The 144,179-nt window shown below is 45.3% G+C and overlaps 5 protein-coding genes and 1 pseudogene across 5 annotated transcripts in view; 3 read left to right on the top strand and 3 right to left on the bottom strand.

Moving 5' to 3' along the window:
• LOC147982932 (putative amidase At4g34880) overlaps nt 1-1,790 on the top strand; it is a 2,298-nt gene extending 508 nt beyond the window's left edge. Inside the window, exons 1-4 of the mRNA XM_087542740.1 lie at nt 1-270; nt 492-728; nt 817-1,006; nt 1,189-1,790. The exon at nt 1-270 is cut by the window's left edge and continues 508 nt beyond it. Of these exons, the coding sequence (XP_087398866.1) occupies nt 1-270; nt 492-728; nt 817-1,006; nt 1,189-1,545 (1,054 nt within the window). The 3' untranslated portion in view covers nt 1,546-1,790. The remainder of the gene's footprint in view (nt 271-491; nt 729-816; nt 1,007-1,188) is intronic.
• Nucleotides 1,791-32,011: 30,221 nt separating this feature from the next.
• On the top strand, nt 32,012-35,215 carry LOC147982931 (putative amidase At4g34880). The gene is made up of 5 exons (XM_087542739.1): nt 32,012-32,653; nt 32,735-32,949; nt 33,436-33,675; nt 34,370-34,568; nt 34,705-35,215. The coding sequence occupies exons 1-5, from the start codon at nt 32,135-32,137 to the stop codon at nt 35,059-35,061; spliced, it is 1,530 nt and encodes a 509-aa protein (XP_087398865.1). The 5' UTR covers nt 32,012-32,134; the 3' UTR covers nt 35,062-35,215.
• A 1,915-nt stretch (nt 35,216-37,130) lies between these two features.
• LOC125535101 (uncharacterized) lies at nt 37,131-42,489 on the bottom strand. Its single transcript, XM_048698151.2, has 2 exons — nt 42,164-42,489; nt 37,131-37,574 (listed from the first exon to the last, which is right to left on the bottom strand). Exons 1-2 carry the CDS (start codon nt 42,438-42,440, stop codon nt 37,192-37,194), a joined length of 660 nt encoding a protein of 219 aa, XP_048554108.1. The 5' UTR covers nt 42,441-42,489; the 3' UTR covers nt 37,131-37,191.
• Nucleotides 37,996-40,297, top strand: LOC147982930 (putative amidase At4g34880). Its single transcript, XM_087542738.1, has 4 exons — nt 37,996-38,777; nt 38,999-39,235; nt 39,324-39,513; nt 39,696-40,297. The coding sequence occupies exons 1-4, from the start codon at nt 38,056-38,058 to the stop codon at nt 40,050-40,052; spliced, it is 1,506 nt and encodes a 501-aa protein (XP_087398864.1). The 5' UTR covers nt 37,996-38,055; the 3' UTR covers nt 40,053-40,297.
• A 30,045-nt stretch (nt 42,490-72,534) lies between the features above and the next one.
• Nucleotides 72,535-135,061, bottom strand: LOC125540669 (protein CYTOSOLIC ABA RECEPTOR KINASE 2-like). Its single transcript, XM_087542737.1, has 5 exons — nt 134,588-135,061; nt 134,162-134,450; nt 124,804-124,810; nt 73,563-74,445; nt 72,535-73,461 (listed from the first exon to the last, which is right to left on the bottom strand). The coding sequence occupies exons 1-5, from the start codon at nt 135,059-135,061 to the stop codon at nt 73,432-73,434; spliced, it is 1,683 nt and encodes a 560-aa protein (XP_087398863.1). The 3' UTR covers nt 72,535-73,431.
• LOC125534746 (GDSL esterase/lipase At5g45910-like) lies at nt 88,856-90,376 on the bottom strand (annotated as a pseudogene).
• Nucleotides 135,062-144,179: the final 9,118 nt, after the last annotated feature.

Below are 144,179 nucleotides of genomic sequence, written 5' to 3'. Positions count from 1 at the left end.
GGCCAACTTCCGCAATGTCAAGAACGGGTGGAGCGCGCGCGGCGGCCAGACGCGCAACCCGTACGTGTTGTCGTCCGACCCATGCGGGTCGAGCTCCGGGTCGGGCGTGGCCGCGGCAGCGAACATGGCGGCCGTGACGCTCGGCACCGAGACCGACGGCTCCATACTATGCCCGTCGTCGTTCAACTCTGTGGTCGGCATCAAGCCCACCGTCGGGCTCACCAGCCGCGCCGGCGTCGTCCCCATCACCCCTAGACAAGACAGCGTTGGGTATACTTCTCATATTTCTTAGTTTTGTCCCCATCACCGAGCTTTGAAATTTAGGCAGCATGTAAAAATCTTTGACTTTACTCACTTAGTATAAAATTTCAATTAAGTTTACTTAACTTCAATTTTGTTTAGATCTAATTTGAATCTGACCGGGCATTTCTAGATTTTGAAAAAATAGTTGGAAATTTGAAAAGTTCAGCATGCTGTTTGCAATGTTGCAGACCGATGTGTCGGACAGTGTCGGATGCAGTCCATGTGCTGGATGCCATCGTCGGCTACGACAAGCTCGATGCCGCGGCCACTCGAGCAGCATCCAAGTACATACCTCACGGCGGATATCTGCAGTTCCTGAAGAAGGATGGGCTGAGAGGGAAGAGGATCGGTGTCCCCAATGTATTATTTCAAGGACTTGGAGAGAAGCAGATGAGGGTCTACGAACAGCACCTTGGCAGAATGAGGTTATTATCATACTTCAAATCTCCCTGACTAGCAGTGTGTAAATTATACGTACATGAAACATTGGATCGGTTATTAATTTTGTTGTAGGAAACACGGAGCCGTGGTGATCGAGAACCTTGACATCGGCATCGACAGTCAAGATATTGTTTCCTATGAGTGGACTGCCATGCTGACGGAGTTCAAGTTGAGCATAAACGAGTACTTGGCGGACTTGTCCTACTCTCCAGTCCATTCTCTTGCAGACATCATAGCCTTCAACAAAGCGCATCCTATAGAGGCAAGCATACTGGAAAAAAAAACTCATTCTAGCTTTCATCTCTTCGGCCTTGTTATAGATTCAAACAGTGTACAATCATGTTGCAGAGAACATCAGGCAATAAAACTCTAACAAGGAGATGGTAGCTAATGACATTTATTATGTATATACTTTCTTAGATATTTTATTTACATTTTGTACAGGAGAGGCTAAAAGATTTCGGGCAACAAAACCTTATCTTAGCCCAAAATACAAACGGCATTGGTCATGTTGAGAGAGCTCGGATCCGGCTGCTGAACGAGCTCTCCGCGAATGGGCTGGAGAAGCTGATGAAGGAGCACCAACTTGACGCGATCGTTGCACCCGAGCACTATGCTTCCAACCATCTCGCCATTGGCGGCCACCCCGGCATCATTGTGCCGGCTGGGTACAACGAGAAGGGTGTCCCTTTTGGCATATGCTTTGGCGGGCTGCAGGGATACGAGCCGAGGCTGATCGAGATGGCATATGCTTTCGAGCAGGCTACTAAAGTGAGAAGGCCACCCATGTTCAAGCTTTAGCTAGGACGCGTGACTTTCTTGAGTAGCGATAATGTGGTGCAGCATGGCCCTAAAAGCTTCCACTTGCCTGTTCTCTTTTAGTGTAAAAGAATAAATCTGATAAGTTACTTCTTGGGCCAACAAGGACTATATGCAAATGCTACTCCGAATAAATCGACAATGTGGTTCTAAAGGTGGAGAATTTCTTTCTTATTAGATGTTCTTCTGTATATGTTGATGACATATATGTTAATTATTTATATGAAGCTAAACTTCCAAATACTATAAACCACTGTTTAAGAATTCATCCGATTAATCAGTTAATTGATAAGTTAATCGCTACTCGTAGGATGGACGAATTGAATAGCCTATTAAATCGTGAGAACCCCCCCCCCCCCCCAAGTCCTCAGTAGCTAGGGTTCGGCCCTCCTCCTGAACCGTCGAGCTCCTCCCATCCCCTCCCGACTTAGTTCGCTGGCCAGGTCTTCATTGGTGCCAGCCACCATGCTATACCGTTGTAATAGCTCCGCTGCTCCAAGTTAAAGCGGCTCCGGTCTTCTGCCTGGTCTCCATCCCATCTCGTCAACTGCTCCCCCTCCTCTCCCATGGGATGCTCCCCATCGCCTGACATGTTGGCCGGTTAAGGGCAGGGCGCTCACCGCTTCGGAGCCATTGCTGGCCACCATCTTGGACCGGGTGGCGTCAAAGTAGCGTACCTGCCTTGACAACGGGATGTTGCCGCCCGCGTTCTTCGTGCATGCATGAATATAGCTAACTCACCACACGTACGTACTAAGTATGATATAGTATATTTGTACCATCCATGCTTTTGGTATTGTGTGTATTCGGTAAGATGCACTAAGTAGACATACGGTGGAGTCTAGGATCAGAGGCGGAGGACGAAAAAAAAATTAAGGTGTGGCAAACTGTCAACTAGACAAAATTGATGCCCCCTCAAAAAAAAATTTAATGCAAAAACATAATAGCCAATTCAAACTGCACTGCACATAATCTTTTAATGATGTCTAGAGAAGACGCATGCAGTGGTGGGGATAGGTCGTGGGGTCGCGATGGAGTTCGGGATGGATGGACAGGCGGCAGCGGCGGCGTTTTCGGGCACAAATCGCCGGCGGCGGAGGCGGGCAGTCATCAGCGTAGCAGACTCAAATCGGCGGGTCGGCCACGGCTACGACGCTGCTGCCGGCGGTGGGGTCGGGGATGGGCCGACAGGCGACGGCGACGCATTTCAGGGCAAAAATCACCGGTGGGCGGGCTGGCGGAAATGCAATGAAGACGGTTGGGCGGTTGACGCATTGCCGTTCCTTTTACATCTCCTAGAGGTGTAGAAGCAAATTTGCACCGTGAGGTGTTGTAGTTTGCATCTTCGGAAGACGGAAATGTATTATTATTATTATTATTATTATTATTATTATTATTATTATTATTATTATTTGCATTTACACTATCTGTTGGGGAGGTATTTTTGGCCTTAGAGATGCAAAAGATAGTTATTTTGCATACGTCTACGTAGTGAAATGGGTATGTGCAGTGGAAGCGAGCTGGTTCGCGTACGTCTACGTAGTGAGATGGGCATGTGCTGGGCAACACATCGATCAAGCTGCCAGTTTGTGTGCTTTCGATCTAACTTATGTGCTTCATCTAGCTTTGTTTGGATGAATCAATCTAGCGTGGTCTAAAACTAACGAGTAGTATATGTTTGCATTTCTAAAAAGAAAAGTATATGCTTATATATATATATATATATATATATATATATATATATATATATATATATATATATATATATATATATAAAGTTGGTGCCAAATCAAGGTGTGGCGGCTGCCACACCTTGCCCACTGGGCTCCTCCGCCAGTGTCTAGGATGCCGGCTCCTGAGGACGCATAGTTCACACCGGCGGTGAGAGCGGTGAGCACAAGACGGCAGGGACTCGACTCCAGCGACAGATACGGCGGAGGGCTACTCTTGAAAGTTGAAACCCACGCTCATCGCTGTGGCGTGTCGTATATATATATACAGCCAAATCACATGGACTAGCTCAGAATATGTCGTTGTGAAGTGGTATAGTATATTAGTATGGACGATGTACATACCAACGAAATCGGCGGTGTTGTAGCCGTTGCTGAACCTCCCGGTCGGTTTGCCGGAGCCCGGCATGTCGATGCCGTGGTAGGGCATGTTAGCACGGGGAACGTTCCCCGGTAAATAGTTGTTGTTGCCGACGTCCAGCGTGGAGTTGCCGAACACGTAGACCGCCGGCACCTGCCACACGATGGCCTTGATCGGCGTGATGCTGCCGGCGATGACGGCGCCGAGCACAAGGCTAACAACAAGAGCCTTGGTGGCCAGCTCATACGCCATGATCATTCTACGATCTCCGACCTGAGCGGTAAACGGTGGTTGTAAATGCAGGACGCGAATGTAGGTGATGCGGGCGTGCCGGATTATAGGGGGTTGCACTAGATAAGAATGGAGAGCTGGGACCCTGGCACTGCTAACCCACCATCCAGTTTATGGCAGACCAGCAGTATGCACTACTAGTATTCCCTCCATAAACTAATATAAGAGTGTTTAGATTATTAAAAGTAGTAATCTAAACGCTCTTATATTAGTTTATAGAGGGACTAGTAGCTAAGACTACGATGGCATAGATACACGCGATGCATGCTGAGTTGCTTACACAGAGAAGTGTGAGTGGATATCCAGCTGCCCATCACCCGAGCACCCATACCGCTTTGACAGCACCCACCAATGCGCGACCCCACAGGGAAATCATGAGCTGTCCCTATGTTTCTGAAAAGATAAAAACTAATTTCATAATGCATCTAATAATATTGATTTGATATTGTGAATGTTGATATTTTTTCTATAAACATGATCAAACTTAATGATGTTTGACTTCACACAAACCTTATATGCCTAGTAAAAGAAAGCGAGAGAGTACGTTGGTTTTTGTGGGCATATATACATGGTAGGGCTAGCTACTGTAAGACCGTGAAAAGTTAAAGAGAAATGAAGAGAAAATAAAGGCACAATACATGTTCTTGGCTAACGTTTCCGTGTGTGTGCACGATACATGTTTGCCAAAAATTTCTCAATTTTGTTTCAGAGATGATGATGCAACAAAACTCGAAAAAAGGAAGCATCAACACGGCAGTTAATGGAACTTACTCTTTATGTAAGCTCTTAGATTTTTTTTTTACATGTTGGTGCAGGAGAAGCTGAAATATTTCGGGCAGCCCGACCTTATCGCCCTCGATATAATTAAATTGTTAGAAAAAACGTTTGAAATGTCATGCTCTCCCAGTGAACGGTCACCATAATATAAACGTTAAATTAGTTGGTAAGTTTACAAGCGTCTTTGGCTTTCATACTGATTAGTACCACTAATCTGAGTCAACCTGTATCATATAGGATTAGTAGTCTAAATTGAATAGTACTCCCAATGTTCCTTTATATAAGGTGTATTTATTTTTGGATAAAATTACACAATGTAAGGTGTATTTCTTCTAATTCCTCTTAATTATGTTTCTGGCCCTGTAGAAAAAAAAGCATCTCTCTGTCGATTGCATGTATCTCTCCTTGTAGAGAAAAAAAAGAAAAATATCTCTTCCTCGCTAATTAATGAATTAGACAAGGGTAATTTTGTCCTAAATTATCTATAGTTATGTGTCTCGGTCACCGTACCAAAAATAATACACCTTACATAAAGGAATGGAGGGAGTAATAGCTTACTACTTTGGTCTTGCCGTCTCCGATTACTATTGGTTGTAGCTACTCCCTCTGTTACTTTTTACTCCACATAATATAAGATTTGTCTTAAGTCCAATCTCGTAAATTTTGACCAATTATTTATTAAAAAAATACCAACATCTACAATACTAAAGTTATATAATACAAAAATTAATTTCATAATGGTTTTAATAATATTGATTTGGTTTTGTGAATGTTGATATTTTTTCTGTAAACATGTTCAAAGTTTATAAAGTTTGATTTCAGACAAATCTTAGGCTGCGTTTGGCACCACAGTATTTTTGAAGTTTTAGAAAAATACCATGGTATTTTTAGAAACCACGGTTTAAAATACTTTGATGCGTTTGGCGCCAAGAAATACTCCAGTTTGCAAAACCGTAGTATCTTCAAAACCATGGTTTTTTCACGGTATTAGAAAAAGAGGTCCAAACCCCTTTTTTAAAAACCGAGAAACGATTGCTCTCGTCGGTCTCTCAACTCCATCTTTCCGGCCGTCAACCAGTGTGATTATACTTCATTTCTCTGGAGCTATGAATAAACAATTCAAGCTCAGCACAGGGGAAGGAAGGTACGCGCCCTTGTACGCCTACTCTGTCGTTGATCTTGTCAATTTCTCTACACAGCGCTGCATGCATACATCAGCCATGAGCACAAAATGGTCAGATCGTGTAGCTGAGTTCGGTTCAACTCGATATCTTCAGCGTTATCCATGCAACCTAACAACATGTGACAATTGAAGAAAACTGAGAAACAACGATTTGGCAAATGCCTCAGTGGTTTTGCCAAAGCCACGAGAAACTGCGGTTTTTAGATACTGAAGTATTCAACGTCCACGCGCTAGAATACCGAGGTTTTGTAATACTACTGTTTTAGAAGAAAAAAACGGAGTGTGTACGTTGTTTTTTGCGTGTATGTATACACGGTAGAGCTAGCTATTGTAAGACTGGAAAAATCAAAGAGAAATAAAGAGAAAAATAAAAAGCACGCTACATGTCCTTGGCTAAAGTAAGTGTGTGTGCGTGTGTGCGCGCGCGCGCCTGCGCGTGTGCGTGTGCTCGTCTAGTTTGATGTAATCACTCCCGAACATAAATTTCAATAGGTTTGTCAAATTTTGCTCAATTTTTTTGCACTGATCATTAGGCAATAAAACTAAAGAAGTAGCATCAACACACCGGTTAATGGAACTTACTCTTTATTTAAGCTCTTTTTTTAGAAAAGGAGGATGACCCCCGGCCTCTGCATCTAGGAGATGCATATAGATTATTTTTTTACATGTTGGTGCAGAAGAAGGTGAAATATTTCGGGCAGCCCGACCTTATCGCTGCCCAAAGAACAAACGTCATTGGCCTTGTGGAGACTAGAGAGAGCCGCGATCTGTCGCCTGATGGAGCTGAACGCGAATGGAATAAAGAAGCTTATGATGGACCACCAATTGGACGCGATTGTTGTGCCTGACATTGATATTTCTATCCTTCTCGCCATCGGTGTGGCCACCCTGGCGTTGTTGTGCTGGCGGAGTACGACAAGAAGGGGTTGCCCTTTAGCATATGCTTTGGCGGGCTGCAGGTGTATGAGCCGAGGCTGATCGAGACGGCATATGCTTTCGAGCAGGCAACCGGAGTTAGGAGGCCACCCATGTTGAAGCCCTAGATAAATTTAACTATTTCGGAATAAACTGCGGCTCAAAAAAGGCTTCACTTACACTTTTCTCTCATCATGTAAAAGAATAAACTTCATAGTATTACTTCTTGGGCCAGGAAGTAACTCAGAATGAAATAGCAACGTGGTACTAAATGAAGAATAAACTTCACAGTAGTACTTCTTGGCGCAGAACGTAACTCAGAAGGAACTAGCAACGTGGTACTAAATGAAGGTGGAGACACTGCATTCAGTAAGATTTTCTTCAGTACACCCAATATAGAAAAAATTACAAATTTTGATACACTATCCATGGTGGAGACTATTAACATACCCTTTCATTAAACCGGGCAGTTTAGTCTATTTTACATGAACAAAATTAGAAAGATATACCGGTCAATTTCATTTCTTATAAAACTGACAAGGCAACCAGACCCAAAAACAGTTCAAAGGGAACTCTATCTCCAAGGTTTTCAGCCGCAGCAAACTCTGATGAACGGCCTCCGATTCTACCTGCTTATTATGGTTTCAGCAAAGAAACAATGCAAAAGCATGCCGAACTGCCAACATCAATCCATGGTGAGTGCATCCTACAGAAGACTTCTAAACTACAGCGACACATATAGCTGGTCTGGAGATCATCATCATGCTAAACTTTCCATACCAACAAGTGCGTATAGATTACCAAAACCGGGCATTACCTAACAGGCAGTGATCTTGAAGCGAAAGGAAATTTGTAGATAATCTTTTAAGCCTTATGCATTTCCACTTTGCACACATCAACATTCAGTTCACGACCAGCTTCAGTCAAACACTACAAGAATCCAAGAAACATGATTAAATCTTAGCTTCAAAAATTCCAAATGAACATACTCATGAAATAAAGTAAATCCCACAACGATCGTTTCAGCAAGATTAGTTGCAGGATAGCCTAGACATTTCATAGAGTAATATTTCCCCACAGCCTTGTTGAACTTCCATCAAACAACTTGTAGGCACAGAAACTAAGCTGAGTTATTTTTGAGAGAGAGAGGGAGAGAGAGAGAGAGAGAGAGAGAGAGAGAGAGGCTGGTCTTGACTCACCGGCCCGCGAAACTCGTCCGGTCGCCATGCGCGACGAAGATGAGCCTATGGCAGAATGTGCAGGAGATCGGACAGCCTCCATCGTGGACTTCCTACACGTGCACGACACGAAGGGGTGGTGAAGATGGAAGCTAATGTAGCTTGAGGATGATTCGGCGGCCGGCGATGAGCTTGAGGGAGCCGTCCTCGTGCAGTGTTCCTCGTATTCAAGTGGTAGATCATGGTACTGTAACTATTAGGGTAAAACGAGACTGAAAGTGAATGGACGATTAGTCCAAATTTCTATTGGTTCTCAAGTATATATACATCTATAATAGATGGGCAGAAGATCTATTTTTTTGGAGGCATTCCTCTAGGACATGTGCCTATTGGCAATAGAGAGAGAGAGAGAAGTGGCATGACTCTTCAGAGAAGATACATGACTGCTCGGGGTTCGACACTCCCTTTTGCTAATGACAGTTTGTTACTTAGCATGTGCTAATTAATCCACTAATTAATTCCTAACACTCCCCCTTGTACAACAACGCTCCTTGAATGTTTCATCGTTGAAAGCTTCTTGCATATAGATCTTCCATCTTGAGAAATCTTCCGTATAATCTTGAGAGTCTCCCCAAAAAACCCCGTGGGGAAAATATGAGGAGAATAGAATAGATATCTTCCTAAAACTCCTAGTCTTGCATTGTTGACTACATTTTTTAATTTGTGTTTGCTCAAAAATGGTGTAGAGACAATTTCTTTTGGGTTTCTATTTTGCCTTTATAGTATTGTCTGTAAAAAATCATCGGTGCTGCTAAATCTCAGTCGACTGAGACTTCGCCAAGTCTCAGTCGATGTTATATTCCTTTGATCTTGCATGGAGATTTGGGTAAAGTTTTTTTTCATCTTTTTCTTTTCCTTTTATACACTATGTGTCACTTGAGTGAGACTTCGCAAAGTCTTAATCGACTGAGACCTAGCCACATCCAAAAATCATTAATCATTGGCCAAAACAAAGGCACCAATTGATGTCCTGATTGTCACATAAGCATTCCACGGGACCATCACGTCACTTCCTCGGCCCTCTACAGAATTTACAGGTTGCATCTTATACCACGATGGAGTTTCCTATACATTCATGCTACATATTATAGTTATGGGCAAATTGTGACCGGATCTAGGATCCTGCATGGCATTGTGTCAAATCAGACAATCATTATTTTGTTCACCGATCAGTAGCGGTGAATGGACGCCCAGGAATGCCGTCATCGATCATCACTGGGTTCCCTTTCCCTCATCCGGATGTTTGACATCGATCCCCGCCATACCAGAACCTACCATGCAGTGACACGATAGTAGAAGTAGTGCAGAGAAAAAACTCAAAAACACGCTATCCGAATCGCGCTCGGCGCAAAGCTTTTATTCCACGACGTAATTAGAATAAAAGAGGTACTCCGACATCGACAGCCTCAACCAGAACCACGTGGATTCTAGAAAAGCAGAGCCCATTGGTCCCCTGAGGCACGGCAACTTGACTTACTAGTATGGGTCGTTCCCAAGGATCCATCACCGATACCCTGTTCGGAACAAGTGTCGCCCCCAGCGGAGAATTCAGACAGTCCCATACCTGAATTGTGACCGGTACAATATGTTTGCGGTCGTGACACCAATATAGACAACATGTGAATATGGAAATAAGGAGGTCAGTGATATGATGAAGCTTATGTAGTAATCCTCACATCTCCGTGTAAGCCCAAATAATCACGACGATTACTTGCTTACCGGAACATATCTCCTTTCAACAGTACCGTGGCCAACGAACAGATAGCTGTTGCCGAAGAACTCACATATCATGGTAAAGTGGCTAGCAAAATAAATACTAGCAGCAGTACATCTCCAGATCAGTGTAACAGAGTGCAAGTCGTAGGACCAAGCACAACAACGGAATATGAACAGAGGAATTGCTACTTGCCTGACAGCAGTACCCGTCTATCACGCGGTTGCGATGGAGAACACCAGCGCGAGCTCCAGTTTCTTCTTCCGTCAGACGACTCTGACTAGTGTGTCGATGGCCCTATGCTACAGCACCTGGTCGCCTTATATACTGAAAAAAATTAGTAGCTTCTTGTGAATGCATTAATCGCCGTCCAGCTGCCGCCGTAACTCCTGCTCGCTCCAAAGGATAAGCTAGTGCCCCTTTGCTTCACCTAATGGCTGGTTTGATGCACCTACTAGCTCATGCATGCATATGTTTCTAACCAGAGCAAATGACACGTACATTCTATCTCCCAAGGAAAAGACACGTAGACATGCAACAAGCCTTCTCATCACTGCATGCAAAAATATCTACTGCCCTAGACGGTAGTACAATGCAGTACAAGAGCTGGCTGGCTTATACAGCGAAGGAAATGCAGCTAACCAAGCTAGTCGGCAGGCTACTCGTACATGTGTTACAGGAGAGCGGCGTTGCAGAGGCCGAGCGTCAGATAGCTCGGTATCCCCTTCGTGGGAAAGGACTTTACGATTCATTCCTGTCAGCGTTTCGGAGGTATACAGCCCAATATACATCTATACAAATAGTGCCGTCATACAGGATAAATCTGCCCCGTCTGCCAAAGTTGCAGCAGCAATAAGTGTTGCACTGGCCCAACGAACAGCCAACTTCAAAAAGTATCAATTTTCTATTCAGCTATCTTCTGTGTATATACCGTCGGAGCATTTGTCTCTTTTTATATAAACTAATCTTCAAATTAGTGTGCAATTAGCTACTATTTGTTTAGCAAACAATCAACTAACGCATGCGTTTTTTTAAAGAGCTCTCTTAAGATGGTCCCTCTTGCCCCTTAATAGGCAAGAGAAATATTTCATTTGTCCATTCATCAAGGATATATTTGACCACACAGAAAATTATAATATGGCAAAAACTTGTCACAAACGAATGTTTAAATTATTTCCAACATCTCTTTCCAATATAACAAAAGTTCACATCTGAACCCGGTACGTATGTGTTGTATCTACCATGGCTTAAAAGGAAAGGAAGAAATTATAATAGTTTATTTTCTTAATTATACCGCAACAATGTCCATACTAACCCCCCATGCCATCATTAATGAATATTACCTCGTGTTACCTGCTAAGAGGTACTCCCCGGTTTTTATTTACTCCGCATATTATCTTTGACTAAAGTCAAACTTTATAAAGTTTGACCAAGTTTGTAGAAAACCGAAATTTATATGATGTGAAAATACATACAATTACGAATCCAATGGTATTTATTTGGTGGTGTATATGTTATTATATTTTTCTACAAACTTGTTGGAAGTTTATAAATTTTGACTTTAGACAAATCTAATATACAGAGTAAATAAAAACGGAGTGGGCAATAGTTATATCAGCCATTAGATAATTAAAATTTAACGGTCTATATTGCTTTGGACCACCTTGAAATTTCTCTAAAAAGAAGTTGTGCCGCCATTCGGGTGCTAATAACACACGTTCATCGGTGATTTATCTTTTTTATAAAACTAATTCTCAAACTAGTGTGCAATTAGATGCTGTTTTTTGAAAAAATAATTAGCTAGTTGTGCCTCTTTTCTTAAAAAATGTTGTGCCTTCGGGTGCTAATAACACACTTTCATCACGGATTCCTCTGTTTCTACAAACTAATCCTCTAACTAGTCTGCAATTAGCTACTGTTTTCTAAACAAATAATTAGATAACTGTTTCGCTTTTTTAATATGCCTCCTTAACAAAGCTCGCCTAAATCCAACGTCTCAAGTGTATCCAAAGATTAAACACAAACACATACATGTGTCGTTCTGCGGAAAACAATGAAGCCCCGACAGTGGCACGTGCCTGTCGCCAGCCCACTTGTTCATGCATGTATGGCATGGGGCCTACACAATACAGCAATATACGGCCTTTGCAGGTCTGCATTGTAATACATCCGGCAGCACATATCCCCGTGCTTGTTCGGCGGAGTGGATTAAGAGCGCCCTGCAGACCGGCCTCTGCAGTGCTTTCTTGGGCAGCTGGGTGACTAGATGGATGCTACATGCATACAGTGCGTCGAGTACAGACGATGGATGTGGTGCATGTCATGCATTGATGCATGCATGCAAGTGTACGTAGGTTGCTCAAGCAAATGTAATACTCCACCATCTTCTAAGCTAGCTTATGAAGAGAAAAGTCTACTACTGATTAGCATGCACGGATTGTAAGATATTAATCAATCCAAAACTATTAACAAATACTAGCATGTCAGAGCTCCTAGAAGAATGATATTAAGCAAAGTATAATTCTAATGCATTTTAATTATCCTTAAGTAACACACGGGTGTTACATTACTAATATAGAATGTCTAGTGGGTGGAACCAATGCACACAAAAAAGTGTGTGCTAACCACTCAAACTAATCCAACCCATTATAATTTGTGTATTTCACGACATTACTTGGAAACTAACTATTGTAAGAGAGGCGTATGAATGTACAAGACACGGTTGAACACATTCCCTATACATTCCATCAATGTGGGTAACAACCATGCAAACAAGGGGTCCTAGGCGTGTCCATGCACAAGCACTAAGCCATGTTTCCTTAAAAACAGAAATATGGCTATCAATGGAAAGACAAAATAAAAGCCGGAACACGTATTATTTTTATCTTCAATTGAAACAAGGGCTCCCACTAAAAAATAAATAAATAAAGGCTTTAATTAGCTTAATACCTACAAATCAAAGATCCAATAAATCAAATAACACTGGTAGAAAAAGGGCCTGTTGTCCCGGTTCGTAAGGGCCTTTTGTCCCGGTTCCTGAACCGGGACTAAAGGGTCGGTACTAATGCCCTGTCCCTTTAGTCCCGGTTCAATGCAGAACCGGGACAGATGGTCCTCCACGTGGCCTGTGCGCGGAGCCCAGGCAGGAGGGCCTTTGGTCCCGGTTGGTGGCACCAACCGGGACCAATAGGCATCCACACGTCAGCATTTCTGTGGCTGGGGTTTTTATTTTTTTTAAAGGGGGGGGGGTTGTGGGTTTTGGGGGTTAATTTAGGTGTTTCATATATTGTGTTAGCTAGCTATAATTAATAGAGAGAAGTGTCCTCTCTTATGTCCGTGCTTGGTCGACGCTACGTACTATACATACGTATAGAGAGGACTAGACATGCTAGCTAGCTAGTAAGCAAACGAAGGAAACAGAAGATCGTCATGAACATATATGCATACAGAGAGAAGTGATATCGACCACCTCTCCTTCTCCGAGATATTGGTCGAACAACAAGTTCTCGTATATCTATCCGACACTACCGGCTACATATATACAATAATTATCTCTTACAGATATAATCATACGGACTCATGGTCCACATAGTATTCTCCGTCTTCAGCGATCACGTGGTCAAGAAAGAATGGCGCCAATTCCTCTTGAATTGCTCGCATGCAAGCTGGTGCTAGGAGTTCATCCCGCTTCCGAAACATCTAATTTGAAGAAGGGGTCAATACATATATATATGAATGAATGAAACTCAACACAAATGATGGTAATAAAATAAAATTGTGAATGTTGTTATTTACGTACTTCATATTGTTCGTCAGTGTAGCCCCGCTCACAGGTCGTGTGGCGGATGGACTCGCAAACGTAGTATCCACAGAAATCATTCCCTTGTTCCTGCCACAACCACTTTATAAGAAATAGAGGTCAATCAAACTGATAAGCAAGAATGCCAAATGGTATTGATGAAACTAGCGCTTGAATCAATAGGACATGCGCGGAACATGCTACTATAGTACTTACTTTCGGGTGTCTAAATTGCAGCTTCTTCAGGAGTCCTGGAGCTTTTTTGGAGAATTTTTTCCAAACCCTGCCAGACAAAGAAAACAATTACTTGATATATCAGGAAATGAACAAAGTTGCTGATATGGTGGATAATGATCGATTTAACTTACTTCTCGAGTATTTGAGTCATGTCCGCATAGTCCTGGGGATCTTTTCGTCTTGAGTCTAAGACGGTTACTCGTCCCTGCTCAAGCTTAATCTCTAGGAGAATATAGTGGAAACTGCACACGCATTCATAACTCATCAATTACATTACTATAACCTTGACTAATATATAAGGGAAACCAAATACGCACAAGACAGTAACACTCACTTGAAGTTGTAAGGAAAGAGTATTATATCTTTGTTTTCATTTATTACCAATGATCATAGCAAGTTGGCCTCGGTATCTGCAGCATGAAATTTAACCTCAGTTGCATCTATGAGATATGTGTTAATGAACCCAATATCACCGACTTGTCTTTTCTTCAATTCGGCGATCTTCAATCTGCATAATATAGTGAGGATGATTATAAATACATGCAATGAAAGAGCTGAGCTATATAGAGAGACTTAATGACAGAAGTAATACTACTTACAGACAGCAGCAGGTGACCGTTGCTTTATCGAGGGCCAATTGGTTGAAAAACTAAAAAGAACTCCTCAAATGGAACAGGCAACAGTTCAATTCCAACGAGGTCATGCTCCTTTTTAACTCTCACATACAAAGTACTCCTCCCCCCAGACTCTGTAGATTTTCAAGTACCAATCATGCAATCTTCGCATCATCATTGATAGAGATCTTTCATCTTTGACGAGAGGCTTCCCGTACTCGTATCTTTGTATCTGCACCTCCATGAAATCATAATGTACATCGTCGGGCAGGTAATCGCCAAGATTGCTATAACCAGGCACCATCCTCGGATCATTAGTGACGATGTCGCTAGGCACCTTGAGCGGGGGGCACGATTGCTTCGCTTGTTCGCCGAGCTGGGCAATTTGTTTCCCAGCTCGTCGTTCTTTCAGCCTTTGATCACTGACAGTACTTCCCGACCGCTCCGCTTCGGCAAATTCCTTTCCAATAATGCGCTCATAGTTTCCTTTCGGCGGAGACTTGGGTGGTTTTGTCAGGGCAGCCAGAGTGCGCTTCGCTTTCACCGGATCTACCTTCTCCTCTGGAGGTGGATGTTTCTTTGCTTTCACCCCTTCAAAGAAGTTCCTCACTTCTTCTCGCGCGATCTCGGTGTTCTCCTCCGGGGTCCTCTCGTATGGTAACTTCTCTGGAGTCTTCAGAGAAGGAACGAATCTGTATGTCCTCCCGCCTCTGGCTGTACTGCTAGACGCCGGCAGAGCAGACGGAGCGGTTGTCTTCTTTACTTGCTTACGAGGCGTAGGAGAAGGACTACGACGCGCCAGAGCAGCCGGAGCGGTGGCAGGTCTCTTCCGCCCTTGCTGACGAGGCGGAGAAGGAGGAGGCTGGCTGCTCGGGCGCGCCGGCGCAGGCGGAGAAGGAGGCGGAGTGCCGCCATGCGCCGGAGAAGGAGCCGGCCGAGTGCCCTGATCGTCACTCGACGGAGGAGGAGGCGGTGGAGGAGGCGGAGTGCCCTGACTCGCCGGAGGAGGAGGCGGTGGAGGAGGCGGAGTGCCCTGACTTGCCGGAGGAGGAGGAGGTGGCGGAGGCGTCCAGTTCGGAAGGTTGATGAGCTCCTTCCGCCATAGGCATGGAGTCTTCAGAGCAGAACCCAGCCTAGTCTCCCCTTCACCAGTAGGGTGGTCAAGCTGGAGGTCCTCAAATCCCTCCGTTATTTCATCCACCATCACCCTAGCATATCCTTCTGGAATCGGCCGGCAGTGAAAAGTTGCGCCGGGTTCAGTAGGATAAACAGAGCCAACAACCTCCTTGACCTTCAAATTCATCCATTGCGTCATAAGGTGGCAATTTTGAGACTCCGTGATAGCATCCACGGGATAGCTGGCAGGAGCCGTCAAGGCATGCTCCGACTGAAGCAGCTCGGTGGAAGCCACGTTGCTTCTCCGCTGAGATGGCGGGGTAGCTTCGGGGGAAGCTTCGGCAGTTCGTTTGCTGCGATTTGCTTCTCGTTCCTCTATCGCTTGTACCCTTGCTTGCAGCGCCTGCATTTGGGTCTGCTGCACTTTTTTCCTCCTCTCCTGGCATTTGTAACCGCCTGCGTCCGGAAACCCAACCTTCCACGGAATGGAGCCTAGCGTGCCCCAAAATATTTCCATTTTTACTTTAAAAAATTCATTTAGAAATGTATAAAAAAACAAGCATTTTTTGAAGAAAAAACATCTGTTGAAAATGTGTTTCTTTAGAGAAATGTTCTAATTTTCATAAACGTTTAAGATTCTTAAAGAAGTGTTCCAACTTTTATGTAAACCTGAACTTCTATTAAAAATAAGCAAATTTTCATGGTTTCCTGAAAAGCCAAAAAAATGATTGACAAACTACTCCATGCAAAACTGCTCTTCCATCTAATGAAGAACCCTAAGTTGCCTTTTTCACGTCCAAACTTGATTCTACAAAAAGCAATAATCAGTTTTACCTTATCATCAAAGTTTATTAAAATTGGATATATAAAATGGTGCACAATGGAATATGAAGCTGGTTGTGTCTCTTTTTTCGCCCGGTGCAACGCACGGGCATTTGTACAAGTAATAATAAAGCACGGATTGAGTCTTCGGGTTCACCGTCGTGGCGTTTTTGCATAAAAGACCCTGCTTTTGTGGATAATCAACCCGCACTACACAAGCTTTCATCTGTTATTAAGTCGGAAAAAAAAGATTGCAGAGGCCCTCTCTCCCCCGTACGAGGACGCGATACACCCCGACGGTAGGGTTCCCTTCGCCGCCGCTTCCGGTAGCCCTTGCCACCATCTTCCGTCCCCAATCGCCGTTGTAGTCCTCCCCCGCCGGTAAATAGCCTTGACGGAGCCTTAGCCACCGTCTCCCTGGAGCACGGCGCCCGCCGATATTCACGATGGAGCGCCGGTGAACATCTTGATCGTGGGTGAGGACCCCGCCGAGGCGACTAACCTCGCCACCGCGCGACTCCCCCAGCATCGCTGCCATCGCCTCCCGCTGCCGTGTGCAAGGACCAAGGATACCACCGGCTCTCCTTGATACCTCTGTCTCCACTCCCCCAAGGTGCGAGGACTTCGCCGTCGTCAAAGTCACTGCCGGGCGGGACGCGCAGGCGCCCGAGGGGCGCGGCGCACAAGGGAAGGAGGAGGGGATCGAGCTGCCGGCACACCACCCGCCGTTCGCCCCTGGTCCAGACTTTGTCGGAACTCCATCTGTCGGTTCTGCACTTAGGTATTCACTGAAGCAAACCTTGCAATTTCCTGATATATCTTCATGGTTGTTGAAGCCAAGCTCACATGTCATCTGCTTTTTAATTACGCCCTATCCCAACCTGAAAATTCCTATTTATATGACTAATGAATCATGTGTCAAGACTAAGTATGTACGAACAGTTTTGCAAAATTTAGTTTCTGTAACTGATGGTCTGAAGTAGTGTCTTATACGTGGTTAGATAATGCAGTGGGGAATTTTTCTCATGTACATCTTATATATCAGAAAATGTTGCGCTTGGAATGATCTGTGTCAGTTATTAGTGTTTGTGGTATACGAGCTTTGAAATTCAGAATTGCATTTACTGTTTTTCTTTTTGGCGCAGAAAGAAGTAGTTAGTGTTAAACATATGGTAGACCGAGCAACTTACCAATGACAATTTGTCTGGAGATCTCTGATGTTTTCTGTACACTTCTGTGGTTGAAAACCTGAAACGATTTGTGTATCTGATAGGTCTGTTGCTTTACTCCTACACTGCTTAATTAACCTGCGATTAATTTCGATATTTGATTTTTGGCAAGCAGATCATCGGACTATAGATTATTGATCATGCATGAAATGTTGTAAAGGAAAAGAATCTACATTTGCATGCTTGATTTGAAGACTTGCTAGCTGGGTGAAGAAGCTTTCTGACAAACATCCAATTAACTCTAATAGGCCAAGTTGAGCATATGTTAGATGGTCTAGATGACATGGATGGTGCCGAGGATGTGCGTTTTGATGAGCTCATAGGCATGCAAGGCGTAGTATTTCACTTGGTTGGGAACACAATTACAGTAAGCATCTCTTCTTTGTCTTATTTTAGTTAGACAAATGTGTTTCCTTCAGGTTTACATGTATCTGTACAGATATTCTGACTAATATTTTCATGCTATGCAAAATACTAGACCTTGTTTCCTCATAAGCTATGGTTGAACAGCATTTGTATTGATTATCTTTAGTCTTTACTATGTTCCCTCCAGATAGTTAGCCAGTTAGATACCTTATCTTGGCTTCCTCATTAACATGATGTTCAGGACTTTTATCTGTCACATATGACATATCTATCTTTATTTCTTTTTCCCTTTATTGGTGTCTCATTTCACCCCCAGAAATGTCATGTTAATAAGTGGCATGAGGGAAATATGTTTTTTCCTAAAATTTATAAGCATTTAGGAGTCTTCTTGTGTCCAGAAAAATTGTTCTATGTATGTGTGTTTTGTGTGTTGTCGCATGCTTGTGCTGCTTGCACATCTGGCCGGAGATCAAGTCAAGATGCTTAGATACACATTAAAATTCTTTCAGAAAATTCACCGTACAACCACCCTTTTATTTAGAGAAAAAATACACTGCAAAGTTGCATATTTGCTCCTGTCTATTTTGAACTCGCGGCTCTCGGAGGGCCTGAGTTGACGACGCCGCGCAGCGGCAGGGCGGTGGTTCACCGACGACGACGGCGGCGCTCCAGCCGCCCATCTTCTCCTCCCCATTCTTTATTTTATAGCCCCCACCTCCACCCAAATGGTTTTCCACCATTGCCCCTCACAACATGTCTCTGCCGTCTATGCCCCTATCCCGCCTACTTCTCCAAGGTTGCCCACCCTCCGGGTGCCTGCCCCTTACTCACCACCCCATGCGGCGGCCCCCACTTATCAGCCACTGTCCCGAGATAACCATTGCACACCACAACTCGCCTCTCTCAGTTTCTATACCCCGCAGCTCGCCACCTCCCGGGCGTGAAATTAGAGTGTTACGGAAAAATCAAGAGATATGGAGGAACAGAGATTGCTCATTGTAATTCAGTTGCTAAACTGAACCATGTAACTCGATCAGGTTTCGCCTTACACATAGCCAAACGTTTGAGTGATAGTTATACTACACTAGCAACTATATTCAAATTTGACAGAAATAGCAATAAAACCTATTAAATTTTGAAAGGATGCAGAAAATACTGTTGTTTGGATATATTGCACAACGCAAAAAAGGTAAAATCAGTGTAAGCTTTTCAAAGGTCCCATTTTTTCCTAAAAAAAGTTTGACTGTTGTTTCACATGACACATCTACCCTCAAATGCATCAACATTCCTACGTGGAACAAATGCATTGGCATATCATGCTCTCAATTGGTCCATCATTTTTGTCATTAGCAGCCCGTCATTTTTCTCCCGTTGCAACGCACGGGCATTTGTGATAGTAATAATAAAGCATAGATTGACTCCGTGGGTTCACCGTCGCAATAGCTTCTTCCCGTGAATTTATGCTTTCAGTTTTTATCTTTCCCTATTTTATTATTATATATATATATCTCCCTAATAATAAAGCACGGATTGACTCCGTGGTTTCACCGTCACAATACGCTTTCTTCTCATGTCATAATACGCTTTCATGATTTGTATTGGTAAAATCGTAATATAAACGAGGTGGTACTCCAAGCACGCAATTAATCCAGATTTTAGTCCGTCGTCTGAGACGGGCCGTCCAACTTTTTAGTGGCTAAAATCTGAGAAAAGGCTTTGATCACAGGCTCCTTCGCTGCCTTATCCCCTCGATCCGTACTAATTCGCCGATCATCAATCAATAGATTTAACGCCTCGACAGCCCACGAAAGACTCCCGACCCAAACCGTGTCCCTCTCCCGAGTGCCAACATGCCGCCGAATCGTCCTCCCATCACCCCCTCGTGTGCGCTCCAGGGGCTGCAGGACGAGGCAGCCGTCGTCTCCTCCTTCATGCTCGCCTCGGGCTCAGGGCGGATCTCCGCCAAGTTCCCGTCCACCGCGCAGCCCCGCTCCTCACTCCGGCGAGTACTCCCCAACCCCCCTCCCGCTCGCCTTGCCAGGTTCCCCCCTTGCCGAGCTGCCGAAAGCTTTAGCGGATGCTGCAGCTGCGGCCACTGGCTGGTCATGTCTCCAACACCGCTGCTGTCGCGTATTCTGGCGAATAGGACTTGGCAAAAGGCCTGGCCTCAGGTCGGTGGTACATGGTGCAAGGTCGAGGGCCCGTGGCCGTGGAGCAGCAAGGGGGCTTGGGGTGGACTTGGAGGTTTAGTTAGAGGGCACAGCACGCGGGCATCCGATGTCGTGGTGATGGCCGGAGCAGCAACAAGGTGCCGGGAAGCAGCAGGCAGAGCCGGCAGGAGACTCATGAGTCATGACAGAGGCTGGTCACAGTGGAGGCCTTTGGCCGGAAGACTCGAGGTGAGCTCGGGCCTGGCAGTGGAAAAAAGGCCAGCGTCCATGGTGGACATGGGAGAAGGGAGGAAAGAGAAGGCTCATCAGATTGGTGCGAGCCAGGGGGCTCAAGGAGGCCGGGGTCCACGGCGAGGTGCAGGCTACGGCGAGGGGCGCGACAGCTGCAGCCATGGTAGATAGCCATGGTACAGGCTTGGGAGTGAGGGCAGCGACTGCGCGTTTGGGCATGGCGCTGGCGAGGAGAAGGATGTAGAGGAGCCTTCAGTGTCCTTCTAAATCATCTCGGCAGCAAAGCTCACATGGCGATGGAGGTGCACGTGGTGTTGGCGTGTTGCTCATCCCCATGGCCTCCCTCCAGGAATACGCTCTCGTGGCCACATGAGCCCTGAGCAGCGTACATACACGGTGTGCGTGCATGGGCCATGGAGTATGCACCAAGTACAAGTTTGGTGGGGTAGTATCTCCTTGACTAATCTTTGTCCAAAGTTTCTAAGCAATGATCGGTATGGCAGATAAAATTTGAAGCATAGTACTAAAGTTTCAATTTTTAGTGATCGGTATGGCAGGTGGACAGGCTTTATGTTCAGGAAATTGACATGCACATGCAGATTCAACGGAGAAAGTCCATGACTAATTACAGGCATATGGAAATTTAACGGAGAAAAACCATGACTAATTACGGACACTTACAGGCTGAGACTAATTACATGCATGGACATTTACAGGCTGAGACTAATTACACGCTGACATGGCATGGTTTGATTGGCAAGAAGGGGAGGAAGCAGGGCCACCCCGGTGAAAATCAGGGGGCCGGGCCGAAGAGAATTAGCGAAGGGCTTCCGTAACTTGCATGTAATAGGCCCGTAGGTCTAGGATTATTGTTACTAGCTACTGCAGTCTGTTGGACATTTTGATTATCAATAATATGACCATATGCGTCGTTCTGATATAGAGGCCGGGGTAAACCTCCTTTTCGTAAAAAAACGTAGAGCTCCGCTGGGAAGTTTATATTTTATGAGAAAATTATGAGTGCAAGTGGGCTGGAAAAACACAAAACAATGTGCTAAATATAGTCCTGTGTAGCAGATGAATATTTACATCCCATGGTTTGCCTCCTGGCTCCATCATGTCCGTGCTGCTTGTTATGGAGGCTCCCTGGCATCTGCCACGTCTGGTAATTTTTAAGCAGTTGATATTTTTCTACTTCATTCTTCCTACACTATTTTTTTCCATATAATCCGTCTATTTTTGGTCATGATATATATAGTAGCATATTGAATCTATTTCGACGTGCTCACATTGACATCTTGCTTGGTCATCACATAGACATGCATATTTAGAATAATTTAATTTATCTAATTAAATTGATGACCCGAAATATGATTGCAATTTCACTATATATTTGGAGTGGTTTCTGATGTCAAGTGTTAATTTTTTAGTAGAATATTGCAAACAGATAATGCTTTAGTGGACATATGTTGGTATTGCTAATCAACAAAGAAAATGCATATTGATAGTGGCATGGCTGCGCAGCAATTTTGCATTAAAAATAAAGATGTGGCAAGGCAGAAGCATGCGAATTGGAAGCTACTCCCTCGCTCCCTTTCTAAATATAAGTCTTTTGTAGTGATTTTAATATGAACTACGTACGGATGTATATAAACATACTTTAGGATTTAGATTCACTCACTTTGCTTATATGTAGTTCATATTGAAATCTCTAAAAAGACTTGTATTTAGGAATGGAGGGAGTACACCTCAATAATGCATTATGGAAGGTAAACTCTCAAATACCACACAAACCCTTAAATTTATATTTTATAACCGTTGCAACGCACGGGACTTTTTGCTAGCTATATATATATATATATATATATATATATATATATATATATATATATATATATATAGAAAGTCTATTAATAACCCTGGGTGAGGAATAAGTAATTCCTCACCCGAGCCGATCGACTGAGCCATACTTCTGTTGGTTTGATCTCGTGCGCTGTGCCTCCGATGACTACCCCACGCGCGAGGTAAAATTTTTATGTCCGGCGTAAATTTTCCTTTTTCTTACGTTGGCAAAACCGTTTCTGTTTCTAGCCCACGTCCAGTCTCTCGTCGTTTCCTAATCTAAATCCCGCTTGGTGGGCTGGTGGCCTGCGGTTTTAGACGGAGACTGGCTTGCGCGGCGGGTGGGCGCGATGATATGGTGGTCGGCCGAGCGGCTAGGCGGCGCGGGGATCGGCGGCTGACCACGATGGAGCTTGACCATGTGGTGCTCGGCAGCAATGTCGGCGACGTGTGTGGGGCGTGGCCTCAGTGTTGAGCAACGCAGCTTGTGGTGGTCTGCTGGCCACGGCGAAGGTTCAGGCGGTGTTCTCGGCGCTGCTTCGACGGCGACCGATTCGTGCTGGTTGCTCCACTAAGCGCTGGTGAGTTTAATCCAAACCTCTTGAACAACTCGTCTGCATTTGTTCATGCGCGTAAAGAAGCTAATTGAAGGCAGATTCACACACGTGACAACTGACAACCTGTCCGCATGAACAAAATCAGAAAATTTCATCATAAGTTCCATTGTAAAGAATCTGTTGAAGAGATTTGGATAGAAGAGATAAAAGACGTTGTTGAAGAACCATTAATATAAGAAATCTGTTTTGTTGAATTTATTTAGAGGGCAAATCGCCGAGGCGCCGAGCAGGTGCCCAATTTTATTTTTCTGCATTTGCATAGATGTCCAGTTTGATATGTTTTCAGTACACATATTGTTTCATCAATTAATAATGCAAACTAGTGTCCGCTTCATTTTTCTACTGTACATTTTCAAGGAACTGGGGGATTTCAGACTAAACGGTTTATATATGTATATCAAGTTTCTCTTTCAGGGAACCACTCCTTGCAATCACCGAGTATATCAACCATTAGTGACAGCACCAACATTCCAGAAATCTACAGTTTTTGTATATCAAGGTTCTCTTTCAGTGATCCCCTCCTTGTTCTAGTGCTGAGATACATAAACTTAAAAGATGGAAAAAATATCTATACATATTTATCTCTATTTACACAACAAGCTTTTAGAGTTGGATACCATCTTCCACACATAATAATACAATGTACTGCACCACCGTATAAACCAGTTCCTCAGTTGGTTTCCACTATTGTAACGCCAAAGGAGTTGTGCACGACTCATGCTAGATCAAATTAGATGGTGTAAAAATCACTGCTGAATCTCAGAACTCTCTTTACTGTCAGCATGTAGGAGCAGCTACCCAGCACATGAGCTGTTGATAATATCACTGTGCAGATCGCCAATCATCTTTAAGAAGTTTTTTTTTTTTGCATGTTTCCAGTGAACATAATCATTGTGGCACCCATTGCATCATGACTGAATCCACAGGTTTAAAACAATGCCCTGCAAATGGTACAAAAAAGTGTGTTAACATCGTCATATACCATCGTAAGACCATTACAATTGATAGGTCGAAGTAGATCATGCTTCCTCCTTCTTTATTTGCCACCATGAGATGAGAGTAGTCCTTTTTAATACGTAAAGGTAAAGGAGGAAGTCCCACAATTTTGTTTTCTTAGTCCAATTATCTCTGTTTGATTTCTTGTTTGAAACTGGTGGTCGTCCATATTACTGAAGCTTCACCATCCAGTGAAGAATGGATGCCAACTCTCATCTCATTTAGCAAACGAGGAACTGTACCGACTTTATTTTAATTTCCCCTTTTAGGTACTATTCATATACTTCCTTTGAAATTTTAAATTAGGATCTATTTTCCAATTTCAAAATCCATACTGTATGCGGCTAAACATTAGTCAAATGGAGAACAGGTTTGTAGCTTAAGGTTTTGTTCAACACTATAAAAACCCAGCATTACCTTCTGTTTTTGTTCAACTATATCCTCAAAAGGCATAGCTCCTAAAATAAGTGCGTAGAGCATGAATAGCGATCAAAAAAATGATCCGCCTGCTGAACCATCACCCGAAGATGCGGGTGGCGCGGTAAGGCACAAAATCAACCATGTATTACTGAAACAAGATTCCTATTTGTCCAATATCTACTTTATATTTGAGCTTGCAGATTTAATTTTACTTTTTCGCAACAAATATAATTATTTTCCTTGGGTTCTTATATACTGTGAAGTGTTGGTTTTGCTCATCTTCAACCTATCCTACAGAGCTATCTATTCAAATATGATTGATTTCTTTTTCCTTGGGATTTTTTTACCACTGCCATAGACAAGTGTTTATTTAGTTCCTTGTAATATATGTGGTTGATGGATTATGGAGAGTACCTTTCAAACTAATGTTCCACTTTTCAGCTTACAGTTTTCCTTGCCTACATTTTGCCATGGATCTCCGACAAAGAAACTTGACAGAAGAGCCATGAGGAGTTACAATGATGTGCGTACATGTAACAGTTCTCCAAGCTCTGGAACTATTTCAGAAATCGTTGCAGAAACTATAGGGACATCGAGATGGGATTTTGCAACCTCTAATTTGAAACACAAATGTCTGCAGTTTGGCCAAAAAAAGACCCTGCCCATCTCAAGATTGACGGGAGGGTGTTCTACTACAGAAATGAAGTTGATTGTTTTTAGATGCTACTTTGTCAAGCATCATATTGAATTTATTCTTTTTATGATATATGAGTGATGAACTCACATCGTCTTTGTTCATTGTAAACTGACAGACTTATGTCATGAAATCCAAGTGCTTTTCGAGTAGTTTTGACTTGGTGTAATGCACCATTCCAGTAATTCTTACGTTTTGGCAATAACGCTCAGGAATCTTTCTGTGTGTCACCTGGAGCTAATTAGGTGAAAACACGTCGTGATGATCTAGTAGGTAACTGTTGTGTAATAAATTTGAGGAAAATGCAGAGCAGAAATATGAAACAAAGAAATCAACATGATTTTTCTCAGATACACTCAACATGACACTTTTTGACAAGCCTATCACAATCTTCTGAAAACACACACATTTTTTTTAGAAATAGAGTGATATATTAGTCAACTATCAACGTTACAATCAGAAGACAACAGCTCTCAGTTCCAACGGAACGGCTGCCAAAAGAAAAAAGTCTCCCGATCTTCTGGCCAAGCTAGCAAGGCTATCAGCCAGCCTATTACATTTTCTGCTCAGCCAATCAATCTGCGCGGATCTACTTCCAGTGGTACTTATATAAGGATATTTGACAAGCACGATTTTATTGATGGAACAATTCGTAAGGTACATGCATTGCACTCCAATCAAGTATTGACTATACATCATGACAGACAGCCCGTGATCCTATTACAAATTTCACTTGCATCCAGATCTTTTGTCAAGACATAATAACCAAAGGCCAGCTGAATGACATGTGCCATCGATGGCATAGAAATTCGGAGTATTTCTATCTTTTTCTCGCATTGGCAGCTTCCAAAGGCCAGCTGAATGACATGTGCCATCGATGGCATAGAAATTCGGAGTATTTCTATCTTTTTCTCGCATTGGCAGCTTCGGTCAGGCTTCTGAATTTGTGGCGAGCATCGATAGGTCAAGCGGCTGGACGTGATTGTGCTTGTGCTCATTCTCGTTGGTGACAAAAGCATCCTAGGCTTCATCGCGGCACAGTTTGATGCTCTGCATCTGTAGAACCCCCTGCACTATATTAGTTCATACTACATTACTTGATTTAGTTACCACCTACAATGCTGCATATCTCAGCATAAGCTAAACAAAATATATGAAAGCCCAATAGCACATAGCTGATGGGTCAAACATCTGAAGCTGCATGAGGCTGAGAAGGATAATTTAATCTCTTTTCTCTAAGACCTTCATATCAAGAGAATACACTGGAAATGTGCAAAACAGTAATTGTCACAAAGATACTTAACTAGATTTTAATAAGCAAGAGCTGCTTAAATGCAAAGCTGATAGAAGATCATTATTTCTCTGCCAATTCAGTGAGAACATCTGAAGTCAGCATTTTGATGTTCTGATAAACACCTTGAACAAGATTTTCTTGTCATCTGCTATTGCAACATAATGAGAGTATGTCAAATTAAACATTCATTTTCTGAGATGCGAACTAAAGATCAATTGATTCTCGAATAAAACCTGATTCAACATAACAGATGAGATAAAATGAGACCATGATCTGAAGCATTCAATTCTGAAAAAAAACCTGGATCTATTAAAAATTATGTGGGGAATGTTATACTAGATAATCCTGAAAGATTTTTCTTGCTGCGTGCAGAGTGCTACAAGCGTGCAATTATGCTGAAGAATTTGAAGCTATGGTGTGCCTTGATGGCCTGTGATTAGCGACGTGGCCACAACCTCCTTTTATTCTCGAGTCAGAATCTTTTGTTGTGGCGTCTGGTACTGAAAGAACGGAAAGAAATCTGCCGAGACATAAGCCCATTTACAAAGAAATCAAAGAGTTAGGGGAGAACTCTCCTCGGTGGCGTATAGAAAATATGAGAGAGCAGAACTCTGTGGCTCACGAATTAGAAAACTACATTACAGTTAGGGGGGGATGGAGAGAGACGCAAGGGACAACTCGAGCTCATGGATGCATGAACTAGGAGGCAGTGACCAAACTCGAAGAGGGCGATGATACCTAGACCATGACGACTCAACACCAGCCGTTGAAATCTCTCCATCCAAATTCAGTCAGGGAGCTGAGGGTGGGAGAGGAGAAGACAATGCCCATGCCCGAGGCGGCCGAGCTCTGTCCTGGCGCTGAGCCTGACGGCGGGGCGACCTTCCCGGCTCACGGCCGGAGGGGATTTTGTGACCTGCTCCGCTCGCCTCCAAAAAGGGGAACCGCCATGGCTGCGTGCAGAAAAGGTCGGGGATAGTGGATTTCCGCGTAGTAGTGTAGATATTTTTAAGTAGATACGACGAGGTAAGTACAAAAAAAAAAGTGGATACGACGAGGTAAATTAACCTAAGCCTTACGAGGCTTTTCTTCCTGCGGAGCCTGGTCCCCTGTCTCAGGCCGTAACATCATGTGTGACGTAAATTTACTCCATGAACTTATTCTCTGGACGTGGCGCTTGGTTCGACTGGGGTGAGGAATATGAATTCCTCATCCAGGATGGCGAATAGCGCGACCCTATATATATATATATATATATATATATATATATATATATATATATATATATATATAAAAAGCACGGATTGAGTCTCCGGGTTCACCGTCGCAACATTTTTGCAAAAAATCCCTATTGTCTTAGACAATTAACCCACAATCAATCTTTCCCTATAAGCCGTCGAAGTGTTGTAACTCACCACACGTCTATATCGGGCTCGGGAATCAGTCACCAAATAAGATAAGTTTAGTATGTGTATCACCGTCAGATAAAAAAACAACAGGAACCAGCCTCCGCAGGCGCACGCCACGCTAAAAAAAGTCTGCTACATAAATCGGGAGAAAACCAGCCGGGGCTAACCTGTCTCCTCTCCTCTCTTAGATTCGAGTTCCCCCTGTCCCAGGCGCTCCTTCCCTGCGTGACATCGAGCAGTCGCCGCCGACGCCGTGTTGCTTCGCTGCGCGAGCGCGAACAGCCGCCGCCGACGCCGTCATGGTTGCCGTCTTGCGCGACCACGAGCAGTCGCCGCCGATGCCGTGTTGCTTCCTTGCCTGACCACGAGCAGCCGCCGTCGCCGATGCCGTCGTGGTTGCCGTCCTGCGCACCCCAATAGCCAACACTCCCTGCGGAATTCACGATCATAGAGTCGCATGCCATGCATCTGTCTCCCATGCGTCCTCGACTCCATGAAGTGCGCCGTCACGGACCCCCTGACTGTGCAACACGATCTGAGTTCACAAATTGTCCCATTGGTTGCCATGGATGGAGTCTCCATCAATCCTCATATCGATCTGGTCAATATCAGGCTCGTAAGATTCTCGATGGTTGATGCCATGACGTAGGTGTTGGGCTCGGCTCCAAGCAGAGTGTGCATGCCCATGCCTAGGTTGTGTCCGCCTACGCACGAGCTCTGACAGACAGGAACATCGGCGCACTAGCTTACAGAGGCGGTGTGCACAGTCCAGGGACGGCGGTGACACGCGAGCTCAGCCTCAGCGATTTACGTGCCGTCGACGACGGCCGGGTCGCTTTAGACCACGACTGCCAGCTGCATCTAGGGACCATGGCGGGGTCAACGGGTTGGCTCACCTAAACGCAGGTGGTAATATGGTATCCATCGATGTTCTAATTCATCTACTTTGTTTCTTAAGTAACACGTTTTTTGTTCTATGAGTATTCACCTTCGTGGATGACATTATGCAACCTTTCAGTAATTAATCCATTGATGATGCCTCCTTTAATCTCTAGACACGGTTGTGGCTGTGGCGGCAACCTTAATTAGGATCGTTAGGTGTAATGCAGTTGCAATGCAGTATCTACCCATGCATGGACAATCGAATCCGGTTGCAGTTGCTACTGTCAAAGGTGAATATTTGGGAGAACTATGTTCTGATCAACTAATCATCTTTTGTGGGGCCGTTAGTTCTGACCTCATGTTAGCAGCAGTTGATATTCTTAATCGTGTGTGCATGCATGGCCCCAGCTCGGGCTCATCTACTATATATCATAGTTCAACTTTGATTCTATATATGATGAGTTTGTCATATAATTCGAAATCATGTAAGTCTTATATTTGCTAGCTAGGCGTTGGTTTCATATGAGGCTATTTATGTCCTTTTGCTTTTACTATGACAACTGTATAGTGACTTTCTACATAAAGGGAAAATAATTTGAGTATATGAGGCTATTTGAATGCATAATGGCTCCCCTGTTTGTTGCATTGCATGGTCTTTTCGCGTCGCATGATGACATGCGACGTGGTTCCAGCTGCTACTGTATATTTTTTAGATGGGTTGTTACTGTATCATGATACGTGGTAGTAGTGCATCATATAATGGCTTTCTACGAGTTGTCATGTTTCGGAGGGCAGTCGACTTATGATTGGCGGTGATGGATCTAAATGCATGTGTTTTTCACTCCCGGTGCAACGCACGGGCATTTTTGCTAGTATATATATATATATAGGGAGATAAAGCACGGATTGACTCCGTGGGTTCACCGTCACAATACGCTTCTTCCCGTGAATTTACGCTTTCAGTTTTTTTCCACCTATATTATTTTCTACATCCAAGGTGGTACTATTCATAAGGTGGTACTATTCATGTGATTTTTTGGTCAAGAACATGCTCAACTGGTTGGGCCTCGACCTGAAGTTTCGTACGTCCTTCGGGCCGCATCCTTCCTCTAATGGGCCTGCTCTTGCCACATTGACAAAAAGTTCCGTACGTCGTTGCACGCGTCAAAAATATATTCAAAACTGCTATGAACAGGACTCAAACCACGGTGACAAGGAAAGCACACGCCCGCAGAAACCAACTCAACTAACCAATGATGTTGTTCAAGTATAAATGAAGGACCCTTCTTATTGAATTTAGAGTGTTTCTTTGTCCGTGACTTCTGATTTTTTTAAGGGGAGTCCGTGGCTTCTGATTCAAATCGATTTTAATAGTGCGTCGCCAGGATGGGCCGTTTGGGCAAGTTTCACCGATTCTTGTGGCAGGTGGGTTTGGAAAACAAATTCAGAAACAACCTCTAGCCTTTCCCTTCATAAAAAAATCGGACATACCTCTGGTTCCTACCTCACCTCTTTCAATAAAAAAGCGCACCGGGATTTTGCTAGGGTTCATCGAATCGGGAGCGATTGCGCGTCTAGGAGATTGGAAGGGGATTGCTGTGACAGATCAGAGATGCCAGCGTGTAGGACGGCCGGTGGTTTATGGCCGAGTCATTGAGGATCACCCAAGCGAAGAGGCGGCCGCCTGCACGAGTTCCCGGAGCGGCGATGGCCAGGGAAGAGCTTGTGTATCCGACGCTGCCGAAGCATGCATGCAGCACTGCGACACGCGGTGGTGGCTAGCTAATACGTGGTGCTCGTAACTAGCAGGGCCAAGCTGCGTGGGCTGCTCGAGCACATGGTTGCCATGCCCAGGAGCGGTGCGGTGACTCTTGCGTGTAGGCGCGAAGCTCGCGGCAGAGGCCAGCAGGTGACGCATATCAGTACACCAGCGGTAGACGGCAACACAGTGGCGGCAGCATCAGGCTGCGAGGCCAAAACCAGCAGTGGGGCGAACCAGCATGGTGGTTTACGCAGCCAAAGCGCAGCAGCAGTCAGCACGGTCGATACGTGCATGCGGCGGCTTAGCTAGAGCGGCTGGCGCAGGTGCAACCTGTTTGGAACGGCTACATGGCTATGGTGCGACAAGTCACCTGACGAAGCAGGATTAGCCCGAGATGATGGAGTACGTACTGGGCCGCGGCGGATAGCAGGAACATGAACGAAACCTGGATGTCAGCTCAATGATCATATCCAACCTCGGATCCGACTTACTCCTCCCTTCCGTTTTCCATGTACCTCAATGTACCTCACGGGAGCAGGGCAGCATGCCTGTTTTAATCTTGTTCAGCAGCCAAGCATACGTACTACTACCTGTGTTTGCGTCGGAGACGTGAATTAAGTGATTCCCATGGCTGCCGCTGAAGCTCCGGAACATGGAGATCAGGCGCGCGGAAGGTGGCCATCGTACAGACTAGTCTGATCCTCATACAACTCTCAAATAAGCAAGACAGGTATACCATGCTAAGCATTACATCACTTACCAGATTGGCAGCTCTCTCCTATGTCATGTTTAATAATAGTACTTTACTAAACTTGTTATTGTAGAGAGTTTTCAGTTCATAAGTAGTCATATCATTATGCTTGCAGGTTTTGCTAAAGCATATTTAGATGTGCTGTAAGTATTGCACATCTAAATCATATGTCATTGATTTCACCTGGAGATTCATGCGTGTATTTTGTTTTTTACTTTCCTTTTTCTTTTCATATTTGATTGAGTCATTTTTTAATGCTATTTGATTGAGTCATTTAGATGTGCAATAAGTAGGGCATCAATTATAATGTTGACACACGCACACGCACACGTCTACTGAATACCGGGTCTATACTAAAGACGTGGGTCAAAGTTGCGGAGCCTTAAGATTGACGATGTCAACGTGAGCAACTTGCTACCTACAGAGAAAAAAAAATTCAATATTAACAAGACAGCGAAGCGTCAAGTCTACAGTTTGATCTCTGTTAAGCTAGGGTACCACTGCCTCCTAACCATCTAATCACTAGTGTAATTGATACCTTTGCAATATTAATATATTCTCTTTGTCGATCTAACCACTGGTTAATGCTCATTATATTCTTACAACAACACCGGAATGCTCCGTTACATCACATATCCTTTTCGAGCGAACCACCAAATAACCCTTGATGCCAAAGTTTCTCTTCAAGCAACCGCCCATCGATCCACAGCTACCGCCATTGATTTTAGCAATGCAAAGCTTTGTAGATCTGCCGTTTGAAGCATATTTGTTTATTCATGTCCCCATTATAACGCATGGGCACTTTTGCTAGTAATGTGTAAACACCTATTTTTATTGGACCACCATCCCGGTTGTACGATCGCCCGTGACATTCTTCGAAGGAAACTTGTGTTGACCAGCTGCCTTTGTATTTTCCACCAACGGCCTGTGTGCTTGCTTGCCTAATTGTATAGTATATGATTTGCCAATTGGAGTCCATCGCACGGTACAAAGTGAGGGAAAGGAGAAATCGAAGGACGTGCAGAAAATTAGTTGAGTGAGCAGCTAGCTTCAGCTGAGCTGAGCACACTTCAGCCGGCACATTGACTTCACATTTCTTTGTCCTCCAGGATGCCTCGGCCGCTCGTCGCGGTCGTCATCGCCGCCCTTGTGCTCGTGCTCGCGCTCGCCGGTGCTCATGGCTTCCGGATCGAGGAGGCGACCGTAGACAGCATCCAGCTCGGCTTCAACAACGGCAGCCTCACCTCGGTGGACCTCGTCCGGTTCTACCTAGACCTGATCAGCAGCCTCAACCCGCTGCTGCACGCCGCCATCGAGGTCAACCCGGACGCGCTCCGGCAGGCTGCGCGCGCCGACGCCGAGCGCTGCTCCGGCCGCCGCCGTCGGGCCAGCGGCGTGCTGCACGGCGTGCCCGTCCTGCTCAAGGACAACATCGCCACGCGCGACGCGCTCAACACCACGGCCGGGTCGTTCGCGCTGCTCGGGTCCGTGGTGCGGCGGGACGCCGGCGTGGTGCGCCGGCTGCGGCGCGCGGGCGCCGTGGTGCTCGGGAAGGCTAACATGGACGAGTGGGCCAACTTCCGCAGCTTCTCCGGCGGCGGCTGGAGCGCCCGCGGGGGCAAGGGCAGGGTAACTTCTCAAGTCCTTGTAGTTTCAGTTAATTGATCCTTTGTTATGATGACTGAATGATCTTCTCTCGCTTCCGTGTAGAACCCCTATGTGCTGTCGGCGACGCCGTGTGGGTCGAGCACGGGGTCGGCGATCGCGGCGGCGGCGAGCATGGCGGCCGTGACGCTGGGAACGGAGACAGACGGCTCGATACTCTGCCCGGCGTCGTTGAACTCGGTGGTGGGGATCAAGCCGACGGTGGGGTTGACCAGCCGGGCTGGGGTTATCCCCATCACACCACGCCAAGATACTGTCGGGTAAGTGATTACGATATCTCAACAATACTAATTGAGTTGAAATATTCACGTGGCCTGTATTGAAACCTCGTGATTTCTTATTTTATCTCTGTGCGGACCTTGTGATTTCTCATTGCCCATAAAGCCCATAATATATATAGTTGCTTTTATTTGTATAATCATTGTCATGTCTCTTTATTTTGATTATCCCGCATTTACATTTTATTCTTACCGATCATATTAAAGCAACATAATATTAATGTATATGTTGGTATGTATTCACAGGTAAAATCTAAAATTTTAACACTAACATTTTCTTTTTGATGAAGTTCATATTGTTTTTTATTGACATACTGCCGTTATATGATTTGTTTCTTCTGATTTTTATTGTTGTAGATATAACATTATTTTGCTTCATTTTTACAACACATGCCGTTGTTTGCATTGATTTGTCAAGGAAATTTATGTCATGTTAAACAAATGGAATTGACATTTTATCAACAACAGGCCGATTTGCCGCACTGTGGCTGATGCGGTCCACGTGCTGGACGCCATTGCTGGCTATGACGCCCTTGACTCTACTGCCACGATGGCAGCTTCCAAGTACATCCCTCGTGGTGGATACATGCAGTTCTTGAAAAAAGATGGCCTTAGAGGGAAGAGGCTCGGCGTTCCTAATGGCTTCTTCAACTTTCCAAATGGGACTATGCAACAGATAGTCTATGAGCAACATCTCAACACAATGAGGTACTTCCTCTGTCTGGGTTTACAAGGCTCGTTTGAATTGTCTTAAGTCACACCTTTTTAAGTTTGTTTGATTTTATCGAGAAAAATATCAATATTCACAATATGAAATCCATATAACTAGATCTATTATGAAGTATACTTTCACAAAATCGCAGGTGGTAATTTTAGTTATCTATACAAATTCAGTCAAACTTATACAGTTGTAATTTATGGCTTGGTAAATGAGCCTTCTGACTCAATATGGATGGGATACTCCCTCTGTATACAAATATAAGACGTGTTAGATCACTACTTTTGTTTACAGAAGGAGTACTAACTAGCTAATTTCATTAATTTTATTTTCATCATACAAGCGAAATAGGTTGGCTTCTTAATCGTGAGAGGCACAATGCCCCAACTTATATGGCTAAGTTCGTGTGTGCGCGCGCGTGTGTGTGTGTGTGTGTGGGGGGGGGGGGGGGGGTGAAAACATTTTCCATCTATGGTGTCATATCCATAGTTTTAAATAGCCGACTATAGCCCCGCTATAGCTGTTTGAGGGTGTTGCCACTAAATGATTTCATGTATAATTTACCGCTATAGCTCCGCTATAGCCCAGCTATAGTTGTTTTTAAGTGTCGCCGCTAAATGCCATAGCCCGCTATTTAAAACATTGGTCATATCCCATCAACCTGTATATTTTTTTGGTTTGAAGGAAACAAGGAGCAATCGTGATTGAGAACCTTGACATACAAAATTTAAGTGTCCTACTGGATTTTGTGAACAATGGCCAAGTGATTGCATTACCAGCAGAGTTCAAGTTAAGCCTCAACTCCTATCTGTCAAGCTTATTATATTCCCCAGTTCGGTCGCTTGCAGAGATCATAGCTTTCAACAATGCACATCCTGTTGAGGTCAGCTTGATTTAGAGTTAATTATTATTTTTCATGTATTTGTTTCTCATTGTGATACATATTTTCTTTGTAGTTACATTTTTTAGCCTTTTGGAAAACAAGTCAATTTAAATTGTGAGAATTGCATGCATTGTAGGAAAAGATGAAGGAAATTGGTCAACCTGTATTTCTGGTGGCTGAGAACACGACCGGCATCGGTGCCTCAGAGCGAGAGGCCATTAGTCAGTTAAACAAGTTGTCCGCCAACGGATTGAAGAAGTTGATGAGGGAGCATGAGCTAGACGCCATCGTGACACCTAACAATGCAGCATCTTCGGTGCTCGCCATTGACGGTATGCCGGCCATCACCGTGCCGGCCGGGTATGGCAAGCAGGGGGTGCCGTTTGGTCTCTGCTTTGGCGGGTTAAGATGGTACGAGCCAAGGCTGATCGAGATGGCATATGCCTTCGAGCAGGTCACCATGGTCAGGAAGCCGCCTACGTTCTTGCAATAGAACTGGCAATGCGGAAAGGTGGTGTTGGAACTTATTTATTTTTGTGTCGCGACATTTATGCACGCCTATGATGTAATCATTTTTCTCAAACTAGTAGTTCATACACATTAAGGTTGGGTGCATGGGCGTGACTTCCTCTCGCCTCTTTTTTTTAGCAACACTTCCTCTCGCTTCATGTGAGGCAAAGCGCAGCCTCGCGTCAACAGCTGCAAAAATGGGCCGGACCAGCGGGATAGAGAGGCCTTCAATGCCTTTTCTGTGTTTTTTTTCATTTTGCTTTGTTTTTTATTTTTCCTATATTTCTAAATGTTCTAAATATATCTACTATATAAATAACTTTACATAAAGAATTGATAAATTTTGATCACCCACTTAAAAAATGATAAACATGCATAGAAAAATGTTCTTGATGTATACAAGAAATGTACTGTGTGTATGGCAAAAAGTATACATCAAAACATATATATGAAAAACTGCTAATCATGTATTTTTTTTGAACATCAGTACAGACACAAGCGCTCATATGCACACGCATACACTCATCCCTATGAACACATACACGCACACCCTACCCCTATGAGCACCTCCGAAAGACTGAGCCGGCATATCATCTTGAAATTTACAAAGTTACCGTAGGAACCTCGTCGTCGACGGGAATGTCTCCTTCCAATGAATGCGCATCGCCGGAAAAGTTTAAACATGTATATAAAACATGTTTCTGATGTATAAAAAATGTACAACATGTATGAAAAATATGGACATGAATTTCCAAAAATGTAGAAATAAAAATAGGATATGTCTTAAAAAAGGAAAAATGATAAAATAGACAAAGAAATGTAAATAAATCAGAGAAATGTAGAAATAAAAATAGGATATGTCTTAAAAAAGGATTTAAAAGTAAAAAATGAAAAAAAACAAAGAAAACCAATAAAGAAACTAAGAAGACCCCCCCAGAGAAAAACAGAGAAAACCCGAAAAAAAGAATCGAACTAGCGAAGTAAACATAACGAGAGACAATTTGCCAGCGAAGGAGCACACGGAAAAGGGCCGACCCAGTACTGTAATATGCAGAAGAAGGTGTCAAACGAGACGGTAGGTACTCCGGAATCAGTAGTTAAGGGGTACCCCTTGCAAAGGTCACTCCCATCTTCTCTAGCGCTTACAAATGGCGCACTGCAACATGGGAGTTTTCCCATTATTTGTAGATTCGTTTTTAAAACCTTTTCTCTCTTAAACCATGTGTTCAAATTATGAATGGTTTTAACCGTTGGATTTTTCACTTAGAGATCTTCGAAATTATATCCCATGTTAATAGGTTTTAATGAACTTTCTTTTTCATGAAAAACCGGAGCCAGAGGCACGCTTTTCTTCTCCATTTTTTCCCTTTCAAGAAGCACGGATCCGCGTATTCGTGAGATGCAAATCTATGCTTCTTGTGGAAGCACAAAAATATGCACAAAAATACTCACGATTTTTTCATTTCCAAAGAATCATAGATGTGCTTCGCAGAAGCAAATCTGTGCCTTCAAGGAAGCAAATTTGTGCCTCCGCGAGAAAATAAAACATCATTTTTTTGTGTTTTTTTCCTTCGCAAAAAGCATAGTGCGGAAGAAAATCGGTGCCTCCATGAGAAGTCCATTTATGTTTCTCAGGTTAGGCAAAAAAAATGATTCATGAATTTTTTTTCCGCTTTTGGAGAAGCACAACTTCTCCTGGAACTAAATCTGTGCGTCCACGAGAAGCAAAGTTGTGTTTTTTGTGGAGACAAAAAGAAATCGCGAAAAAGAATCATGACTTTTTTTCCCCTTTCTGAGAAGCATAGTTTTGCTTCTCAAGAAAATAAATCTATACCTTCACAAGAAGCAAATATATGCTTCTTGCGGAAGTATAAATTATTTTTCGTGAGAAAAAAATATGTTTACGATTTTTTTTCTCTTCAACCTATGAGAAACCAGACATAAACCAAAAAGCCGAAAAAAGTAGAAAAAGGCTACCTTTTATTTAGGTATAAGGGGTACCTTTTGGTTAGGTACTCTCGCTATAAGCAAGATATGTCTTTAGGGGTAATCCAAGATTTATTAACGATCGAAAGCCACGGTTTGCTGGATAATCTTGGATCATGAGAATGGCCTAGCCACACATGGCGTTATGGGCCAAGGAATGAGCAATTTTCGCTAGACTATGTGCCTCAACGTTCGACTCATGACTCTCATAGGTAAAACTACATATAAAATGAGAAGGTCTCTGCCGAATTTCCTTGATCACCGTGCCATATCTTCCTTGGTTACCTGTGTTTGTATCACCATCCGCTTGCTTGGAGTCCGATGCATTCACCATCCGCTGAATGTTCAGGTCTTCTGCCAAGGAGAATGCTTCCCTGCACACGATAGCCTCAAGTGCTGCTGGATCTAGGACGCCTTGTACAACTAATGCAGATCTCTCAAGGAAGGCGCCGTGGTCATCCCTCCTGCACATGGCCGCTGCAGCACCTCCTCTGGCCGGTCGCAACAGCCCTGCATCAACATGTATTTTGGCCACATCAGCCGGTGGTGCCTTCTGGCGGTTGTTTTTTATAAGCGAGATATGTGCACCGCCTTCATCAAAAGCCCAAGAAGAGGAAGAGCACGCCAAAAGCCCAAACCAAGTGATACTACCAGCCTGAATTTTCATAGGATTCCAGCGCTATGGAGAATCTTTTCAAACGATGAAGCAGCATATGAGAAGTGCTAAAAAGACAAAAAGAAGTGAGTGGATCCAACAGACTCGTGGAGCACGCGCAGCTGGCGGCCCCAATTTTCATAGGATTCCCGCCGGCCGCCGCTCATGGAGCATCTTTTCATACGATGATAGTACATCATATGGAAAGTGCCAAACAGACAAAAACTGAGTGGATCCGACATAGTACTCGTGGAGCATGTGCAGCTGGTCATACTTTACTAACTTAAAACAACCAGCACACCGACACTGTCTAGTCCAGGGCTCAGCTAAGCAAGCATGGCTTGGCTGCGGCTGCAGGCTGTCGCCGCCGTCCTAGCTCTGCTCGCCACCGCCGGCGTCGCGCACAGCTTCGAGTTCCATGAGGCCACCGTGGACGCCATCCAGCTCGGCTTCCGCAACGGCAGCCTCACCTCGGCCGCGCTCGTCCGGTTCTACCTGGACCAGATCCGCCGCCTGAACCCGCTGCTGCACGCCGTCATCGAGGTCAACCCAGATGCACTCCGGCAGGCCGCACGTGCCGATGCCCAGCGCCGTCGCGGCGTGGCCACCGGCGCGTTGCACGGTGTCCCCGTCCTGCTCAAGGACAACATCGCCACCCGCGACGCTCTCAACACCACGGCCGGCTCGCTGGCGCTCCTCGGCTGCATGGTCAAGCGCGACGCCGGCGTGGCGGCTAGGCTGCGGCGCGCTGGCGCCGTGGTGCTCGGTAAGGCCAGCCTCTCCGAGTGGGCCAACTTCCGCAATGTCAAGAACGGGTGGAGCGCGCGCGGCGGCCAGACGCGCAACCCATACGTGTTGTCGTCCGACCCATGCGGGTCGAGCTCCGGGTCGGGCGTGGCCGCGGCAGCGAACATGGCGGCCGTGACGCTCGGCACCGAGACCGACGGCTCCATACTATGCCCGTCGTCGTTCAACTCTGTGGTCGGCATCAAGCCCACCGTCGGGCTCACCAGCCGCGCCGGCGTCGTCCCCATCACCCCTAGACAAGACAGCGTTGGGTATACTTCTCATATTTCTTAGTTTTGTCCCCATCACCGAGCTTTGAAATTTAGGCAGCATGTAAAAATCTTTGACTTTACTCACTTAGTATAAAATTTCAATTAAGTTTACTTAACTTCAATTTTGTTTAGATCTAATTTGAATCTGACCGGGCATTTCTAGATTTTGAAAAAATAGTTGGAAATTTGAAAAGTTCAGCATGCTGTTTGCAATGTTGCAGACCGATGTGTCGGACAGTGTCGGATGCAGTCCATGTGCTGGATGCCATCGTCGGCTACGACAAGCTCGATGCCGCGGCCACTCGAGCAGCATCCAAGTACATACCTCACGGCGGATATCTGCAGTTCCTGAAGAAGGATGGGCTGAGAGGGAAGAGGATCGGTGTCCCCAATGTATTATTTCAAGGACTTGGAGAGAAGCAGATGAGGGTCTATGAACAGCACCTTGGCAGAATGAGGTTATTATCATACTTCAAATCTCCCTGACTAGCAGTGTGTAAATTATACGTACATGAAACATTGGATCGGTTATTAATTTTGTTGTAGGAAACACGGAGCCGTGGTGATCGAGAACCTTGACATCGGCATCGACAGTCAAGATATTGTTTCCTATGAGTGGACTGCCATGCTGACGGAGTTCAAGTTGAGCATAAACGAGTACTTGGCGGACTTGTCCTACTCTCTAGTCCATTCTCTTGCAGACATCATAGCCTTCAACAAAGCGCATCCTATAGAGGCAAGCATACTGGAAAAAAAAACTCATTCTAGCTTTCATCTCTTCGGCCTTGTTATAGATTCAAACAGTGTACAATCATGTTGCAGAGAACATCAGGCAATAAAACTCTAACAAGGAGATGGTAGCTAATGACATTTATTATGTATATACTTACTTAGATATTTTATTTACATTTTGTACAGGAGAGGCTAAAAGATTTCGGGCAACAAAACCTTATCTTAGCCCAAAATACAAACGGCATTGGTCATGTTGAGAGAGCTCGGATCCGGCTGCTGAAGGAGCTCTCCGCGAATGGGCTGGAGAAGCTGATGAAGGAGCACCAACTTGACGCGATCGTTGCACCCGAGCACTATGCTTCCAACCATCTCGCCATTGGCGGCCACCCCGGCATCATTGTGCCGGCTGGGTACAACGAGAAGGGTGTCCCTTTTGGCATATGCTTTGGCGGGCTGCAGGGATACGAGCCGAGGCTGATCGAGATGGCATATGCTTTCGAGCAGGCTACTAAAGTGAGAAGGCCACCCATGTTCAAGCTTTAGCTAGGACGCGTGACTTTCTTGAGTAGCGATAATGTGGTGCAGCATGGCCCTAAAAGCTTCCACTTGCCTGTTCTCTTTTAGTGTAAAAGAATAAATCTGATAAGTTACTTCTTGGGCCAACAAGGACTATATGCAAATGCTACTCCGAATAAATCGACAATGTGGTTCTAAAGGTGGAGAATTTCTTTCTTATTAGATGTTCTTCTGTATATGTTGATGACATATATGTTAATTATTTATATGAAGCTAAACTTCCAAATACTATAAACCACTGTTTAAGAATTCATCCGATTAATCAGTTAATTGATAAGTTAATCGCTACTCGTAGGATGGACGAATTGAATAGCCTATTAAATCGTGAGAACCCCCCCCCCCCCCCCCCCAAGTCCTCAGTAGCTAGGGTTCGGCCCTCCTCCTGAACCGTCGAGCTCCTCCCATCCCCTCCCGACTTAGTTCGCTGGCCAGGTCTTCATTGGTGCCAGCCACCATGCTATACCGTTGTAATAGCTCCGCTGCTCCAAGTTAAAGCGGCTCCGGTCTTCTGCCTGGTCTCCATCCCATCTCGTCAACTGCTCCCCCTCCTCTCCCATGGGATGCTCCCCATCGCCTGACATGTTGGCCGGTTAAGGGCAGGGCGCTCACCGCTTCGGAGCCATTGCTGGCCACCATCTTGGACCGGGTGGCGTCAAAGTAGCGTACCTGCCTTGACAACGGGATGTTGCCGCCCGCGTTCTTCGTGCATGCATGAATATAGCTAACTCACCACACGTACGTACTAAGTATGATATAGTATATTTGTACCATCCATGCTTTTGGTATTGTGTGTATTCGGTAAGATGCACTAAGTAGACATACGGTGGAGTCTAGGATCAGAGGCGGAGGACGAAAAAAAAATTAAGATGTGGCAAACTGTCAACTAGACAAAATTGATGCCCCCTCAAAAAAAAATTTGATGCAAAAACATAATAGCCAATTCAAACTGCACTGCACATAATCTTTTAATGATGTCTAGAGAAGACGCATGCAGTGGTGGGGATAGGTCGTGGGGTCGCGATGGAGTTCGGGATGGATGGACAGGCGGCAGCGGCGGCGTTTTCGGGCACAAATCGCCGGCGGCGGAGGCGGGCAGTCATCAGCGTAGCAGACTCAAATCGGCGGGTCGGCCACGGCTACGACGCTGCTGCCGGCGGTGGGGTCGGGGATGGGCCGACAGGCGACGGCAACGCATTTCAGGGCAAAAATCACCGGTGGGCGGGCTGGCGGAAATGCAATGAAGACGGTTGGGCGGTTGACGCATTGCCGTTCCTTTTACATCTCCTAGAGGTGTAGAAGCAAATTTGCACCGTGAGGTGTTGTAGTTTGCATCTTCGGAAGACGGAAATGTATTATTATTATTATTATTATTATTATTATTATTATTATTATTATTATTATTTGCATTTACACTATCTGTTGGGGAGGTATTTTTGGCCTTAGAGATGCAAAAGATAGTTATTTTGCATACGTCTACGTAGTGAAATGGGTATGTGCAGTGGAAGCGAGCTGGTTCGCGTACGTCTACGTAGTGAGATGGGCATGTGCTGGGCAACACATCGATCAAGCTGCCAGTTTGTGTGCTTTCGATCTAACTTATGTGCTTCATCTAGCTTTGTTTGGATGAATCAATCTAGCGTGGTCTAAAACTAACGAGTAGTATATGTTTGCATTTCTAAAAAGAAAAGTATATGCTTATATATATATATATATATATATATATATATATATATATATATATATATATATATATATATATATATATATATATATATATAAAGTTGGTGCCAAATCAAGGTGTGGCGGCTGCCACACCTTGCCCACTGGGCTCCTCCGCCAGTGTCTAGGATGCCGGCTCCTGAGGACGCATAGTTCACACCGGCGGTGAGAGCGGTGAGCACAAGACGGCAGGGACTCGACTCCAGCGACAGATACGGCGGAGGGCTACTCTTGAAAGTTGAAACCCACGCTCATCGCTGTGGCGTGTCGTATATATATATACAGCCAAATCACATGGACTAGCTCAGAATATGTCGTTGTGAAGTGGTATAGTATATTAGTATGGACGATGTACATACCAACGAAATCGGCGGTGTTGTAGCCGTTGCTGAACCTCCCGGTCGGTTTGCCGGAGCCCGGCATGTCGATGCCGTGGTAGGGCATGTTAGCACGGGGAACGTTCTTCCCCGGTAAATAGTTGTTGTTGCCGACGTCCAGCGTGGAGTTGCCGAACACGTAGACCGCCGGCACCTGCCACACGATGGCCTTGATCGGCGTGATGCTGCCGGCGATGACGGCGCCGAGCACAAGGCTAACAACAAGAGCCTTGGTGGCCAGCTCATACGCCATGATCATTCTACGATCTCCGACCTGAGCGGTAAACGGTGGTTGTAAATGCAGGACGCGAATGTAGGTGATGCGGGCGTGCCGGATTATAGGGGGTTGCACTAGATAAGAACGGAGAGCTGGGACCCTGGCACTGCTAACCCACCATCCAGTTTATGGCAGACCAGCAGTATGCACTACTAGTATTCCCTCCATAAACTAATATAAGAGTGTTTAGATTATTAAAAGTAGTAATCTAAACGCTCTTATATTAGTTTATAGAGGGACTAGTAGCTAAGACTATGATGGCATAGATACACGCGATGCATGCTGAGTTGCTTACACAGAGAAGTGTGAGTGGATATCCAGCTGCCCATCACCCGAGCACCCATACCGCTTTGACAGCACCCACCAATGCGCGACCCCACAGGGAAATCATGAGCTGTCCCTATGTTTCTGAAAAGATAAAAACTAATTTCATAATGCATCTAATAATATTGATTTGATATTGTGAATGTTGATATTTTTTCTATAAACATGATCAAACTTAATGATGTTTGACTTCACACAAACCTTATATGCCTAGTAAAAGAAAGCGAGAGAGTACGTTGGTTTTTGTGGGCATATATACATGGTAGGGCTAGCTACTGTAAGACCGTGAAAAGTTAAAGAGAAATGAAGAGAAAATAAAGGCACAATACATGTTCTTGGCTAACGTTTCCGTGTGTGTGCACGATACATGTTTGCCAAAAATTTCTCAATTTTGTTTCAGAGATGATGATGCAACAAAACTCGAAAAAAGGAAGCATCAACACGGCAGTTAATGGAACTTACTCTTTATGTAAGCTCTTAGATTTTCTTTTACATGTTGGTGCAGGAGAAGCTGAAATATTTCGGGCAGCCCGACCTTATCGCCCTCGATATAATTAAATTGTTAGAAAAAACGTTTGAAATGTCATGCTCTCCCAGTGAACGGTCACCATAATATAAACGTTAAATTAGTTGGTAAGTTTACAAGCGTCTTTGGCTTTCATACTGATTAGTACCACTAATCTGAGTCAACCTGTATCATATAGGATTAGTAGTCTAAATTGAATAGTACTCCCAATGTTCCTTTATATAAGGTGTATTTATTTTTGGATAAAATTACACAATGTAAGGTGTATTTCTTCTAATTCCTCTTAATTATGTTTCTGGCCCTGTAGAAAAAAAAGCATCTCTCTGTCGATTGCATGTACCTCTCCTTGTAGAGAAAAAAAAGAAAAATATCTCTTCCTCGCTAATTAATGAATTAGACAAGGGTAATTTTGTCCTAAATTATCTATAGTTATGTGTCTCGGTCACCGTACCAAAAATAATACACCTTACATAAAGAAATGGAGGGAGTAATAGCTTACTACTTTGGTCTTGCCGTCTCCGATTACTATTGGTTGTAGCTACTCCCTCTGTTACTTTTTACTCCACATAATATAAGATTTGTCTTAAGTCCAATCTCGTAAATTTTGACCAATTATTTATTAAAAAAATACCAACATCTACAATACTAAAGTTATATAATACAAAAATTAATTTCATAATGGTTTTAATAATATTGATTTGGTTTTGTGAATGTTGATATTTTTTCTGTAAACATGTTCAAAGTTTATAAAGTTAAAGTTTGATTTCAGACAAATCTTAGGCTGCGTTTGGCACCACAGTATTTTTGAAGTTTTAGAAAAATACCATGGTATTTTTAGAAACCACGGTTTAAAATACTTTGATGCGTTTGGCGCCAAGAAATACTCCAGTTTGCAAAACCGTAGTATCTTCAAAACCATGGTTTTTTCACGGTATTAGAAAAAGAGGTCCAAACCCCTTTTTTAAAAACCGAGAAACGATTGCTCTCGTCGGTCTCTCAACTCCATCTTTCCGGCCGTCAACCAGTGTGATTATACTTCATTTCTCTGGAGCTATGAATAAACAATTCAAGCTCAGCACAGGGGAAGGAAGGTACGCGCCCTTGTACGCCTACTCTGTCGTTGATCTTGTCAATTTCTCTACACAGCGCTGCATGCATACATCAGCCATGAGCACAAGCTGGTCAGATCGTGTAGCTGAGTTCGGTTCAACTCGATATCTTCAGCGTTATCCATGCAACCTAACAACATGTGACAATTGAAGAAAACTGAGAAACAACGATTTGGCAAATGCCTCAGTGGTTTTGCCAAAGCCACGAGAAACTGCGGTTTTTAGATACTGAAGTATTCAACGTCCACGCGCTAGAATACCGAGGTTTTGTAATACTACTGTTTTAGAAGAAAAAAACGGAGTGTGTACGTTGTTTTTTGCGTGTATGTATACACGGTAGAGCTAGCTATTGTAAGACTGGAAAAATCAAAGAGAAATAAAGAGAAAAATAAAAAGCACGCTACATGTCCTTGGCTAAAGTAAGTGTGTGTGCGTGTGTGCGCGCGCGCGCGCCTGCGCGTGTGCGTGTGCTCGTCTAGTTTGATGTAATCACTCCCGAACATAAATTTCAATAGGTTTGTCAAATTTTGCTCAATTTTTTTGCACTGATCATTAGGCAATAAAACTAAAGAAGGTAGCATCAACACACCGGTTAATGGAACTTACTCTTTATTTAAGCTCTTTTTTTAGAAAAGGAGGATGACCCCCGGCCTCTGCATCTAGGAGATGCATATAGATTATTTTTTTACATGTTGGTGCAGAAGAAGGTGAAATATTTCGGGCAGCCCGACCTTATCGCTGCCCAAAGAACAAACGTCATTGGCCTTGTGGAGACTAGAGAGAGCCGCGATCTGTCGCCTGATGGAGCTGAACGCGAATGGAATAAAGAAGCTTATGATGGACCACCAATTGGACGCGATTGTTGTGCCTGACATTGATATTTCTATCCTTCTCGCCATCGGTGTGGCCACCCTGGCGTTGTTGTGCTGGCGGAGTACGACAAGAAGGGGTTGCCCTTTAGCATATGCTTTGGCGGGCTGCAGGTGTATGAGCCGAGGCTGATCGAGACGGCATATGCTTTCGAGCAGGCAACCGGAGTTAGGAGGCCACCCATGTTGAAGCCCTAGATAAATTTAACTATTTCAGAATAAACTGCGGCTCAAAAAAGGCTTCACTTACACTCTTCTCTCATCATGTAAAAGAATAAACTTCATAGTATTACTTCTTGGGCCAGGAAGTAACTCAGAATGAAATAGCAACGTGGTACTAAATGAAGAATAAACTTCACAGTAGTACTTCTTGGCGCAGAACGTAACTCAGAAGGAACTAGCAACGTGGTACTAAATGAAGGTGGAGACACTGCATTCAGTAAGATTTTCTTCAGTACACCCAATATAGAAAAAATTACAAATTTTGATACACTATCCATGGTGGAGACTATTAACATACCCTTTCATTAAACCGGGCAGTTTAGTCTATTTTACATGAACAAAATTAGAAAGATATACCGGTCAATTTCATTTCTTATAAAACTGACAAGGCAACCAGACCCAAAAACAGTTCAAAGGGAACTCTATCTCCAAGGTTTTCAGCCGCAGCAAACTCTGATGAACGGCCTCCGATTCTACCTGCTTATTATGGTTTCAGCAAAGAAACAATGCAAAAGCATGCCGAACTGCCAACATCAATCCATGGTGAGTGCATCCTACAGAAGACTTCTAAACTACAGCGACACATATAGCTGGTCTGGAGATCATCATCATGCTAAACTTTCCATACCAACAAGTGCGTATAGATTACCAAAACCGGGCATTACCTAACAGGCAGTGATCTTGAAGCGAAAGGAAATTTGTAGATAATCTTTTAAGCCTTATGCATTTCCACTTTGCACACATCAACATTCAGTTCACGACCAGCTTCAGTCAAACACTACAAGAATCCAAGAAACATGATTAAATCTTAGCTTCAAAAATTCCAAATGAACATACTCATGAAATAAAGTAAATCCCACAACGATCGTTTCAGCAAGATTAGTTGCAGGATAGCCTAGACATTTCATAGAGTAATATTTCCCCACAGCCTTGTTGAACTTCCATCAAACAACTTGTAGGCACAGAAACTAAGCTGAGTTATTTATGAGAGAGAGAGGGAGAGAGAGAGAGAGAGAGAGAGAGAGAGAGGCTGGTCTTGACTCACCGGCCCGCGAAACTCGTCCGGTCGCCATGCGCGACGAAGATGAGCCTATGGCAGAATGTGCAGGAGATCGGACAGCCTCCATCGTGGACTTCCTACACGTGCACGACACGAAGGGGTGGTGAAGATGGAAGCTAATGTAGCTTGAGGATGATTCGGCGGCCGGCGATGAGCTTAAGGGAGCCGTCCTCGTGCAGTGTTCCTCGTATTCAAGTGGTAGATCATGGTACTGTAACTATTAGGGTAAAACGAGACTGAAAGTGAATGGACGATTAGTCCAAATTTCTATTGGTTCTCAAGTATATATACATCTATAATAGATGGGCAGAAGATCTATTTTTTTGGAGGCATTCCTCTAGGACATGTGCCTATTGGCAATAGAGAGAGAGAGAGAAGTGGCATGACTCTTCAGAGAAGATACATGACTGCTCGGGGTTCGACACTCCCTTTTGCTAATGACAGTTTGTTACTTAGCATGTGCTAATTAATCCACTAATTAATTCCTAACACTCCCCCTTGTACAACAACGCTCCTTGAATGTTTCATCGTTGAAAGCTTCTTGCATATAGATCTTCCATCTTGAGAAATCTTCCGTATAATCTTGAGAGTCTCCCCAAAAAACCCCGTGGGGAAAATATGAGGAGAATAGAATAGATATCTTCCTAAAACTCCTAGTCTTGCATTGTTGACTACATTTTTTAATTTGTGTTTGCTCAAAAATGGTGTAGAGACAATTTCTTTTGGGTTTCTATTTTGCCTTTATAGTATTGTCTGTAAAAAATCATCGGTGCTGCTAAATCTCAGTCGACTGAGACTTCGCCAAGTCTCAGTCGATGTTATATTCCTTTGATCTTGCATGGAGATTTGGGTAAAGTTTTTTTTCATCTTTTTCTTTTCCTTTTATACACTATGTGTCACTTGAGTGAGACTTCGCAAAGTCTTAATCGACTGAGACCTAGCCACATCCAAAAATCATTAATCATTGGCCAAAACAAAGGCACCAATTGATGTCCTGATTGTCACATAAGCATTCCACGGGACCATCACGTCACTTCCTCGGCCCTCTACAGAATTTACAGGTTGCATCTTATACCACGATGGAGTTTCCTATACATTCATGCTACATATTATAGTTATGGGCAAATTGTGACCGGATCTAGGATCCTGCATGGCATTGTGTCAAATCAGACAATCATTATTTTGTTCACCGATCAGTAGCGGTGAATGGACGCCCAGGAATGCCGTCATCGATCATCACTGGGTTCCCTTTCCCTCATCCGGATGTTTGACATCGATCCCCGCCATACCAGAACCTACCATGCAGTGACACGATAGTAGAAGTAGTGCAGAGAAAAAACTCAAAAACATGCTATCCGAATCGCGCCCGGCGCAAAGCTTTTATTCCACGACGTAATTAGAATAAAAGAGGTACTCCGACATCGACAGCCTCAACCAGAACCACGTGGATTCTAGAAAAGCAGAGCCCATTGGTCCCCTGAGGCACGGCAACTTGACTTACTAGTATGGGTCGTTCCCAAGGATCCATCACCGATACCCTGTTCGGAACAAGTGTCGCCCCCAGCGGAGAATTCAGACAGTCCCATACCTGAATTGTGACCGGTACAATATGTTTGCGGTCGTGACACCAATATAGACAACATGTGAATATGGAAATAAGGAGGTCAGTGATATGATGAAGCTTATGTAGTAATCCTCACATCTCCGTGTAAGCCCAAATAATCACGACGATTACTTGCTTACCGGAACATATCTCCTTTCAACAGTACCGTGGCCAACGAACAGATAGCTGTTGCCGAAGAACTCACATATCATGGTAAAGTGGCTAGCAAAATAAATACTAGCAGCAGTACATCTCCAGATCAGTGTAACAGAGTGCAAGTCGTAGGACCAAGCACAACAACGGAATATGAACAGAGGAATTGCTACTTGCCTGACAGCAGTACCCGTCTATCACGCGGTTGCGATGGAGAACACCAGCGCGAGCTCCAGTTTCTTCTTCCGTCAGACGACTCTGACTAGTGTGTCGATGGCCCTATGCTACAGCACCTGGTCGCCTTATATACTGAAAAAAATTAGTAGCTTCTTGTGAACGCATTAATCGCCGTCCAGCTGCCGCCGTAACTCCTGCTCGCTCCAAAGGATAAGCTAGTGCCCCTTTGCTTCACCTAATGGCTGGTTTGATGCACCTACTAGCTCATGCATGCATATGTTTCTAACCAGAGCAAATGACACGTACATTCTATCTCCCAAGGAAAAGACACGTAGACATGCAACAAGCCTTCTCATCACTGCATGCAAAAATATCTACTGCCCTAGACGGTAGTACAATGCAGTACAAGAGCTGGCTGGCTTATACAGCGAAGGAAATGCAGCTAACCAAGCTAGTCGGCAGGCTACTCGTACATGTATTACAGGAGAGCGGCGTTGCAGAGGCCGAGCGTCAGATAGCTCGGTATCCCCTTCGTGGGAAAGGACTTTACGATTCATTCCTGTCAGCGTTTCGGAGGTATACGGCCCAATATACATCTATACAAATAGTGCCGTCATACAGGATAAATCTGCCCCGTCTGCCAAAGTTGCAGCAGCAATAAGTGTTGCACTGGCCCAACGAACAGCCAACTTCAAAAAGTATCAATTTTCTATTCAGCTATCTTCTGTGTATATACCGTCGGAGCATTTGTCTCTTTTTATATAAACTAATCTTCAAATTAGTGTGCAATTAGCTACTATTTGTTTAGCAAACAATCAACTAACGCATGCGTTTTTTTAAAGAGCTCTCTTAAGATGGTCCCTCTTGCCCCTTAATAGGCAAGAGAAATATTTCATTTGTCCATTCATCAAGGATATATTTGACCACACAGAAAATTATAATATGGCAAAAACTTGTCACAAACGAATGTTTAAATTATTTCCAACATCTCTTTCCAATATAACAAAAGTTCACATCTGAACCCGGTACGTATGTGTTGTATCTACCATGGCTTAAAAGGAAAGGAAGAAATTATAATAGTTTATTTTCTTAATTATACCGCAACAATGTCCATACTAACCCCCCATGCCATCATTAATGAATATTACCTCGTGTTACCTGCTAAGAGGTACTCCCCGGTTTTTATTTACTCCGCATATTATCTTTGACTAAAGTCAAACTTTATAAAGTTTGACCAAGTTTGTAGAAAACCGAAATTTATATGATGTGAAAATACATTCAATTACGAATCCAATGGTATTTATTTGGTGGTGTATATGTTATTATATTTTTCTACAAACTTGTTGGAAGTTTATAAATTTTGACTTTAGACAAATCTAATATACAGAGTAAATAAAAACGGAGTGGGCAATAGTTATATCAGCCATTAGATAATTAAAATTTAACGGTCTATATTGCTTTGGACCACCTTGAAATTTCTCTAAAAAGAAGTTGTGCCGCCATTCGGGTGCTAATAACACACGTTCATCGGTGATTTATCTTTTTTATAAAACTAATTCTCAAACTAGTGTGCAATTAGATGCTGTTTTTTGAAAAAATAATTAGCTAGTTGTGCCTCTTTTCTTAAAAAATGTTGTGCCTTCGGGTGCTAATAACACACTTTCATCACGGATTCCTCTGTTTCTACAAACTAATCCTCTAACTAGTCTGCAATTAGCTACTGTTTTCTAAACAAATAATTAGATAACTGTTTCGCTTTTTTAATATGCCTCCTTAACAAAGCTCGCCTAAATCCAACGTCTCAAGTGTATCCAAAGATTAAACACAAACACATACATGTGTCGTTCTGCGGAAAACAATGAAGCCCCGACAGTGGCACGTGCCTGTCGCCAGCCCACTTGTTCATGCATGTATGGCATGGGGCCTACACAATACAGCAATATACGGCCTTTGCAGGTCTGCATTGTAATACATCCGGCAGCACATATCCCCGTGCTTGTTCGGCGGAGTGGATTAAGAGCGCCCTGCAGACCGGCCTCTGCAGTGCTTTCTTGGGCAGCTGGGTGACTAGATGGATGCTACATGCATACAGTGCGTCGAGTACAGACGATGGATGTGGTGCATGTCATGCATTGATGCATGCATGCAAGTGTACGTAGGTTGCTCAAGCAAATGTAATACTCCACCATCTTCTAAGCTAGCTTATGAAGAGAAAAGTCTACTACTGATTAGCATGCACGGATTGTAAGATATTAATCAATCCAAAACTATTAACAAATACTAGCATGTCAGAGCTCCTAGAAGAATGATATTAAGCAAAGTATAATTCTAATGCATTTTAATTATCCTTAAGTAACACACGGGTGTTACATTACTAATATAGAATGTCTAGTGGGTGGAACCAATGCACACAAAAAAGTGTGTGCTAACCACTCAAACTAATCCAACCCATTATAATTTGTGTATTTCACGACATTACTTGGAAACTAACTATTGTAAGAGAGGCGTATGAATGTACAAGACACGGTTGAACACATTCCCTATACATTCCATCAATGTGGGTAACAACCATGCAAACAAGGGGTCCTAGGCGTGTCCATGCACAAGCACTAAGCCATGTTTCCTTAAAAACAGAAATATGGCTATCAATGGAAAGACAAAATAAAAGCCGGAACACGTATTATTTTTATCTTCAATTGAAACAAGGGCTCCCACTAAAAAATAAATAAATAAAGGCTTTAATTAGCTTAATACCTACAAATCAAAGATCCAATAAATCAAATAACACTGGTAGAAAAAGGGCCTGTTGTCCCGGTTCGTAAGGGCCTTTTGTCCCGGTTCCTGAACCGGGACTAAAGGGTCGGTACTAATGCCCTATCCCTTTAGTCCCGGTTCAATGCAGAACCGGGACAGATGGTCCTCCACGTGGCCTGTGCGCGGAGCCCAGGCAGGAGGGCCTTTGGTCCCGGTTGGTGGCACCAACCGGGACCAATAGGCATCCACGCGTCAGCATTTCTGTGGCTGGGATTTTTATTTTTTTTAAAGGGGGGGGGGGTTGTGGGTTTTGGGGGTTAATTTAGGTGTTTCATATATTGTGTTAGCTAGCTATAATTAATAGAGAGAAGTGTCCTCTCTTATGTCCGAGCTTGGTCGACGCTACGTACTATACATACGTATAGAGAGGACTAGACATGCTAGCTAGCTAGTAAGCAAACGAAGGAAACAGAAGATCGTCATGAACATATATGCATACAGAGAGAAGTGATATCGACCACCTCTCCTTCTCCGAGATATTGGTCGAACAACAAGTTCTCGTATATCTATCCGACACTACCGGCTACATATATACAATAATTATCTCTTACAGATATAATCATACGGACTCATGGTCCACATAGTATTCTCCGTCTTCAGCGATCACGTGGTCAAGAAAGAATGGCGCCAATTCCTCTTGAATTGCTCGCATGCAAGCTGGTGCTAGGAGTTCATCCCGCTTCCGAAACATCTAATTTGAAGAAGGGGTCAATACATATATATATGAATGAATGAAACTCAACACAAATGATGGTAATAAAATAAAATTGTGAATGTTGTTATTTACGTACTTCATATTGTTCGTCAGTGTAGCCCCGCTCACAGGTCGTGTGGCGGATGGACTCGCAAACGTAGTATCCACAGAAATCATTCCCTTGTTCCTGCCACAACCACTTTATAAGAAATAGAGGTCAATCAAACTGATAAGCAAGAATGCCAAATGGTATTGATGAAACTAGCGCTTGAATCAATAGGAGATGCGCGGAACATGCTACTATAGTACTTACTTTCGGGTGTCTAAATTGCAGCTTCTTCAGGAGTCCTGGAGCTTTTTTGGAGAATTTTTTCCAAACCCTGCCAGACAAAGAAAACAATTACTTGATATATCAGGAAATGAACAAAGTTGCTAATATGGTGGATAATGATCGATTTAACTTACTTCTCGAGTATTTGAGTCATGTCCGCATAGTCCTGGGGATCTTTTCGTCTTGAGTCTAAGACGGTTACTCGTCCCTGCTCAAGCTTAATCTCTAGGAGAATATAGTGGAAACTGCACACGCATCCATAACTCATCAATTACATTACTATAACCTTGACTAATATATAAGGGAAACCAAATACGCACAAGACAGTAACACTCACTTGAAGTTGTAAGGAAAGAGTATTATATCTTTGTTTTCATTTTTTACCAATGATCATAGCAAGTTGGCCTCGGTATCTGCAGCATGAAATTTAACCTCAGTTGCATCTATGAGATATGTGTTAATGAACCCAATATCACCGACTTGTCTTTTCTTCAATTCGGCGATCTTCAATCTGCATAATATAGTGAGGATGATTATAAATACATGCAATGAAAGAGCTGAGCTATATAGAGAGACTTAATGACAGAAGTAATACTACTTACAGACAGCAGCAGGTGACCGTTGCTTTATCGAGGGCCAATTGGTTGAAAAACTAAAAGAACTCCTCAAATGGAACAGGCAACAGTTCAATCCCAACGAGGTCATGCTCCTTTTTAACTCTCACATACAAAGTACTCCTCCCCCCAGACTCTCTGTAGATTTTCAAGTACCAATCATGCAATCTTCGCATCATCATTGATAGAGATCTTTCATCTTTGACGAGAGGCTTCCCGTACTCGTATCTTTGTATCTGCACCTCCATGAAATCATAATGTACATCGTCGGGCAGGTAATCGCCAAGATTGCTATAACCAGGCACCATCCTCGGATCATTAGCGACGATGTCGCTAGGCACCTTGAGCGGGGGGCACGATTGCTTCGCTTGTTCGCCGAGCTGGGCAATTTGTTTCCCAGCTCGTCGTTCTTTCAGCCTTTGATCACTGACAGTACTTCCCGACCGCTCCGCTTCGGCAAATTCCTTTCCAATAATGCGCTCATAGTTTCCTTTCGGCGGAGACTTGGGTGGTTTTGTCAGGGCAGCCAGAGTGCGCTTCGCTTTCACCGGATCTGCCTTCTCCTCTGGAGGTGGATGTTTCTTTGCTTTCACCCCTTCAAAGAAGTTCCTCACTTCTTCTCGCGTGATCTCGGTGTTCTCCTCCGGGGTCCTCTCGTATGGTAACTTCTCTGGAGTCTTCAGAGAAGGAACGAATCTGTATGTCCTCCCGCCTCTGGCTGTACTGCTAGACGCCGGCAGAGCAGACGAAGCGGTTGTCTTCTTTACTTGCTTACGAGGCGTAGGAGAAGGACTACGACGCGCCAGAGCAGCCGGAGCGGTGGCAGGTCTCTTCCGCCCTTGCTGATGAGGCGGAGAAGGAGGAGGCTGGCTGCTCGGGCGCGCCGGCGCAGGCGGAGAAGGAGGCGGAGTGCCGCCATGCGCCGGAGAAGGAGCCGGCCGAGTGCCCTGATCGTCACTCGACGGAGGAGGAGGCGGTGGAGGAGGCGGAGTGCCCTGACTCGTCGGAGGAGGAGGCGGTGGAGGAGGCGGAGTGCCCTGACTTGCCGGAGGAGGAGGAGGTGGCGGAGGCGTCCAGTTCGGAAGGTTGATGAGCTCCTTCCGCCATAGGCATGGAGTCTTCAGAGCAGAACCCAGCCTAGTCTCCCCTTCACCAGTAGGGTGGTCAAGCTGGAGGTCCTCAAATCCCTCCGTTATTTCATCCACCATCACCCTAGCATATCCTTCTGGAATCGGCCGGCAGTGAAAAGTTGTGCCGGGTTCAGTAGGATAAACAGAGCCAACAACCGCCTTGACCTTCAAATTCATCCATTGCGTCATAAGGTGGCAATTTTGAGACTCCGTGATAGCATCCACGGGATAGCTGGCAGGAGCCGTCAAGGCATGCTCCGGCTGAAGCAGCTCGGTGGAAGCCACGCTGCTTCTCCGCTGAGATGGCGGGGTAGCTTCGGGGGAAACTTCGGCAGTTCGTTTGCTGCGATTTGCTTCTCGTTCCTCTATCGCTTGTACCCTTGCTTGCAGCGCCTGCATTTGGGTCTGCTGCACTTTTTTCCTCCTCTCCTGGCATTTGTAACCGCCTGCGTCCGGAAACCCAACCTTCCACGGAATGGAGCCTAGTGTGCCTCGTGTCCGTCCAGGGTGCTCAGGATTCCCGAGGGCCATTGTGAGCTCGTCGTTCTCTCTGTCTGGAAAGAACGTCCCTTGCTGCGCTGCTTCGATATACTGCTGAACCTTCTTTACTGGTATGTCCATTTGATCATTCGTCCAAATGCACTTCCCTGATACAGGGTCCAAGGTTCCGCCAGCCCCGAAGAACCAAGTCCGGCAACGGTCTGGCCAGTTAATTGTCTCTGGTTCGATCCCTTTATCAACCAGACCATTCTCAGTCTTGGCCCACTTAGGCCAGGCTACGAGGTAGCCACCTGACCCCGTGCGATGGTGATGCTTCTTCTTCGCAGCATTTTGCTTGTTTGTCGCCGACATCTTCTTACTCTTTTACGATGTCTTGTGGGCCACAAATGCGGGCCAGTGATCTCTGATCTTCTCATATCTGCCCTTGAATTCTGGTGTCTCTTTATTTTCGACAAACTTATTCAGCTCTTTCTTCCACCTCCCGAATAGTTCTGCCATCCTCTTAAGAGCAAAAGACTTGATTAATTGCTCTTTAACTGGCTTCTCCGGATCATCCTCTGGCGGTAGGGTGAAATTTGACTTCAGCTCAGTCCAAAGATCATTTTTCTGCATATCATTGACATAAGACACCTCAGGGTCTTCTGTAGCCGGCTTTAACCATTGCTGGATGCTGATCGGGATCTTGTCCCTAACCAAAACCCCGCACTAAGCAACAAATGCGCTCTTTGTCCGGAGGGGTTCAATCGGTTGGCCGTCGGGCGCGATTGCTATGATCTCAAACTTTTCATCCGAGCTCAACTTTTTCTTCGGGCCTCGTCTCTTTACCGAAGTTGTGCTCGATCCGGATGGCTAGAAAAAAGAACAAAGACTTAATTAATATGTGTACATACCAAAACAATGAATGCATCAATTAGCTAGTCAGCAGAAGCTTAACTAATATATATACCTGGCCGGACTCGGTTCGGTCACCGGAGACGTCATCACGGTTTCCTTCTTGCACCGGCATTAGGTCACCGAAGCCGTCCTCATGGTCTCCTTCTTGCACAGGCATTAGGTCACCGAAGCCATCATAATCATAGCCAGCTGCTTCTAGACCATCGGTGTCGTTGAGAAACAACGAGCAGACGGCATCACTTCCTCGTGCGATTATGTCCCCCAGCAACTCTTCTTGTACTTTGTCTCGGGCGGTGTCCATAGTTTCTACAAATATTGACAACATGGCAATTATTATTCAAACATGACAGATGGATATATTAGTAGCAAACGTAGAACTAATATTAATTAGTGGCCTCGACGCTGCTTCTCTAGGGTTTGGGGTGGCCTTGACAACGCTTCAAGGATAAATAAAGAATAGGAAGAAAAAAAAGAGGAGTAAGAACTCCTCTATTCTTTCTTCTCCTCTCTTTTTCTTCTTCTTCCTCTTTTTTTTATTGGGAACGAGGGTCGTCGAGGGTCACCGAGCGGTAGAGGAAACCCTAAATAGCAAGTATCGTGGCTGTGAGATACATGTGGCCGTCGGTGTCGGACACTACATCCATGTCCCACAAGTGACGTGGGCGTCGAAGCCCGCGTCACTTGTGGGACGTGGATGTAGTGTTCGACTGTTGGGAAACGTAGTAATTTCAAAAAAATTCCTACGCACACGCAAGATCATGGTGATACATAGCAACGAGGGGAGAGTGTGATCTACGTACCCTTGTAGACTGACAGCGGAAGCGTTATATCAACACGGTTGATGTAGTCGTACGTCTTCACGATCCGACCGATCCAAGCACCGAAACTACGGCACCTCCGAGTTTCGGCACACGTTCAGCTCGATGACGATCCCCGGACTCCGATCCAGCAAAGTGTCGGGGAAGAGTTCTGTCAGCACGACGGTGTGGTGACGATCTTGATGTTGAACTGTCGCAGGGCTTCGCCTAAGCACCACTATAATATTATCGAGGATTATGGTGGAAGGGGGCACCGCACACGGCTAAGAAAACGATCACGTGGATCAACTTGTGTCTCTAGGGGTGCCCCCTGCCTCCGTATATAAAGGATCCAAGGGGGGTTGCGGCCGGCCCTAGTAGGAGGCGCGCAGGAGGAGTCCTACTCCTACCGGGAGTAGGACTCCCCTCCCTTTCCTTGTCCAAGTAGGAGAGGGGGAAGGAAGGGAGAGAAGAGAGGAAGGAAAGGGGGGAGCCGCCCCTCCCTCCTTGTCCAATTCGGAGTAGGGGGAGAGGGGACGCGTGGCCTGCCCTGGCTGCCTCTCCTCTTCTCCACTTTAGGCCCATGAGGCCCATTAACCCCCCGGGGGTTCCGGCAACCCCCCGGTACTCCGATTTTATCCGAAACTTCCCCGGAACACTTCCGGTGTCTGAATATAGTCGTCCAATATATCAATCTTTATGTCTCGACCATTTCGAGACTCCTCGTCATGTCCGTGATTACATCCGGGACTCCGAACTAACTTCGGTACATCAAAACTAATAAATTCATAATATAACTATCATCGAAACCTTAAGCGTGCGGACCCTACGGGTTCGAGAACAATGTAGACATGACCGAGACACGCCTCCGGTCAATAACCAATAGCGGAACCTGGATGCTCATATTGGCTCCCACATATTCTACGAAAATCTTTTATCGGTCAGACCACATAACAACATACGTTGTTCCCTTTGTCATCGGTATGTTACTTGCCCGAGATACGATCGTCGGTATCTCAATACCTAGTTCAATCTCGTTACCGGAAAGTCTCTTTATACTCGTTTCGTAATACATCATCTCGCAACTAACTCATTAGTTGCAATGCTTGCAAGGCTTATGTGATGTGCATTACCGAGAGGGCCCAGAGATACCTCTCCGACAATTGGAGTGACAAATCCTAATCTCGAAATACGCCAACCCAACATGTACCTTTGGAGACACCTATAGAGCACCTTTATAATCACCCAGTTACGTTGTGACGTTTGGTAGCACACAAAGTGTTCCTCCGGCAAACAGGAGTTGCATAATCTCATAATCATAGGAACATGTATAAGTCATGAAGAAAGCAATAGCAACATACTAAACGATCGGGTGCTAAGCTAGTGGAATGGGTCATGTCAATCATATCATTCTCCTAATGATATGATCCCGTTAATCAAATGACAACACATGTCTATGGTTAGGAAACATAACCATCTTTGGTTAACGAGCTAGTCAAGTAGAGGCATACTAGTGAATTTTAGTTTGTCTATGTATTCACACAAGTATTATGTTTCCGGATAATACAATTCTAGCATGAATAATAAACATTTATCATGATATAAGGAAATAAAATAATAACATTATTATTGCCTCTAGGGCATATTTCCTTCACCGACACCGACGGCCACATGTATCTCACATCGACGATACTTGCTATTTAGGGTTTCCTCTACCGCTCGGCGACCCTGACCCTCGACGACCCTCGTTCCCGATAAAATAAAGAGGAAGAAGAAGAAGAAAAAAAGAGAACCCGAAAGTTCGATTTCATGTCACGAACCGGGACCATAGCTGCCCGTATATATACCCAACACTTAGCATTTTCAGATTTCATCGCCATTTTCCCCCTGACGACGCCAAGCTCATCGACGCCGCCAGGCTGCCCGTGCTCGCCGTCGCCACCCCGAGGTCGCCGTCACCGTCACCGCCCGCTCCTCGTCGCCGCCGCCGCCCGCTCCTCGAGCCCGCGCCGCCCCCGAGCCCTTGCCACCCTCCAGCCCGCGCCGCCCCGGAGCTCGCCGTTGTCCCCGAGCCCTCCTCCCCGAGCTCACGCCGCCCCTCGAGCTCGCCGTCGTCCCCAAGCCCGCGCCGCCCCGAGCCCGTGCCGCTCCCGATCTCACCGTCGTCCCCGAGCCCTCCTCCCGATCCCGTGCCGCCCCGACGCCATCCGCCGCCCTCGCCGACGCCCTCGCCGCCCCCGCCGTCGCCCTCGCCGGTCAACCTCGTTGTGAGCCGCCGTGCGCCACCCCGGTTTAAGCGGCGCCACCACGCTTAACTTTCGGGTTCTATTCTCCTTCGTTTCCAAGTCTGCACTTGTTGTTTTCCTGACAATAGTAAGATGCCAATCCTATTAACCCTCAGGAGTTTAGCTTGAGCATGAAGTCACACATTTCACTATTTGAGTTTGAAACTATTATTCTAAAAAACAGTAATTATTTAGTAACACTAATATTTCTTGAATAAGTTTGACCATAGTTTGACCACAGTTTGACCATAGTTTGACCAGATTTGACCAAAATTCAAAAAATTGAAATAATTATTTAGTAACACTAATATTCTTGAATAATTATGTAGTAACATTAATACTTCTTGAATAAGTAGTTTGACCAGATTTAACCAATTTTTTTTTAAAAAACTGAAATTTGACCATATCTTTTTTCCTTTTGGAATTTGAGGATTCTAAAAAGTTCCAAACAGGCCATAGGCGGTCTCCATCGGATGCGGATTTTCGTGCTGAATTTTTTGATATATTATACGTTTTTTTCCGACATCGTATGCAAAAGTTATAGCCATTTTACATTTTCCCTACACTTTTTGCAAAACATGTCCAAATTTAAGTTTTCAAATTTTCCTAACTAGTAGATGTAGTAATATAACTACCTCTCGAAGGATTTTATTTTTTGAAGTTTTTATCATTTTCTTTTGATTTTTTTAGAACTGAAATGGCGACACACAGGGGGGGTGTAGAGTTTGAAAATTGCCCTATAGTGCCGGTTTGTGTCACAAACCGGTACTATAGGTTAGCCCTTTAGTACCGGTTCATGCCACGAACCGGTACTAAAGGTGATCGTGGGGCCCCAGCCTGACGCCACCCTGCCATCACCCCTTTAGTACCGATTCGTGCCACGAACCGGTACTAAAGGTTCAACACGAACCGGCATTAATGCATAGTCGTTCGAACCGGCACTAATGGTACCATTAGTGCCGGCTCAAATTCAAACCGGCACTAATGTGCTTCACGTTTGACCCTTTTTCTACTAGTGCGTCTCGGTTCATGCCACGAACCGGGACCATAGCTGCCTGTCCTGTGCTGGCGCTATGCGGTCATAAGTTTAGTCCCACCTCGCTAGTTGAGAGGGCTCGCAGTCGTTTATAAGCGCTGATGCGCCCACCCACTCGAGCTCCTCTCAACTGCAGGCTTACGGGCCTAATCTGTGCACTGCTATGCCTGTTGGGCCTGCTGGGCCTTCTGCGGGCCTGAATCCTGGTCCATGGAAGGGTTTCTAGTCGTATTCAGGCCGTGGAGGCCTAGTAGGTGGCATTTTTTTGTTTTCTTCTTTTGTTTTCTTTTTTTCTTTTTATTCTTTTATTTGTACTAAATACTTATAGTTCTTTAGTGATTTCTTTTTGCTTTTAGGTTACAAAAATTATAAACTTTCTGTTAGTGCCATTAGTTTTAAAATTTGATTTTTTTTGTTTTCTTCTTTTGTTTTCTTTTTTGCTTTTTCTTTTTTTATTTGTACTAAATACTTATAGTTTTTTAGTGATTTCTTTTTGCTTTTAGGTCACAAAAATTATAAACTTTCTGTTAGTACCATTAGTTTTAAAATTTGATTTTTTTTGTTTTCTTCTTTTGTTTTCTTTTTTGCTTTTTATTTTTTTATTCGTACTAAATACTTATAGTTTTTTAGTGATTTCTTTTTTCTTTTAGGTCACAAAAATTATAAACTTTCTGTTAGTGCCATTAGTTTTAAAATTTGCATTTTTTTGTTTTCTTCTTTTGTTTTCATTTTTGCTTTTTATTTTTTATTTGTACTAAATACTTATAGTTTTAAAATGCATGTGAATCACTAGTTTATGAATAACTTTACTATGAAGTTAGATTTTTGAGTGATTCTTTTTCCTCCTACTTAATATTACAGTGTTTTATCATTATACTCTATTTGGTAATTTTAGGTTATTTTTAATATCTGTTTTAATCAAAAACAAATTTTGTTATTTTTTTCTATTAAATTCTTTTTGCTATTAATGTGTTGAACAAAAAATACTTTCTGAATTTAAGTTGCATAAATTTTATATAAGTTTAGTTTCAAAAATACTAGAGGTTTATAAAAACTTTTTAGTTGATTCCTTTTGCTTTTTTGAGCTATAAGACCCTGAAATTGAAAAGCATTTCAAATGAACTCCGAAAAGGTTGAAAGTTAGCATGGTATCATCATTTCACCCACATAGCATGTGCAACAAAGTTGAGATGGTTACGACAAAAACTGGATGCACTTCGTGTACAAAACGGACAATCTCTTTCGAAGTATCAGGGTTTCGGACGAAAGATCATCTGTTACAAAGGGATTTCATTTTCTTGAACTTATTTGAACTCCATATATTTTCTGTGTTCAAAATGCACCATTCAAAGCCACGTCATCAATTTTCAACCATTTCTGACTTCATTTGTTATTTTTCATGCATTTACTGATTTTTTTGAGCTATAAGACCCTGAAATTGAAAAGCATTTCAAATGAATTCCAAATGAACTCCGAAAATTATAAACTTTCTATTAGTGCCATTAGTTTTAGAAAAATTATAAACTTTTTGTTAGTGCCATTAGTTTTCAAATTTGAATAGTTAAAATTTGAATTCTTTGAAATTTGTGTGAATCACAAGTTTGTGATTAACTTTACTAAAAAATGAACATAGATGCACCTATAGAGAAAATTCGACCTAAATTCATAGTTTTCAAATGAACTCTGAAAAAGTTGGCATAGCATACTCGTGTGTTACAAAGTTGGCATGGTATCATCATAATAGTTGCGGGAGAAAGCCTTCACTTTTTCTTCGCTTGTGTCATTTGCTTATTGCGCCGTAACCATGGATAATCTTCATCGTTTATTAGGATGCTTGGGTCAGCCTTGAAATTGAAGGGAGGAATTTCATGAAACTTTTCATAATCTTCAGACATGTCTGTCTTGCCGTCCACTCCCAGGATGTCCCTTTTTCCTGAAAGAACTATGTGGTGCTTTGGCTCATCGTATGATGTATTCGCTTCCTTATCTTTTCTTTTTCTCGGTTTGGTAGACATGTCCTTCACATAGATAACCTGTGCCACATCATTGGCTAGGACGAACGGTTCGTCAGTGTACCCAAGATTTTTCAGATCCACTGTTGTCATTCCGTACTGTGGGTCTACCTGTACCCCGCCGCCTGACAGATTAACCCATTTGCACTTAAACAAAGGGACCTTAAAATCAGGTCCATAGTCAAGTTCCCATATGTCCACTATGTAACCATAATATGTGTCCTTTCCGCTCTCGGTTGCTGCATCAAAGCGGACACCGCTGTTTTGGTTGGTGATCTTTTGATCTTGGGCGATCATGTAAAATGTATTCTCATTTATCTCGTATCCTTTGTAAGTCAATACAGTCAAAGATGTTCCCCTGGACAACAAGTACAACTCATCACAAACAGTGTTGTCACCTCTGAGACGTGTTTCCAACCAACTGCTGAAAGTCCTGATGTGTTCACATGTAATCCAGTCGTCGCACTACTCCGGGTGTTTGGAGCGCAGACTATTCTTGTGTTCATCGACATACGGGGTCACCAAGGTAGAGTTCTGTAGAACTGTGTAGTGTGCTTGAGACCAAGAATATCCGTCCCTGCATATTATTGAGTCACTTCCAAGAGTGCCTTTTCTAGTCAGTCTCCCCTCATACCGCGATTTTGGGAGACCTATCTTCTTAAGGCCAGGAATAAAGTCAACACAAAACCCGATAACATCCTCTGTTTGATGGCCCATGGAGATGCTTCCTTCTGGCCTAGCGCGGTTACGGACATATTTCTTTAGGACTCCCATGAACCTCTCAAAGGGGAACATATTGTGTAGAAATACGGGCCCCAGGATGACAATCTCGTCGACTAGATGAACTAGGACGTGCGTCATGATATTGAAGAAGGATGGTGGGAACACCAGTTCGAAACTGACAAGACATTGCGCCACATCACTCCTTAGCCTTGGTACGATTTCTGGATCGATCACCTTCTGAGAGATTGCATTGAGGAATGCACATAGCTTCACAATGGCTAATCGGACGTTTTCCGGTAGAAGCCCCCTCAATGCAACCGGAAGCAGTTGCGTCATAATCACGTGGCAGTCATGAGACTTTAGGTTCTGAAACTTTTTCTCTGGCATATTTATTATTCCCTTTATATTCGACGAGAAGCCAGTCGTGACCTTCATACTGAGCAGGCATTCAAAGAAGATTTCTTTCTCTTCTTTCATAAGAGCGTAGCTGGCAGGACCTTTATACTGCTTCGGAGGCATGCCGTCTTTTTCGTGCAAACGTTGCAGGTCCTCCCGTGCCTCAGGTGTATCTTTTGTCTTCCCATACACGCCCAAGAAGTCTAGCAGGTTCACGCAAAGGTTCTTCGTCACGTGCATCACGTCGATTGAAGAGCGGACCTCTAGGTCTTTCCAGTAGGGTAGGTCCCAAAATATAGATTTCTTCTTCCACATGGGTGCGTGTCCCTCAGCGTCATTCGGAATAGCTAGTCCACTGGGACCCTTTCCAAAGATTACGTGTAAATCATTGACCATAGCAAGTACGTGATCACCGGTACGCATGGCGGGCTTCTTCCGATGATCTGCCTCGCCTTTGAAATGCTTGCCTTTCTTTCGACATTGATGGTTGGTCGGAAGAAATCGACGATGGCCCAGGTACACATTCTTCCTGCATTTTTCCAGGTATATACTTTCAGTGTCATCTAAACAGTGCGTGCATGCGTGGTATCCTTTGTTTGTCTATCCTGAAAGGTTACTGAGAGCGGGCCAATTGTTGATGGTCATGAACAGCAATGCCTTTAGGTTAAATTCCTCCTGTCTGTGCTCATCCCACGTATGTACACCGTTTCCATTCCATAACTATAAAAGTTCTTCAACTAATGGCCTTAGGTACACATCAACGTCGTTGTCGGGTTGCTTAGGGCCTTGGATGAGAACTAGCATCATAATGAACTTCCGCTTCATGCATATCCAAGGAGGAAGGTTATACATACATAGAGTCACGGGCCAGGTGCTATGATTGCTGCTCTGCTCCCCGAAAGGATTAATGCCATCCGCGCTTAAAGCAAACCATACATTCTTTGGGTCCTTTGCAAACTCATCCCAGTATTTTCTCTCGATTTTTCTCCACTACGACCCGTCAGCGGGTGCTCTCAACTTCCCATCTTTCTTTCGGTTCTCACTGTGCCATCGCATCAACTTGGCATGCTCTTCGTTTCTGAACAGACGTTTCAACCGTGGTATTATAGGAGCATACCACATCACCTTCGCAGGAACCCTCTTCCTGGGGGGCTCGCCGTCAACATCACCAGGGTCATCTCGTCTGATCTTATACCGCAATGCACCGCATACCGGGCATGCGTTCAGATCCTTGTATGCACCGCGGTACAGGATGCAGTCATTAGGGCATGCATGTATCTTCTCCACCTACAATCCTAGAGGGCATACGACCTTATTTGCTGCGTATGTACTGTCGGCCATTTTGTTATCCTTTGGAAGCTTCTTCTTCAATATTTTCAGTAGCTTCTCATATCCTTTGTCAGCCACAGCATTCTCTGCCTTCCACTGCAGCAATTCCAGTATGGTACCGAGCTTTGTGTTTCCATCTTCGCAATTGGGGCACAACCCTTTTTTGTGATCCTCTAACATGCGATCGAACTTTAGCTTCTCCTTTTGACTTTCGCATTGCGTCCTTGCATTGACAATGACCCGGCGGAGATCATCATCATCGGGCACATCGTCTGGTTCCTCTTGATCTTCAGCAGCTTCACCCGTTGCAGCATCATTGGGCACATCGTCTGGTTCCTCTTGATCTTCACCAGCTCCCCCCGTTGCAGCATCACCGTATTCAGGGGGCACATAGTTGTCATCGTACTCTTCTTCTTCGTCGTCTTCCATCATAACCCCTATTTCTCCGTGCCTCGTCCAAACATTATAGTGTGGCATGAAACCCTTGTAAAGTAGGTGGGAGTGAAGGATTTTCCGGTTAGAGTAAGACCTCGTATTCCCACATTCAGTGCATGGACAACACATAAAACCATTCTGCTTGTTTGCCTCAGCCGCATCGAGAAACTCATGCACGCCCTTAATGTACTCGCAGGTGTGTCTGTCACCGTACATCCATTGCTGGTTCATCTGCGTGCATTATATATAATTAAGTGTCCAAATTAATAGAAGTTCATCATCACATTAAAACCAAAGTGCATACATAGTTCTCATCTAACAACATATAGCTCTCCACAACATCTAATTAATTAAACCATACATTGAAACTATGTAAAACATTTCAATGCGAAAACAAATGCGATCATAATCGCAACCAAGGTAACAATTGATCCAACAACATAATGATACCAAGCCTCGGTATGAATGGCATATTTTCTAATCTTTCTAATCTTCAAGCGCATTGCATCCATCTTGATCGTGTGACCATCGACGACATCCGCAACATGCAACTCCAATATCATCTTCTCCTCCTCAATTTTTTTTTATTTTTTCCTTCAATAAATTGTTTTCTTCTTCAACTAAATTTAACCTCTCGACAATAGGGTTGGTTGGCATTTCCGATTCACATACATCCTACATAAATAAAATCTATGTCACGTTGGTCGGCATAATATTCATAAACAATAAATGAACCAATAGTTATAAAAATAATATATATATACCACATCCGAATCATAGACAGGACGAGGGCTGACGGGGGCGGATACCAAAACCATCGCACTATATAAGATGCAATAATAAAAGTAAGAAAATAATACAAGTATCTATGTAAACATACAAGTAAGAATATTTTTCCTTTCAGAAAGAAGATAAGAACAAGAGGCTCACCACGGTGGTGCCGACGATGAGCTCGGCGCGGGTGATCGACGGCGGTGAAGACGGGGACGGGGCGTGACGGACCACTAAACCTAGACAAATATTGTGGAAAATGAAGCTTGGAGGTCGAGCTTGGAGAGGAGAAAGCTTAAGTAGTGTGGCTCGGGCATTCCATCGAACACCTTGTATGCATAGGAGGTGAGCTAGAGCACCACCAAGCCCTCTCCCCCTCGGCCAGAAAAAAACAGAGCAGTCTGCTCTGCTCTTACGCGAGGGGGTATATATAGGCACCTCATTGGTCCCGGTTGGTGGCATGAACCGGGACTAAAGGGGAGCCTTTGGTCCCGGTTCAAGCCACCAACCGGGACCAATGGTGGTGGGCCAGGAGCGAGGCCCATTGGTCCCGGTTCGTCCCACCAACCGGGACCAAAAGGTCCAGATGAACCGAGACCAATGGCCCACGTGGCCCGGCCGGCCCCCTGGGCTCACGAACCGGGTCCAATGCCCCCATTGGTCCCAGTTTCTGGACTGAACCGGGACTAATGGGCTGACCCGGCCTGGACCAAAGCCCTGTTTTCTACTAGTGTAAGCACCAGATAAAAGATTTTCTAGTTTGATTCGGCATCTACCCGCCCACGGAACTCCATCCGTGCAAGTTTGTACTTGTGTTGCCATTTGTATAGAAACATTTAGCTAGTAAGAAACAACATCAACTGCTATTGGTACATTCAGATTATTAAGTAATTAGCAAGGTCAGTTCCTATTACGGAGTTCCGGTAAGAAGACTGAAGGAAAATATAGGAGGCCCACAATGAGGAAATTATGTGTGTTAGGTTAGGTCACCCACTTAGCAGAGTCTAGAGAGCAATGCCATATTGTCATCATTTTGTTCTTGTGATTACTTTTGGGAAAACCAGTCATGATATTATCTTTGGATCAACAACTTCTTATACCGTGCTAGCCTTCTTGTTAAGCAATCTATTATCTCCCCTTTCCTCTAGCATCATTCAACTCAGTGCCCCCCACCCTACTGAGTCGTCCTTGTCATGTTGGCCTTATTCATAATAGATGAAAAGTTGCATCATTGGCACACAGCCAAATTGGAGCCAAGAAGGGAAGCAACTATGAATAGGGCAAAAGATGCAAGCAAGGACTTACGCGAGCTATTTGAAGGATGTTTTTTTTTCCTAAATTGCCTCCAAGTAGTTATGCTCCTCACATTTGCATTTGCCACGTATTTACTAATGATAGACAATGATGATCATTGCCCATGTCTTTCTTTAGCACCGGCCACCTCCAAGCTAGACGATTGATTCCTCCCCAGAAAGAAAATGCACGTTGGAAACACATTTTGATCGGTGATAGAACACATCAAGACACGCTTGATGATGTGCAGTAATCAAGAAAGGAGTAGATGCATGGGCAACCAACCAAACGGCACATGGGGCAACATCGTGGTGTCGTGCTTCAGCACACGCTTAATCCACCCGATGGACCGGATAGGGCACCGAGGAGGCGATGACAACATCGGCGGCGTGCATGAGATGCACGCTAAATTCTTGTTTTCCTTTTTCTTCTAATTGTGTAGGTGAAAGAGATGTGGAAAGACTTTTGTTTTTGATCTGATATATGGGAAAACCTTTTAACCAATGCTATTTGTGTGTAAATTTCCTGGGCAGCGCTAGGCGTTCACTGGCGGATAATTTGAAAATATACACCGCCTCAACAGCCGTTAGATCTTGCCCATCCAGCGGTCTAGCCTGTCCTTATTATTGCAACAAAGTCAGTGTTGCATAACCTGTTGCAACAGAGCTCATGTGCAGAAATATTCAGCAAAGGTTGTGTTGCGGGATTTTTTTCGTCTTCACTATTTCGCAACATAGATAATGTTGTGGAACCTTTTTTGCAGTCCTTGTGTGGTCTCTGGTGGTGGTAGTTCCTCCTACTTCGCTGATCTGTTCGGCGTTTTCCTTTTCTTTTTTGTTTTGGCTGTGTGCATCCTTGATGTCTCGACTAGCTCTTGACATTATGTTATTGCAGAGGCCGGGTGTAATTGATATCCGCTTGATATTAATATATCTAAATTCTAAAAAGTGCTTACGCACTAATTAGAGAAAACGAGCGGCCGGTCATACACACGCATGCATGTAGTTTTATAGTCTAAATTTCGTCTTTATTCGTGACGTGACATGTACTACTAGGATCGTCACATGGGCAAGACACCGCATTATTACATGAATGCGCATGTCCATTTATTCGGGTTTTCAAATTTTTAAAAAGTCATATCTTTTAAACCGTGCTTTGGAATTTAGATCCGTTTTCACTATTGAAATCCTCTCGACGAGATCTCTGAAACTAGATCCCGCATGGGTATGTTTTGACGAAATTTTTTTGATGCCAACTTTGACGCTATATTGTGCAACTCTATTACCACATGGTGCAACTTTAGTACCAGATTGTGCAACTTTTTTGAAAACCAAGTTTGCAGCTGCACGATCCAATTCTTTTGATATTGCAACAAAGAAACCATGACAACCAACTTTTTATGACGTGCAACTAGTCTGTTGTTTACGCCAACCGCCTATTAGTCGATGTGCAACTCCTTCCCCTACCTACTTGTGGATACGTATTAGTTTTAGTTGGCGGGGGCAATAGACGGAGTTGCACATAGTCTGCTAGGCAGTTGGCCGGGGCAACACACGAAGTTGCACCATCCACGAGTGATACAAGAGAAAGTTGCACACATTGTTAGATAGTTGGCCATCGTAGTATATGAAGTTGCACATCTACTGCTAGGCAGTTGGCCGATGCAGTAAATAATGAAAGCACATCCACGAGTAGGAGAAAAGTTGCACGTCAACTACTAGACAGTTGGCCTTGACAAGAGACGAAGTTGCACATCTCACTCCAAGTGGGTACTTTTGGGGGTGGAGGCGCCATTAGTAAAAACTGCACGTCCACATGGTAGGTGCGAAGTTGCACATCCACTACGGTTAGTTGCACATTGGCTGCTAGATGGTTGCACAAAATATGTACTAAAATTACACAAAAAATATTTCATCGAAACATACCCATGCGGGATCTAGTTTCGAAGAGCACGTCGTAAGGATTTCAAAGGTGAAAACGGATCTTAATTCGGATTCGTGGTTTAAAAGTTATGGCTTTTCAAAAATTCATAAATCATGAATTAAATGCTAGAAAGTCATCCACCCACACCATGCAGGAAAAAGACAACAACCGAATGCATGCATGTGGATCATTTAATGCCCTGTTAATGGGTTGTTTTTGTTTAGTCATTTGAGACAATAAAATCTTTTCTAATCAGATGGAGGAAACAAATACTTGCCAGAAAAGATCAAAATTTCTTTATTTTTGCCGGCTGCTCCGGAACGTCAGGGAGCAGCCGGCCGCTGTGTAGACGCGTCCATTAATATATTCCCATTATCGAAAAAGGTAATGTTGTGGAAGGACTTTTACAACATAGATGATGTGAGCACCCTTCATGACCGTATGAACTATGATATCATTCATTAATAATGTAACAAAGTTCAATCAGTTTCTGGTATACCAGACTGCACTGGTAGCCCGCCGATGAGACGCCGCTGGCATGTGGCGACTCCGGTGAGTGGTCAACTCAACCTGGCTCGTCCCAGCAGATTATCTCGTGCGCAATCTCAAGGCTGGCAACTATGTCTGATATGGCTGGCCGGTCCTCCCCATGCATTTTCCTGCAGCACCATGCAATCCATGCAACACGCTTTCAGTGCCTGCAACTGCCATGGGGTTGGCTCCGGTATAGGTCGCCATGTCAAAGTGCTTCGTCCTCAAAGGCTCACAAGCCTATCGTTCCTGCCCCTGCGGCTCTAGCACCGACAAGATCTGATCACAACCTTTAATGTGGGTCGTCCACCATAGGCACACATTGTAACTTAACATCATGATGTCCTATGGTCGTTTACTCATTTCTTCTCACACCAGCACAGTTTTGAATCTTTTTTAGTTCGATAAAAGGAGCATCAGTCCCCTAATTCATTTCATTTGAAATTGATAAGACAAGCAGATCCAAAAACAGTTCAAACTATGCCAAACAACCTGCCGATACGACCTTCTTATTACAGTATCTGAGTTTCAGGCTTTCAGCATAGAAAACTGCAGCTCTACAAAGAAACAGAAAACAGGACAAACTGCCCAGCCAACATCGATCCATACACAGTACATTCTATATCAGGCTTGCTTGTTCTAAACTACGGCCACACTACCTTACAGCGACATAGCTATACCACAACACACACTAAATTTATACTAGATCCAAATCAAATTTTAATCTAAAATCCCGACTTCCCATGAATATAACGAAATACCAACGATCTAGGATGGGGCCTACCACATGAATCACTTTGAAAGAGAAACTACACAAACAAAGTGGGCCTGCTGTGCTATGGCCATGAAATGCGCAAATCCAGGATAAAAAAAAGGGAAAGGAATTACCAAAAAGAGACAGAGGCTAGAAACAGAGTAACTACCACAAGAAACCGGCTAAAACAAACAAATTACAATGGTGATTATCAACCCAATGTGTTTCTTTAACAAACCGGGGGAAGAAACAAGGCAGGATCTGATCCTTCCGGGACATAGAATTAAAGGCAAAAATGCAGACTGTCTAAAAGAGTGGCTTGACACCCCATCTGTTATGCTTGTGTCTCTTTTTTGTGATCTCTTACTCTGATTTATATGTTACCTAGGGCTGGTACTGGATAAACCATTCTTGTATTTTGCTTCATTTGTATATACGTACTCTATTTAATTAATATATGAAAATACCGTTGAACCGACAAGACAACCTGACCCCAAAACAGTTCAAGGGGAACTCTGCCTCCAGGTTTTCAGCCGCAGCTAACTCTGCATTATGGTTTCAGCACACAAAACTGCAACTCAGCGAAAAACCAAGGCAAAAGCAGGCCAAACTGCCAGCATCAATCCATACGCACTACATCCTACAGCAGACTTCTCTAAACTAGAGCGACATATATAGTTGGACATCATCATTTCTCTTTCCTGAAGAAACTGCTTGCATGGAGAGGAAGAAAGACCTTCCGCCGTTCTCCAACCTCTGCATGAGTGGCCCCAGCCACGACATCGATGCAACATTTCACTCACATCTATTTCCAAATAAATTAAACATAGGTTTGGCTCTTTCGGATTGGGTCAGCATCACAGTGTACAATTGGGTCCAGGCTCTGAAATTCCGGGAAAAAAAAATCCGACCACCGAACTAGAGAGCTAATCAAATACTCAATCAACAAATCCAGGTCCTCTGTTCCTAAATATAAGTCCGTATGTAATCCGTGTTGAAATCTCTAAAATGACTTATACTTAGGAACGGAGGGAGTAGTTCAAAATCAAAAGTACCAACTTTATACCAGATATAGTCTTATTTTTATCTAAAATCCTACCTTTCCAAAATAAAAGAGAGATAACAAAACTACCACTTTCAGGAATGAATGGCTTTGAAAGAGAAGCTACACGAATAAAGTAGGCTACTGTACCCATGAACAGCCCCAGGGTAAAAAAAAACAAGATATATTACAAAAAGAAAGTGATGAAAAAACAGAGTCAGTGCTTACCATCAACCCCATGTTCCTTTCCTAAGAAGCCACTGGGAAAATCAAAGGAGGGTTGGTTGTGAAGAAGCAAACTATAGTGGGATCGATCCGGTCATAAACCACCCGAGCTAACAAGCGCCCGTAGATTTACCAAAAGTGGGCATTACCTATGTGCAGTAATGGGATGCTCATCGGGTGATTGAAGCAGATGACGGTCACCTGTGACCCGTTGTGGAGCCTGCTCCAGTGCAATGCACAGTTCCAAAGGACGCCTTCAAAGATCGGTGTCAACGCCTCTCCTCCAACACCTCAGCTGGTGCATAAAGGATTTTTTTTGAAACTATGATGATTTTTATAGCAAATTCGGAAACTATACAACCTAATGGAGAAAAATCAAAAGTATCACCCCGTCGGCCTTCTGTTGGCCGAAAAGGGACTTTTCGGCCAACCGTTGGCCAAAGAGTCCCTCTTCGGCCAACACCTGCTCTACTATTTAAAAAAATTCATATCAAATAGGATTTTTAGTATTTTAATTTGATTCTTTTTGCATTAGATTAGAAATTTTATGAAGTTTCTGTAGATATCATGTTTGACTAGATTTGAAAGTTTGAATTTAATTTTTTCATGAATTTGCTCAAATAACTAGATTGCCTATAATTTGAGTTAGGAGTATTTTTTAAGATGATTCTTTTTGCTACTGGTTCTTTGTGAATTTGTTTATCAGTAGTAACTAATTGGCGAATTTTATAATTATTTAAAATTAGGTTTTTATGAAAACAGTTCTGTTTTAGTGTTTGTTAGGTTTTATGCTATTTCTTTTAATTTTAATTGCTTCAAATTTTTTCTTTAGTTTTTTGACTTATTCTTTTTGTTTCTGTTTAGTTATCAGTAGCTATTTTATTTGTAGTATTTTTTTGTATTTTATTTCTTTTATCCTACTAGAAAACTTGTTTTGAGCTTCATAGGAGTTTATATTTAAAAGTGTCTTGTAAATCCTGTACAACCATTGCCGTTTTATACATGACAAAAAATACTTTCCCGCAATATTTTTCCCTCCATTTTCTTTGCCGCCATTCTCTCCCGCCACACTAAGGAGTGCTGCATCGACGGAGGATGATGATGATGCCTTCATGTGGAGTGTGAAACACTGTGTGAGAGAAGTCATAAGTGCGAAACACTCTCCGATGATGATGACGAAGCTGCAAACACTTATGACTTCTCTCTGACAGTGTTTCACACTCCACCAGCAGCACCGACGCAGGAGACACAGACCGTGTCAGACGATGTTATCTACGATCGTGGACACCATGAGGCTCGTTTTATAAGTTGAGAAGTGAAGATGGCGAGAAAGAAGATGGCGGGAAAGAAGATGGCGGGAGAGAATGGCGGGAAAGAAAATGGAGGGAGATAATGGCGAGAAATAAAATGGCGGGAGAAAATGGAGGGAGGGAATGACGTAAAAACCTAATTTTAAATAATCCTAAAATTCACCAATTAATTACTACTGATAAACAAAGTCACAAAGAACCAGTAGCAAAAAGAATCATCTAAAAAGAGTACTCCTAGCTCAAATTATAGGCAATCTAGTGATTTGAGAAAATTCATGAAAATTCAAATTCAAACTTCCAAATCTAGTCAAACTTGATATCTACAGAAACTTCGTAAAATTTCTAATCTAATGCAAAAAGAATCAAATTAAAATACTAAAAATCCTATTTGATATGAATTTTCTAAAAAGTAGAGCAGGTGTTGGCCGAAGAGGAACTCTTTGGCCAACTGTTGGTCGAAAAGTACTTTTTGGCCAACCGTTGGCCGAAAAGTCCTTTTTGGCCAACTGTTGGCTGAAAAGTCACTCTTCGGCCAACAGGAGGCCGAAAAGTCCCTTTTCGGCCAACAGGAGGCCGAAAAGTCCCTTTTCGGCTAACAAGAGGCCGACGGGGTGATACTTTTGATTTTTCTCCATTAGGGTGTATAGTTTCCGAATTTGCTATAAAAATCATCATAGTTTCAAAAAAAAATTCGTGTATAAACATGATTGAATTCATTAACATGAATAGAATTCAATCAGTTTTGTAGTGTACTGGATCGGACTGGGACCCTGCTGATGACACGCGGTGACTAACTCGTCAACTGAAGCTGGCTCGTCTCTGATGATTATCAATTTGTATGCCATCTCGAGGTTGGCAACCATGTCTGATGTGGCTGGTTGGTCCTTCATGTGCAACTTTAACAAAAAATATCGACATTCAAAAATAAAACGAGAATATATAGTGTGGGTGGTGAGGAAGCAAACTGAAACTACACTGGGGGGTCCATCCCAAGCTCTTCCTAAACTGCCAGCAACAACAAGCGTTATAATGCACCTTCATCAGTGTATTAAGAGAACCACCTTCCAGAGGACGCCTTCAACAATTGTTGTCAACGCCCCTCCTCCAACACCTCAGATTCCTAATTAAGAGACCACAAAGTGAGTAGTGAGCCCCCTTCATCACCGTATGAACATGGTTGAATTTATGTGAACAGAGTTCAATTATTAGTTTGTAGCGTACCAGCTCGGAATGGTAGCCTGCCGATGACGAGCTCCTGGAGTGTGGTGACTCCAGTGGGAGGTCAACTTGTTCGACGAAGGGCCACAAACATGGCTCGTCAACTGAACCGTGCTCGTCTCTGCAGAGTAACTCATACGCCATCTCGAGGTTGGCAACAATGTCTGATATGACCGGCCGGTCCTTCGCATCCAACTTCCCGCAGCACCATGCAATCTGCGCCACACGTTTCATCGCCTGCAGCTGCCAAGGCGTTGGCTCCGGTACAGGTCGCCTGTCCAACAACTCCTCAATATTACCGACTTCAATGATGGGGAGTGCGAAGTCTGTCAAAGGTCCACCTGTCCCATCATCCTTCAATTGAGAATATGCACTTTTCCCTGTCAGAACCTCGAGCATCACCACGCCCAGGCTGTACACGTCACTCGCCGGCTTCAGAAGACCATAAAAGTGGTACTCAGGGGCGAGGTACCCAAATGTGCCTATAACTGCGACCTCCATCCCCTCCTCCTGAGTTGCCATGTCCCATACAACCGAGGAGCCAAAGTCTGACAAACGAGGCACCCAACTGGCGTCAAAAAGGATGTTAGCTGACTTGATGTCCCGGTGGATGATCGGCGGGTTGGCATGACAGTGTAAGTGCTCGATGGCGTGTGACACGCCAAGGAGCACATTGATGCGCATCTTCCAGGACACCGTCACTGGCGACAGCATGGAGGAGCCGTCATCAGGACGCAGGAGGTCCTGGAGCGTGCCATTCTCCATGTACTCGTAGACGATCAGCCTCTCCGGCTTTTCAGGATCTTCCGGCTCCTTTCTCCATCTGGTCAGTAGGCTCTTTTTTATCTTTTGTCGGGTGGTTAGCGGGTGCTTGTCCTTGCTCACCCTCAGATCCCCGCCACCGCAGCGCCCCCAAAATCCGGCCCCGTCGTTCGCGCCCCCAAATCCGCGGGACAGCCGCGCCCCCCGAAATCCACCGGACCGCCGTGACCCCAAATTCGCCGAGACACCCGCGGCCCCAAAATCCGCCGGGCCGCAGCCGGGCGAATCCAGCCGTGGCCGCCGCGACGTAGGAGATTCGAGAGGAGAGAGAGCGGGGAAGGCCGGGGAGAATAGAGGGGATCGGAGGCTGACCTCTGCCGCCGCCGACGCTCTCGTTCGCCAGCCGCCGCCACACGTCGCCCGCGAGAGTGAGGTCAGTTGGTCTCTGTGGGTAAAGCAAGCCGCTTTGTGGTCGCGATTCGCGGGGCGGCGGCGGCTTCCCGGAAATTCCCCTGGAGGGAGGGCGCGACGGCGGCATCCCGGAAACTCCCCGGGAGGCTCCCACGCGGATACCGGTGACCCAGCGACCACGGTCACGCGGCTGCCGGGGCGCACCACCATCACTCATCCCAAGGCTTCTTCTTTTTTGCCTTATCCCAAAATTCTACTGTGCCCCCTATGTAGGAGTAATTGCCATCCAAAATGATAAGCTTTTTTTATTTATTTAAAATGATAGGTATCATATGTGTGGCATTAAACACTCCAGCACATTTTTACAACTAAAATTATTGTCCAAAAAACATCAAAGTATACACAAACTTACCATTCGAATAGAAGTTGCATGCTTGACAACTAAAGTTGCCATCCTCACGTCACTAAATTTGCCATTAAAAACTTTCATAGTTGCCATGTGTTTATACCACACGTGTGGCACTTGTCAGTCTGTTTTTATTTAACAAATTTTTTCCTTTAATGTGTACTCCTGTATGGTTTCGTTTCTGATGAAATGGAACCGGGGCAAATGTCATCTCCTCTAAAGAAGAAAGAGAGGCTATCATCTTCGACATTTTCTTCCTATATTACTTCTTTCGTTCTGAATTATTATTTTTAGATTTGTCTAGATGTATCTAGGCACGTAATTAGCGATGGAAGGAGTATTATTTAAAATGATTGTAAGGTTTCATATTTTACTTTTCTTTTCCCACCACCTTTTGGTCCAACATTCCCCATAAAATAATTAATCATCTTAATTTACTATCTTCTCGACAAATTTTATTTTAATTTATTTACCAAGTTTCTCATCAAAATATAAGGTAAATTACACATAGGATTTGATAAATATTTATTTACACAATCACATTAATATAAATTGGTAAATCACAAACTAGCGTGCTGGAATATTTATATTCCATTATAACGCACGGACACTGTCTTAGTCATTACAAAAAATCATATGTTTTAGGATAGACTATAAGCATGAAAATATAAGTTGCGTCAATAGAGACCGGGAGGCACAACGACCCGGATCAGCCGCCATTTTTGCTACTAGTCTTGCAAGATCAAACGAAGGCCAGCACAGCTGGAAACCATTCGAGAGCCACAAAATACGGGCATAAAGTCTAGAGTCTAGTACCAACATTTACTACTACCATCAGCAACAAGTAACATCAGCCTAAAAGCAGACATGCATGAAAAGAGACCCCCAGCCTTCTTTAGGATGAAACTAGCACCTAGTTGAAGCATCCCTGGCCTTCATCCTTGCGATGGTCTATATATTTCACTTGCTACTAGTTCGACCAGTCTTGCTCCCAGCGTCAGCAATTTTTGTTGGGCTCCTTTATGTGCAAAACGAACCAGTCGAAAATCCAAGCACACACCATTTTCATCAGAATCACAGGATCAAAATCAAATCTCCTATTAAAACACATATCATTTCTACACTTCCACAAAGATCAAAACATAGCAGAAATCCACACCAGGACCAATTTCCTACCATGTGTTTGGGAATGTTTTGATCCAACTAGAGAAGCACTCATCTAAATTCACACGGGTAGAGTTCAAATCAAACGCACATTTCAAAATATTCAAAACCAATCAAGCAGTAGAGCACCGAAAAAAATGATCTATAGATTGGTCACACCAACAAAATGCACATCCTCTGTCCCATTACCACCTTTTTCAGCAAGGTGTCTTTGGTTAGTATGCTTTTTGTGTTAACCAACCAAAGAAAAACTTCAATCTTACCAAGAATCTTGATTTTTCGCGGGAACTTCTATGGCAAACCAACACCAGATTTAACAAGAAAGGAATATAAAGATTTGACAAAATATTTTCTGTCAGTAGTCAACATCCATTTAATTTGGTCTTTGCCTCCATACATCTAGATTTCTTCACACCTATCCTTTAGACTTTCCCATAACTCTAGATTTTCCCCAGATATAGCCCTTCTAAAGGAGAAATTACCACGATAATCCACTTCGGAATAGAGGCGTCTATCACTATGAACCGTCCTATGTTCTTTAATGGTATTAAGCTATGAACTACCCTATCTTTAAAAGAGTTCATGAGTTGCGTATGACCATGAGACTCAAATTACATGATATATACATGGTCTTCCACTGTTTATATTTTGTCCATGCTAGCTGTATGTCCATGGAAATGTTTTGTACATTAGTATTTAACATAAATCTTTTTGTGATAAAAAATTACAGCTTATTCCTTTGAATGATCTTATTTGGATTGGGGAAACGTTAAGCATAAACAATAATATGAGATGTGTCAAACCTCAAGTATACAGAAAGAGATTTGTGAATTTAATACTGATTTGTCTGTAGCTCCTACCAAAGTATCATTCCTCCAAAATCCTTGCGAAGAGATAGTTCTTTATCTTGAACTTGCTAGCAAGATACTGAAGGTACCACCATGACAATTTATTTTATTCAAGCATTAGTTTGTACAACATAGCTCTATATTAGCTACAGTTTAGCAAGCGCTCGGTCGAGCTTGATGTTGAGGTGAGGTGTGTGGGCTTTTGACTCTTTGAAGAAAAAAAACACATAGAGCAGAAGAGCAATGAGTTGTGTAGGGAAAAAAATCCTCACCAAATTATTCCCTGGGCAATATCTATTTTACTCTGTCTTCTTCCACTGTTCCGGCTAATGCCACGACGTTATTATTAAAATGCCAATCATCATGTGTGTGTGTGCTGGAATGGAGTGTCTTATACTTAAAGAAGATACAATGTTGGACTTGGAAAATAATGTCTTGAAGAAATGTTCATGGAGTATAGGTGAGTAGAAAATTACTAAACGTGGTAAGAAATGCAATCTTGAATATTTTTTGTTTTATTTTGAAGTTGCGCCATCCATTAAACTAGCTAAGAGGTATATCTTAGTACTATTGAGCTGCTGACACGAAATTGTTTTCACATTAGCAGTGGCGTGCGGGACAACACAATGACATCTTGATTCTGAAGCTCGACATTGTTGTTTACATGACAACATAGATGTTGCTCAGTTACCAATTTGTGACTTGTCAATTTCACATGTTGTAGTTGGTGACAGGGGATACAAAACATGTGGATAATGTTACATCTTGTAGATGGTGACAGGAAATTATGATGAACTGGCCAGTTGTCTTCCCGCACATATTCTTTCACCCAGAGTTTTTATTACAGGTACATGCACTACAAGAAATATGTCAACTAGTGACCTTCTGTCAGTGACCGTGGAAGAATTGGTCATAGATCTACGACCATTTGAGACCAATTGGTCAAAAGCTGCTCGGGGGGCTCCAAACCCTCAACTATATCGACCCTTTTGGCCATAAAGGTCATAATTTCCTTACACGAAATGGTCATAAAGCAGACAACACTGATCCGCTGCCTTATTTCTAGCTGATCACGACCAATATAGATGGTCATAACCTTGTAAGTTGTGGTGGATTGCTATGACTAGGCGCCACCTCATTAGTTTTGCCTATGTGTCATGTCCATGTGTCAATTTTTGCCCTAGGTTGTGAAGCAACCTATATTTCTGTCATTCCCAAAATTCTCAAAACAATTGGGCATTCTTTACTATCCAAATCATTGCCTCATGACAATATTCAACTCCATTTTCCTGGTAAATCTTCCTCGGCAAATTTCCAAAGTTTTTGTTCAACTCGAACTGTTGTGAAGGAAGTACTAATTAGGCATATCCTAATGAGCTGAATTTGTGCCACATCTTCTATATTCCCAAATCATAGCTCTCCACAAAATTTTAGCCCCATCTAACAATACATGTGAGTGTGGCTTCAACATTCATATTTCTGTCTAGTGTGGTACGCTGCAAATTTTCCAAGAGTGTCCTTAGTAGATGATCATCCTCGGCCAAAACTCAGGCCCATTGGCCATGTGCATTTCTCGTACCACTAATCAAACACTTGGGTGCTAATTCATGTTTGAGCATTGTTCGATCTCCTCGTGAGATTCTTCTATTGTTATTTTCTTCCAAGCACCTATGTGGGGAGTGCCAAACCTACTAGACATGCCTAGGCTTCCCAGAACGCATGGCAATGCCACGGACACACGGTGACCACGCGGCGGGCATGCGAGTCTACGCGCTTTCGAGTTAGGGCCCTGGGCCACCATCCAAACCTCAACGTATCGCCAGCAAACCATGTATTTATGCTTAAATATATACTTATATACCTAGAAATGATTTTTGGAAAAAAAATAAAGAGCAAACTATAAGGCAGCTGCAGTTTAAGTTTGACCCGCTTCCTACTGAATCGGCGGAAATTTGTCTTTTTCACCAAAGGTGGATCAAGGCTTTTTACACCAAACCATTGTGTCAATTGTGCATTAAACATGGCCTAGTATTTTATAAAATTGATTTGGTCCATTTTTAAACAATTATCTGGTAGTTCCTTCACAAAAAAACCTCATTTCGGGCACTTGAAAAATGGAAAATGAATTTTCCGTGCAAAGAAAATGAAAACTCCCTTAGGCAACATTGTTTGGAATTTCAGGATGCACCCTTGTGCACAATATGAGATCATTTGAACAAACTATGCCATGAATATGGCCATAAGATTGATCATTTGGCTTGAAAGCCATGAATCTTCATGCATGATAGCTCATTTCTGAGAACACTTTTTCAAATGAATTATCGTACTACAAGTTTATTATTTTTCCTGGAAACTTGGTCACATGTAATGACACAATGCGAAGGTTTTTGAATTTTTCAATATTTTTTTTGAATTTTTTATGCCTGTTTCAAAATGCGGTCAAAACGGCGGGCATGACCATTCCTAGCTAGTGGTTGAATCATGGAAACTTTTTGGTGTTTCTATGATTAAATACATACTTATGTACCTAGAAATGATGTTTGGGAAAAATAAAGAGCAAAATATGAGGCAGTTGCAGTTCAAATGTGACCCGCTTCCAACCGAATTGGTAGAAATTTGTCTCTTTCACCATAGGTGGATCAAGGCTTTTGACACCCAACCATTTGGTCAATTGTGCATTAAATATGGCCTAGTATTTTATAAAATTGATTTGGTCCAATTTTGCAACAAATATATGGTAGGTCCTTCACAAAAAAAACTCATTTCGGGCACTCAAAAAATAGAAAATGAATTTTCCGTGCAAAGAAAATGAAAACTCGCTTAGGCGATGCGTTCCTGGCATTTTTCTCTCTCCGTCTCTATGGTTGGGCAGATGGAGAGGGTGCTCAAGGATGATGCCATCCAGGAGAAGGGCGAGCGCGCCAGGATGGTAACCACCCCCCTCCCATCTGATTTGCTTGTTTTCCTTCTTGGTCTCCCTGGGTCTGTTTGTTCGTACGTTGGTTCGATGGCGCTGCTGCAATTGTGTGCAATTAGTTTATACTGATCTCATTTAGACTAAAAAATCCATAGCTTGTTAGTTCGATAAGTACAAGACCAACAACCTGACTGCCGGCTTCGCTTAGTAGGATATGTAGGTAACCGTGGCACACACACACACACACGCTGATGCTGTATTGCTGTTGCATAATGTGTTTTTGTAACTGTGCGCAATGAGTTTACGGGTCTCCTTTGACTGCGGAAGCTGAATATCACTTCCTCCATTCATAAATAAGTGATGTGCAAAGAGGTTGCCTTCAATTTACTTTCTGCCTGTAGAGTTAATGTGTTAAATCTTGAATGAAGCATTCGGGTAGTTGCATCTCTTGGGTCAAGTGTTTCTCAGATGCTTGTATGTATCCTGGCTCACTAAATCGATATAATACTTACTTAGCTATGAAGGGACTTTCATGAATCATAGCACTAGTGTGTGACTGCCATGCATCTCTGGATTATTAGTTTAGTGTACTGTAGATATGTGATCCTTTTATCTAACTAGCTTGTATGTGCTTGTTCTTGAACTGCAGGTCACGGAGATTCTGCTGGAAACAAGTTCAGGATGTCTCTAGGTCTGCCTATGGCAGCCATTGTGAACTGTGCTGATAACACTGCTGCTGCATCTGGCGGAGCTGCCGATGCCGCCCCAAAGGGCAACCTTCATCAGACACAGCCCCATAACAGGGCCTCAAGGTTCTGTGCCCCATCGAAGCTCTTTCTAAATTACTCAAGTCCCGATTGGAGCTGCCGATGCCTCCCTAAAGAGCAGCTCAATTTGGTAGCCCCCCTTCTCCGATCCATAAGTCCCAGGTTTTGTTGCTGCTAGGACCAGACCACACCTACTATACTACTACCAGTTTCATTTCTACTAGTTGAGGAGCGTGGGAATTTTTGTTGTTGATGAGCACATGTTGCACATAGCAGCCGTAGCTACTCAAGTCCCTAGTTGCACGGCAGTGCTCAATTCTAGCCTCCTTATATAGCTCAATAAGAACTGGATGCCAACTCCTCAAAAGCATTTTGTCAACATAAATAAACATCATTTTTCAGCAACTAGGCACATCATTTTACCACATAGAAATGCATTTCTGTTTCTTAAAAGATTTTATGGGGGCTCATTCAAAGATAAATAAGTAAAAGGTAAAACTTGATATTTCTAGGCTCTCTGCCTAAGCTTCCTACTGTCAACGCTGTAACAACATCTTGCTGCATTAGTGCATTGACTAAACTTTCTTGCTAGCCTGCCATTGTTGCCCTTAAATTAGAATGAACACGCGCATGCCTCTGTTTAGCCTGGTCTTGCTGCCTATCCCCATCTTGTGGAAGATCCGAGCTCTCATTATTTTGCCGAGTGTTTGTTTTGTTCTTCCTTGCCTCATTTGCTCCTCGGTGGTAGACATGTGGTGTTTGTTGTTTGGTGGAACCGCCTCATTTGTTCTGTTTGAAACAACTGACGCACAATTATTTAGCTATGTAGTTCAGGATGGTGTGTTCTTTATTGCAGTATGACTGGTATGATCTCAAGTGCATAATTGCCATATCTTTTTACAATTGGGGAATGTTGTCATGTTGAATAATTTAGCTGCTTGACTGTGCCGTGTGTAGCCCTACTGAGCAAAGATTAGTTCTATTTGACTGTACCGTGAATGACATGTCTTGTTCTACTTCAAGAATTTATTAATTGAAGAGAACCAACTCCAACAAGTGATAAGTACATGTTAATTATTATTAGCTTCAAAATCTGATCGATGCCTTCTTGCAAAAACAATAAGCATGAGAATTTTTTGGTAGTTTCTATGCCACTTTTCTACTCTGATATTTTCTTGTGTGCTATACCAGAATTTGTAATTTCCTGAGCAATGCACAAGGACGATATCTGGAGCGCTCAAGAGGATGAGCTGATTTTTGAAAAAAAGTTTGAAGAGGTATCTGCTGCCCTTTTTTTGGTGCTCATTCTTTTTAAACTCATGATTCTTGAGGTGGTATTAGTGTTGTTGAACTGATAGCCTTGCTATTAGCTGTTGATGTGAACCTGCAATGCAGGATGTACTGCAGGTGCATGTCCTTGTGGTACTATGAGATTTATTGGCTGTTTGGAGATGTACTGATATTGTGCCATGTATTTTATTATCTATATGATTACACATCAGATTTACTATCAAAATATGAACTGTAGCAGTCACTATATTGGGCCACTCTTCGGGTCACTTCTGGATCGTCTTGTTTAGAGTCTGGGTTGGCAAACATGAATAGTTTTACTTATTCTGTCTTCTATGAAAAGCACCTATCGTATGTCTTAGAGACAAACTTGTAAATCATGCTTCCGATAACATCATGCTCTCACACCTTGCTCTTTTCGAGCTTTTCCTGAGATGTGTATGTATGTGTCCTGCATAATAAGTGCTTGTTCGTGTTTGGTTTTCTCTAAACTTTGTTTGTATGATTGAGGGCAAATTTACTTGGTTCTTTTCTCTAAACTGTGCTTGGAACATTCGTTTTTATGATCTAAAATTGCCTTCCTGTGATGATGCAGGTGCCCAGTTTGTGCTCGCTACCGAAATGAGCTCCATGTTGAAGAAGATTGAAGACACTTGTAGAGCTTGTATATTCTCTAGTTATTACATATAGAGCTTGTAAAACCGTGATTGAAAATGTATTATGTGTAGAGTAGCAGCTCCATACAGATTTTGGCTGCTGTTATTTGAAGTACTACTTGTATTTTTTGTCTGGCCAATTTAAATATTGGCTATTTATTTACTATGAAATTGAAATCCAAAGAATATGACCTTGACAATTGGGACCCACTTACTAAAACCTGACAACTGGGACCAATTACCAGAACTTACAGTTGGGGCCCATCTGACTAATTGACCCATCGTAGAAAAAGAAAAGGAAAATGTAATTATAAAAAAATTGGAATTGTTGAGCCAAAAAGGCCATGGCCGAGAAAATAAAAAGGCTGAATTGCTGGGCTAGGCCCATGTAGCTGACAAAACATTCATAGGAAAAATATATATAAATAGGCTGAATTAATGGGCTCGGCCCATATAACACCGAATTGGACCGGGCTTATTCTTATCCACGTCAGCTTGCCATGCTGGATCCTACGTGGCTTGGGGAGGCTGCTAGTGACCAAAATTTTGGTCGAAGAACCAAGACCTTTTACATATCACAGAGAAGGTCGTTAATTTCAGTTTACGACTGCCAGCTTTTGACCTTCTGTTTTTGGTCACAAAAGGTCGCAAATGAAAAACAATGACCTTTCAGTGACCAATAGTGATGGTCGCAAGTTGACATATTTCTTGTAGTGATGATCATGTGACAACATAGCATCACTCAGCGCAACCTGCACCTTACTACACGCCAAACGTGATCACAACCGAAGCACGCCAAAGGTGAGCCATGACCATACCACTGACCAGACTGCGGGGGTGAGGAGAAATTGCATAATATCATGTTTTTTCAACTTAAGAACCTGAGAACAGAAAGACACACTAGTAGAAAACAGACCTTTAGTCCCGGTTCCAGAGGGCCTTTGTCCCAGTTCTGGAACCGGGACTAAAGGGTTGGGGCTCCACGTGGCCGCTGTCTGGAGCTCCACCTTTAGGAATAAAGGAAATTTTCTGAAATTTTTTTTGGAAAAAATTTTGAATTTTTTTCTCGATCTATAATCACCCCCTCATCACTGCTCAATTTAATCTCTAACTTCTGAGTTCTATTCCCCCTTGTTTCCAAGTCTGCACTTGTTTTCCTGACAATAGTAAGCTGTCAATCCTATTAACCCTTAGGAGTTGAACTTGAGCATGAAGTCACACGTTATACTATTTGAGTTTGAAACTATTATTCTTAAAATCAATAATTACTTAGTAACAATAATTTTTCTTGAATAAGTAGTTTGACCACAGTTTGACCAGATTTTACCAAAATTCAAAAAAACTGAAATAATTATTTAGTAACACTAATATTCTTGAATAATTACTTAGTTACACTAATATTTCTTGAATAAGTAGTTTGACCAGATTTAGCCAAAATTCAAAAAAACTGAAATTTGAGCATAAATTTTTTCGTTTTTAGAATTTGAGGATTCTAAAACTTTGCAAAACGGCCTACGGATGCGGATTTTCGTGATGAACATTTTGATATATTATACTTTTTTCAACATCGTATGCAAAAGATATAGTCATTTTACTTTTTCATCACACTTTTTTGCAAAACATGTCCAAATTTAAGTTTTAAAATTTTCCTAACTAGTAGATGTAGTAACATAACTACATCTCGGATTCTAATTTTTGAAGTTTTTATCATTTTCTTTTGTTTTTCTTCAAAACTGAAATGGCGATACACTGGGGGGGGGGGTAGAGTTTGAACCCCTTAAGTTCCGGTTGGTGTCTCAAACCCGGACTAAAGGTCTAATCTTTAGTCCCGGTTTGAGTCACGAACCGGGACCAGAGGGAATCGCACCATTTAGTCCCGATTCGTGTCTCAAACCGGGACCAATGCCTTCCCAACGCCCTAGCAGCTCGAACCGGGACTAATGCTCACATTAATCCTGGTTCGTAATGCAACCAGGACTAAAGGGTGCATTGAGCTTGGACCAAAGCCCTGTTTTCTACTAGTGACATATCTAATACAATATGTAAAATTTGTAAAGCTGTAATGAAAATAGTTGAGATCAAGTTAGGCAAGCACCTTCTTGCAATGGATGTATTTTCTCACTTACGAGAATTATCAATTGCATATTAAATATACTGTGATAGCCTATATTCATGCACTTTTTTTGCTAAACAATTCATGATCAATGCTGGATTTTTTTAAGGAAGCCACTTGAACTTAGTTTGAGTTCTTATGGTGTTGAATGAGTCAACAAGTAATGTTTTGCGTGGCTTTTATAAACTGACACGATGTTTCTTATTTCCAACTTAAACAAAAAAGGGTTCCGTTTAGATTGTTCCAATCGGTTTTTATCCCATTGTGTAATCGGCTCAAGTGATAATAGTATCTTCATGTTGTTCTCGCAATCATTTCCTTTCTCAGATTGCTGATCTACGATCTTGTTCTTCCACATTTCTCATGATCGTTTTAAAACCAAGAGGTACTAGCACTAAGATAGGATGGCGGTTGCTTCCCTTGTCCCTTGTTGCTGTCCTACTAGCACTATGATAGGAAGGTAGTTACGACCCTTGTCCCTTGGTGCAATCACTGGCTAACTTAATTAGAACACGAGTTAGTGGATTTGTCATAAGAGTGAGGGTTGAGAGTGAGCGGGATGGGGGTTCGGATTGGCCCTTTCAGTTATGGCGGTCTGAGCGGAATAATTTCCCTAGTTTGAATATGTGGAACATTACATTTCATTAGAGATGGCTTCGGCTTGAGCGAGAAATGTCCTGCTACAGACCATGTGTTGGAGATAGCATGACAGATAGTTCGGACAACCACATTTCTCCTCCACATATGGGCTGAATTTGAGCCCGGACCATCTAGATGGTTGGATTTTGGGGAGCCTGCTAGGCACCCATTTGATTTTATTTTTTGAAAAGGGCATATGGACGATGCATGCAGCCATAGGAACCCATTTGATGTCCGAACATGCTCGAACATACGAGGGGCAAATGAGCTTGAACCTTGGAGGCGATCTTAATAATTTGTTGATTTATTTATATACGCATTGTGTAGCCCGTAGCAATGCACGGGCATTCTACTAGTATAAAAAGTTTCAAAAATGGACATTTGGTTTAGAATATAAACATCATTCAAAATATAAGTACAAAATAAAGTGCATGGCATTTGTGCCGGGAGAGACAATCATGCATGTGTCGGCCTCTCCATCCTCTCTCTCACTCTCTCTCTCCCCTGTCTCCCTCTCTGTCGACAAAAGCTGCATGGCACACATGTATTTCGGTACGATGTGTCAGTGCATGTCAGTCCCGTCAGTTGTATTTACCATGTCAGATGTCACAGATCTTGATGAGATTGATGGACAATGGATTGTCAACCGATAGCTGCCGGTTTTGGTAAATTACTTATTCGTGTCGCGCCTTGGCTCAAAACCCTTACGGATCGCCTCCGTTGACTCCACTGCTACAGGAACAAACTTTCTAGACTGACACGCTAAATGCTCTAGACCGTCTTGCCTTCCATGTATGTTCTTAAGTTCACTATCGTGTCCCTAGGCGCCATGCGTGTTGGTGGAGTCGGGAAGGCGATGGTCCCAGGGGATCTCGGCGGTGACTATCCCGCTACTGGTGTTGGGGCAGCATGGTGGCCAGCCGCGGCGTCCAATCTTGGTGGCTCAAGGCTTCACCTACCCAATCCGTTCTGCTGCAGGTGGTGGCGGCTCGCTGGCTCGTCAGCAACCTTGTATGATGATAGATTCATGTCCAAGGTCTCCCTGCCCAGTGACCAACAAGACATGGGCTTCGAATAACCCATCACTCTGAAATTCCCATGTATTTCAACTAGAGTATGGTTTTCTTTAGGTCGAGCTACACGGTGCCTATTATCTTAGCCACTCATTTCTGCATCATGATCCATGTAAGGAGATTTATCTTTTTTTTGTTTCTCTCAAACGAAACAACGTATAAAGTTAAAACTTTGCAGGACAGCAAAACATTCTAACTATGATGTGGGATAAAACTGTTGGATTTTTTCAAGCATGATGAACGCTTGAAATGTATTTTTTAATCACAAAAAATCATTTTGTATATTTACGTCGGACGAAAAAGTCTGGATGTTTTTTCAGACATTGAAGTTCTAAAGTTTGTTTGACCTGCAAAGTTTGATGTCGAAATGTTGTTTCATTTGAGAGAAACAAAAAAGAGAATTTTTCATATAGTAAGTTAGTTGGAGTGCACGGATCTCAAAGCAATGTTGGAGTGGTAAATAAGTGGTTACATGTAGCTCGACCACCACATGAACTTTCTGATTTCAACTCCATGGCTAGTAGTTAAGAATTATATAGATTTCTACTATGAAAAAAAAATTGACAACGAGTCTTTCCAAGATGTTTCAATTAATATTTCATTCTTTAACAAAATTTCGTGGACAACAATATTTACACCAATTTCAGTCATGTTCCAAACACCATTCATACTCATTTAAAATATGTTTCAATAAATTTCACTTTTTCCAATACATTTCAGTGAATGTACATTAATACCAATGGATTTCAAACATGCTTCATACATGTACCAAACATATCTTACAAATTCCTTAGAGCTTCCTCTTTCATTCAATCCACATAAATCGAGCGGTCACATTTCACAAGATCCACATACTTAATTATTGACATAGCGATACATGACTTGTATTTTGTAATTGATGAAGACTACCATCTATACTATTGCTTTGATTACTTGTGGAGGAAGAGAACAGATTGATCATTAATTAGATCAGTGTTGTGCAGCGGAGAAGCATCAAGAATTGTGCTACACAAATCAGTCGACTGCAATCCAAGCAGTGGATGAAATACAGTAGCATCTTAATTAAAATGGATGATACTTTTTCTAGGAATAAAATTGTACCATAAGTTAGTGTTTTGAAACACCGGATGATACTCATGTAACACAAAACTGGATGACCCTCCAACTTCATGGCTTCGGATAGCAAATTACTTGGCAGCGCCATTTACAAACTTTGAATTGGAAAAAATATTCACATCAACATATTCCTTCTGCTCCTTCTGATTGTTTAACTCCACACCCCTCTGCTGTTGGGCATCCAAGAGAGAATTCACATCACCATACGAACTGTCATAGTTCTCCTGTAGTTTCTTCTTCTCCTCCTCTTTCTTTGACATCTCAAGTTGCCAACTACAGTTTCTAGCTCAGCAATCTTCACATCAAGATATTTCTTCTGCTCCTTTTGATTGTTTAACTCCACACCCTCTGCTACTGGGCATCCAAAAGAGCATTGACATCAGCATACAAACTGTCATAGTTCTCTTGTAGTTTCTTCTTCTCTTCTGTCAGGTTGTGAATTGCAAAGGAACTCTCTAGATTATCATTGATCCTAGCTGACTTAATCTTCTCATACATATCCCATAACTTGGCCAATGCCTTCTCCATTGAGTATGGCCATTGAAAATCAATTTATTGAACTACTCCATAGTTTATGCCTTCCTGTATAATAAGCAATAAAACAATAAATAATTATCTAAGTGAGTAGGATGAAGACCACTGTTAAGTGCCATACTTCATTGTATTTTCAAGACCATCAAACCAACAGGTTCAGGTATCTAATATGTGCAGCAAACAAATAGATACATATACAACACAATGAAAGGGAACACAGATTTTGCAAAAAAAAATATGTAACACAAAACTTAATGACCCTCCACCTTCATGGCTTCGGATAGCAAATTACTTAGCGACGCCATATACAAACTTTGAATTGGACAAAATATCTTTTGGCTAATTTTTTCGATAAAGGGTGAATTGTATTAACTCAAAAGGAAACTTCAAAAGGATACAAACTCAAAGAGCACACATCCGGCTCTGCATAGTTAGCATGCACACTAATATATACACACAAATAGCAAAGTCATATAAGACCAAAAATATGCATAGGCGAGGGGAAATTACACAAAGCGATCAGATCTGTTATCGGCAAACTACAACAACAATGACCATATCTTTCGGCTCACTTAGTTCGTCGTTCGCTGTTTTGTACCCCTAGATTTTGTGATGGCCTAGTCGACATGGCCCTCTGCACCCTGCTGCTTTCGGCTGACTCCTGTGGACGAGTTGATCTCGCCCAGCCAGACATCGGCAACGTGCCGGTTAGCCGCCTCCGTCAGGTGGGCGCCGTCCCAGTACAGCCGAGCAGACGGATCCGGGCACGTCGTCGCGGCTGCATCGCCGCATCTAAACGTGGAGGTGAATCGGTACCTTCCAGGCCCTCCACAGCACACCATAAGTACGTCCTCTTCAAAACCTGCAATCATCCATGAGCGTCAACCACCTTCCATTTATGATCACATTTTGTCTGTGTGCTAAGATTCTTTCAGTTGAGTTGGCGGCGCTAACCGAACTTGTGCGGCGATTCCACCATCTCCATGATTGGGCCGAAGAAATCGGCGTAGATGATCTTGACGTTGCGGTGGTTGGCCCGAAGCCTGGACAGCGCCGCCTGCAGCAGCGCGTTGTGGTACAGCCCCAGCTCGTTGTGTGCTGTCAGGCAGCCGGTTTTGGAGTCGTATGCTGCCCGTGGTGCGTCGGCGAACTTGGTCAGGATGGGCGGCGAGCATCCCGACGGGATCACGCCGGGAACCACCAGGCTTCTCGCTCCGTGCTTGATCAGCCTCTGTTGACACCAACAATTGGTTATCATCGGTGCTTGTGGTCTTGTGGAGCTTCACGACTAGCACGTAAAAGTAGTAGAGAGTACCTCGATGGCGGTGGAGATGGTGGCGACGATATCTGGAACGAAAGACCGCACTTCCTGCACCGTTTTCCGTTGGAACGAGAGGTGATAGTCGTTGACTCCGAACTCGCCCACCAAGAAGAGGGATCTGCCGAAAAATTTCTTGCACTCTGGATGCAATGCAAGATGCATATCATTTGTGTTCTCATCAAGCGTTGACTTGTGGTCTAATGCATGATAGATGCAGATGTAAACTCGGGCTGTGCGGCACAAGGAGGGCTTCATGGACTCGAACCACTCCAGCTGCACCCCTAGGCTGGTGTTGAATGGGAACTTGCTGGAGCCACCGGGGATGTCTCTCTCATGGAAGAAACCGGCGTCAAGGGCCGTGGCGGCTCCCACGGCGAAGTTGGCACCTCGGCGGAAGCTGCCGTTGTGAACCAGGGTGGGCGGCACATACGGCAGGCCCAGGTTTTCAGCTACACGATCCCACAAAAACAGTTATCGACAGGCGCGTTTTCCGGTGGCCGGCCGGTCGGAAATCTATGGAGGTGCACGCACGTACCGATGAAGTCGATGATGAGCCGCCCGTCCCCGTTGCGGCCGGTGTGGCGGCCGAAGAAGGTGGTGCCGTACGGAGGCCGCATGACGTGGTTGAACACGTTGTACCATCCGAAGACGACGGGGTTATTGCCCGTGTCGGTGAAGGAGTCGCCGAAGCTGAAGATGGACTTGTAGCGATGGCCGCCGGAGGGGGAAGAGATCGCCGGCTTGGACGACGAGAGGAGGAGGAGGAAGAAGAGCAAAGCGGCGCATACGAGGTTGTGCATCTTGACCGTTTAATGATGGACGGCCTTGAAACATGAGCAGAAGAGGACAGACGTAAATAAGACGATTTTCAGGTTGGCTTACAAGTAAACAAACAACTACTCTGCGTATCTATACGTGATTTTGGAGTTAAACTATGAGGGCTGCGTGCCTCTCGTCCCCCCAATGCCGCATCTTGTAGCTGGATCCACCGACTGGCACAACGTGGGCACAGTTCTAATCATCCACTCATGCGTTTGGAAAACTGGCCACTAGGAAGTTGCTTCAAAGGGTGCTTGACATGTGCATGATGGGGAAAAACAAAGTAATTATACGAAAAAGGTTTATTTACAAATAGTGCAATGCCTGGCAGTTCAAATCCTACTAATCAATCGATGTACATAAGGCCATCTCCAATGTCAGACTCTCAAACCACCCACAACCGCGCGGTCTAGACATATTTTGTCGTCCAATACGGGTCTGTATCGATTCATTTGACAGTCCGGATGCACTTTTCCCACAAACAAGATAGAAACTTTGGGATGGTGGAGCCGGGGGTGCAGGAGTTCGGATCGCTGCTACGCTCGCGTCTGACTAATCGAGCCCACGAAAAACCTCTTTCCCCTGCCCGCGTGCTTTCTTGCACGAAGCCAGCTACCCACATTCATGTCGGCCCAGAGCGGACTAGGCCGCTCATTAGAGTCGGCCGAGAGCGCCGCCCGATGTGCATGGATCCGTCTGCCCGCCTACCACCATTAAATCGGTGCATGTGCGGACGGACCTACTCCGGCTGCAGTGGCGGTGCCAAGATCAAAACCATGTGATGTCAAACTTCACTAATAAAAAAATTTAGATCATAAATAGGAATAAAAACATCGTACTTTATTACAAACCAACATATCTATGGCAGTAGTGCTTTGCGACGATGCATACAATGATATGTATGCATAATAGCATCAATACTAATAGACTGGAATACATTGGTTTCAACATAAGTTATGAGACAATGGTACAAGAAATCATCTCCTATTCTATTGCGCAAATCAGACTTGCAATATTTCATTGCTGAAAATGCTCTCTCAACTGTTGCCGTCGCCACCGGCAAGATCAATGCTAGCTTTACCAAAAGGAATACTAGAGGAAAGGTATTGTGCTTCTTTGTCTCAACTAGTTTTCTGCAAACATCACTATATCCCCTTTCAAATTGGAGAGTCTTGAATCATCATGAACATTTTCAAGAAAGTTATCAAGTTGGACACTAAGATCTTCAATCTTGCTTTCACTCCCAAAATCATCTGGATACAAACGAGCCATTGCTAACACTTTTTCTTTGTCAAAATTAGCAAACGAATCAGAAGGATCCAAAGAAGCCATCCCAAGAAGCAAGGTTGTGCTGCTTTCACTAAAGTGGTCATCAATATCTACATGTAACATACCAATAGCGGCGTACATCACACTTTGGTAGTAATTCTTATTTGATATGCCATCAGTCTGAACCTTACGCTTTGATTTTTATCCTTGGGGAATATGCATAGTATCCATATCAGAAAGTTCAATGCAAAAATCAGTAACCTTTTAATCATACCTTCCCAACCTTGGTTTCTCATTTCATGTAGCCTTCTTTTGGTTGTGTGAAGATATGACACAACATTCACAATGTCCTGATCCTTCCTTTGCAAAGCAACGCTTAGATCATTAGTAATCCCATGTATAGCCTTCATCAAGTGCATCATGAAAACAATGTCAAATGTGAATAGCATCCAGAACACCTTTTGCTTTAATCCTATCGAGAGCTTTGCTGGCGTTTTGTGCATTATCATCAACAACTTCAATTACCGAGGGGAACATAACAATCATATTCAAGAGAGCCTTCTTTTGGTTGTGTGAAGATATGACACAACATTCACAATGTCCTAATCCTTCCTTTGCAAAGCAACGCTTAGATCATTAGTAATCCCATGTATAGCCTTCATCAAGTGCATCATGAAAACAAAGTCAAATGTGAATAGCATCTAGAACACCTTTTGCTTTAATCCTATCGAGAGCTTTGCTGGCGTTTTGTGCATTATCATCAACAACTTCAATTACCGAGGGGAACATAACAATCATATTCAAGAGAGAGCTGAAATGAGAATGCCAACGAATATCCCCAACTCGTTTAAGTCCAAGTTCTTGATTCAAACTTCTACCAGTTTCAAGTTATCCATTATGCAGTGCCGTCTGAACTCTTTTTGCTTGTTTCACTCTAAGCATATCTCTGTTCTTAAAAGAATTTCCCACTGTGGAGAGAAGAACACTCATCCACTAAAAAAGCCATACCACATCTTCATGGTTTCTTGCAACTGCTACTAGTATCAGCTGAAGTTGATGAGCAAAACAATGGATGTATGAGCAGACCTAGAATCTTCCATTACTAAAGTTTTCAACCCATTCAAATGCCCTTGCATATTACTAGCTCCATCATAGCCTTCGCCACGAGTTCGAGAAGGGCTAAGGTTATGTTTTCTAAGCACTGCATAAATAGCTTGTTGGAGAGATTTTGAAGTTAAACTATGAGGGCTGCGTGCCTCTCGGTAGCTGGATCCACCGACTGGCACAAGGAGTCGCCAAAGCTGAAAATGGACTTGTAGCGATGGCCGCCGGAGGGGGGAGAGGTCGCCGACTTAGACCATGAAGAAGAGCAAAGCGGCGCATACGAGGTTGTGTTGGAACCCCAGCCCTTTCTCACACACGGCTAGAGGTAGAAGAAGACACAAGACACAAGAAATTCTGGGCTGGCGCACGAACGCCGCCACGGGCGCACGAACGCCCCAATCCTTTTCCTCTTTACAGTGGCTACATGGCTACCCTCGGCTCCACACCGGCGCAACAATCATTACAGAGGAGAGGGGTTTTATACCCTGTACGCACACACGACCCGGCCACAACTCCACACACGCACTAACTGCCTGAGCTTCCGGCCACTATTGCATCGTGATGCCTATCCACTAATGACTGAGCCCACTCACAGCTCTCCATGCGTAATGCTAGCTAACAAACCTCATCCAGCTAACTAACTGAAAATGACCCGGCATTATAGCCCTCGGAAGCATAGTGCCCACGCATGGACCAACATCCGCAAACTGACTCACCCGACGTGACATAGACGCACGCAACACACCTAGACGTGGTTTACTCCTAACAGGTTGTGCATCTTGACCGTTTAATGATGGACGGCCTTGAAACATGAGCAGGAGAAGACAGATGTAATTAAGACGATTTTCAGGTTGGCTTTCCAAGTAAACAAACAACTACTCTGCTTATCTACTAGTACTAGCTGATTTTGGAGTTAAACTATGAGGTCTCGCCCGCCAATGCCGCATCTTGTAGTTGGATCCACCGACTGGCACAACGTGGGCGCAGCAGCAGTGGTGCTGCTGGCCAATTTGTTTGTTGAACCGCAGTCCTAATCATCCACGGATGAGTTTGCCTATAGGAACAGAAAAAGAAATAGGATTAACGTGTTGTGTAGTGTTGAATACTATATGGTTGACCCTCAAAAAAAGAATACTATATGGTTGGAAAACCACAGAAATCTGCTTCAAAGAGTGTTTAAATTCACATGAAAAACAAAGTAATTGTTAAAAAAGAGGTTTGTTTAAAACTGTTGGAATTTGCACCTAGGCCTTTGGCCTAAAGCCCAAGTAAAATTCTGAAATTCTTTTGGCCTGAGTGGGACTAAAGTTTAGTATCACCCCGGAAGTTGAGTGAGAGTTGCACCTCTTTATAAGGTGAGGTCTTCCACCACATGTATAAGCATGAGAAGAGGAGACCTACACACACGCGCCTCGCTCGCCTCGCCTTGTCACGATGTGGCGCGCCGCACCGCGTGTTGCAGGAATGAGCCAAGCCGAGAACAAAGCTATGCACGTTGTCTATATTTTTGCTGCTCGCGAATTATTAATAAATCATTAATAAATAAATACTTGACTGTTGGTAGCGACGACTTCTTCCCCGACCTCGGCAATCTCTTCCTCAACGACATGGGCGACAACACCAATGACATGTATCTATTTTCAACACAAGAGACAAACGTGTGATGTTCACAATAGTTTGCTAATTGTCTACGAATGCTTACCCCCTTTCTTAAGCTTCCAAGCACATTTGTCATGAGATGATCCTTGGTGGAGAGCTTGGAAGCAACCTTGGCGGCACGACGCTCCAATTCCTCCTCGGGGGTGAGACGAGGAGTGGTCACTTGATCATCTTGAGTGTCGTCTTGAGCTTGTTCTCGTTCTCGTTGAAGCTCTTGATCTTGAGCTTGCTCGGAGGATGGAACTTGACCTTGGGCATGACTTGATGTTACAACACCATCTTGAGATTGATCTTGCCCTTGGTCTTGTTCATGAGGTTGAGGGCCCTCACTTTGTTCTTCAGAAGCGTGTGGGTCCTGGGTTGGTGAAGGTTCCACTTGAGTAGAACATTGTCCTTCTCCTTCGGTCACAAGGGGTTCCTCAATGGGTAGGATAAGACTAACACACATTCTTCTTATGGCTTGAGGAGGAATTTCATCACCTACATCACAAGTACCACTTTGCTCCACTTGAGAGCCGTTATTCTCATCAAACTCCACGTTACACATTTCCTCAATAAGTCCAGTGAACTTATTGAGAACACGGTAAGCATGAGAGTTTGTAGCATAACCAACAAATATGCCCTCATGAGCTCTAGCATCAAATTTAGACAAACGGACACCTTTCTTGAGAATGAAACACTTACACCCGAACACCCGGAAGTACTTGAGGTTGGGCTTGTTACCGGTGAGTATCTCATATGGAGTCTTGTTCAAGCCTTTGCGGAGGTAGAGCCGATTAGATGCATGGCACGCGGTGTTGATGGCTTCGGCCCAAAAGTTGTAGGGAGACTTGAACTCCGTCATCATGGTCCTTACCGCATCCATCAACGTCCGGTTCTTCCTCTCCGCTACACCATTTTGTTGAGGGGTATAGGGTGCGGAATATTGATGCTTGATTCCCTCATCACTCAAAAACTCATCCAAGGTGTAGTTCTTGAACTCGGAGCCGTTGTCGCTTCTTATTGTCAAGATCTTTGTATTATGCTGTCGTTGAGCTTCATTTGCGAAGTCGATGACGGTTTGTTGGGTCTCACTCTTCCTCTTGAAGAAATATACCCAAGTGTATCTTGAATAGTCATCTACAATCACCAAGCAATACTTTATACCCCCAAGACAATCAAAGGATGGAGGTCCAAAGAGATCCAAATGAAGGAGCTCCAAGGGCCTCTTCGAATAGATGATAGTCGTGGGAGGGTGAGCCTTCTCATGTAGCTTTCCTTCGATGCAAGCACTGCAAGCACGATCTTTGGCAAAACTAACATTTGTTAGTCCACGGACATGGCCCCCCTTGAGAAGACTTTGCAAAGATCTCATATTGACGTGGGCTAAACGGCGATGCCAAAGCCATCCCACATCAACTTTAGCCATTAGGCATGTCGCAGTCTTAGTGGGTCGCTCCAAAAAGTTAATCACATAGAGACCGTTCTCGACATGCCCAACAAAGGCTACTTTAAAAGTCTTACTCCACAAGAGGGCCACGGAATCAATATCAAAGAAAGTGGCAAAGCCCATGAGTGCTAGTTGACGAACAAAAAGTAAATTGTATGCAAGGGACTCAACAAGCATGACCTTCTCGATCGTAAGATCATGAGAAATGACAACTTTACCGAGTCCCAATACCTTAGAAGATGAGGCATCACCCCACTCAACATTGGTGGGCATGGATGGAATCTTTTGCATGTCCACCACCAAGTCCTTGCTTCCGATCATATGATTAGTAGCTCCACTATCGAGCAACCATGACCCCCCACCGGAAGCAAACACCTACAAGAGATCAATGCTTGGTTTTAGGTACCCATTTTGTAATGGGTCCTTTGATGTTAGTAACAAGGGTCTTAGGAACCCAAATAGACCATTCAATGTACTCATAAGGAGAACCAACAAATTTGGCATAAACATGCCCATCACTAGCGCGGCACAACATGTAAGAAGGGTTGAAGTCCCCGGCTTTGTTGGGAAAGGGTGCGTTTCCCTTCTTGGCACCAATACCCCTCATGGAGTTTTTCTCCTTCTCCTTAGTAGCACCCTCACTCTCCTTCACAAAGGTTTGCATGAGAGGAGGAGGTCGTTTGGCCTTGTCATTCTTCTTGTTCTTGGACTTGGGCACGTACCCAATCCCTTCCTTGGCCACAACTCCCTTTTGGTTGGTCAAGAGGTCGTTGAGGTTCTTCTCGCCTTGTATGCAAGACGCAAGACCTTTCTCAAGTTGCACCTTTAGCTTAGCGTTCTCCTCAACAAGATGCACATGCTCACAACACGGGTTAGTAGCATTTGCATTATCAATTAACATCATACGAGGAAAAGTGGCATTTTCCTTGGTTAGCTTTACTTGAAGTTGATCATGAGACTCTTTGAGGCTAGCATGAGCACCCTTCAAGACCTTGTAAGCCTTGTCAAGTAGATCAAACTCCTTTTTGAGTCTAGCAAGATCAACCTCAAGTTCGGCCTTCTCGGAGTTTAGCACATGAGAGACAATGAGAGCATGATCAAAATCTTTCTTTAACTTAGCATGATCAACATTGTGTGACTCCTCAAGAGCCAAACGAATACCACGCTCTTCCTCAAGATCATTGTAAAGATCCAAGATCTCATCGGCATAGTCACGACTATGCCCCTCCATCTTGGAGATAGTATCTTCATGAGACTCGATCATGTCATTGGCTTCACCGAGTTGTTCCAAGAGAGCAATAAAATGCTTCTTGGATTTACCCTTGAGTTTACCCATAAAGGACTCAAACTCATTTTCCTCCACATTAGATCCCCCACATTCATCAATGCAATCCATCAAGGAAGGATTATTAATGATGGTAGTTTTGATGTTGGGAGTTACCTTGTTGGTGGCTTTAGCCATGAGACACTTGGCGGTGATGTTCTCATTGGGTGAGTCGAAGAGAGATACTCGTGGAGTTTTTGCAATGGCAACGGATGCCATGGCCACCGACTCACCATCTTCATCATCATCATCATCATCATCATCCTCATGATACTCTTTTCACTACAAAAAAATACACTTTCGTGATGATACGTGTTTGTCACAGTAGGTCGCATTTTTTGTCATGCATGTACATCCATGACAAATTTATGACAGAATCAAGATAGTCATACCTGTGCTGTCGTAGAAGTGTTCCATGAAATTACCAAAATTATCATCACGGAAGTGCCCACTTCCATGACGATAAATCGCGCGTCACAGAAGTGTTTTCGTCAAAGGTGACCGACACGTGGCATCCACCGTAACGGAACGCCGTTAAGCTATCGGGTCGGGTTTTGGATCCGATAACCCGTTAACATCCCCGACCAATGGGGATTTTCCATGTGTAAAATCATCATTGGCTGGAGGAAACACGTGTCGGCTCATCGTCGGGACAGATGTCATCCACTCATTAGACAGAAGGCGCCTATGATACGTTGACACATGGCACGACCCAACAGAGGCCCATTCCTGTGAAAAGGCCGGCCCGTTTGACTTGGTCAAAAGGTGGCGGGCCGGCCCATGGAAAGCCTGTTAACGGCCTGTTCGCATATAGCCCATTTACAGCCAGCTAACCCAAGGCCCGTTACGCCCTATCCGAATTAGGCCCAGTAGCGTCATCTGGGCCATCCAATATGATTCCAGTCCATTTTTACTTCTAGCCCATGTATGGCCTATGACGTCTTTCGGCCCATATGAGGCCCTATGTAACTCTTGGCCTATTAACGGCCCGTGGTGAAACTGGCCCGTAATGAACAGTGTATCACTTTACACCCATTAACGGCCCGTGGTGAAACTGGCCCGTAATGAACAGTGTATCAATTTACACCCATTAACGGCCTGTTATTCCGTTGGGCCGTCTCCAGCCCATGTTATCTTTCGGCCTTCTCAGAGCCCATTTATTCTTGGGCTCATTTCCAGCATTCGTTTACTTACGGCCCGTTACTGTCATTTTCTGCTTGTGGGCCAAATTCAGCCTGTGGTTACAGTCGGCCTGTTTGTGGTTCGTTAATACATTGGGCCGTTTTCATAGCGTCATCAAATACGGCCTATTAATGATGGCCCGTTATGGTCGGCCCATGAACGGACGATTCCAACTCTACCCCGTTTACGGCCAGAATGCGGTCTGTTTGGCCCGTATAAGGCCCATTGATGATACGCCCCGTAGAAGGCTCATTGTTTCTACGGCCCTTAGAAGGCCCACTGTTTCTATGGCCCGTAGAAGGCCCACTGTTTATACGGCCCGTAGAAGGCCCACTGTTTCTACGGCCCGTAGGAGGCCCAGTGTCACTACAGTAAATATTAGCCCATGGTTATTATGGCCTAGTTTTAAAAAATAGGTTATTGCAGCCACTAGCAAACCGCAGAAAAAGAACTGCACTGACTACAAGCAAACAAATAAACAAGACAACAAGGAAATAAATAAGCAAGCAACTTACACTAGGCTATCACGACTATTACACATATTACATCCATTGGGCATCAAAGTTCGCCACCAGTGCAAATATAGGGAACACAACAGCATATAAACGCCGCAGCAAAATAAGTCCGGAACTGAAATCACTTCATAAGAGCTCAAGAAACAATATCCTGGGTACCCATAATGCTGGCAAGATGCTTAGCAAGCTTATTAACTTTCTCTTGTTTGGCGCTTAAGTCCTCCAGCGCTTGCTATTGCACCAGAAAGTATGCATCTGAATTCTGCAGGGACTTCCTTAGTCCTTCGGCTTCCTGTCGCATAACATCTGATCAATGTTTTTCAACTTGAAGTTGAGAGTCAAGAAGCCGAACTGATTCAGGTAATGAGTTCGAAGAGCTGGTGCCAGCAGTGCTAGCCAGTAACTCGAACACTACATCAAGACAGGACTTTGGGGTTGTCTCGGTGTCTTCAATATAGTTTTTATCAGCTTTCTTGGAGACCAACAGGGATGTCTCACTATCTTGAACCTTATATGCATTACTTCCTTTACCATTGCATAACAGGGTACCCTTCTCCAATATTTTATCCGCGTTCTAAAAGAGAAACAAACAAACACATCTCAGGTTTACAATGTAGTATATGAAACTCATTTTGGTAAACCAGTTCAGTAGTAAGGTGGACAGGATAACATCATGAAACAAACATATATCTCTGTAGTATGGTCACTGTATGGTCTATATCATTCTAGTTTATGTTGCCAAATCAAGATAGATACAGTTCGAATCATATCTATTTAAGACAAAGCAGAATAGACAGAATATAAGTGTGGGAAACTACACAACAATAACAACACTTGTAATGTGCATGACATGAGAACATAACTGTTTATTCAATTGAAACTGAAATCAACATAGAGCAAGTTACAACAGCAAGCAGCCAAACACGTTGAAGAAACAGGTTTAAAACATACCTTTTGCACCATTGGAGTTTCAATTGCATCCTTCAAATTTGAAATTAGTTGGTATCAGTAAATACAGTGATGCAAGAGCAAAGTAGTATGAACCATAGCTACGGAACCTGACCTGAGAACAATTCTTCTTCTGCTTTAAGCGTTAACCTCGGGTTCGGAGGGGTGGTCCTCGTGATTTGTGCACTGCAGTTGCCTTACTAACTGCTCGTGTTTGGGTGCTCTGTGGTGGAGACGGTGTTGTGTCAACGGGAACTGGGTGTCTATCTGCTGGGGTTGGGGTTAGAAGGGGTGTAGCTGGTTCTCTGTCCAACTGGGTAGGGATACAATCTGCATTAGTGTGGGTTATGTGTGGTGGGGCTGGTTCTTGGGCAAGTACAACCGTGGTTCTATCTGCATCGATAGGTAGCACGATCTTTTCTGAAGACTGTGTTTTACTCCCACAGATACTGCCATCACTCCCTCCAATTAAAATGGCTGATAAACAAGAAAAGTAATTGAATGTACAGACATTGTAAGATAGACAGGTGCAATGGATAGTAGGGAAGAAAACAGGGCATGAAATAATCCACATTTATGTTGTCTAAGCAAACAAAATAGCAGGACATAATTTCACATATATGATGGCTAATTAAACAGGATAGCATGACACAATTTCACATGTATGATGGCTAACTAAACAGGATAGAATGACATACTTCAAAATATGATGACTATGTAAACAGGATGACATGATATAACTATACTATGTGTCTATTAAAGTGGTTGGCATGCCATAAATCAGAAACATGCCGTCGATGGAAACATGATGGCATGATATAATTCACGGATAGAATGCCATAATTTAAATATGATGACTAGTCAAAAAAAGAGATGATATAACTATATTATGTCTTTAGAAAATGGGTTGGCATGCCATAATTCAGATACATGTTGTCTATGTTAACATCATGGCATGACATAATTCAAATATATGATTTATATACTAAGAAAGTGAGCAGAGGGCAATCGCATATATGATGTGTAAACTAAGGAGATCGCATTCAATATTGTGTATATGATGTAAAAACTAAGCATTGCAATACAACATATGCATTATATGAGTAATATAACCCTGCCAAGTTTGAGCATACACCTTAGGGGGATAATAGGACTGGTCATCTGCCTCTGAATCCTCCTCTGAAGAGCTATCTGTAACCAGCAAGATATCTGCTTCAGCAGGTAGCATTGTCTGCTCTAAAGACCTTGTTTTCACTCCAGATTTCTCCATCACCAATTCAAATGGCTAATGCACAGGAAGAGCAGTTGAATATACAAACATTGTTGACAAAAGCAATGAGAAATACAAAAAAGGACGACATGATATAATTCACATATATGACGCTTGCCTAAACAGCATGGCATTGCATAATTCACATACATAATGCCTTGCAACAAGATAACATTGCATAATTCACATGTATAATGTCTTGCAACAAGATGGCATTGCATAATTCACATATATGGTAATTAGACACTAAACAGGTGGCATTCACACAAAGCATGTGTAAACTAAGCAAATGACATAGCAATGCAAGATACCATACGCACGATATGAGCAACATAACCCTGCCAAGTTAGGGCATGCAGCTCGGGGGGGGGGGGGGGGATATGACTGGTCATCTGTCTCTGAATCCTCCTCTGAGGAGCTATCGGTAACCAGCAAGACATGCGCTTCGTCAGATAGCATTTTCTGCTCTGAAGACCTTGTTTCCACTCCAGATTTTTCCATGACCGTGCCAAATGGCTGATGCACAGGAAGAGTAATTGAATGTACTAAAATTGTTTACAAATTTAACACGTAATAAAAAATGATGGCATGATATAATTCACATATAAGATGACTGGCTAACCAGGGTGGCATTGCAAAATTCACAGATATGATGCCTGGCTAGACAAGATGGCATTGCATGATTCACATATACGATAAAGAAACTAAACAGATGGCATTGACACAAAGCATGTCTAAACTAAGCAGATGACATCTTTAATGTATACAGTAAGCAATGCAAGGCACCATATGCATGATATTACCTACATCAGCATGCCAAGTTAGAGCGAAGACCTCATGGGGTAAATTGGAGTGGTCTTCTCCTTCCAAATCCCCCTCATAATAGTTATCTTCCTCTTGATTACAATCCGAAATGGGTGGAGGGGGGGCTGCCTTTGCGCCCACCATGGAACGACGTCTGCATGAAATTTTATTTCCACGCAAGGCTCGTCTCTTTTGCTCTACATGATCAGTTCCATTATGTACAATAACTGGCATGCATAGGAATAAAACATAGTGAGAATATGTAAGGAGTGCATGCACAAATCCAGAGTGATGGTAGCAAACTGTGGATAGACCCAAAACCAATGATAGCAGGCAGAGAATAGCTTTAGTTAAAAAATACAGATAATGGCTCCTTTAATGTTTGTTTGCACCCAACATGAAACTCATAGTAGACACCGGAGATTAACCAGATAGTAGACAGATAGCACTGATTACTGCCCCAATATGTACCCCACAACCATTTAAAAACACAAGTTTTAGCATTAGTTTGGACCTGACTCGGAGTCTAATAGGTGAACACGATGATAATGTAGCATGTCATCATATTAATCGACGCATAACGTAAGCAGACACAGAAGAGTGCGACCTCTCTTGCGGACCTGTGTAGTCCTCAAGGTCATCTACTCAGTTGATGATGGTAATGCAGTTACGGTGGCTGCCGGCGGCGCGAAGAAGATCTGAGGCGGCGAAAGACAGTCTGGAGAGCGGATCCCTACTGTGGTGAACCCTTCCGTCGTTGTAGCAGCTGCGCTGGGGTGGAACACAGCGCCGCAGGAGCAGGACAAACCACACAAGGTTTTCATTGACACATATCTGTAACAGAAGTAATTGAGTAAGGGCTTGTTTGAATTTGAGGATTCTAACAATGCAGGGATAGGAAATAGACAGGAATAGGATAGGAATGCACGTGCAAAATAGAGAATTTAAAAACACAGGATTTCTGCCAATCTGGGTGTTTGATTCACAACAATTGGAAGATCACATGATGCAAAAAACACATGGTGAGATTAAGTCAAACCACAAGAAAATGTACGGTTATAATGCTATTATGCTACTATCTCTTAGTCTTGTGCTTAATGAATAGGAATATGAAAAGGAGGAGAAGTGGAAATTAGAACTCCTACGGTTTTTCTTTCAAGGAGACACTAAAGGAACAAATCCTACAGTTTTCCTTTGCTCCATTCCTTTGCACCAAATTCATGAAAAGTAGTACCATAGGAAACCTTCCAATTCCAATGTTTTTCATTCACTTTTCCTTTCAAGCACTGGCGATTCTAGTAGGTAGGCTTGAGCAAGGAAAATCCTACACTAAAAAAATGTTTTTGTGATACTTCTATTACTTTGGACCCAGGCCACTGCCATACTAGCTCAACTCCCTGGCCCATCGACAAATGCACAGCTCAAACATGCAAAGATAAATAATGATGGCGTTTAAGAGAGTCCATCACGGATAGCTAAGTTGCCTGGTACCTTACTGCTTGTCATATAGTAGGATAAAATAATCGTATTTCCCATTACTACGAGTGCTCAGTGGACAATATATATAACATGTAGAGTAAAAAAGAGATGCAACAAGTGTACAACCTCTTTGGCGAAGCCATGTCGATCTCAGCGTGATTGGGTTGGCCGGTGAGGATGCTTCGGTTGACTTGGCTGTCGGAGGAGGGGAAGAAGATTTTAGGCGTCTGGAGATGGAGCCCGAGGTACTGCTCCGCTGTGATGGAGGGTTTCGTCGTTGGAGCAGCTCCGATGAGTTGTACGACGCCGAGGCTGAAGCAGGAGAAGAGAGACAACGAACAACATTAACCTGAGTGGAATTCTAATAGCATCTCCAATACATGACGTAAAATACATAACCACAAAGTGCTAGATGTAAAATACATCAGCCGCTCATCTCTGAACATAACTGTCAAAACTGAATTTAACTGTCGAAACCGAACTTAACTGTCGAAACTGAACTTAACTGTCGAAACTAAATTTTGCTGTCGAAACTGAATTTTGCTGTCGAAACTGAATGCACTAGCAATGTGAGGCTACACGTCGGTCGACTGACTTTTTCATCTCTGGTCAGTCGATTTTGTACCCGTTGGATACGAAATCAAGGGCCTGCGGTTCATCTTCAACATCCACCCCCCTGAGCCGGCCAAACAGCAGGCCCCCGCCGCCCGCGGCCGATGGTGCGCCGCCCCGAAAACACTCCCCACCGCCGGTCCGCCGCCGCCCCAGCCATCCCTCTAGCCCCCCCGTGCCGAGCTTTTTCTCCGGCGATCCCCACGCCACCGCCCCGCCAACGCCCCACCATCGCCGTCGACCACCGCCCCCATCCTGAAACCTAAGATAGATAGTGGGGTACCTCTCCGGCGAGCCCCCCTCCCTGCTTCTGCTGGTTCTTCCTTCACCCCGGCGGCATCGGAGTGAAGTGTAGCTAAATCGGAGCAGCATCGCAAGCAAGATAAATAGCGAGAGCAGCAGCGCGAGCAAGAGCAATAGCAAGAGCAGACCAGGCAGGGGACCGAGAGCAAGAGCAGAGCAGCAGCGCGAGCGAGAGCTAAAGCAGCAGCATGTCCTACTGATGTGGACGTCGCCGCCGAGGGAGCGACGCCGTGGAGGAAGTGGCCGGCGACGCCATCGTGGATGGACCCGCGCCGTGTCGGCTCGGGACCGAGCGCCGGCAGCACCGTGAGATCGAATCAAGAAGAAAATGCGGCAATTAGTGTACAACCTCTTTGGTGGCGCCGATTAGGCTGCAGTTTCATCCGAGGAAACGGTGATGATGATGCTCTTCCGGTGGTGCAGGTGAAGACGGCGGTGTGGGAATGGAGGTGGCGCGAAAGACGAAGGGAACGTCGGGGCAGCTCCTTGGAGGTGTAGGACGGGGTGGCTGAACCGGTGGGACGATAAGATCGACGACAGATCCTCATCCGGTACGGTGGATGAGGGACGTCGAGGTGTTGCTGTGGACGACGTCATCGGGGAAGAGGCTCCGGCTGGGTGGCGGACGGAGCAGGGTGTGGGGTTTCATCGTGGGTTTTCGCAGCCTCGGTGTACGAATGGGTGGGCGGATGGGATGGCAGTGGGGAACCATGGCTTAGAGACGCGCTTGTCCGAAATGTGGGGTAAGTTACGAAAGTACCCCCACCGATTTGAGGCGGTTCCTTTGGTTCAGGGGTACCATGGGCATTTCGCGTGTCGGGATTTCACAGGAGGTGGGAGTTTTCGCGCGCGTTGTAATTTCGGAATAGCAAGGCGCGGGTTGAGATGGAGGGAGTTGTCGGAGCACAATGAGACAAAGATATATCTTAAATATTTCAGACTAACAAGGCGCGGGTTGAAGAGGCGGGAGTTTCGCAGCACGATAGACAGAGACACTAGCTTGAATTTTTGGCATAACAAGGCGCGGCTTGAAATTTCGGAAGAACAAGCTTAACGTGTACCAAAAAAAGAGCAATTTGCACCTCAACACGCACAACACACACAAACACCATTTAGACTAGAGTAAGGTACACGTGCATTGCACGCATGAGATTTGGCAACCAAATTATGAATAAATACCACATTATAGCATGCAAGCTTTGAGTCATATATGCATGATGTAGATGTTCGTTTAATTCTTATGGTTCATTTCATTCAAAATCATCTAGTTTGTATAAGAAAACTAATCTATTTTAAGATTCAATGAATTGTGCGTCGTAAGACATAAAGTAGAAACAAATAACTGCAAATCATGTAGAAAAACATTTGGGCAATTCTGATACGGAGATTCTAGAACAAATAAGAAGTGCTTGTGTTTTGATATTTGTGCATTATGCTTAAGTTCAACCATAGAGTCTTCTAGATTATACATGTGGCGAAATCTGGTGGAATCTAGATGATATCCAACGGCTAGTAGTGCTCAAATCTGCCATCTTTGGACCATCAGATTCGCCTCATCCAACGACCATCTTTCAAAGTTAAAGTTACCCGCACACAATATAAAAAAATACATAATATATTATATATAATATATAAGATATAGATATGTGATGCAAAAGCTGCCCATCATCTCCAATTAGAATAGTGTGTCCATGCACGGATGCGACGTGGCCAAATGATGTCTGCCATCAGTATCTCAAATTCAAATAAGTCTGACCTTGTTCAATGTGTATACATTACAACATGCTCGTTTCCAAACCACACCGTGTAGATCTCTGTTATATTAATGCATGCATGGGTTTCAAACATCAGGATCTCTTATTCAAATATTTGAATTCAACTTTACATTGATTGTGACCTCACCTATTCAGCTATTCTTTTACACCCACACAGTAGTCTTCTCTTTATAATTGTACCACTAACTTTTTCTCGTGCATGCATGCACACACACTACCAGTCGGCATTATCCATTGCACGCATGCAATCTTTTTCTTCAGGTCGGTCTCCCATGAAGGCACACACCAACACACATCCCCCTCTCCATCATATCGGACATTCTTTATCTCTCACGCGTGCATGCGCAGCGATCGATGTTCCTCTATGTATGTGTGTATATAGCTAGGTCTTTCATAGTTTTCCACACAAACTGATCCATCGATATATCCAGTGAGGTCTCACCCTCTTTCCCACGTCCACATCGATCATTTTATGCCTCTCTATATAGGATTAACATATATAGCTAATACACCCACATTGATTATGTATCCAACGTCCCCCTCTCATCATCCATGCCTTCCGCTTCAATTCTCAGACGCGTGCACAATGGCGAAGACAGGGGGCAGTAAGGGCCCTGCCCTCCCCCCTAACATCACTATATATTAAGGCTAATATGAATGTGATCATTAGACAATTGCTGCTAAAAATGGTTTAAGTTCATGAATTGACCCTCCTCGTAAAGGATTAGCAATGCTTGGCCCCCTAGCTCATTTATTTTTCATGGCTCCACCACTGCGCGCATCAGCGCACGTGTTCGCCCCCTCTCTCTAAATATCGATCTCGCACTTGTGCATTCCTTCATAGTCTCCCTCCACTCGGCCCCTCGCACCATCTTCTAGCCCCCACCGGATTTTGCCACATGTACAATCTAGCAGACTCCATGGTTGAACTTAAGCATAATGCACAAACCTCAAAACAACAGTGGTTCTCTTTTATTCTAGAATCTTCCATATCATAACTGCCCAAACTTTTTTCTAGTTGAATTGCCATTATTTGTTTTTACTTTATGCTTTACAACGCACAATTCCATGAATCATAAAATAGATTAAGGGCTTATTTGATTCAAAGGATTCTCAAAGGAATTTTGGAGGATTCTAATCATTAGGAATTTTTCCTATCTTGGTTGTTTGATTCGTCGGATTGTAAACCATAGGAATTTTTCCATATGATTCATTTGCACCAGATTTCATAGGAAACATCCCATCCACTCAAACCTCAAAGAATTCTGCGTTTCTCTATGCACAATCAAAGACTCGTACAATCCTGTAGGATTCAAGACGACATTCCACTATAATCCCATGTTTTTCCTATTCCCGCGTTCTTAGATTTTTTTTATAAAAACTAATTGATTTTGAATGAGATGGACTATAAGAATTAAACGAAGGGCTACATCAGGCATATATGACTCAGCGCTTACATGCTATAGTGTGGTATTTATTCATAATTTGGTTGCAAAATCTGATGCGTGCAATGCACGTGTACCTTACTAGTACTTCGAGTATGTGCAAAACACGTAAACTAGAATACCAATGGCATGCTACACAGTGTCTCTCTTACAGTTCATGAAGCCACGTGGCACATGTGTAGGTGTTGTCGCGGCCTCCTTGCGTGGATTGATCATAGTGGCGTGCCACGGGTTCCAGAAGAATGTACTCGTCCTCCCTGAGCCATACTGGCGGTACATGCACGAAGCGAAGATGTGCACGCACGCCATGCACGCACCCATTCCTCGCACGCACACGCGGGTACATGGGCGGACGCAATTTTGTACCAAGATCCACCCCATGTGATAATTTGACGCGTGTAAAGTCGTTCACTTCATTGATGGTCAATTAATACAGCGCATGCAAATTGAGTGGACGTGAGGGCGGAAGAAAGACATTATTACTCCACTGCGCGCATGTGGGTAGTTAATTCATGGGTTGCTAGTAGTACTTCCATTGGTCTCTTTCGTATTTTGTGCCAATTTTTCACAGTAACATAGTATTTACGCATTTGAGCAGTGTAGTACTTGAAATTTATGTTCCGCTAAAATCATTGGGAGCCGTTTCGGGCCTCGAAACCAAAACCATCAATTAATCTTTACCTTGTTCCCATCACATTCGAAAACCTGCTCACACCTACTAGTAGTACGTACCAAACCTGAACATGTTCCCACTATGCAGGTATTAGTACTAGTGCTAGTACTTAGGTTATAAAAAGGGGAACTACCTAACCGAAAATTACTCTACCTTTCCTCCTCATAAGTGCTTCTTTTTCGTCCGTCATTGCCATGGCCGGTGAGCAGAGCTCTAGGTCGAGAACTAATCGTAACAAGGGAGCGGCAACCAATGCTGCGGAAAAAAAGAGAGGGCTCGCCGCCACGCAGAGACCTCGAAAGATCTCTCATGGGCAGGCGATGGCTCCCAGGAGCGCCCTAGCCGCGGAGGCTAACATGCCGAGCCGGCGGAGCTGGAGTCGTTATCCCTTGACGGCATGCCCGATCAGCTCAATAAGCAGAAGGAGTTCATCCAAGGCTTGATGGAGTTGCTGAAGGAGAGCCTCGACGACATGCCCGCTGAGCTCAATCAGCAGGGGGAGTTGACCGCCGGCTTGGTGATGCTGCTGAAGAAGAGCATTGCCTCGGAGAAGAACGCGACCGGCGAAATCCTGCGACTTCGGGAGGACAATGCGAAGCTCTTCCACGAGATCGACCTATTGAAGGAGAAGAACGCAGGCTGGAAGAAGCTACATGTGAATAGTAGTTTCTCGATGAAGATGCTGCAGGCCCTCGCCATGGAACAGAAGGAAGAGTTGGCAAAGCTCCGCATCAAGCACCCGGCTTCTGTCAAGGTACATAATATGGTCGTGGAACATATGATGAAGGCTCGCGTCGAGAAATGCCGCGTCATGGACACAAGGATGAAGATGGCGGAGGAGACGCGCAAGGAGATGGAGGTCGTGGAGGCGATGAAGAAGTAGTTACGACTCCGCGGCAAATTAGATCATTTGGGGTGATAATCTTCCTTCTTTTTTTGCTCTTGTGCTTCATCTTTTGCTTCGGGTGTTTCGCCGCATGTGGCACGTTCTCTGTGAGGCATGAATAGAACAATGTTTTTTTTGAGGGAATGAATAGAACAATGCTAACAATGAGATGACTAGCAAATTAGATCGTTTTTTATCACCATATGGCACTGGGCTGCCGTGTTTCGTGCTCCTCCATCGCAGTACTACTTCAGTGGAAAACTTGAGTATACCGCACGGTTCTTTGCTCCTCCTCGATCAGGTCGTCGGCACATTTATACGAGCAGTCAAATCACAAGGCCCCGCCTTCCAGCAGTAATGAGCCGTCAAATCACAAAGGCCCTCGCCTCTCGTGAAACCAACCAAGCTAGACTGCCCAGCGCTCTAGCCTTTTAAAAAATGTATACTTTTGTACAGCAGTAGTATCGATGGATTGCGCCATGGAGCAAAACTTGAAATTAAAAAAAAGTGGTACATATAGAGAGCGCTCGTCGCCAAATTATGCATATAGTACTATTAAAAAGGCTAATCACAATAATGGTGTCCAGCACAACCCATCCCTCAAATAAAACTAAGAGGGTGCTTGGATACGTTTTAGTCCCATGACTAAAAGTAGTGGGACTAAAACATGCTAGCCTCACCCATGCTTGGATCCAAATACGAAAAAGGCTAAAATCAAGTTAATGAGCATTTATTATCCTCCAAACCCTCCAATCCAGAACTCGCCTGTGTTAAAGGAGAGGAGTTAAATGAGTAGAGAGAGGACTAATCCACATTTTAGTAGGGGTACCCCTGACTAAAAATTTTTAGTCTCAAGACTAGTTTTAGCAACTCTTTAGTCAGGGGTGCTTGGAACTTTAGCCTCTTAAAGAGACTATTTTTAGTCAGACTACAAATACCCCTTGGATCCAAGCACCCTCTAAGCATCCTGGAATTATTTGACAAAACTAAGCACCCTGAAATTCTTTGATAACTAAACTGCTGGCTATATGATGTTGGCCATATATATTGTACGTATATAATGTGAAGAAACGAGTGGTAGTACTATACCAACTAAAAGATGAAATGTAAAAAATACTAGTATGTACGTACTGAAGAGTTAAAGTAATGAGAAGAAACATAACTTAGTTCTGCTGGGGTCTCAGCACAACAAGCCCCTCAAATTAAATTAAGCACACGTGAAATTAAACTTTGCAACTATTCTGGTAGACACTGCATTAGAACCACCATGGGCAACGACACTGCCACCTTACTCGGAGTCCTCGTCCACGTCCTCGACTTCGTCCTTGTCCCTCTTCCTCTTGGCCGATACTTCTTTGCTTGAACCGCACACTTGGCTGTTGCTCTTCATCCAAACCTTGTAGATATTGAAGCAAAGGTAGCCATCCATTGCAGCGTAGTGGATGTGGTCTATATCTAGTACATTCCGCTGCCATGCATGACGATGAAACGTGTAATGAGGTTTCTCCAGTTTATCGTACGAAGGATGAACCATGGCTCCTGCCAGGGTCAGCATTGAAGGCTGATGAGAGGACACCAGCCGATTCTTCTGGAGGTCGAAGGTGTTGCCTACAACGAGGCCTATCTGACGCAGGACTTCTTTGTCGTTACCAAAGTCTACAGTAACGAATTTCACTGTTTTGTCCTTGAGGAAGTTCTTAAAATCCTGGCACTCAACGTCGGCATGGCATATGTGGTAGACCAAGCAAACGTTATGTACGCAAACCTGGATCACGGCAGGCTTCTTCCTCTCTTCGTCCTTTAGATCCTTCTCGCGTCCCATGACTGTGGTGTACTCAACATCTAGCCCAGCGACCCACTCATCATCTGAGTTTTTGAACATGCGGCTGAAGCGAGAAAGGCATCCTTTCACCGTCGTGGAAGAACGGGTGTAGATGACGTCAAACTCATCGCCGGTGATGGTTCTAACCTTGTACTCACCGCCGATCGTGGAGATTTGGGACGCCATGGATTTGGGAGGAGGGTTAGGATTAGTGAAACTGCCGTAATGTGAATGGACGGGACGACTACGAGCGAACCACCGTTGTATTGAAGGACGTGCGGGGACGATTAGGAGCGAACTGCCAGCGTGCGAACGGCAGGGTAGTGGTTTTCCATTCTCCCATGATACGGGCTTTCGAGAGCCTTGGATCTGAGATCAAACGGTTGCATGGCGTGATTCTAGACCTATGGGTGAATATCCTATTTTTAGCAACTTAGCATGCGCCTACCACGACCGTCGCGTCGCTCGCGCGGTCGCGCCCTTGGAGATTTAACACGGTGCGTTAGGCTATCTGATGTTGGCATGTCATACATAGTCATCACTTAGTCACTCATACTACAACAAGGTTGGCTATAAGTGTATTTTTTTACTCCTCTCTATCTCTTTCTTCATACACGCGCGTGTATTTATTGCATTTGCCAAGGAGTGACCTCTTCCAATGAAATGGTGTTGCTAAGTTTGCTTCATTTAATTAGCTATAGACTCAAAATTATCTTTTCACCTAGGTACACGCGCTTAGCACCGTTTCTTCCTTGGGTCACCAAACTAGTCTCTCTCTTCTTGATTACCTTGCCACATCAGACTTTATGCCTATGTGGCAAGCTTAAGCACCTGTAGGAGCAAGTAAAAGTAAGTACAATAGTGTGCTTTACATGGCATTTTTGCATATGTGGAGGAAAGAGAGGCAATGAAAAAGTGGAGAAGTGGGCTCTCATGCAAGAGCCAGCCTCTACTACATGGTGGAGCATTGGGAGAGGCACCTGTATGGAGGTGGTCAGGAATCTGGGAGACTCACGCCGGCCGTAGCGCCGCAATTAAAATGATAATGGGAATTCAAATCACGGGGCCCCACCTGTCTAGCAGTAACTCGCTGTCAAATCACACAGCCCTACGTTTGCAGCAGCCTACTCCCTCGTCTTCCCACGTCTCTGTCGAACCGACTAGGCGGAACTGCCCCGCCGCCTACCGCGCAGGAAAAGCCCTGCCCTCGACTTTTAAATCGTATACAGTATACTAATTTTGTATCCATGGATTGCGCCTGCGCCATGGAGCAAAGCATCTAGAAAACGGAGGAGAGACGGTGGTCTTGCAATAGAGAAGAGGGAGAGGCGGGACAGTGGTTTTGGAATGGAGATGATGGAGAGGAGAGGAGGTGGTTTTGCAATGGAGAATAGGGAGAGGAGCGTGTGGCAGCGATGTAGGATTGGACGAGAGGGCCGGCGCGCTCTGACTGGATCAAAATCAAAATCAATTTACCCTTCAATTAAGAAAGCGACCCCACATTAACTAGTTTTCTTTTTATTCTGGATCATAATTGACCATGATTTTCGCACATAAAATATATGTTATACGTTGTATACAAGGCCACTATCAAAATTACAATTTGCAACTATACAAGGCCACTAACATTAATCGAGGCAAAATTGATGGCGTTTGCCTCGTACTAGCACCCGAGGACATTAATATCCCTTGTGTGCATGCGGGAGTGAGAAGGTTAGCTTGCATTTCCAACATTAATCAACCAATGAGGAGTAAGAGGGTTGGCTTGTTGTGCTTGGGAGAGAAAAACCACATTAATTAACACGACAATCAAGGTGACAAGCTAGCTTGCAACATTGACTTAAACATAGCATTGATTTTTATCTTGGTACCTATAATATGAGTTTGTGGCCTTGTATACAAAAATGGAGGGAGTATAATTTGAAAGTACATTCAGATACGAACCAAACGATACAATTTTTGGTGACATGCATTCACATTTTGCTTGGCAAATAAAGTACGTGGTCAAACTTTGACCCAAAATACGCGAAACAACAAAAAAATACTTCCAAGACCAGCACCGCTCCTCTCTTGTTCCAATCTAAATGCAGTGCCGCTCCTCTCCTCTTCCATTTCAAAACCACCGCCCCTCCTCTCCTGTTCTAGTCCAAAACCAGCGTCGCTCCTCTCCCGTTCTAATCCAAAATCAGCGCTGCTCCTCTCCTCTTCCATTCAAAAACCACCGACGGCGAGTGAAGGTGCTGTGGAGAAGTAGATTGATGGAGGAGTACAGCCGATACGTGGGGATCACAAACGGCGACCCTGTGAAGCTAGCTAGGATGTTGGAGATACAGTCTTGGTTTAACAACAAGGACCAACTAGCGGCGACGGCGACATCCATGGCCAAATATCTGCAGCAGAGCGAAAAGGCGGCGATACTCCCGGAGGGAGTCGCGCCGGAGTACATAGAGCTGCTTCTCTGGGCCATGGAGCAAACAGATTCACCGAATCCGATCGTGAGGGAGCGGTGGTGGGAGTATCGATCCCAGATGGAGCATCCACCAGAGATTGAAGGACCAAGCATCTACAGGGTGCCGTTTGTGAGGGTGTCCTGCCAGAGCGAGCCGGTGGAGTCTTCGTCAACCGAAACCAACTGCAAGAGGAGAAAAGCAGTTGGCCCGACGACGCTTCCCCGCCATCGTCTCCCTCGCCGTTCACATCGTCTCACGGGGCGGCTGTCTCCCGCCGAGGAATAGGAGGGGGCTGCACCCCCCCAGCCCAATAGTCGGGCAGGTTGTGAATTGTCAGGAGGAGCTTAGGGTTGTCAGTATTTGCAGGTTGTGAATTGTGTTTTGTGTTGTGTATTTTGAGAGTACTTTCAGATATGAATGTCTTTTGAATTTCATATTTGCAGTATTGAGCATATAAAGTATTTTATGAATTTTAGAGATCTATTTTTAGCACTTAAAAAATGTAGTTTCATAGGAGTATAAAAGTGCAGACAATGTGATTCTTAGAGAAGAAACTGCAAGTTTAGTTTCAGATAAGAAACTGCAACTTTCAGAGGCAGAGCATTTATATTAACACGGCCTTTTCAAACAGGGTTAACATCATGTTGGAAGTTTTATTCATGGTTAAAAATGGAACTACCAGCCAATTAACATCATGCTGATCAACATTCATGCATAGCACATCTTCATATGATGCACAGTCAAACTGCCCACACAATGTCGAGTGTGCGAAACACAGAGAAAACGAGGGACGAAGTTTTGGCAAGTGTTGGACGTGGTTTTGGGCTGCCCCGTCTAGGCTTTCATTTTTAACATGCGCACGACCTCGGATGGGAGGTCCATAGGCCTGTTTGTATTTTCTTAGGACCGTCATGTATCGACTGGCCTATGGACCTCCCATCCGAGGTTTTATTTTTGGCAGCCCAATTTATGTATTTTTTTGAAGAAAACGCAGAGGTCTGTTCTATTTTTATATATAAGAATAGGAACGCCATGTCCAACTTATGTTTCCTTGTAAATATATTATATATATTTAAATTATTTTATATGTTGACTGTTTAGTTCACATACTCCCTCTTTTTCGGTTTATAGGGCTTATCTCAAAATTTTAGTTTTTCCATTTTATAAGGCTCAATTTGGTTGTTTTCCATCACATGTTCGGATTCCAAGGTGCCTTAAATCATTACATGCAAGTATTAAGAGAAAATTGACCAATGCATGTACTTTATGCATGCATGCATTGCAATTTATGCATTGATAAACATAATTTTTTGAGGAAAACAAGTGCATTAATTAGGTGCTTTTGCAAACTACAAAAAGTATTCCACCATTGATCATCTACCTTGGTTGGTGAGATTTTTGAATTGAGCCCTATAAACCGAAAAGGAGGGAGTAATTGGCAAATAGATCTCGCCGCCACCCCCCGCCTCCTGACTCCGGGCGCGCCTGCCCCCCTCAGCAAGTCCGCTCGTGCACCCCATGGAGTCACCGGCCATATCCACAGGGGAATGGCTGGAAGACAGGCAGATGTACAAGATGCATCTCCCACATGTCTACAAAGCCTTCCCGCGGATGCTCCAGCCGCTCGACTCCGTCGCGCCGGCGGTGCTGTGGGAGACTCGAGGGAGGAGATGGAGGGAGCGGGCGATGCGGATCCGCGATGACGCTCTCTCCTGGACCCAGTGCACGCGCGAATGGAGGGAAGCAGAGGAGGAAGCTGCGAGGGAGGAAGCCGAGGAAGGACCGAATCCGTTCTCTCACTCGCGCCGGTATGCTCGGATGTGCAAGGATCACGTGGATTGGGAGCTGTTGAATCTAGCCCTGCGGATCTACTTCGAAGGAGATTTCTCAGAGAAGCATAGGATGCCCCACCCCAGTGAGCCGCCGATTGCGTTTGTTCGATGGGAGAAAGGAGAAGTGAATTCAGGAGATCCACGCCGTTCTACGATATGCGAATGCTTGACTGGACTCCTGCCCACAGCACGCCATCGGAGCCGGAGCAGGTGGATCCCCTACCTTACCTCTCCCCCAAACCTGCAGAAGATTAAAACTAGGCTTCCAATCTGCTTCAATTGAGCTGTCTGGTGGTTATTTCTGCTTCCTGAGAGACAACATCTGGCTGGAGGATGAGAAGGAACCAGGAACTCCGATGAATTTCCCCTATCACAATGGGGGGGGGGAGCGCCGGTTGCGCAGTGGTACGACCCACCTCCGCTCCAAATGGGAGCACAATCTGGGCTGGCTCCTGTAATTGCCCAAGATCAATCTGCTGGTGGTTCTGACTCTCAGATCGGTGGGAAATCTCAAGGCAAGAATAAGCAAAATAAGAGATAGGACATCCAGAAAACTGCTCCTGCCCCTAGTTAGGGCCTTATGGCATACTCTGAGGTGATCTGCTACAACTTTGGGGAACCAGGGCATAATTTGGATAAATGTGTCAAGCCCAAGAGTTGTTTTATCTGCAAAATGATTACCCATAAAGTTGAGAATTGCCCTGTCAGAAGGAAAACCCACAGTTCTGCTAGATATGTTGGAAGTGCTGCTCCAGGATTATGTTCACCATTAACAGAATTTTCTGCGATAGAGAATTAGATAGTTTCTTTCCCCTTTCTAGTTGCAGAGCTCTGCCCAGATGTGGTAGCGACCAGACCCCTTTGCTATGGGACTCTGGTATTAACCAAACTCCAAAGAGCAATAGTTTTAAATTTGAAAAATGGTGGTTGCTTAGAGAAGATTTTACTGAGCTAGTCAGGAAAATCTGGAATGAGTCTACTGGGAGCAGCTGCCCCCTAGAAAATTGGCAGATCAAAATCAGGAGATTTAGAAGAACTACCAAAGGGTGGAACTCCAATGAGGAAGCTAATCTTAGAAGATACAAAAGGCTTCCCCTCCTTGAGTTTGATTCTCTAGATATTAAGGCAGAAACCACTGACCTCTCTGAGGCCGAGACTAATAGATTAAACTTTGTCCATGGAGAGCTCAAGAAAATTTGGCTTCAAGAAGAAATCAAAGCCAAACAAAGGTCTAGATATAGGAACATTTTGGAGGGTGATAGAAATACTGTTTCTTCCATGCAGTAGCTAACCAGAGGAGGAGGAAATCCCTCATTCACTCCCTTGATGGCCCTAATGGCCCTGTTACTGAGGTACATGAGATGTTGAAAGTGGCTAGTGACTTCTACAAAGACCTGTTTAAGAAAGAAAACCCTTCTGGGTTCTCTCTACAAAACAATTTTTTTCTGCTTCTGAAAAAGTCTCTCTTGCTGAAAATGAGCTGCTAGAAGCCCCTTTTTCAGGGACAGAGGTGAAGGAAGCCATTTTTAGCTCTTATCCTGATGGGGCTCCTGGTCCTGATGGGATTCCCTTCTTATTTTACCAGCATTTTTGGGACTTGGTGAAAAATAATCTCTTAGATTTTTTTCGAGCCTTTCATAGAGAGTTGGATCCAGCAACTTACTCATGGGGGGTTTGTTGGGGTCAAGTTAAATAACTGTGAAAGTGATTTTTTCCTTGCTGGTAAAGGCCTTAGGCAAGGTGACTCCATCTCCCCGCTTTTGTTTAATTTAGTAGTGGACGTTCTAACTAAAATGCTGAGCAAAGCTGCTGATCATAGTCTGATTGCAGGACACTGTCCTGAGGTCTGCCCTGGTGGCATCATCTGCCTTCATTATGCAGATGATACCATCATTTTCTTAGACAATGACTCCACACATGCTAGCAATCTGAAAACTGTTCTAACCTGGTTTGAACAAGTCTTAGGAATGAGAATCAACTACTCTAAAAGTGAACTCCTCCCTATCAATATGGGTGATCAGGAGTTAGCTGACTTCCTCTCTATTCTAGTCTGTAATAAAGGTAACTTCCCCATTAAGTACCTAGGTATCCCTCTTCACTATGATAAACTGAGAAGAGAGGATATCCAACCCTTCTGGATAAAATCATTAAAAGGATTGCTGGGTGGAGGGGCAAACTTCTCTCTTATAGAGGTAGATTGATCCTCATACAAGCTTGTTTGGCTAGCATTGCAGTGTATCTCCTCTCCTTCTTCAAGTTCCCTAAATGGACAGTGAACCTCATCAATTCTCAGATGTCTCATTGCTTGTGGAATGATTTTGAGGGAAATAGGAAGCTACACCTTGCTAATTGGGCCCTAGTCTCTATGAAAAAAGATTTTGGAGGTCTAGGCATAGCTAACCTCAAAGAAATTAACATCTATCTTCTAGGGTCTTGGATTAAAAGATTCTATGAGGAAGACCTGAAACCCTGGAAGCTTCTTATTGCCCATAAATACCTAAGAAATAAACCTAATATTTCTGTCCCTTCCTCCAACCCTAAGACCTCTAGATTCTGGAAAGGATTAAAATCTATTATGCATGCTGTGAAATTTGGCTACAGATGGAACATAGGGGATGGGAGCAGAACCAGATTCTGGGAAGATACTTGGTTTGGCACATCCCCCCTAGCAGTCCAATTTTGGCCTATTTACTCTATCCACAATGAGCTTAACAAAAGTGTCAATGAAGTTTGGGACGGTCAATGCCTAAAACTCTCTCTTAGAAGGAACTTTAGTGATAGTCTCATGGAACAATGGTTCCAGTTGAAGGAAATTGCCAAAAGCATTACCTTTACTGCCGAGCCGGATGCCCTGATTTGGCAGCTGTACAATAAAGGGAAGTATTCCTCTAGCTCCCTCTATCATGTTATCAACTTTAGAGGGGTTCAACCCGTGTTTATCCCTGCTGTTTGGAAATTGAGAGTTCCCCCTAAAATTCATGTATTTCTCTGACTTCTCTCCAAAAACAAATTGATGACTAGGGATAACCTTAGGAAGAGACACATCATCAAACCCCTTGATTGTCTTTACTGCTTGGAACAAGAGTCTTGTTCTCACCTATTTTTTGAATGTATAGTTGCTTAACATCTCTGGGCCCACATCGAGGAATATTTCTCTAGTCAGATTGGCTCATCCTTCGAACCTGTCGCTAGATTCTGGATTGCTACCAAAAAGTGCTCAGTTTTAAACACTATTAGCTCAGCTGTCCTTTGGTGCCTCTGGAAATATAGAAATGCTATGATTTTCAGTAACACCTCCTGGATTTCCATTCCACAGGTCTTGAGGTTGATCAGGAACATGGTGAGGAACTGGGCGATTCTCTCCTCTGGATCGGACAAGGAAGTGTTGACGAGCTTCGTGGAAACCCTAACAAGATCCCTCCAGAAACCGTTGGCGATCACTTGTGGCTGAACAAGGCTCGATCTGCTCTGGGGCTGGACCCGTGGGCTCGTCTCAAGATCTCTGATGAAGATGATGGGCACCTGGCACCGAAAAAGAGGGACATCCACCATGCTACGCCTTCTGGCCCGGTGTCTCTGCTTGCTTACTGGTCGCCGCAGGCTGACACGGCCCCTCGGCTGAAGACCATGAAGGCTTCGCTGGACCCTCCTTGTGTCATTTGAGTGCTCTATCCGCTCTGCCTTTGGCACTGCTCGGGTGATTTGTGTTATTCAGAGAACTTGTTCATTCACCCCCTAGTTTGTAGCTTTTCTACCTTTGCTTTTGAACTACTCTTTGAGTTGCTGTATTAGAATATGTTGTGGTTTCGTTCTCAGCAATGGAACCGGGGAGATGCTCCCTGTTTTTCTAAAAAAGTTATTTTATATGTTATTATATATTATTTTTATTGTCATCATATATTTAACAGATACTTACATATGTAAGAAAACAATATCCCAAATCTTATTAACTTAGAAAAATAATTTCTTAACAAATAAAATCCTGGATTGTTTTTGCACGAAAATCCTAGTGATTGTGTACAAAAGCTTGGTAAGATTTAAGGACGAATGTAATAATATCACTTATTATTTAAATATATTTATAAGAAAATGCTCAGCCCCTTTTTATTTTTTGATAACATTACTGGCCCAACCCAACATTATAATTAGAATCAGCCCAGCAAAATTGTGTATTTCGAGAAAATGCAAATGGCCTATAATTTTTTAGGAAATAAAATAAACGGGCCGCATGGACGCTACATTATTTGTTCACCCAGCCCAGCTAATGGTTGTAATTCAAAAAAAAAGATCAAATTGACTGTAAATTCTACCGCGCAAAAAAAAGACTGTAAATTCTGAAAAAATGGGTTGAATACGTGCCACATTTTTGGAGGCTGAAATGTGGGCCAATAGGTCGAAACCAATGCAAGTTGTTGTCAATTTAGTCAACAAATGATTCTGACATGTTAGCCGTTGGATTTACATCCAACGACCGGCATCCATCTTCAATCTCTCGTGTTCTTCCTCCAGCGCCGCCGGGACCACCTCCCGCCTCCTGCTGCTAGTAGCTCTGCTTAGCACGCTTTGCTATGAAGCGCTACTCCACCGTTGGCCAGGCCATCCCTCCATCCCTCCACACCTCCTGTTCTTCTCCACCGACTGCCGAACCACACCGCACTAGAACCAGTTAACCCTCGTACACCTCTTTGTCTGCGACTCTACTCCCACGTCTTCCCATCTCCGGCTCGTTGCTGTCCGGGGCCTCGCCGTCGTCCACCACCTTGGATGCGCTCGCGCGCGGCGTGGTCAACGAGCGACACCATTGGAAGTAGACTGTGCGTGGAGAGGCTGACAGCTGGGTCCACGGCCGCACACAAGGAAATGCCTCCTTATTACGCGCAAAATAATGATTCCTCCACCTGACATCTGGGACCCACCGGAAGGGCCTCTGTATTTCGTGAAATAAAGTGCCCCCCGCTGACATGTCGGACCCACCAGCTATCTTCACACGCAAGGAAGTGCCTCCTTATTACGCACAAAAAAATGAACATTCCCCCTGCCAGCTAGAACCCAGCATAGTGGGAGGTTGACTTGTGGGCCTACCAAGTTGACGGGGATGGAGGGCTTTGTCAACTTAGTCAATATGAATGATTCTAGCTCCTGTTACCGTACGATGTTCATCCAACAGCCGTAGTGCTTCTTCAACCTCTGGTCTTCTTGCTCCAGCCGCCCAAACCAGCGCCGGTCGTGCCGCGTGCTCCTGCCTCCCGTGGCCGGCTGTGATACCGCGGAGGCCTCACCGCCCCAACTACTCCCACCGCTGGCCAGGCCATCCCTCTACTCACCCACACCCCCTGTTATTCTGCGGCGACAGCAGCCTCACACCGCAGCCGAACCAGTGAACCCTCGTACTCCTCTTCGCGTGGGCATCCACCGCTGCGTCTTCCCCGGCTCCGAGTCGTCCCCTTCCTAGTCCTCGCCGTCGTCCACCGCCCTGGGGCTCTTGGCGCGGCGTGGTCAACGTGGTCAACGACCGACTTCCATCGGAAGAGTACTGTACGTGGAGAGGCTGACAGCTTGGTCCACGGCAGCTGCAAGGAAGTGCCTCCTTATTACGCGGAAAATAATTATTCCTCCACCTGACAGCAGGGACCCACCGGACGGGCCACCAGTATTTTGCGAAAAAATCGTTTCCCCCTGACTGCTGGGACTCACCGGACGGGCCATGTATTTCACGAGAAAAACGTTCCCCCCGCTGTCAGCTCGAACCCACCGGAAGTGCCTCCTTATTACGCACAAAAAAATGAATACTCCCCGGGCTTACTGGGACCCACCTTGCTGGGAGGCTGACTTGTGGGCCTACTAAGTTGACGGGGACGAAGGGCTTTGTCAACTTAGTCAATATGAACAATTCTAGCTCCAATGACCGTACGATGTCCATCCAACGGCCGTAGTGCTTCGTCAACCTCTGGTCTTCTTGCTCCAGCCGCCCAAAGCAGCGCCGGTCGTGCCGCATGCTCCTGCCTCCCGTGGTCGGTTGTGCTGCCGCAGAGGCCTCACCACCCCCTACTATTCCCACCGCTGGCCAAGCCCTGCGACGACGGCAGCCTCACACCGCAGCCGAACCAGTGAACCCTCGTAGTCCTCTCGGCGCGGGCTTCCACTGCCGCGTCGTCCCCTTCCTAGGCCTCGCCGTCGTCCACCACCGTGGTGCTCTCCGCGCGGCTTGGTCAACGTGGTCAAGGAACGACTTCCATCGGAAGAGTACTGTACGTGGAGAGGCTGACAGCTGGGTCCACGGCCACAACCCAATTTTTTTGTGATTTGCCAAGTAAGTCGCTTTGTCAGGCCTGTTGGGCTGCAAATCTTTGAAGACGAGGAGAGCTTTCATTCGGTTGGTCGAGAAAATGGCCCATCAGTAATGAGAAATGGGTTGTATATTTTTAAAACACATCAAACCGGCAATTAGTTTCAAATATCTTTTTTTTCATTTCAAGATTTTAAATTACATTAATTTTTATGCATGGAGAATTTGTTGGATTTTATATTGATGTACATTTATTTTTAAAATCAGTTTGAATGTGAGTCGAAATTTCGGGATTAAAAACAGTTCGGACCGCACCGAAATATGCAAAATTTGGTATAATTTTTTAACCGTTGCCACAATATGGGCTGTAATTCTAACAAAAAGAATATGGGCTCCAAAAAAACCTTAAGAATTAGCAAATGGGTTGTAAATTATTAGAAATAATGGCAGATGGGATGTATGCTGTTTTCCACAGATTTGAGGCTTTCCTAAAAAAGGTTGACACACAAGCACTGACTGTTGGATGTCCATTCAACGGCCGTCGTGCTTCTTCATTCTCAAACAAGCGCTGGCAGGACTGCCTGGTCCCTCCTCCTCGCGGCCGGCTGTGCTGCCGCGCAGGCCTCACCGCCCGACCGTACTCCCATCGCTGGCCTAGCCATCCCTCTACTCACCCACACCTCCTGTTATTCTCCGGCGACGGCAGACGAACCAGTAAACCCTCGTACAGTCGTACTCCCCTCCGCGTGGGAAATAACTGCCGAGTTTTCCCTGCCTCCGTGTCATCCCCTTCCTAGGCCTCGCCGTCGTCCACCACCCTGGTGCTCTCGGCGCGGCGTGGTCAACGTGGTCAAGGAACGACTTCCATCGGACGTGGATTGTACATGGAGAGGCTGATAGCTGGGTCCACAGCCGCAACAAAGAAGTGCCTCCTTATTACGCGGAAAATAATGATTCCTCCACCTGACAGCTGGGACCCACCGGATGGGCCACTGTATTTCATGAAAAAAACATTCCCCCCTGACTGCTGGGACCCACCAGCTACATCTTCGCACGCAAGGAAGTGCGTCCGGGCAAAAAAAATAACGATTCGCCCCCTGACTGCTGGGACCGACCAGCTACATCTTCGCAGGAAAGGAAGTGCCTGACAGTCGGGACCCACCTGGTCGAAGCGTACGTAGCGTTGTCATTCTGGTCGCCAACGTGTACGTACATACTTGTCGAAGTAGAGGCGCGCACGTGTCATAGTGGAGGCGCGCACGTACATTTACACGTACGTACAGCGGCCAGGGTGCAAGAAAGAAAATACGGCCACGTATGTATACATACGGGCGGGGTCTTGAACGCCTACTTGTGCATACGTACGGCCAGGGCTTGTGTACATGACTGGGTCGGAACGGAGAAACAGCGTCGTCGTCGTGTTCATGGGGAGGCGACGGAATGCGTCGTGTTCATCGGGAGGGCTTGGACGGAACAGGCGATGGAAACGAGGCCTGGCGTACCGCAGAACGGAGGAAACAACCTTGTGTTCGACCGGCCACGTTCGAAACGGGATCCTGTTCATCGGGAGGGGACTGGCGTACCGCAAAACGGAGGAAACGGACCTCCTACGGTCGAAACGGGGGTCCTGTTGATCGGGAGGGGTGTGGTGTACCGCAAAACGGAGGAAACAAACTTGTGTTGGAGCGCTATGGTCGAAATGGGGTCCTGTTCATCGGAAGGGGTGTGGCGTACCGCAAAATGGGACTCCACGGGATACTGTTCATCTCCACCATCGACCTCCTCCAGCCTCCACGGGCTCATGTTCATCCAGCCTCCACGGCTCCTGTTCATCCAGCCTCCACAGGCTCCTGTTCATCCAGCCTCCACCGCGTGCTACTCCACCGGCTACTGTTCAACCACCCCTCCACCGTCTACTGTTCATCCAGCCCTCCACACCACGGGGTCCTGTTCAACCACCCCTCCACAGGCACCCCTCCACTGTCTACTATTCATCCAGCCCTCCACACCACGAGGTCCTGTTCAACCACCCCTCCACCGTCAATTGTTCATCCAGCCCTCCACACCAACGGGTCCTGTTCAACCACCCCTCCACCGTCAATTGTTCATCCAGCCCTCCACACCACGGGGACCTGTTCATCCACCCCTCCACGGGCACCCCTCCACCGTCTACTGTTTATCCAGCACTCCACCACACCACGGGGTCCTATTCATCCAGAGGCAACGCCACCGCTCACTGTTCATCCAACCCCCCCCCCCCCCGATACGTCTCCAACGTATCTATAATTTTTGATTGCTCCATGCTATATTATCTACTGTTTTGGACTATATTGGGCTTTATTTTCCACTTTTATATTATTTTTGGGACTAACCTATTAACCAGAGGCCCAGCCTAGAATTGCTGTTATTTTGCCTATTTCAGTGTTTCCGAGAAACATAATATCAAAAACGGAGTCCAAACGGAATAAAACCTTCGGGAACGTGATCCAGGAGACTTGGACCCTACTCCAAGGAGTCAAAGAGGAGGTCACGAGGGTGGGGGGTGCCCCCCCTAGGGCACGCCCCCTGCCTCGTGGGCCCCTAGGTGCTCCACCGACGTACTTCTTCCTCCTATATATACATACGTACCCCTAAACGATCAGAACAGGAGCCAAAAACCTAATTCCACTGCCGCAACTTTCTGTATCCACGAGATCACATCTTGGGGCCTGTTCTGGAGCTCCGCCGGAGAGGGCCATCATCACGGAGGGCTTCTACATCATCATAGCCCCTCCGATGAAGTGTGAGTAGTTTACCTCAGACCTTCGGGTCCATAGTTAGTAGCTAGATGGCTTCTTCTCTCTCTTTGAATCTCAATACAAAGTTCTCCCCCTCTCTTGTGGAGATATATTCGATGTAATCTTCTTTTTGTGGTGTGTTTCTTGAGACCGATGAATTGTGGGTTTATGATCAAGTCTATCTATGAATAATATTTGAATCTTCTCTAAATTCTTTTATGTATGATTGGTTATCTTTGCAAGTCTCTTCGAATTATCCGTTTGGTTTGGCCAACTAGATTGGTAGTTCTTGCCATGGGAGAAGTGCTTAGCTTTGGGTTCGATCTTGCGGTGTCCTTTCCTAGTGACAGAAGGGGCAGCAAGGCACGTATTGCATCATTGCCATCGAGGATAACAAGATGGGGTTTATTTCATATTGCATGAATTTATCTCTCTACATCATGTCATCTTGCTTAAAGCGTTACTCTGTTTTTAACTTAATACTCTAGATGCATGCTGGATAGCGGTCGATGAGTGGAGTAATAGTAGTAGATGCAGAATCGTTTCGGTCTACTTGTCACGGACGTGATGCCTATATACATGATCATGCCTAGATATTCTCATAACTATGCTCAATTCTGTCAATTGCTCAACAGTAATTTGTTCACCCACCGTAGAATACTTATGCACTTGAGAGAAGCCACTAGTGAAACCTATGGCCCCGGGGTCTATTCTCATCATATCAATCTCCATCACTTTAATCTTGCTTTGCTTTTACTTTTCACTTTGCATCTTTATACCAAAAATACCAAAAATATTATATCTATCAGATCTCACTCTCGTAAGTGACCGTGAAGGGATTGACAACCCCTAATCGCGTTGGTTGCGAGTAGCTATCGTTTTGTGCAGGTACGAGGGACTTGAGCGTGGCCTCCTACTGGATTAATACCTTGGTTCTCAAAAACCTAGGGAAATACTTACGCTACTCTGCTGCATCATCCCTTCCTCTTCGGGGAAAACCAACACAATCTCAAGACGTAGCACCCCCCCCCCCGCAACGCTCACTGTTCATCCCATCGATTAGCTTCAGTTAGCAGCAGTAGCGAAGGAACCGCTCGATCGGATTCAGTTAACAGCCATCGATCGATCGCTCGGGTTCAGTAACACGTAGCCTGCAGTGCAATCGCTCGGGTTTAGTTAGAGCCCAACGCCTCGCTCGGGTTCAGTTAGAGCCAACGCCTTGCACAAACGCGCATATGAACACGCATCGCTCGGCCCCCGACCTCCCACCGTAATCTGGAACTCCCCAAAATTTTCCTCCCCCTCGCTTCTACCATAGTTTTTTCCGTCATGGACGGCCTAAAGAATGTCATGCAGCTGCGTCTCCGGCCCGCCCAGGACGAAAAGCCCATTTTCTGTCATGATTTTTTGTCATAGAAGTAGGAGCCCACCACATCTATGATGATACCGGGTTTTGTCACAATTATCGTCATAGAAGTGTCATATGTATGACAGAATTTTTTTTTGTTCGGCCCAAAATGTCATGGATGTGTCTTTTGTTTGTAGTGTCTTGAACCACCAACGCCTTGTGAGGGATTTTCTTGGTGAAGTTATTCTTGTTGGGGAAAGACTTGGCTTTTTCCTTTCGAATGAGCTTGCCACCATTGTCTTCCCGCTTCTCATACGGGCACTCCGCAACAAAGTGACTCACATTGCCGCAATTGTAGCAAGTCCTTACACGTTGCTTGCTCTTCGTGCCACTTGAGTTGTTCTTGTTGAAGTTTGGCCTTGAGTTTTTCTTACTCCAAAATGGCCTTGAAGCAAGTGCCATGTGTTCATGATAGGCATACTTTGTATCTTCGGGGTTGCTTTCCTCTTCACCGCAAACCTTGGCCTTTAATGCAAGGTTGGGCTTCTTTGCCCTTTGAGAGCGAAGCACCGCATTGTCAGCGGTCTTGTCCAAGATGTTCATAGCCACAAACTCATCCAACACTTCACTTGAGGTCAAAATGTGGAAGTCCGGCCTTTGAAGAATGATGGAGGACATGGCCTTGTGGTAAGGCATCATTGCCTTGAGGAATTTGCGCTTGATCCAATTGTCATCCGTGTCCTTGCTCCCGTGATCTCGGAGTAAGACCGCGAGTTTGGTTACTCTCCGATAAAGCTCACGAGGTTCTTCACCTTCTTTCATTGCAAACTCATCGGCTTCATCTTGCACCACTTCATAGTTGGAGCGTTGAATGCTTGCGCTTCCTCAGTAGAGCAAGACAACACAAAGCCATGCGTCTTTGGCCAAGGCGAAGGGCCGAAGATGAGGTAGATCTTCGGGTGGAATTGCATCTTGAATGATGAAGAGAGCATTCTCATTGAACTGATTATCCGCGGCTTCTCGAGGAGTGAAGTTGCTTGGATCATGCGGATGGAAGCCTTCTTCAATTATTCTCCAAAGATTAGTGTTCACATGATTTAAATGACGCTTAAAGCGGTAAACCCAAGAATCAAAGTCCTCATTTATCACAATCTTAGGGGGAGGACTGGCATGATTCAAATGAGTGGAAGGAACCGGTCCACCATAAACAACTGGTGGTTCCACATGAGCAAAGATGCCGGTGCCATTTTTACCACTAGAAGACGGAGCCTTTTCACTACTAGCTTCCCCCTTGTCGGAGATAGCATCCGTCACCTTGTCAGTGGGATCGCCCACTTTCAACGGTGCGGTGGATAGTTTAAGCCCTTCAAGAAATTTAGTAAACATGCTTTCAATCTCGGTCGACATGGAGGTTTTCACTGTCTCCAAGGCCACATTGAACTCCTCACGAGAGACCGAGGTTCCCCCATCGCCTGTAGACGAGATCGGATTCACACCGGAGTGTTCCTCCACACCGTCTACGGTATCAACCATACTCTTCGGACGGTAAAGTCCTTAATAAAGAGACGAGGCTCTGATACCAATTGAAATAATCGATATGGTTGACTAGAGGGGGGTGAATAGGCAACTAACAATTTTTAGCTTTTCTTTAACAAATTAAACTTTGCATCAAAGTAGGTTGTCTAGATATGCAACTAGGTGAGCAACCTATATGATGCAACAAAGATAGGAACACAAGCAAGCAAGAGATATATCACAAATAAGCTTGCACAAGTAAAGGCACGAGATAACCAAGAGTGGAGCTGGTGGAGACGAGGATGTGTTACCGAAGTTCCTTCCCTTTGAGGGGAAGTACGTCTCCGTTGGAGCGGTGTGGAGGCACAATGCTCCCCAAGAAGCCACTAGGGCCACCGTATTCTCCTCACGCCCTCACACAATGCGAGCTGCCGTGATTCCACTATTGGTGCCCTTGGAGGCGGCGACCGAACCTTTACAAACAAGGTTGGGGCAATCTCCACAACTCAATTGGAGGCTCCCAATGACACCACGAAGCTTCACCTCAATGGACTATGGCTCCGCGGTGACCTCAATCGTCGTCTAGGGTGCTCAAACACCCAAGAGTAACAAGATCCGTTAGGGAGTAGTGGGAGGAATCAAATTTCTCTTGGTGGAAGTGTAGATCGGGGCCTTCTCAACCACTCCCGAGTAAATCAACAAGTTTGATTGGCTAGGGACTGAGATCAGGCGAAAATGGAGCTTAAAGCAACAATGGAGCTTAGGGTTGGAAGAGGTAGTCAACACGAGGAAGAAGACACCCCTTATATAGCTAAGGAAGAAAAACCAACCGTTATCCACCTACCAGCCCGCGACCAGCGGTACTATCGCTCCAGAACATCGGTACTACCGCGAGGCCACGCGGTACTACCGTGAGGAGCCGCGGTGCTACCGCAGCAGCAGTAGTAGCTAGGGCAGACCTTAAGCACATGGGCTGAGGACGGTACTTCCGCAGACGCGGTACTACCGCTCCCCCTTGCGGTACTACCGCAAGGCAGGGAACCCCAAGCCTGGGAATAGCGTGGATAACAGAACATCCGTGCCTACTTCCGCTGGAAAACGGACGTAGCAAAAATCCGACACAATACTACCGCAGAGGAGCGGTACTACCGCCTGGCAGCTGAGCTAGGCCGCGCACGGTACTACCGCGCAAGGGATGCGGTACTACCGTGGTAGCACGGATGTAAAAAATTACATCCGCCCCTACTACCGCGAGGGAACGGTACTTGGCCTTGGGGTCACGGTACTACGGCTCCAGAGGAGCGGTACTACCGTGGGCACCCGCGGTACTACCGCGCCACAGCACGGTACTACCGCTGGTGTCTACGATACTACCGCTCACTAGGGAGCAGTACTACCGCAAGCCAACACAGCAGCCAGAACAAGGTAAAGAGATAAAAACGGAGGATGCTCCAAGGTGCAGGGGAAAGGAGGGGACTAGAAAGAAACGTGTACGTAATGATTCCACCCGAACCTTTCCGACGCGGACCCCCTCTTAATAGTACGGCTTTCCTACGACTCAAATCCACCAAAAAGAAACGTAGAAAAATGCCGTCTTCAATAGTCTTCGAGGGACACCAAACCGTCTTGTGCCTAGCGAAGAAACGTCTGGGAAACTCAAGACACACGATTAGTCCGCAAACGCATTGTCATCAATCACCAATACACGTTAGGGATAAATACGCCCTTACACATAGCCAAAGCGACCAAATAACGGCAAGCGCTCCCACCCTGAGAAATGTTCTAAACCTGTGATCAATCCCATGTAACCAATTGCCAAATACATTGGCAACACTACAAGGAGGATACAAGTCAGAAACTATTTGGATGACTGACCATATAGAACGAGCCAATTTACATTGGAAGAATAAATGTTTTATTGTCTCATTATGGTGACAAAAGACACATTGCGGACTTCCATGCCAATTCCTATTAATAAGGTTATCTTTAGTAATAATGACTCTGCGATGAAGATACCATGCAAAGATTTTATTCTTAAGAGGTATCTTCATCTTCCCAACACAATGTGATGTGAGCATCATCAATGGCAGATAGCACAAATAAAACTAAATGCTACCACAAACGCCATGCACAAGTTTATTTTTTTTGAACCGGGCTGACCCCCTTTCCATTACAAAGAACGGAAATACAAATAGTCTAAGAAACATTCAAGAGAAGAGAAAGGGAGGTAGCGAGTTCAACGCACTGCCAGAAAACCAACTGCCTTCGCCGGTCATCGAAACGAAGGCTATGGGGCGAAAACCTGACAGCACCAAAATAACTAACCTATTACATGCCCAAATCAGAGGGGCACAAACCCATAACAGCCGGGGTATGCGATTACATGCCCAAATCAGAGGGGCACAAGCCCATAACAGCCGGGGTATGCGAGTACATCAGTTCTGGCCACCGAGAGAACCCAAAAAAAATAAACTACCAACAGGATACGAACCCATCACATGATAGTACTGATTCATCAACTCGGACTTGGAATTGAAAAACTGTTGCTTGATCACCAGGAAAGTACGCCCCCCGCATCATCGCCCAGACGCCTAGATGTCTCGCAGAGTTTCATCAGCTTCATTGTACTGGTTCTCACCATCTCCACGCCACGTCGCAGCTTCTCCGCTTCCCCTGCTGGTTGAAGACCTGCCCAGTATAGAAGAAAGGAACACATCGAGAAAACAATCTCAAAAGGAGAAGATAGTAAGGGGTGACATGGTGCTGAACATCAACCATGTGTGCGTACAAACCTCAGACCTCTACTTTGGAACAAAACAAAGTAAGGCGGGCGGTGAAGTAACAAACTGAAAACCCTGTCGAATGTCGTGAAGTCTGCTGCGTTCCAGGACGCCTTCAATGGTTGGTGTCAACGCCCCTCCTCCAACCCCTCAGACTCCTAATCAAGCAAGAGACCACAAAATGAATATTAGTGTGCCCCCTTCATCAGCACATGAACAAGATTGAATTAAGAGCTCAATAAGTTTCTAGCGTACCAGATGGGTTGGGGAACCTATTGCCCATGACGCGCCGCTGCTGGCACAGGGTGAGCCATGTGACTCGTCAACTTCTACGAGAAAAGGCCAGAAATCTGACTCGTCAATCGAGCAGATCAACTCATGCGCTACCTTGAGGTTGGCCACGATGTCTGATACGGCCGGACGGTCCTCCCCGACCAACTTTACGCCGCATCGTGCGACCTGCGCCACACGCTTCAGCGCCTGCAGATGCCATGACGTTGGCTCCGGTAAAGGTCGCTTGTCCAGCAACTCCTCAATATTGCCGGCCTCGATTATAGGGAGTGCAAAAGTCTACCAAAAGTCGACGTGTCTCCCCCTCCACTTGGAGGTATGGCTTTTTCCCTGTCAGAACCTCGATTATCACCACACCCAGGTTATAAACGTCGCTCATCATGCTCCGACGACCTGTGTAAAAGTACATTGGGTCAAGGTACCCCAGCATGCCCTTGACCCGAGACTCCTCATTCACCATGCACTAGTGCAGAACTGGGCAATAGCACCGGTTCGTAAGGCCCTTTAGTGCCGGTTTAGGAACCGGCATTAAAGTTTGGGTACTAAAGCCCCCCCTCCCTTTAGTACCGGTTCAGCACGAACCGGTGCTAAAAGGCAACCACGTGGCACGAGCCAGCTCCGGAGGCCGGGAGCCCTTTAGTACCGGTTGGTAACACCAACTGGTACTAAAATGTTTGGGGGGTTTTTGGTTTTATGATTTCTTTTTCATTTAATTTTGTGTTTTTCATTTTAATTCTTTTTCGTTTGCTGGTATTTTACGGTACTACACATTGTACATGTTATGCATATATATATATATATATATAGAGAGAGAGAGAGAGAGAATTTCTAGTAGAACCAGTATATATATCATCAATGTCTCACAAACCACCATATTAATTTACACATACACACATGTATAGCTATATACAATTTCTCCTACATATGCATGTTGCCTTCGGAGCCAGTGGCATTAGCCTAATTGGTGCCTTCGGAGCACGATGACAATTGAAAGTGGTTCATGACCTGGTCGATGGGGGCGGTAGCGGGTAATAGTATTCTTCCTTCGGATTTATGACATGGTCGAGCAAAAATCCCGCTATTTCCTCTTGAAGTGCTTCTACGCGCTCCGTTTCTAGGAGCTTGTCCCGCACCTCTTTGAGCTGTTAAGAAGGAGATCAATATGCATGTGTATTAGTTGTGTGACTAGATATCGATAATGGTGTAAAAATTGTGAATAGTGTTCTGACAAGCGTACCCATTCCTGTCTTTGAGATCTGCTCCTTTCGGACGCCATCATGCGAATGTTCTCGCAAACGCAGAATGCACACAGATCAGTCCCCTGCGCCTGCTTCAGGGCCTTTATTACGAGAATGGAATTTAATTTGATCTGATAATAATTAATCAAGCATGATAATTAAAGAGATGGTAGCTACCTAGCTAGCTAGTACTACTTAATTACTTACCTTGGGTCGAAACCATTTCAGCTGTCGTTTCCATTCGCCTTCCGTGACGCTGATGAACCTTGCCCAAGCCCTGCCCGCCGACAAAAAAAATGAATAAAGGGGTTATTAAATAATTCATATCATGAAATGACGAACTAAATAGGCCGAGATATATAGTTAATAATGATTGAAATTACATGTTGACTATTCCAAACAAGATGTTATAGTCACTATTTGCTTTGAGTAGCGAGTCCAGTATTTCAACTGTTCCGGCGTCAACTTTAATGATACACAAGATCCAGTGATATCTGCATGCACACACGTTTGCATGTCTTAATTAAGCGGGCATATGTAAGCAAAAACATGTAGCTAGCTAGTAGGCAAAAACAGAGAATTCTTGTCACCTACGCAATTCGGGTACAACAATTTTTTGTGATCCTCTAACATGCGCTGCAACTTCTTCTTCTCCAAATCACTTGTGCAGTTTCTCTTTGCATCGGCAATGGCCCAACCTAGATCATCAACGGGCTCATCTGATGCCTCTTCTTCAGCTTCTTCCCGCATTGCCGGCTCAGCTTCTTCCCGCATTACCGACTCAGCTTCTTCCCCCATTGTTGTATCATCGTATTCAGGGAACCCATGGCCAGGATAGCTGTCGTCGTCCTCTTCTTCTTCATTGTCTTTCATCATATAACCCCTCTTTCTCCGTGCTTGGTCCAAACATTATAATGGGGCATGAAACCGGACTTAAACAGGTGGACGTGAATGGTTCTTGACGTAGAGTAATTGTGACCATTCTTACAGCGAGCACATGGACAAGGCATAAAACCATCCGCCCGCTTGTTTGCCTCAGCCACAAGCAGAAAAGTATGCACGCCCTCAACGAATTGGGGAGAGCATCGGTCATCGTACATCCATTGCCGGCTCATCTTCATTACACAACACCGAATAGACCAAATTAATACAAGTTCATACATAAAGTTCATACAACACTTAAATGCAACAAACAAATAACTCTCTAACTAAAGCATTTAAATGCAACAACAAATAAGATCAAGATCGCAACTAAGATAACAATGGATCCAACAGCATAATGATACCAAGCCTCACTATCGACGGCATATTTTCTAATCTTTCTAATCTTCAAGCGCATTTTCTCCATCTTGATCTTGTGATCATCGACGACATCGGCAACATGCAACTCCAATTCCATCTTCTCCCCCTCAATTCTTTTCAATTTTTCTTTCAAGTACTCGTTTTCTCTTTCAACTAAATTTAACCTCTCGGCAATAGGGTCCGTTGGAATTTTCGGTTCACATACCTCCTAGAAAAAATTTCTATGTCAACTTGATGGGCATAATTTGTCATAAACACGAAATGCAACTAGTTTTAAAAGAGAATATATATACCACATCCGAATCATAACAAGGACGAGGGCCGACGGGGACGGATATCAAAACCATGGCACTATATGTATAACAAACAACGTACGTGTAAGATAATTATACGAGTAACTATATATCCAAATCACACAAACATCAATTTTTATATAAAATTTCATGAACAAGAGGCTCACCAAAAGGTGGTGCCGGTGACGGGACGGTGCGGGCGATCGACGGTGGCTACGATGGAGATTTAGAAGGCACTAAGTAAACCACACCTACATATGCAAACTAAGTGTTATTTTTGACCTCAAATTGCATATAAATCAAATACTAGCACACACACACACACACACACACACACACACATATATATATATATATATATATATATATATATATATATATATATATCCTCCCAAATTACCAAACTCACAAATTAATCACTATATAAAGCATTGCAAGAGCTAATATAGCAATGAGAGATGAAAGGACAAAGTTGCTAACCTTTGTGATCATTTGAATGGATGGGGGCCTTCAAATCTTGACAAATTTTGGACAAAATGTGTGTTGAGCTCGAGAGGAAGAGGGAAAGAACAGAGAGGAGAGGGGAAAGGGGAAGAACAGAGCGAGCTCGGGTGGACGAAGGATTTATGTAGGACGACCTTTAGTACCGGTTCGTGTCAAGAACCGGTACTAAAGGGGCTGGAGGGCCCCCAGTCTGACAACATCCTGCCACCACTCTCATTAGTACCGGTTCGCGGCACGAACCGGTGCTAAAGGTTCGCCACGAACCGGTACTAATGAAAACGGCCCGGCTAGCCGTTGGAACCGGCACTAATGTATACATTAGTGCCGGCTCAAATACAAACCGGCGCTAATGTGCTTCACGTTTGACCTTTTTTCTACTAGTGATGTCCAAGGCAAGCGACGAGCCAAAGTCAGACAAACACGACACCCAACTTGCGTCAAAAAGGATGTTAGCTGGTTTGATGTCACGTGGATGATCGGCGGGTTGGCATGACATTGCAGGTGCTCGATGGCGCGGGACACGCCGAGGAGCACATCGGTGCGCATCTTCCAGGACACTGTCACCGGCGACAACGCAGTGGCTCCCTGGCGGTCAGGGTGCAGGTGGTCAAAGAGCATGCCGTTTTCCATGTACTTGTAGATTGATCACACACCATCCAAGGAGGCGGATGATGTGCTTATGTCGTAGCTGTGATAGGATGTTGAGCTCCGTGCGGAAGTCCTCCAGCTGTATGTTGTCCGACTGCAGCTTGTCCATGCGCTTTATGGCCACCTCTCGTCCATCGGGAAGCCTGCCTCTGTAGTCTGTACACCCTTCCAGTGCTGCGCCATGACCGATCATTCTGTCATCGGCGAAGTTGTTGGTGGCAGCTATGATCTCCGCCAGCGTGAATTCCATGGTTCCTTGCGGTAGTACCTCATGAACGTCCTGTGTAGACTCCTGAAAAAGAGACCACCAATAAGCAGTGACCTTCACCCCCCTCCACCCCTTCATACAAACTGTACCCCCTTCAGTATCAATATCAGTATATCTTCTCAGCCAGTTGTGCGTTCAATTTGTATTGAAGTTGTACATACCTGCAGCTGGGACGACTGTGGAAGTGGATGCGACGGTTCATCTCTGGTGGAGCCATCTTGAACAAGGACATTGTAGATTCGTTCGAGGCGTCGTGTGATGCCGATGTGACTGATCACGGGGAAGAGGATGAGGTAGGAGTCAATCTTGCTCTGCACCTCCCTGTTGAACCTCTCGGCCGTCCTGCCGGCCATGACGAACTGGTATGCCGCGCTCCTCCCCTGGCACGACACGACGAAGTCATGCGCGTCGAGCATGTCGCCCAGCCCGGCCAGCGCCTGTGCCGCCTCCGGTTCCTGCACGTGCGGCAGCAGCTGCGCGATCATGAGCACACGACGAGTGAGCTGCTCACACTCACTCTTGTTATGGCGAGCAGTCATTGCGGCCTGCACAATCATGGAGATGAGGCCGCCCACGTCCGCACCAACCAGCTGCGCCACCATCGCCGCCTGATCCAGCCCACTCCACAGCGCCATGGCAGGCGCCTCTAGCTGCACACAAGGTCCAGACTCCAAGTGATGGCGTGATTTGCCTCTGATTTGGGGGTTGAAAGTTGAAAGCGCTTTGTGGTTGTGTTCTGCTGGCGTGAGGGAGGCTTCCGGGAAACTCCCTGGAAGGCGACGGGGACGAGCTTGAGTTGGACGTATGCTTTGTGTTTATCACCCTATAAGTGCCTGAGTTTTGTTTTGCTTTTCGGATTGTACAATGTTGATACAAACAACTCATCAGCATCTCAACCAATATAAAAGGAAAAATCTACACAGAACTAACATGCATCCTTTCCTTGCTCTTGAGTAGCGACAATGTAACACTGCAGCTAAAACCTGGAGCACCCTTGCTAACGTAAAATGGACTAAACTACCTAGTTTAATGAAATGGCACGTCATAATCTCCTAGGACAATGTAACTTCGCGCTTACGTGGTTACAGAACTAACAATGCACCCTTGCTCCAGGTTTTCAGCAACAGCCAACTCTGCCGAACCACCTCCCATACAAAACCGCAACTCAGCAAAGAACACAAGGCAAAAGCAGGCCGAACTGCCAACTTTATCCACGCGCAGCGCAGCGCATCCTACGGCAGACTTGTAAACTACAGCGACACATGTAGCTGCACATCATCGTGTTTTTACTCTGAAGATGAAGAAACTGCTTGTACGGAGAGGAAGAAAGAGCTTCAGTCATCCTCCCCTCAACACAAGCAGCCCCCAGCCAGGACTTGGTTTGATGCAAATTTCAACAGCATAATAATCCTTCTTTTCCAGGTTAGTTCAACACAAAAAGTACCAACGTTGTACTAGATCTAAATCAAGTTTTAGTCTAACATTCCAACTTTAAAATTTAATAATAAAACAAGATAACCCAAGTGGCTTATTCCTCAAAGAGAATCTACACAAAAGACCGGCCTTTTAGCACCCGGGTGTCTAGACTTCCGCTTATCACCACCGTTCATGCGTAGGAGGAGACCCAGCGATCTGTGCCACGGTCTGCAATGCTGCTTGGTTTTGCAAGCCTACTTGAATAGTAACAGCGAGAGCTAGGCTTCTCGTAGGGCACTGTACATTAGTAGGGAGGTTCCACAGCACCTGTCACTTCCTGATGAACCCATTGACTACATACACTACCAGAATTTAGGCAGTTGCCGACGGCCATATCTATGCCGTCGGCCCCCGTCGGCATATATGGGCATACCCCAACGGCCCAACTAAAGCCGTCGGCGTAGAAAGGCCGTCAGCGTATAACCATCTATGCCGACGGGGCCGTCGGCATAGATAAGCCGTCGGCGTTTCTCCGAATATACCGACGGGGGCCGTCGGCATAGAGCAGGCCGTCGGCATATCACGTGGGCCCGTCTACCCGGGCGGCGACGGCAGTTTGACGGCGTCAGGCTACGCCGACGGGCTAACGGTGGCCGTCGGCATAGCTACGCCGACGTCATCGATCCGCCGCGCCGCCACGTCATCGATCCGCGTCGTTCGCCGGTCCCGTGGGGTGGCATTTCTATGCCGACGGCTAGGCCGTCGGCATAGGCCTGGCCCATGGTTTTTGCCACGTCATTGATCCCCGCCCTACGCCACGTCATCGATCCAGGGCTCTACCGTTCCGTGGCCGTAGCTATGCCGACGGCTAGGCCGTAGGCATAGATTTCTAATAATATTTTTATATTTATTGTATTTTCTCTTATTATTTTTTTATTTTTTTCCAATACTAATTTCATTAACTTAAATGTACAGAAAACATATATCGATTGCCCCGAACACGGGCCTTCTTCCGTCGTGTCACGGAGAGGTTAGACGGGACGGGCCGGGTACCTGTGGGGGGTAGCAATGCCGCCAGGTGTTGCGGTGGGCCCTCCTACGGTTGTGGAAACGTGGTGGCAGGCGCAGGCACGCGGCTCCGGGGTGTGCCCCCTCCCCCCTCACGGGCGTTGATGCCGCCGTGCCCCCGGGGGGTGAAACGGCCACGTCGGGCCGACGCAGAGGGAATTTTGGGGTGGGTTGTGCCGGGACTGTGTTGGGGGGTGTACCTATATGGCTGGGCTATGACAACAAGGTGAAAAGGTCCACCGGTCAAACTACGTCCAGCGAAAGTCAAAGGGATAGACCCGGCGGTCGTCTGTGTCAGGGTTAGACGGGACGGGGTACCTGGGGGTAGCAATGCCGCCAGGTGTTGCGGTGGCCCTCCTACGGTTATATAAGCCCGTTCGGCGAAAGTCAAAGGGCTAGATCTACTGGTCAACTGGGATTCGGGATGGCCTTCGGGGTGTAGCTATGCCACCGAAACATCGCATGGGTCGCGATGCATGTCTGAAAGTGTTCTGGCATGCGTAGACACCCGTCTTGGGGCTCCGTGGTGTGGCCCCCCTCCACGGAAGGCAGAGCAGCTGTCAATTAGAGGGGGGGGGGATGGTGCGGGTGCGGTGGAACCGGAGGGAATCTAGTGTTGTGTTGGGTCCAGACCGTGTTTGGGGATGTTGCTATGGGCTGACCTATCGCAACCAGGTGGCAGAGTCCACCGGTCAAAGCTCGTCCGACGAAAGTGAAAGGGCTAGATCTACTGGTCAACTGGGATTCGGGGTGGCCTTTGGGGTCTAGCTATGCCACCGAAACATCACACGGGTCCCGATGCATGTGTGAAAGTGTTCTGGCATGTGTAGACGCCCGTCTTGGGGCTTCGTGGTGTGGCCCCCCTTCACGAAAGGCAGAGCAGCCGTCACTTAGAGGGGGGATGGTGCGGGTGCGGTGGAACCGGAGGGAATCTAGTGTTGGGTTGGGTCCAGACCGTGTTCGGGGATGTTCCTACGGGCTGACTTATCGCAACCATGTGGAAGAGTCCACCGGTCAAAGCCCGTCCGGCGAAAGTCAAAGGGCTAGATCTACTGGTCAACTCGGATTCGGGGTGGCCTTCGGGGTGTAGCTATGCCACCGAAACATCGCATGGGTCCCGATGCATGTGTGAAAGTGTTCTGCCATGCGTAGACGCCCGTCTTGGGGCTTCGTGGTGTGGCCCCCCTCCACGAAAGGCAGAGCAGCCGTCACTTAGAGGGGGGGATGGTGCGGGTGCGGTGGAACCGGAGGGAATCTAGTGTTGGGTTGGGTCCAGACCGTGTTCGGGAATGTTGCTATGGGCTGACCTATCGCAACCAGGTGGAAGAGTCCACCGGTCAAAGCCCGTCCAGCGAAAGTCAAAGGGCTAGATCTACTGGTCAATGGGGATTCGGGGTGGCCTTCGGGGTGTTGCTATGCCACCGAAACATCGCACGGGTCCCGATGCATGTGTGAAAGTGTTCTGGCGTGCGTAGACGCCCGTCTTGGGGCTCCATGGTGTGGGCCCCCTCCACGGAAGGTAGAGCAGCCGTCACTTAGAGGGGGGGATGCGCGAAAGAGTAGAGAGGGTCACGGCAAAAACTGGACGCACTTCGTGTACAAACTGGACAAACTCTTTCCGAGTATCAGGGTTTCGGAGTCCGGAGTGGGTACTAATGTTCATCCCACCAATCAGGAAGAATCACATGGATCGTGTGTTTCTTTCTAGCTCTTGCGAGTCGTTGGATCAAGGGTGTGTTTCTTCCTAGCTCATGTGAGTCGTTGGATCGAAACTACCACAATCACTTTGTGAGCCAGACGACCCTATATATAGCCCACCTCTCGCCTTCCCTGCATAAGTCTTTCAGTTCATCGACTACATACATCTACCAGTTCATCGACTGCATACATCTACCAGTTCATCGACTGAATACAAATCATTCGGATTCGCCATCATACATCCAACCATGCATTTGATATGCATATATATGCATCACGAGCCACGGTTGGGCTGTATGATGGCGATACCGATTGGTTTGTTCTAGATCCGACATAAAAGGTTTCATACAACTTCTTTTTTATGACATAAGAGCTATCTCTCCTCCTACCTATTTTGGTTACACAACTACCTATTTGTGCCATGTCCGAAGCGTCGCACCGGGCCCTCATACATGCGGGGTGGTGTGGTGGCATGTCCGAAGAGGCGGGACGCGTCTCCGGGGCGTGGCCCCCCTCACGGACGGCGATGACACGGTAGTAGACATTCTGCGGTAACGATGCGGCGTCAATATTACTAAATACTCGGAGCGCGATAAAATCATGATTTTTTTGCACGACGTGGGCACATGTGCTATAGGAACATGGTATTTTTTCATAATTTTTGGTGATGGAGAAGTATCCCAAAAATTCCCTCTACGCGGATTGCCCTTCGCGCGTCTACGGCTGTGGCCGGCGGCCTCCGGGGGCTAGCATGCCGCCAAATCTTGCGCCGGCGGCCTCTCACAAGTCTGGATGTGTTGTCGCGGTTGCACACGCCCGGCACGCGTGTCCGGGGTGTGCCCCCCTCACGGACGGCGCTGCCGCCGGCACCTGGAGGGGGGAAACGAACGCGTGGGGTCTACACGGAGGGGATCTTGCTGTGGGTCTGCCCCGGATGTTGCTCCAAAGTGTTCCTATGGGCTGACCTAACACAACCGGGTGGGGAGGTCCACTGGTCAAAGCCCGTCCGTGCAAAGTCAAAGGGGTAGATCCCGTGGTCAAACGCTACAAGGTTAGGCGGGACGGGGGCACTGGGGGGTAGCAATGCCACCGGAGCGTCGCATCGGGCCCTCATACATGCGGGGTGGTGTGGTGGCATGTCCGAAGAGGCGGGACGCGTCTCCGGGGCGTGGCCCCCCTCACGGACGGCGATGACACGGTAGTAGACGTTCTGCGGTAATGATGCGGCGTCAATATTACTAAATACTCGGAGCGCGATAAAATCATGATTTTTTTGCACGACGTGGGCACAAGTGCTATAGGAACGATGGTATTTATTCATAATTTTTGGTGATGGAGAAGTACCCGAAAAATTCCCTCTACGCGGATTGCCCTTCGCGCGTCTACGGCTGTGGCCGGCGGCCTCCGGGGGCTAGCATGCCGCCAGATCTTGCGCCGGCGGCCTCTCACAAGTCTGGAAGTGTTGTCGCGGTTGCAAACGCCCGACACGCGTGTCCGGGGTGTGCCCCCCTCACGGACGGCGCTGCCGCCGGCACCTGGAGGGGGGAAACGGACGCGTGGGGTCTACACGGAGGGGATCTTGCTGTGGGTCTGCCCCGGATGTTGCTCCAAAGTGTTCCTATGGGCTGACCTAACACAACCGGGTGGGGAGGTCCACTGGTCAAAGCCCGTCCGTGCAAAGTCAAAGGGGTAGATCCCGTGGTCAAACGCTACAGGGTTAGGCGGGAGGGGGGCACTGGGGGTACGAATGCCACCGGAGCGTCGCACCGGGCCCTCATACATGCGGGGTGGTGTGGTGGCATGTCCGAAGAGGCGGGACGCGTCTCCGGGGCGTGGCCCCCCTCACGGACGGCGATGACACGGTAGTAGACGTTCTGCGGTAACGATGCGGCGTCAATATTACTAAATACTCGGAGCGCGATAAAATCATGATTTTTTTTTTGCACGACGTGGGCACATGTGCTATAGGAACGATGGTATTTTTTTCATAATTTTTGGTGATGGAGAAGTATCCGAAAAATTCCCTCTACGCGGATTGCCCTTCGCGCGTCTACGGCTGTGGCTGGCGGCCTCCGGGGGCTAGCATGTTGCCAAATCTTGCGCCGGCGGCCTCTCAAAAGTCTGGAAGTGTTGTCGCGGTTGCAAACGCCCGACACGCGTGTCCGGGGTGTGCCCCCCTCACGGACGGCGCTGCCGCCGGCACCTGGAGGGGGGAAACGGACGCGTGGGGTCTACACGGAGGGGATCTTGCTGTGGGTCTGCCCCGGATGTTGCTCCAAAGTGTTCCTATGGGCTGACCTAACACAACTGGGTGGGGAGGTCCACTGGTCAAAGCCCGTCCATGCAAAGTCAAAGGGGTAGATCCCGTGGTCAAACGCTACATGGTTAGGAGGGACGGGGGCACTGGGGGTAGCAATGCCACCGGAGCGTCGCACCGGGCCCTCATACATGCGGGGTGGTGTGGTGGCATGTCCGAAGAGGCGTGACGCGTCTCCGGGGCGTGGCCCCCCTCACGGACGGCGATGACACGGTAGTAGACGTTCTGCGGTAACGATGCGGCGTCAATATTACTAAATACTCGGAGCGTGATAAAATCATGATTTTTTTTGCACGACGTGGGCACATGTGCTATAGGAACGATGGTATTTTTTCATAATTTTTGATGATGGAGAAGTATCCGAAAAATTCCCTCTACGCGGATTGCCCTTCGCGCGTCTACGGCTGTGGCCGGCGGCCTCCGGGGGCTAGCATGCCGCCAAATCTTGCGCCGGCGGCCTCTCACAAGTCTGGAAGTGTTGTCGCGGTTGCAAATGCCCGGCACGCGTGTCCGGGGTGTGCCCCCATCACGGACGGCGCTGCCGCCGGCACCTGGAGGGGGGAACGGACGCGTGGGGTCTACACGGAGGGGATCTTGCTGTGGGTCTGCCCCGGATGTTGCTCCAAAGTGTTCCTAGCTATGGGCTGACCTAACACAACCGGGTGGGGAGGTCCACTGGTCAAAGCCCGTCCGTGCAAAGTCAAAGGGGTAGATCCCATGGTCAAACGCTACAGGGTTAGGCGGGACGGGGGCACTTGGGGGGGTAGCAATGCCACCGGAGCGTCGCACCGGGCCCTCATACATGCGGGGTGGTGTGGTGGCATGTCCGAAGAGGCGGGACGCGTCTCCGGGGCGTGGCCCCCCTCACGGACGGCGATGACACGGTAGTAGACGTTCTGCGGTAACGATGCGGCGTCAATATTACTAAATACTCGGAGCGCGATAAAATCATGATTTTTTTTGCACGACGTGGGCACATGTGCTATAGGAACGATGGTATTTTTTCATAATTTTTGGTGATGGAGAAGTATCCGAAAAATTCCCTGTACGCGGATTGCCCTTCGCGCGTCTACGGCTGTGGCCGGCGGCCTCCGGGGGCTAGCATGCCGCCAAATCTTGCACCGGCGGCCTCTCACAAGTCTGGAAGTGTTGTCGCGGTTGCAAACGCCCGGCACGCGTGTCCGGGGTGTGCCCCCCTCACGGACGGCGCTGCCGCCGGCACCTGGAGGGGGGAAACGAACGCGTGGGGTCTACACGGAGGGGATCTTGCTGTGGGTTTGCCCCGGATGTTGCTCCAAAGTGTTCCTATGGGCTGACCTAACACAACCGGGTGGGGAGGTCCACTGGTCAAAGCCCGTCCGTGCAAAGTCAAAGGGGTAGATCCCGTGGTCAAACGCTACAGGGTTAGGCAGGACGGGGGCACTGGGGGGGTAGCAATGCCACCGGAGCGTCGCATCGGGCCCTCATACATGCGGGGTGGTGTGGTGGCATGTCCGAAGAGGCGGGACACGTCTCCGGGGCGTGGCCCCCCTCACGGACGGCGATGACACGGTAGTAGACATTCTGGGGTAACGATGCGGCGTCAATATGACTAAATACTCGGAGCGCGATAAAATCATGATTTTTTTGCACGACGTGGGCACAAGTGCTATAGGAACGATGGTATTTTTTCATAATTTTTGGTGATGGAGAAGTATCCGAAAAATTCCCTCTACGCGGATTGCCCTTCGCGCGTCTACGGCTGTGGCCGGCGGCCTCCGGGGGCTAGCATGCCGCCAGATCTTGCGCCGGCGGCCTCTCACAAGTCTGGAAGTGTTGTCGCGGTTGCAAACGCCCGGCACGCGTGTCCGGGGTGTGCCCCCCTCACGGACGGCGCTGCCGCCGGCACCTGGAGGGGGGAAACGGACGCGTGGGGTCTACACGGAGGGGATCTTGCTGTGGGTCTGCCCCGGATGTTGCTCCAAAGTGTTCCTATGGGCTGATCTAACACAACCGGGTGGGGAGGTCCACTGATCAAAGCCCGTCCGTCCAAAGTCAAAGGGGTAGATCCCGTGGTCAAACGCTACAGGGTTAGGCAGGACGGGGGCACTAGGGGGTAGGAATGCCACCGGAGCGTCGCACCGGGCCCTCATACATGCGGGGTGGTGTGGTGGCATGTCCGAAGAGGCGGGACGCGTCTCCGGGGCGTGGCCCCCCTCACGGACGGCGATGACACGGTAGTAGACGTTCTGCGGTAACGATGCGGCGTCAATATTACTAAATACTCGGAGCGCGATAAAATCATGATTTTTTTGCACGACGTGGGCACATGTGCTATAGGAACGATGGTATTTTTTTCATAATTTTTGGTGATGGAGAAGTATCCGAAAAATTCCCTCTACGCGGATTGCCCTTCGCGCGTCTACGGCTGTGGCCGGCGGCCTCCGGGGGCTAGCATGCCGCCAAATCTTGCGCCGGCGGCCTCTCACAAGTCTGGAAGTGTTGTCGCGGTTGCAAAAGCCCAGCACGCGTGTCCGGGGTGTGCCCCCCTCACGGACGGCGCTGCCGCCGGCACATGGAGGGGGGAAACGGACGCGTGGGGTATACATGGAGGGGATCTTGCTGTGGATCTGCCCCGGATGTTGCTCCAAAGTGTTCCTATGGGCTGACCTAACACAACCGGGTGGGGAGGTCCACTGGTCAAAGCCCGTCCGTGCAAAGTCAAAGGGGTAGATCCCGTGGTCAAACGCTACAGGGTTAGGTGTGACGGGGGCACTGGGGGTAGGAATGCCACCGGAGCGTCGCACCGGGCCCTCATACATGCGGGGTGGTGTGGTGGCATGTCCGACGAGGCGGGACACTTCTCCGGTGCGTGGCCCCCCTCACGGACGGCGATAACACGGTAATAGACGTTCTGCGGTAACGATGCGGCGTCAATATTACTAAATACTCGGAGCACGATAAAATCATGATTTTTTTTGCACGACGTGGGCACATGTGCTATAGGAACGATGGTATTTTTTCATAATTTTTGGTGATGGAGAAGTATCCGAAAAATTCCCTCTACGCGGATTGCCCTTCGCGCATCTACGGCTGTGGCCGGCGGCCTCCGGGGGCTAGCATGCCGCCAAATCTTGCGCCGGCGGCCTCTCACAAGTCTGGAAGTGTTGTCGCGGTTGCAAACGCCCGGCACGCGTGTCCGGGGTGTGCCCCCCTCACAGACGGCGCTGCCGCCGGCACCTGGAGGGGGGAAACAGACGCGTGGGGTCTACACG

The sequence above is a fragment of the Triticum urartu genome, chromosome 2A (assembly GCF_056163025.1).
Source record: "Triticum urartu cultivar PI428250 chromosome 2A, HENAU_Tu73, whole genome shotgun sequence".
NCBI lineage: Eukaryota > Viridiplantae > Streptophyta > Magnoliopsida > Poales > Poaceae > Triticum > Triticum urartu.
Note: the sequence above shows the minus strand (reverse complement) of the source record. Positions and strands in the feature narration are given on the sequence as shown.

Excerpts from the sequence above, each read along its gene's own strand:
- LOC125535101 (XM_048698151.2), bottom strand. The coding sequence starts at position 42,440 with ATGATCATGGCGTATGAGCTGGCCACCAAGGCTCTTGTTGTTAGCCTT. Across the intron at positions 37,575-42,163 it reads CAACACCGCCGATTTCGTTG|GGCTGTTGCGACCGGCCAGA; the intron begins GTATGTACATCG and ends ATGTTGATGCAG.
- LOC125540669 (XM_087542737.1), bottom strand. The coding sequence starts at position 135,061 with ATGGCGCTGTGGAGTGGGCTGGATCAGGCGGCGATGGTGGCGCAGCTG. Across the intron at positions 134,451-134,587 it reads CACAGTCGTCCCAGCTGCAG|GAGTCTACACAGGACGTTCA; the intron begins GTATGTACAACT and ends TCTCTTTTTCAG. Across the intron at positions 73,462-73,562 it reads CAGGCTACCATTCCGAGCTG|GAATCTGAGGTGTTGGAGGA; the intron begins GTACGCTACAAA and ends TCTCTTAATTAG.
- LOC147982930 (XM_087542738.1), top strand. The coding sequence starts at position 38,056 with ATGGCTTGGCTGCGGCTGCAGGCTGTCGCCGCCGTCCTAGCTCTGCTC. Across the intron at positions 38,778-38,998 it reads CCTAGACAAGACAGCGTTGG|ACCGATGTGTCGGACAGTGT; the intron begins GTATACTTCTCA and ends GCAATGTTGCAG. Across the intron at positions 39,514-39,695 it reads ACAAAGCGCATCCTATAGAG|GAGAGGCTAAAAGATTTCGG; the intron begins GCAAGCATACTG and ends CATTTTGTACAG.
- LOC147982931 (XM_087542739.1), top strand. The coding sequence starts at position 32,135 with ATGCCTCGGCCGCTCGTCGCGGTCGTCATCGCCGCCCTTGTGCTCGTG. Across the intron at positions 32,654-32,734 it reads CCCGCGGGGGCAAGGGCAGG|AACCCCTATGTGCTGTCGGC; the intron begins GTAACTTCTCAA and ends GCTTCCGTGTAG. Across the intron at positions 32,950-33,435 it reads CCACGCCAAGATACTGTCGG|GCCGATTTGCCGCACTGTGG; the intron begins GTAAGTGATTAC and ends TATCAACAACAG.